General features: G+C 32.6%; 11 protein-coding genes and 1 pseudogene across 27 annotated transcripts; 5 read left to right on the top strand and 7 right to left on the bottom strand.

Annotated features, from left to right (window-relative positions):
* The first annotated feature begins 1,592 nt into the window (after positions 1-1,592).
* LOC114415188 (ergosterol biosynthetic protein 28-like) lies at positions 1,593-5,147 on the top strand. Its single transcript, XM_028379778.1, has 3 exons — positions 1,593-1,790; positions 4,009-4,215; positions 4,682-5,147. Exons 1-3 carry the CDS (start codon positions 1,676-1,678, stop codon positions 4,747-4,749), a joined length of 390 nt encoding a protein of 129 aa, XP_028235579.1. The 5' UTR covers positions 1,593-1,675; the 3' UTR covers positions 4,750-5,147.
* A 7,524-nt stretch (positions 5,148-12,671) lies between these two features.
* LOC114415186 (EPIDERMAL PATTERNING FACTOR-like protein 2) lies at positions 12,672-14,100 on the bottom strand. The gene is made up of 3 exons (XM_028379777.1): positions 13,351-14,100; positions 13,218-13,252; positions 12,672-13,092 (listed from the first exon to the last, which is right to left on the bottom strand). The coding sequence occupies exons 1-3, from the start codon at positions 13,442-13,444 to the stop codon at positions 12,832-12,834; spliced, it is 390 nt and encodes a 129-aa protein (XP_028235578.1). The 5' UTR covers positions 13,445-14,100; the 3' UTR covers positions 12,672-12,831.
* A 3,456-nt stretch (positions 14,101-17,556) lies between these two features.
* LOC114415185 lies at positions 17,557-22,214 on the bottom strand. 2 transcript variants are annotated; one of them, XM_028379775.1, is made up of 11 exons: positions 22,079-22,214; positions 21,667-21,994; positions 21,319-21,386; positions 20,652-20,722; positions 20,155-20,424; positions 19,790-19,950; positions 19,648-19,703; positions 19,322-19,374; positions 19,106-19,241; positions 18,073-18,170; positions 17,557-17,900 (listed from the first exon to the last, which is right to left on the bottom strand). In XM_028379775.1, the coding sequence occupies exons 2-11, from the start codon at positions 21,924-21,926 to the stop codon at positions 17,829-17,831; spliced, it is 1,245 nt and encodes a 414-aa protein (XP_028235576.1). In that variant the 5' UTR covers positions 21,927-21,994; positions 22,079-22,214; the 3' UTR covers positions 17,557-17,828. The 2 variants fall into 2 exon arrangements, with proteins under 2 accessions (XP_028235576.1, XP_028235577.1); XM_028379776.1 differs by having other exon boundaries at positions 22,117-22,172.
* A 2,652-nt stretch (positions 22,215-24,866) lies between these two features.
* LOC114415184 lies at positions 24,867-39,339 on the top strand. Of its 2 annotated transcripts, XM_028379774.1 has the most exons (23): positions 24,867-25,953; positions 26,594-26,709; positions 27,154-27,362; positions 28,250-28,369; positions 28,589-28,717; positions 28,796-28,921; positions 29,919-29,974; positions 30,069-30,168; positions 30,266-30,383; positions 30,474-30,683; positions 30,802-31,138; positions 32,455-32,548; positions 34,035-34,143; positions 34,389-34,660; positions 34,797-34,924; positions 35,062-35,296; positions 35,432-35,620; positions 35,743-36,029; positions 36,363-36,570; positions 36,689-36,931; positions 37,088-37,176; positions 37,263-37,412; positions 39,164-39,339. In XM_028379774.1, exons 1-22 carry the CDS (start codon positions 25,133-25,135, stop codon positions 37,408-37,410), a joined length of 4,344 nt encoding a protein of 1,447 aa, XP_028235575.1. In that variant the 5' UTR covers positions 24,867-25,132; the 3' UTR covers positions 37,411-37,412; positions 39,164-39,339. The 2 variants fall into 2 exon arrangements, with proteins under 2 accessions (XP_028235575.1, XP_028235574.1); XM_028379773.1 differs by lacking the exon at positions 39,164-39,339 and having other exon boundaries at positions 37,263-37,895.
* A 1,250-nt stretch (positions 39,340-40,589) lies between these two features.
* LOC114415183 (calcineurin-binding protein 1-like) lies at positions 40,590-52,298 on the bottom strand. 5 transcript variants are annotated; one of them, XM_028379768.1, is made up of 20 exons: positions 52,101-52,296; positions 51,960-52,018; positions 51,784-51,858; positions 51,425-51,544; positions 51,300-51,340; positions 50,386-50,597; positions 47,718-49,585; positions 47,193-47,399; positions 46,425-47,084; positions 46,084-46,319; positions 45,716-45,926; positions 45,428-45,583; positions 44,834-44,991; positions 44,554-44,746; positions 43,955-44,337; positions 43,399-43,579; positions 42,281-42,510; positions 41,486-42,149; positions 41,119-41,188; positions 40,590-41,024 (listed from the first exon to the last, which is right to left on the bottom strand). In XM_028379768.1, exons 2-20 carry the CDS (start codon positions 51,960-51,962, stop codon positions 40,834-40,836), a joined length of 5,859 nt encoding a protein of 1,952 aa, XP_028235569.1. In that variant the 5' UTR covers positions 51,963-52,018; positions 52,101-52,296; the 3' UTR covers positions 40,590-40,833. The 5 variants fall into 5 exon arrangements, with proteins under 5 accessions (XP_028235569.1, XP_028235571.1, XP_028235568.1 ...); XM_028379770.1 differs by having other exon boundaries at positions 52,191-52,293; XM_028379767.1 differs by having other exon boundaries at positions 51,960-52,296.
* Positions 52,299-57,871: 5,573 nt separating this feature from the next.
* Positions 57,872-60,514, top strand: LOC114415182 (serine/threonine-protein kinase Aurora-1). The gene is made up of 9 exons (XM_028379766.1): positions 57,872-58,033; positions 58,174-58,296; positions 58,884-59,030; positions 59,114-59,209; positions 59,332-59,427; positions 59,526-59,622; positions 59,730-59,847; positions 59,932-60,004; positions 60,111-60,514. Exons 1-9 carry the CDS (start codon positions 57,989-57,991, stop codon positions 60,210-60,212), a joined length of 897 nt encoding a protein of 298 aa, XP_028235567.1. The 5' UTR covers positions 57,872-57,988; the 3' UTR covers positions 60,213-60,514.
* Positions 60,515-62,678: 2,164 nt separating this feature from the next.
* Positions 62,679-65,008, top strand: LOC114415181 (annotated as a pseudogene).
* Positions 65,009-66,363: 1,355 nt separating this feature from the next.
* On the bottom strand, positions 66,364-73,032 carry LOC114415179 (ATP-dependent 6-phosphofructokinase 6-like). The gene is made up of 14 exons (XM_028379765.1): positions 73,018-73,032; positions 72,727-72,914; positions 72,566-72,612; positions 72,435-72,474; positions 71,726-71,788; positions 71,474-71,611; positions 70,307-70,465; positions 70,103-70,156; positions 69,224-69,292; positions 68,967-69,096; positions 68,346-68,611; positions 67,678-67,726; positions 67,349-67,503; positions 66,364-66,848 (listed from the first exon to the last, which is right to left on the bottom strand). Exons 2-14 carry the CDS (start codon positions 72,829-72,831, stop codon positions 66,600-66,602), a joined length of 1,524 nt encoding a protein of 507 aa, XP_028235566.1. The 5' UTR covers positions 72,832-72,914; positions 73,018-73,032; the 3' UTR covers positions 66,364-66,599.
* A 4,845-nt stretch (positions 73,033-77,877) lies between these two features.
* Positions 77,878-84,157, top strand: LOC114415178 (nuclear poly(A) polymerase 4-like). Of its 9 annotated transcripts, none has more exons than XR_003667327.1 (14): positions 77,881-78,248; positions 78,348-78,425; positions 78,654-78,761; positions 79,504-79,566; positions 79,659-79,820; positions 80,306-80,419; positions 80,519-80,581; positions 80,678-81,007; positions 81,084-81,248; positions 81,527-82,240; positions 82,327-82,533; positions 82,635-82,729; positions 83,277-83,323; positions 83,427-83,512. XR_003667327.1 is itself a non-coding variant. In XM_028379760.1 (13 exons), exons 1-13 carry the CDS (start codon positions 78,105-78,107, stop codon positions 83,432-83,434), a joined length of 2,199 nt encoding a protein of 732 aa, XP_028235561.1. In that variant the 5' UTR covers positions 77,880-78,104; the 3' UTR covers positions 83,435-84,157. The 9 variants fall into 9 exon arrangements, 6 of the variants coding, with proteins under 6 accessions (XP_028235560.1, XP_028235561.1, XP_028235565.1 ...); XR_003667328.1 differs by having other exon boundaries at positions 83,281-83,323; positions 83,427-83,506; XM_028379760.1 differs by lacking the exon at positions 82,635-82,729 and having other exon boundaries at positions 77,880-78,248; positions 83,281-83,323; positions 83,427-84,157.
* Positions 83,211-87,639, bottom strand: LOC114415177 (receptor-like protein kinase HSL1). The gene is made up of 2 exons (XM_028379757.1): positions 84,831-87,639; positions 83,211-84,744 (listed from the first exon to the last, which is right to left on the bottom strand). The coding sequence occupies exons 1-2, from the start codon at positions 87,463-87,465 to the stop codon at positions 84,314-84,316; spliced, it is 3,066 nt and encodes a 1,021-aa protein (XP_028235558.1). The 5' UTR covers positions 87,466-87,639; the 3' UTR covers positions 83,211-84,313.
* Positions 87,640-92,945: 5,306 nt separating this feature from the next.
* LOC114415176 (amino acid permease 8-like) lies at positions 92,946-100,259 on the bottom strand. Its single transcript, XM_028379756.1, has 7 exons — positions 99,975-100,259; positions 95,116-95,349; positions 94,865-94,958; positions 94,500-94,717; positions 94,133-94,272; positions 93,803-94,030; positions 92,946-93,601 (listed from the first exon to the last, which is right to left on the bottom strand). The coding sequence occupies exons 1-7, from the start codon at positions 100,051-100,053 to the stop codon at positions 93,179-93,181; spliced, it is 1,416 nt and encodes a 471-aa protein (XP_028235557.1). The 5' UTR covers positions 100,054-100,259; the 3' UTR covers positions 92,946-93,178.
* A 10,316-nt stretch (positions 100,260-110,575) lies between these two features.
* Positions 110,576-115,162, bottom strand: LOC114415174 (amino acid permease 6-like). Of its 3 annotated transcripts, none has more exons than XM_028379753.1 (8): positions 114,962-115,162; positions 114,725-114,876; positions 113,085-113,318; positions 112,783-112,876; positions 112,460-112,677; positions 111,934-112,073; positions 111,559-111,786; positions 110,576-111,189 (listed from the first exon to the last, which is right to left on the bottom strand). In XM_028379753.1, exons 2-8 carry the CDS (start codon positions 114,798-114,800, stop codon positions 110,767-110,769), a joined length of 1,413 nt encoding a protein of 470 aa, XP_028235554.1. In that variant the 5' UTR covers positions 114,801-114,876; positions 114,962-115,162; the 3' UTR covers positions 110,576-110,766. The 3 variants fall into 3 exon arrangements, with proteins under 3 accessions (XP_028235554.1, XP_028235555.1, XP_028235556.1); XM_028379754.1 differs by having other exon boundaries at positions 114,725-114,836; XM_028379755.1 differs by lacking the exons at positions 114,725-114,876; positions 114,962-115,162 and adding an exon at positions 114,579-114,707.
* Between the last annotated feature and the right edge of the window lie 1,053 nt (positions 115,163-116,215).

Here is a 116,215-nt window from a genome sequence, read left to right as displayed (position 1 = left end):
GACTAATCATTTTTAATGAAATTATCTCATTTTAATCACGTTTTTTTATCCACAAGTCTCCGAACATTACTTAAAAATAAAACCAAATTCAACATTCACTTTGGTTATTTACCCTATGTTTTAAATATTTGTGTATTTGTTCTCGTTAGTGTTTTAGGTTTAGGTAAAATTTAAAGACAAATAAACATATATAAAAGAAAGTTATAGTTATAGTTATAGTTATTATATCTTTTTTTACAGTCAACAGGGTCTAAGCCAAGAAAAATAAAATTACAATGAAACTAAGCGTGGAGTACTCATAAGACATAACAAGGGAAAAAGATCACACCAAGTTCCCTATAGAAGGCATAATCACTTGTTTTAAGGGAAAAAAGAGGACTTGGTTTTATTAATAATAATAATTATTCTATTTTATTATATAAAAAATAAAATAGATAATATTTTGAAGTACAAGAAATAAATTATATGAATAATATTTATGAATTTGGCATGGTGTGCTAAATTTAAAATCTAAAAGTCAATTTCGAGTTGAGATTTACTAAAATGAAAATGATGTTAATCTGAAATTCATCTAAATCTATTAAATTTAATAAATGTATCTAAATGAAAATTTTAAAAATTATTTTTTTGAAAATAATTATACTTAAATAGTAGTATTTGAAAGTAAATAAATAAGATACTTACTGCAAGCAAAAATATATTACTTTTGAGAAATATAATTAAAAACTAATAATATATGCACCACTAGTATAAAAGTGATCATATATAATAAATATGTTGAGTTTTTATAATAACAATAATTTTAAAAATCATACACATTTTCTTCTTAGAAAACTATGATTTTTAATTTTTGATATAATTTTTTTACGCTAACAATATATAAATATTAAACTCATAAAATAATTTATAAAATTTCTTTCAACATGTTTTCAATTTTGTGTTGCAAAAATTAATGCAATTTTAATCATTGATCAATAAAATAAATCTAAAAAACTTAGTAATTATGTCTTACTATCGAATAAATTGCAAAGATATGTATCTAACTTTTAACAGTAATTTTTTTAACTTTTTAATGTTATTTTTTTTATACACATTTCATATTTTTATTATTTAATGATAAAATTTAAGCATTGTTATTCGTGTGTGCGGTACCCATATGGATTGTAAATTATCCGGTCAATCATGAATTTTGTTTCTAAATTATTTTAAATGATTTAATTTGATTTTAATTTTTTTAAAAGGTTTAATTTAATCTATAATTATTAAATATAAATCAATTTGATCCTTAAAAGTTTTAATTTGATGATAATTTTTTTAAAATAAATTAATCTGGTTGCTCAAATTATTTTAAATGTTTCGATTTAATTTTTTAATACTTAAAAATTTAGTGATGAAATTGATTTACTTTTTTAAGAATTTGGAAATCAAACTAAATATTTTAAAAATTCAAAGATCAAATTGATAGATTTGTAAGAAGATGAGAATCAAATTAAATTTAAAAAAGAAAATTGGAGGCGAAATTAAATCATTTATAATAATTTGAAGAGAAAATTGATAATTAAGCCTAAATTATCTCAAGGTTGGGGTTATTTGAAACGGCATCGTTTTAGCGAAGGGAGTGAAGTGATAGAGGAAACTGTAGAAGCGCACAGAGAGAGCTAAGTGGAGGAAGAAAATGAAGGCATTGGGATGGTGGCTGATAGCGGTAGGCACGCTTCGATTAGCTTCCGTGTGGTTCGGTTTCTTCGACATTTGGGCTCTTCGTCTCGCCGTCTTCTCCAACACTACAAGTAACTACTTCCACTCTTTCCTCATTTTACTCAAACAAACACGTAAAGTTGCTTACATAGATCATTCATTCACTTTCATCGATTAGTAATTTAGATCTTCACTTCTTCCGAGGTTAGATATTGTCGGTTGTGTTTGCTTGGGTGGGTACTGCACTGCTACTCCACTTGTTGTTGCTCACTGTTTCAGCAGCGTCTGAAACGGGGCTTGTGTTGTGTCATTCGATTTACTTTCAGAAATGAGTTTTCTTAGTCAGACAATCGAAAACGTTAGATCCAATGCATGACAATGAGATCTTCTAGATCCCAATGCACCGGATATTGTTATTCATCTTTTATTTATTTTTTATTTTTTTTTAGCTTTCACAAGGAAATGTCGTTGTTCCTCCTTTTGCGTCTCACAAGCTATCAGAATGTTTCCAGAATAGCTTCTACATCAATTATGTTTTCAGTTCCCAATTTCCCCTTTTTTTTCATGTTAACTGTGTATAATGTATGTATGCATCACGCAACCGCTTCAGGATTTTCTTAAAATACTGAAGCCTTCTTTAGCACAATAAAAGTGCAGGAGATGATATTAGAAAATTTTGTTTCAGTTGTGTTGTGAGATCATATGACAAGGTGTGATGTTCCAATCAGGGTAGAATTATATGGCAGGCATTGAATTTTATAATTATAGACTTATAGTTGGTAGGGGGGCCTAATTGTATTTTTACTCTCCATATTTTATTCTGTGTGATTTTAATTTTTCTAGTTTTAATTGCTCATATTTGATCCTAGTAATTTTAATTGTTTAAATGAAGTCTCTCATTTCAAAGTTTCATCTAATAATTAACAAAAATATAACAGAATTGTGATACATCATTGATTTGTATAGATTTGTAAAGGAAATATCTAAAAAACTTTCACACTATATATAAAAAATGGTTTCTATTCTATTTTATAATTTTTATTTTTTAAAAACATTTTATACATTTTTTTTTTACAAATGATATGTTACCCTTACACATGGGTTATATTTCTGATAATGATGGGATGAAATTGTAGAACGATAAATTTAATTTGAACAATTGAAAAATTATGAAGACTAAATGTGAGCAATTTAAATTAGGGAAACTAAAATTGCACATGAAGTATGTGGAAAAAAAAATGTAATTAAGCCTGAATATTGATCTAAATGCCAACATGTATTATTATATCGACGGAAATCTGGTTTGGCTAAGTGGTTAACCCAGTAGCAACTAAATCTTTTTGCGGGAGTGTCAATAAGAAAGCATAGGATGAGTTTGACTTGTCTCATAACAACAAACAACGTATATGCAAGTTGGATTTTGATTGTATGGATGAGATAAGGAAATTTAGCTTGCTAGGAAGAAAGAAAACAGTGAAAATCTGTTTTATGAGTCTTCTGGATAAATCCATTGGAGATTGTCTATCAACGTAAAGGATGATTTCAAAACATAGGAGGAGATAAAGGAAACAAGTCAATAAGTAATTAAGTATTTTGATTATTTTTAAATTCTGAGGTATTTCATGTAGGGATTTAAGATCTTTGACCCATTAAATACTGTTATCATTCTTGCTAACTGCATCTTTTATGTTTGCATAAGCTTTTAGAGCCCTGGTTTTAACCTGAATCAGCTTTGAACATCATTGATCTTGACAATGTAATGTTGCATAAGCTTTTAGAGCCCTGGTTTTATCCTGAATCAGCTTTGAACATCATTGATCTTGACAATGTAATGTTGCAATTTGTGTACATGCTTTTCCCAAGGCTATATGCTATCCTTTCCTAAATCATCTTGAAAGTTGTTCCCAATGTACTCAATCAAAGTAATTGTATATTTGGAATTTGAATCCTTTTATCTGCATTAACCCTCTTGCAGAAAGCACCGCATGCTTACGATGTGATGACACAGCTAATCAAAACAAACTAAGCGCTCATCCTTTAAGTTTGGTTGAATCTTTACTTCAAGTAATGCCTACGAATGGCAGAGCAGGCTTTGTTTTCATCCTTTTCAAATGATATGATATAGCTTTGTTGCACTTGTGATGAGAATACATTTTTCAGCATATTAAATTCAACAATATTCATATCACAATGCATTAGCAAAGTTGTTTTGCTGAATTTGTTTAAGCTTTATATTAATTATAATTTCAAACACTATCTTAATGTGAATTTCAGAATGATCAGAATTGATATGTTTATTAATTGTTGTAGTGACTGAAGTTCATGGGCGCACATTTGGAACTTGGACACTGTTGACCTGCACCCTTTGTTATATCTGCGCATTCAACCTTGAAAATAAGCCTCTCTACCTGGCTACTTTTTTGTCATTCATCTATGCATTCGGTCATTTCTTGACCGAATATCTAATTTATCATACAATGGAGATTAAGAATCTGACTACTGTTGGCATATTTGCAGGTATGAAATTTTAGTCTCATGTCCCGTCAAATTGGCATGCGTTACATTATTCTCTTTAATTTTAAACCAAAACTTTGTCTTTTTTTTCTTTTCTAATTTTCCCCCTTCGCCAATTATTTTTCTATATACCGTGGGTTATCTGTTCAATCATGCGGGCCATGTTTAATTATAGGTGACGAGAATATGTAGGCTTTCTTTCTACATTTTTTTATCCTTAATTTTGTGCCATGCTTAATTATTTCAGTTCTCTTCTTGTTGTATGCATTATTTGCTACTTTCTTTTTGCTCTCCCCAAGTCAATAAACTAAAAAGAGAGGGAAAGAATATCGTACGCCAATACATGTCCTCTACTGTGTACCTTTCGGCCCATTATTATTCTGAAACGACCTTGGTTTGGCTGATTTGTCCTCTTATGTTGGCATTATTTATGGATGGAACACATTTTAACATCAAAGTTTACTTATAGGAACATCGATAGTATGGATGCTATTGCAATGGAATGCACACTCGAAAGTCCACTTGAAGCACTCTTAGCCAGCAAAAATAGATGGGGCAAAAGTGCAGTACTATGATGGGTGATATTGGACTGTTTTAGATACAAGAGTCGCAGCTCTAGATATCTCATCCTTTTATTTGATTTTATTAGAAGACATTTCATGTTGATACCAATATATACGGCTACCCATTGCAGTTTACAAAATTATGGATCGATGCAGTGCTTCACCATGTTAGCCTCGTTTTGAAAATGCAAATCATTATTGGCTTTGCTCCGTTTTGCACTAACTGATTTTGAAGAGATGAGATCCCTGGTGTTTAGAATTTTGTATATGAATTCTTGTGCATATTAATTTTCTGTTTAGTGAGCTTCTTATATTGCAGAAGAGATTGCGTTCGTAGTTAGGAGCATGATAATTGCCAGAGGATTTATTTCATTCTGTGATTTCTGTCTAGTCTGCCTCAAGTGCTACCGTGTATAACATGAAACAAAGTTGGTTAGAATTCTCTTTAGGTATTACTGTAAGTAGTAAGGTAGTAGGCATGTTAGTGTCAGAATTATCATAAACTTGTGCCCAATTCGTCAAATCAATGTCACAAGATATAACACATAGACACGGATCAAGAAGGAAAGAAAAAAGATGAAGACGTAAGGTGACCGTCGATTTTTTTTTTTCATTTTTAAATAAAACAAAAAATATATTTGTTTAAAATTTAGAAAATATTTTTTCTGAAAATATTTTAAAAAACAGATTAAAAAACTGAAAACAATAAATTAACGTTTTCCCCATTGTTAAAGAATTTGATTTTTTTTTGCAATTACTGTAATTAGAACATTCAATTCATTGGTGAAACTCCCATATATCTTTACAAACTTTGGTCTTTTTAGTTGGTCATGAGATTAATTTTAGGCCAAAAGTTTAGTCATATTTAAAATTCTTTATTTCTTTTAATGTCATTTTGTTTTGTGTCAATTGAGCTAATATCTACTGAGTTTAAAATTTAATTTTTAAGCACCAACCATTGACGAATTTGCTAAACAAAGTCGTTCTGATTAAACAATATTTAATCACAAATGCCTTGATCACAGTTTCTTTCCCTTATTATTTATTATTATTACTTTAAATAGGTACTGTGAAACAAGAAATATAAATTCTAATTATTAGCTATAGATTAATTAAATCATATGCGTCTTCAATAATTACTAGAGAAATATTAGTAATGTATTGTTTGAAATTTTTGCTTTAATACAATTCAATAATCCCAGTTCTAAAGTAAACATGAAATTTCACTTAATATAGTGTTAAAAAATGTCAACATATGTTCTAATTACAGTAATTGCAAAAAAAAAAAAAAATCAAATTCCGAGGGAACTTGCACCATGAAGTAATGTCACAGCCATGTTAGACTGTCATTTCCTCAGTGACATATGTTACTATCATTTCCTCAGTGACAATGAAGTAATGTCACAGCCATGTTAGACTGTCACTTTAGAAAAGGAACTTGCACCATTTCTTTTGAATTTATCTTGGGACAAAATTAACATGTTCTGCCATATCCTTATATAAGTTCAATTCCGAGGGAAGAGGGTGTGAGCCCACAGCTTTTGTACGCTTAGCCATTTTTGTTGGTACATATATCACGAGAGCATTCAATTTTGAAGGAAGTGGACCACCTAATACTACAAACAAAAACATTATTGGATCCAGCCTGACTAATAAAAAATGTCGGCCATTCCTTTTCATAACAAACCGAAACTAGCTATAAAATGAAGGACCAAAGAAAAATATAGAACAAATTCATATAAAACAACAGGGTAAAACTTCCCGCATTTCCCATATTATGAAAAGTCTATTTCGTAATACAAATTACATTTTAGAATTGAGTTTTCATAATGCAATGGGAAGTAGAGAAAGCAATAGTGAGAATGTATGAAACAACAACCAAACAATATGTTATAACAACTACAAAAATTAGAACAAATCTCCTGGACACTTTAATCCTATTTGACAAGGCATCCCAAAATAAGTTCTACACTTAAAGTTTTCAAATTCCTTAGCGAGAATTTTTTTTTTTTTTTAAGTGCGGAACATGCAAACTTTACGTGAAAGATTTTGATTATAATAATGTCTTGCCACAAGGCATAATATGACCCAAGGTTCACAGGCAGAAGTATGCAGAATTTTTTACAGTGAAAGAAAAATATCTGAAAAATTCAATGACATTATTCTAAAGTAGTTATTTGCTTGGTTGTAACTCCTCACCAGGCACTCTCCTTGCATGTCATGCTTGTTGTGTCTCTAAACGGTCTGTTTATTCGGCTCGTGATTAAGTACAACTTCTGCCCTTCGTTATTGATAATTTGGTACCAAATTCTCCTCTTTGTAAATTCCATATCACTTTTATTTTCACTCTCGTGCACTTGTCCCATTTAAAAAGAAACAAAAGCTTCTAAAACCTAACAGCATCCATGTTAAATTGTGGCCTACTAGTACCATCACTATGGTTGCTCAATCAAATTCATGTGTCTTAAGTAACGAATCAGAATTTGATCCAGCACCAAAATCAAGTACATCATCTATTCCTTTTGTAAATGAGACATTTGGAAATGAGCCATGTTCATCTGTAACATCGTCTACCACTTTATGATGACTTGAATTGCTTGGCTCCAAGATTTTCTTCTTCTGCTTTTCTGTTCCAACCCTTTTCGAATTTCCCACCTCTTCCTCCTTTACTTTTCTTAAACCTCCAAATTCAAATTCAGAACCTAAACTTTTTGTCACCCTCATGAGAACTCTGGATGCACCATTCTCTTTGTTATGTTTTTCCCTTGTTGCATGTGTGTCTTCTTCACCTTCGTCTTCTAATAAGCTCATACGACCCTCTTCATCTTCATTTTGCTCCTCCTTCTCCTTGTCTTGTTCATCAATCAGATCTTCTACTTCCTCAGATTCTTCCTCTTCAACCTTATCTCCATCTTGTATAACAACAACATCATCCCTTTCATGTTCGTTTTCTTCTGTATCATCCATCAACTCGTATGGTTTATTATTTGTCCATGGCTGCAACCCTTTTCTTCCAAGTTTTTTGGTTTCATCAAGACCAGCCTTCAGATTTTCAAATCTTTTCGCAGACCTTTCCTCGTCAAGTGAGTACTGTCTGAGTTGGTAAAGAACCCATATCCCAACAACGATCAAAGTAAATATTTTAAATCCTAGTTTTACCCTGAAGCCTTTTGTCCTCTGATTTCTGTTGGATAATTGCTTCAACATGGTTTACTCATGAACAACGGGTGTCAACAGAATCTGTGTAAGGAAGCATATATCAGAAGAAAAAAAAAGGAAAAAAAACATAAGCCAGAGTCTTCCACAGAGTAAAGAAGCCTTAACTGTAGAAAAATAATTGAGCATATTCTTCATAACAAAGAAAAATGATTGGTAAGTTTCTCTATCAATATGACAATGATAGTCTTTTTTCTTCATTTTTTCCCCACATTTAACTTTGGATAAGTTAAATTAGTATTTAGTAGGTTTTTGGTTGCTTGGATCACAGGTATTAGTGATGTGTTAGTCATCAAAATACTCAACAAATTGGAAACAAGGAATTCCACCAACTAATGTTTTTCCCCCCCTCTAAAGCTCAAAACCAAGCTATTCAGTATTACTCTTTTATCATAGGAAATGCATACTTCAAGCCTCCACTTTAAATTAAAGTGGATTCTGAGATCAAATAATCAATGAGTTCGCTATTGTATTTTGTATTGTGTTATACAAAAAAAAAAAAAAAAATTAGGAAAAAACAAATCCATTGACGGAGACAATAATCCCAAGTGCTGAATCAAAGGCCGAAAGAAAGATATCCAATTCAATCAACATTTTAGCAGCAGAAGCCAAAAAAAGAAAAAGAAACTGTCAAAGAATACTATTGCTATTTCCAACTTGGAATGATGAGATAGCTAAGCATATTTTTCAAGTCGAAGCTTAGTGGAGAAGTAATATTATTGTAGTGTTATAAAAGAGAGACAAAGGAAAAGTCTGGTAGGGAAAAATAGAAGCAAGAGAGTGAATGAATATACGTGCCTGAAGGTGCGAGATGAGTTGATGGTTTGAAATGGATAGTAAGTAACTAATAACTAAGTAGTGGAAAGAGGATGCGGGATATGTGATAATGTGACCATATCCATATCTCTGCTGTGTTTGGTGGAGCAAAGGTAACCAGAGGAAGACAAGATGACCAAAGCTCGTGACTCACACATGGTGTTCACGGGTCAGCCTAGCCATACATGATGCACGTGCGTGTTTTAGCCAAGGGTAAAAAAATCTTCACTTTTAATGCCAGGGTACACCCTATTAGTTTTTTTAATACAACATGCATAGGTATTTTTACATTAATCTTCCACAGGAGAGACGATGCTCTCTCCCAAAATAATTATCATTTTAAATAATAAATAAATATGATAATTTTATAAAATAATCTTATATTAACATTAATTTATTTTTAGATTTTATAGTTTATTGTTAATATATAAAGAATATAAGTGAAAAAAATAATTGATATTATATTAAAAAATTAAAATGATAATTATATTAAAATAACGATAATTATAATGAGATGAAAGAAAATATTTTTGTTGTAAATGAAAAACATATCATTTTATGAGTATAACTAATACTTTTTTACTGACTATAACTAATATTTTAAAATATGCAATATTTAAGAAACATATTTATTTCATGTAATTAATTTTTTTTTATAAATAAATAGTTTTAAATATATAAATTATATTTTAAAAAAAAGTTTCCTAATTCATTTATTGCGTGCATTCAGTTTTCAACCTACCATTTTGCATCATATTGTTGCAGCATCACTTCACCAATTCATATGGAATAGGGCTATATATGGATACGGATAACGGTAATTATAGTCACACACATATACTTTTTTTTTTAGGACACACATATACTGATGAAGTAATGAGCATCCTGTATATACAAGTTTAAACTTTAAATATTTTTTTAAACAGATTTAAAAATACTTATAACTATAGATATTCAGTATTATAATTAACTACATGTGATTAATTAAGATAAAAATATAGATATAAATAAGATACGAATGGTTTATGAATTTAATGATTATGCATTATTAATGTTATTATTTAATCATAAATAATAATTTTTATGATTTTTAAGTTAATTATTGTAAAAGTTAACAAATATATCATATATATATATATATATATATATATATATATATTATATGATTTCTGATTGAGTAATTATGTAAAGTTAATCTTCTTTGTTAATGCAAAGTTCTTTTTCTCATAATTTATTTAAAAAAAAAATAAATGAGTTGAGACTTAAAAGAAAATGAAAAAATTGCTTATAAAAAAAGAAAATAAAAAGTAAAGAAAATTAATAATTAATTAAGGACAAAATATTGTGCTATTTCTTACTAATATTTCACACAAGTACTCAGTTTCTTGCAAAGAAATAAAATGAGAAGCAGTAAAAAAAATGAAATTATTGAATTTGAAAAAGAAAGTTTTGATTTTTTTAAGTTAAATTTTATTTTCATTTCTCTAGTCAAATAAAGAAAATACAACCAATAATAATTGACTCAAATGATAATGACTTATATTATTTAATCATGATGTTGAAGGTTAGAATCCTAGGTTGAATATACAACTAATTATGTTAGGAGAAAAATATTAGCTTCATAACTCTCAGTAAAGAGTAGAGAATAATAACCTGTATTTTATTGTTAAGGAAAAAAAATACATTATTACATGTATTTTATTGTCTTTCACTATTTTTTTCTCTTATTCAAACATAACAATACTTTACCCAACGACCAACGTGAGTGGAAGTATTTATGCTGTCCAAAATAAAATAAAATAAAAACCTACACAGATATAATTAGATTTTAGATAAATTTGGAGGAAAAAAGATAAGAGAGTTTTTTTTATTGTTTTATTTTAGTTCAAATATTTAGAATAAATGGAGGAGGAAAGAAATGGATTAAAATCTTGCCTTTTTCTATTTTTGTCTCTTAATATATTTGTAAGAATTAAAAATATGTTATAGAGTTTATAATGTTTGACGCCCTATGCTCAATCAATTCCCCTTGCTTCTCTTTTTTGATACTGAAAGATTAAAAGAAAGAGAAAGTGATTTATAATTTTTAAAGTGTATTGACTTTTGACTATATTATGTCTTTTTTACCGCTGACTATATTATGTTATAATCTTATTTTAACGCACATATTTTTCAATAATTAATATTTATAACTTATAAGTATATATTTTTCTTCAATTTTTATTTTCATTAATTTACTTTAAATATCTTTATTCGTAAAAAACAAAATAAATATATTAAAAACACAATTACAACAATTAATCCTTTACTTTCAAAAGTAATAAATGATTATATTTGAGAAGAATTAATCCAGAACCCTCAAATCTTTACCATTTATTTATAATATTTTTTAAAATATTGTATTTAAATTTTAAATTATAATTTATTTAAAATAAATTCAAATATTAAAATGATAATTATATATAGTAAAAGAATATTATAAACAAATTATTGTATAAATAATATTTTTTTATAATTTCCTAGAATTCATGTAAAGGTCATCAATGAGGCGAGTTAAATTATTTAATCAATAAATTATATTTAACGCCAATGAATAAGTACCTTCAATGTATTATTAAAAAAATTATAGAAAAAAATATCGACACACTTTTACGTAATTTCTAATATAACTTTAATTTTAAATATTTTATTTATTAAGTTTTATTTTTTTAGAATTTTTTTATCATGTTATTGATACGGACTTAACAAGTTTTATTGATAATTAATCTTAAGAAAACTAAGAATAATTATCACTGGAATTTTCTTTTTATGATTACATTTTTTTGTTATTTACAGTATTTAAATTAAAAATTTTGCAAGAAAAATATCTAAATAATGACAGTAATATCAATGTCCATACAAATCTCATAAAAGAGAATGTGTTAAAAATGGTGAGAATTATTGTAACTTGTAAGATTTCTCATTCCACTAAACGGTTTGAACTTTAAATTTTCGGACACGAGTGATGACAGGCTTGCATAACAGAACCGGGGTCATGCCAGCAGCATAAAAGATGGTGCCGACGATGATGAATGGTCAGAACCAATTCATAAATGGTACAGTGCTAGCAGTAAATGAGAGTAACATCAAATACCACGCTACAGTGTCTGCTGGACCAAAAGAGATACATTGATGCATACATAATAATGCAACTCACTCAGAAAAAAATCACCAAATCCTTTCCCCACACCACACCACACCACATCAATGTTGTGTTCCCCTTAACCAGAAAAACCACTTCTTCAATGGACCAAATGCCACTCTCATAACTATGTTTCCTCTCACCCGGAACACTCAGTTAACACTTAATTAATGGCACCATACTACACATAGGTGCATGCTTCACAAATTTTCATCACTGAAATATTTGTGTCAGCTACTACTAACTAAAACTGAAAGGAAATAAAAAAATGGGAATGTGTGAATAAATGAGAGATCCCTAGGCACGTAGTATATAGTATGTTTATTTATCCCTTCGAGGTGGGTAGCATTAGCTCGTGCTCTCTGAATTCTGATGCAAACATATCTTAATCTTGTTGGATACGAAAACAAGACCCTGACACACTATTTTCCCTTGTTCTTTAGATCTTCTTATCTAGATTTTGCAATGGATCCCAAGATACCGTCAACCTATCATCATACATTTTCAGTTAACATCCCATTGTTTTCTTTTCTAAAGCAACATAAACGGAAAATCTGAAGATATACCCAGAGGTTTATACTATATGCTAGCTAGTAATTTATGAGTAGAAAACCCTTACAACAGCTTTTCCTTCTAAGGTGAAATTAATAGAATAAATAGATGTGAAGATGCTTCAGATGAAATAAAGAAAAAACAAGTTATATTTAAGTAAGAAGAAGACATAAATATGGACTATAATTGCCAAATATCTACAATATACAAGGTGGGAGGGGTCAGGAGGAATATATAGATAATTTAAATCACACACTACTTTTTGAATTAATTTTTGATTCCCAAATTGGGTCATGGATTGAAGAGGTAGTCCCCACACTTGCATTTCCAACTCATTGGTTTGTAATTGGAAAGGTCATCACCTCTTGATGAGTAAGTAACAGCTTTGGTTGCTCTTTCTGATGAATAATGCCTCCTTCTATGGGTTTGAAATATTTGAGGTACCACCGGGACTTGAACTGCTTCACAGTGCCCACAACTGCTGCATCTTTTCTCACACTTTGGAGGTCTAGACCCTATCCGAGGTTTTGCCACCATGATTCTCATCTCCTTCTGCGTATACATATAAATAGCCATTACTATATAGTAGTACTATATTAGCTCACGTTAAAGTATTCATTGTATGATTCTCATTTTGGAACATAGAAGAATTCATTGTATGATTTTTTATTTTGTACCGGGGCAACTTCTACAAAACTGGAAATTGTTCTTCCTGCATGCATATATGAACATATATAAAAGTAAGCAAAGTAAAAATTAGATAAACAAAAAAAGAAAAGAGTGGAAAGAAGAGAATAGAAGCGGGATAACCTTGGGTCGTGAAAACAATAGCAAAGAGAATAAGGCATATGAAGGTAATTTGTCTATATTTGTGGCAGGAGACACAGACTTGAGTTATGCCCATCTTCTCAGCAGCAGGGGAAAAAGACTAGTGCAGAAGAAAGGATTGTAACTAAATACTAAAAGCTTGATACAAGATAAATGAAGGTGGAAAAGAACAGTAGTGTCTATGCGTTTGTGTGTGTGAAAAAGAGAGAGAGAGAGAGAAAGGAGAGGGATATGTGGCAGTGGAGTGAAAGAAAGCAGTGCAACTGAAAATTCTGAAAAAGGTGTCCTAAATGTGGGTCAGATATTGAATGCCACCCCTATAATACAAAGACAGATCAGTCACTCACTCAGCCCTTTTACCCTTATTATTTCCCCATCAATTGATAAACATATGCACTGCAAAAGGAAAGGTGTATTATAGATGTTGGAGAGGGCAATGCAAAGGACCTCGTTTACTGAGCCTCAAAACTCCAAGTTGTATCGTATGGAACTGAGGGGGGCATATACTGGCTTGGAGTAATGGCCATGCCCTCTCTTACCACACAGCAAACTTACGAATACCAAAATACAAGAGAAAAACCAAAACAGATAACCAATTAAGCTTCACAGGTTGGGAATGGGTGTGAAGACTTCATTGGTTTTCTCTGTTTGAACTTTGAACACGCAAAACCCTGTCTTGTAATATTTCCCAAGGAGGGTAGGAATCTACTATAGACAATGACAACTTGTGGAAAATTAGGTGATCTCAGAACATTACGATTCTTGTTATTATTTACATGAAACATAACCAGGCAATTTAATTTGTTATATAAACATACCGGATGCGGTGATTCAAGACCATAATAGTTTTTCCAACTTGTGCGTATTTGCGATATTGATTTTAACCCGCAGCAAATCAAGGCACGATAATATTATGCCAATAAAGTTCATAGCCAATTTATTATTTCGCACGTGTCAGCCATTGGTTTATATTGGACTTAGGCGAAGAATATACTTGTACATAATGCATAAAGAATTGCTATGTTCACATCATTAATTTATTCTCACTTTTGTGTGAAATATGTTACAGAAATAGAATTGATCAGGGTCTGTACAGTTGCAGATCTCGAAAATTTTATTAGTCGAGAAAATAAATAATTTATAATATTTTACAAAAGAAAAATATAGTTGTTGCGGAGATATCAATAAATATAATTTTCATATTTTAAAATATGTTATTTCCTTTTTTCTTATTTATAAGACTTAATTATTTATAACTAATTAAGACCAAGGAAAGCTATTATTTTAGTAAATATCAATAAATTTGTCTTAAATTTATAATTATTTTTAAAATTATCATTGACATTAATATTTATTTCTTTTCTAATTGTTTTCAATATAAGGGATCTTGAGTTTGAATTTTGGATATAGAATTGTGTTAAATATTTAGAATAAATTTTTTGTCACAATGGTATGCTTACTGGACCTAAACAAAAATACCTAATCTAAACAAAAAATAAATATATAACATTTGGTACATTTGTTAATTGCTACTCTAAGAGTATTCCAACTTTGGTTGTTTAGAGCATCTACGTTGTTTAGATGAAATATTTATCATAATGGGTCTTATAATTCAAGATAGATTTAAACATTATAATGAAAATTACTCTACTTTTAAAGTTATTGAAATGAGTGATTAACTAAATTTTGCACGCCTTATGATTCTTAGATTCTATTTATGATATAAAATTATTAAGCAACATCATGTCCAATGGAAAAAAAAGGTTAAACAATATTACTTAAAATTAAATGACTCATGTAAGTATTTCCATTATAGATGCTCTAAATGACTTAATTTTTTTTTATCATCAGAGATAATTAACATATTAGGTTGTTTAGAATTAAGCTCCGAAAGCAAAAATATTTTATTAACATTAAAGGATAATTGAAGAGACTTAAAGTTATATCATTGAAATAAAGTATATATAAATTATTTAATTATGATGTGGATGAATTAACATAAGGCAAAGAAACCAAATATATTGCTTCTCCCTCCACTTGGCTCGCTGTTCATTACGCAAAGATGCTGGAATGGTGGATCAGTTGGACTTTTTGACGAGCTTTAAGGAGCGCTGAAATCCACAGTTGGTTACTGTTATAATACATGGTCACCAGTTGCTTACTCTTATGGGCGGATTCTAGCGTGCCAAACTGAGGTAGCTATGGTAGGTGTCAAAGTTTTTAAACACCCTTAGATATAATTATAAAATAATTAACGTTGGAGATAATGAAGGTATAACATAAAAACAAAATATAAAATAACTAATTTTTTATTATTTTCTTTCTCATCATAATCTTCTCCTTCATCTTTTATGTAACTTTCTCTCTCTCACAACCTTCGACAATCAAAATTCTCCCACTTTATTTGACAATCAAAATCCAATTTTTATTCAAGAAAATAAACCCAAAAAGTGAAAGGAACTACAAACAATGTAGTATGTAGACTTTGAGAAAGTTTGAAATCATAGCAACTACAATCAAAGAGAGAGGGAGAGAGCTTTGCTATAAAAAAATTATCAATTAGAGAAAAAAAAATATATTATGACATGTTTTGTGTTACACGACACAATCTCAATATCTACCCCCTTGATTATTTTATTGTTATATCCAAAGGTTTAAAATAATTTATGCATAATACCACACCTAACACACTTATGCCATCTATATTTAGAAACTTCAGAGTCTTAAACTAAAATTATTATTAAAGTTAGATTGAATATATTTTATTTATTTTTATTTAACTTTTTAACTTTTTAGTTTTTAACCAAAACTTATTATTTTAATGCATCTTGGTATATAATTGATTTCAAATAAAATTTAAGTAATTTTAGTTTGAAATATTTTTGGCAAAAACAATAGTTACAGTATTGTAAACAATATTTTCCAAGTATTTATTATATTATTATAAATATATAATATTTTAATATAATTTAATTCTTCGGGCTAATTAGGTTTTATTTTTATTCAGAAAAATGTATTATTTTTTTATTATCCTTTTTTTTCAATATTTTTAATTTTAACAAAGTATATGAAGATATATATAATCCATATTCGAAAAGAAAATAAAATTTAAACATCTTTTTTACCCACTTGATTAATTTAAATGTTCCTTTCAAAATTTAAAATCATTAGGAGAATAAAATGAATTACTGAATGGAGGTAACAATCAATTAGTAACAAAAAAAAAGAGAAAGTTATAGAAAGAAAGTCTAATATATCAAGAGTGAGATAGAGAGATGAGATTATTGAAATACTATTATACACAGGAACATACCCAGATTTAAGCCAATGGGGACAATGGCCCCCCTAAAATAATAAGTTTAAAAAAACAAATTTGCCCCCCCACCAATGTCAATCTCTAAGCCTCTAATGCCACCCAGTATGCATAGATTGCTGTGGAATCATCCATTGTGTTTATTTTTAATTTTTATTTTATATAAGAAACCAATAAGTAACATGTACTTTTTAGACTACCTCAATACACACGCGGTGTACTGCTTCTGTTCTCATTTTGGGAGTATCGTATGATACATTCACTTAGATAGTTAATTTTTCATTATATTTTAAAATACAATTGTCAGTAGTTTTTACTTCAAGATCTCATATTTTACCATAAAGCAATCTCCATAATTTAGTATTAATTCATGCTCACGTACTTTATCTTTTAATAAGGGTCTTTTGTTATAATTTTTGTATTTTCAAATTTAAAATAATTTATAATTGAAATATTTTATTTTGATAAAATAAAAGATATATATATTTGCACGCTTCATTGCTAAATTCTTAGGTTAGTCTTCATATGAAATTTTAAAAACTTCTCGTTCATTCTTAATTTTATAAAATAAAATTTATCATGCAAAAAATTTCCGCCCTCCCTATCATTTTTTTTCTGGTTGCGTCCATTTAGTACATTATACATGTACATAATTATTAATAACTATAGCAATATTTGATATAAAATTTATAATTGAGAGTAACTATTATGTTAATAATAGTTTTATAAATTTACGGTGATAAAAGAAAACTCAATGAAAAACTATTTTAATAAAATTTATTACGTAAATTAATAGGAAGAAAATTTAGGTATAAATATTTTTGGAAAATGCTGTTTCGTACGAAACAATTTTTCGTAAAGATATCCTAGGTATATGAATAAGAAAAAAATATCCTAGGTATTAGATAGATATCTTATTCAAATCGTCAATATCATATCTTAAGATTCCTATACATATCTCATCTACAACTACAACCAATTTTAAATGGGACCATTCTCCTTAGGGTACAATTATACGCCTCCTTTTATCCTTTCATAATTTGATGGTTCCCTTTTCTATTGTTCTCTAAGCCTTCTTAGTGACGAATCCGTCTAAAAAAATAAAGACATTGCCCTGTCTATTGGAAGCTGGCAACATGGGAAAATTTTATATCTGAAAATTGTCAATCATATGTTGAATCACGTCTGCTCCATCGGAATTGATACGATAAGTTTTCACCTGGATATAAAACAAATTTCAAGCATACAGAATACAGAATACTTTGTTAAGACTTAAAATAAGTGATAATATGCCATCATGCTATAACTATAGATTTTCAAAACATAAAATGTGTGACATTGAAGACCCCATCATATTCCTACATAATGTATTTCAGGAAGTAGAAACTTGCCTGAATGGTGCTATGTGCGAGAATTTTCTGCATACTACCACTGAAGCTGACATCTATTCGGTCCCAGCTCATTGTTGTTAAGCTTCTGATCATTTCCTCTACAAGTGTCATTAATTTGTACATATTTTAGTAATGATCCAAAATATAAAGCATCAATTCTTTATGTTCAATCCGAATTTGCAGAAACATGTATTTAAATTGCAAAAACAACATCCAGTTTGGTTCTCAAGGATCTTAACCGTTAGAGGACATTCTCAGTGGATATAAGTACCTATACATACAGATTTTCCAAACAAGTAGGATGGTCCAGTATACCCTCGCAGTCATCACTTTTATCTTACCATAGACACAAAATTACAAGAAATTATTGGATCACCATGTACAGTCTCGATCAATCCCTACCTAAAACATACTTAAGTTTCTTAATTTACAAGAAAAAATTAATACCACTTGATTATATGTCTTGTATAAATTAACGAGGATTATGATAGTCTTGAACCACCTAATAATTTTTCCCAAATCCCAGCTCTCATTAAAGCACTAAGCAGTTAAAGGTATCCGTAATCTTTTAGCTCATGCAAGCACAAATTCTTTTTCTTTGGAATCTCCCCCTTTTAACAGCATCATGGTGTATATAGCATATCTAGATCTGATTCGCTTGTCAAAAAAATGTTTCTCATGTCTAACTGCCCCGTCCAGAAAGAAAGACAATTAGTGTCAAGATGTCACTCCACCAAATACCCAGTATGATACAAATTATTTAACTTAAACATAGCCTATGCATTTTTTTCTTTAAACAATCTTCAAATGACATCAACTTTGGTTTTATTTTTTTCATTTTCCCTTTCATGGGCCATCTGAATCCACAAAGGTCTACAATTATGCTCATCTTTTGAGCTTCAGCCAAAAACTAGCCACCTCAGGCCATAACAGAAAGTCTTGTCGTGTTATCATATTAGGTATGCCAAAAATATTTTACTTATCAGCTGATATACAAAGATAAAGGTCATCAGTTAAAAAAAACGTTAAATACCTTCAAAGTCAAGTTTACTGGATCCACTACTCACTCTGGATTCATCATGAACTTCATCAGCAACAACAGAAGTAGATTTTTCTGTTTCTACATTTACAATATGCGGGTACTTCTCATGTCTTGAAAGATGCCGGCGCTGAATAAAAAACAAGTTAGACAAAGACGCAATTTACATAAATTGTAGTATATATTATATTGCAGAAGCTTGATAATTACCTTAGGGAGCTCCTTTCTACGCCTGATAGATGACGTACTCCATCCAACAAGTTCTATTTAAAGAGTCAAGTTGTTCATGAAAGCATTAACCGTGACGCTAAATTGTGTAGTAAAACATTAATTCAGGTCAATTTAATCCTTATCCTTAATATTACAAAACAAAATATATAAATCACCGTTAATTAATATGGTCCCTCCTATCGTCAGTCTATTTTAAATCAGTCAATTCAATAGTACTTAAGATAATTTAATTGTCAAAATCAAGAATTAAATTGACAGATCCTATTATTAGGACTTCAAATTTATCGACTAAAAGACAAGGATACGGTCATAACGAACATTTGCATAGGCAACACGGTGTTTGAAGGAGCGTAAAGCAGACCTACAGAGAAAGAGGTGTAGATTATCACTTGTTCATGACTCAGAAAAGTCATAAGCGAGTCATAAAAACCAAACCATAAATCTTACAGGAATTTAATATCTTCGGAATCACGAACCATCTGAAGAAGAAGAGGGGGTTTTCCATTGTCACTATCAGTTAAAAAAAGATGTTTTCCCGTTTTACCAAAAACTCCTGCAACACGAGATACTGCTTTCTCTAGAGAGTAAAATCCACAAAACATAGGAACCTGAAGTATGCATAATTCCAAAAACCATGTCATGACATGAAGTCATTATCAACACATATTAGTAAGGCACTTATATGTATTAGTAGTATTACACAATGGTATTGCACGCATTCAAATTACATAATTTGCAGTAAAGTCGCATTAGAGAACCCATAAAGTCATAAACAGAATATATTAAAGGCTAAAAGCTACATAAAAAATGACCTGTTTATGCCCTCTAGAACCAAGGTGTGGCGTTGCAGAGGTAATGAAATTTATGGGCTCTAGTCCTGCAATTTTTCCTTCATATTTTCTATCATGGCATTCTTGATCTGAAACCTGACTTTCACAATGTCCATTCCCCTGAGAAAGTTCCATAGAAATGTCTCTCCCATAAAGCTTGGCTATTGCATATCTTGCCACCAAGCCACCTAAAGAGTGACCTACAAATGAAATTTTCTGAACACTTGGGTGACGTTTTATAACTGATATAACCTGGGAAAAAAGAAGAAGAAAACAAGTATCCTTTATTTTTCTGGATTTGATGCTACAGAGTTGAAGTCAATTGAACATCTTAAGAGCCAAAAGATTAGTATCTAACAAAGGCTAAAATTAAAGTATGACTAAGTTTTAGACTTAGGATTAGTCTCATAATCACTTCAAAGATCCTAATTACAGTGGTTACAAAAAAGAACAAGTTAAAAGTCAAAGCCATAACACACCTCCTCTGCTAGTCTATCTCCCATTACATCAACACCATCAAATGTCAACATGGAAGAATTGCGTTCACTGCCTGCATTTCACAATGGTGATGCATTCCATTAAATGGTGGAAGCCAATTTTGCTTTGAAGAATGTAATAGAGAATAGAAATTTAGAATGAAGATAATTGAAACCGCATAACTTTTTAAGCTCATTTAAATAAGAGCTGGGGATGAAGGTTGCTTCTAGTTTGCAACCGCACAAATGAGTCTCAAGAGTTGAGAAACAATTTTCACCGACATTCATGATAAACTTCAACTGGCAGTCATTGTCTCCTATATATATGTGGTTACTTCATGATAGAAACATCTATGGAAAAATCACACTCTATGATTTCTAATTAGTTGACAATTGACTGCATAAAATGTTTTACCCCATGATTTGATTGGATAAAATCTTTGACAGTGTAAAATCTAATTTGACGGATACCACGATTTCTAATTGGTTGACAATGGTGGTACATATGGTACATTGAAATCAAACTCTTAATAAAAAACAGAAAATCTCTCATCAACGATGCACTGTTTCAATGATGTACCACACATTAATACGATGATACTGCTTAAATAGTCAAAGAACACAACAGACACAAAAGGAAGCAACCAGAGCTGTGTTTGTGCGTACTTACAATGTACAATAGTATCTTTTGGATACCGTTTCAGAAACTGCTTTGCAGCAAATTTCCAATTCTGTGCGCTGCAGTAAAAAGGTATGGCTACATTACTCAACAAAAAAGATTGATTAAGCAGAATCACACAACTTAGTGTCATATATGTTTTGGTACAAAATTTTGCTCAAAGAGTAGAGGCAAATCATCAAGCTTATGTTTGGATTTCAGTTGGGAGAGTTCAAAAATATATTTTTTTCAACTTTGATCCAAACATATCCTTAATCATTGTGTCATTACAGTTTAAAAAAAAAACTACCAAAAAACCATAAATGGTAAAAAGTTAAAAGTAAGAGCAGTTGGACAAACCTGCCTACAAGGCCATTAACCATTATGATCAAGTGGGTAGGGGTGGGACGCTGACCAGATTCATCAGCAACCTCAATATCAAAACCTCTCCCAGAAGCATCATGTTCGATTCTGAAACAACCAAACTTGGGGAAATAAGAACTCCTCTTCTTCTTATTGGTTTCATTTTTTACCTCCATCTTCTTGTTGGTCCCTCCACCGACACCACCTTCTTGCTCTATTTCCTGAACCTGGGTCAGTGCTCTTTCTGAATCCATCATTGAAGCCACGAAGTTGGGTTGAAGAAAAAAGCTATAAAAAAAGGTGAGGTATTGGTTTGATTTGGTGCCTGGAAAGGGAATCAAGTAGAATCAAATCGTAGGAAACGGTTTAAGTAGTTAAAATTTAAAAGATGCATATAGTTCTTATGTACTAGAAATCAAGTGCTTGAATGGGACAAGGGACTATAACCAGAAGCACCCCTTCAATGACTTTCAGCTTTAGGTTCAACTCCTTGACTCTGACCCTCCCATTCTTAAACCATTCTCTTTAATTGTTTTTGTATCTATGTATTTATTTATTTTATATTTATACATATCCTTAATTAACAAATTTCACATTTTGTATGATTTGATACATGGTCATCTTATCTTGATTTATTCTTAGAGTCTATGCATTCGTTGCAAGGCCCATTAAGGATTTTCTACAGTTCGATCTAACTATATTTTGTGGATCTCACAACGGTGGTACCTTGATCTGGATCGTGTAAAAAGTAGACACGTGGGTCACTGCAGGTTTTGTTGATTAAGATTTACGATGATGTGGAATAAAGTTTTTACACCTAAAGTCTAAGCAGGTGGAAATTTCTGCCAAATCACAATCCCCTAACTTACATTTTTCCTCCTTCCCATTTTCCATCTTCGTTCTAGAAACCTAGAATACTCCATTTAGACAGAAACACTTGACCCGTAACTCCTAAGTGGTCGCAGTTTTATTTAAATTATTAGTATTTTTGTGCTTACTTTTTCACAAAAATATTTTTCTGCCCTGGCTGCTTATGCTATCGATTAATTGGGTGCGCCTTTCGGGTTTGTCCCACACTACTAACCGTTTTAAGTTCCAACAAATAACAATGGTAGACATAAAATAATAATTCTTTTTGCACGTGACAACACATTAAGATAACTTGATATTGGAGCAAAAACTTTATAGACTTATAGTAAAAAAAAAAATGTTTGAATATAATGTGTTTTTACAAATATTTCGCTGATTGGCAGCTCAGGAGGGAGTCGTCAAGCTCGTGAATTCCTTGGGCCTCAACCATGTAACTTTTGAAATTGATTGTAAAAGTGTAGTGGATATAAAACCAAGGGTTCAGCCAGGGATAAATCTGAGTTCGGACAACTAGTTTATGAGTGCATGAGTTTTTTAGTCTATAATCCATCACTTGATATTGAATTTGCTAAGAGACAAATATATTAGGGTGCACTATCTCTGTCTAGTCCTTATACTTGCTATCATGTGATTTCTTTATTGAATAATTTGTGACGAATGAAATTATATAAATATGTTTTAGTAAAAAAAAAACCAAATATTTTACTGATGTTACTTGACTACATCGAGAAATATCTACTAATAATTTTAATATACCAAGAATTCAATGTAATTAAAAAACTTATTAAAGTTTTAAAATAAAAATTGATCATTTATTAAAGATCTTAAATATATTTAAGTAAAAATAACATATGTTAATGGCTTTTTTTTTTATTTATAGAAATTAAACATTTGAATTTGATTTCGTCTTTGCTATATTTGTTGAGTATCTTTTCACTTCATTTATCTATGAAAACAACCTTGTTTTCTTGCTTTGAACTCTTCACACAATAGTTTTGTTTTGAAAAAAAGGCTTGCAAAAAATTTTAAATCACATTTCAATCAATCTCCTTTTTGTAATATTTATCTTTACATGCACTCTTTAATCATTACCCATGAAGAAAAGATCTGTAATTTTGGTTCAATTCTCCATTTTTCATACATTTATTTTGTATTTTAATTAATTAAATCATTTATTAATCATACCTTAAATGAATAGGTTAAATCCAATGTTTAATTGAATTAAAATAAAAGAAACAAAATGTAAAAAAATAAAAATTTGATCAAAATTTTAAATTTTCTAAAATAAAAATACCAAATATGAAATTTCTCTATTGTAAAACAAAAAATTACAAATTGAACAAGAATCAAAATTATATTAAAGCTTTATTCTATATAAGTAAATTGTTGTTATCATTATTATATATTATATTATAAGAAGATTAAATTATAATATTGTCATATTACTTAGGTTTAACGAAATTGATTAATATTTCAGAACGTGATGAATAAGATTTGAATCTTTATTTAAAAAAAATGTTTATATTTAGTGTTGAATAGTAGATCGATCAAATTATTTTCGTCATTGAACAAATTATTTACGTGGAAAGACGAGATATGTGGGAAATAAAAAAAATATTACCATTATATTAGTACCATGTTACAAATAAACAAAAATATATCTATCTTAAAATGGTGTTTCAACACACAAACACGTTACCAAAAAATTGTTCCCATATTCGTACAGCATGCCAATCCATACAAAACATGTAAGAGCAAAATTGTAGCGGCTGGCTGAGCAAGCTTCTTCTGCAGTGTCTTGGCACATCCAAATGCATACGCGTGTGCATTTTATTTTATTTTTCAATAAAACCATCTCTCACCAATAATATATAATTTTCAAGTGATGCGTGCGTGCGTGCTAGCTAAAACCAACCCCCCCGCAAAACAATCCCCCTTCCGCTGGCACAACCTCATTCGTCCTCCACTCCACGGTGGCGCCGTCGCTCTCCCCTCTCTCCTCGCGACGTTACCCACGCGCCAGCTCCCGCGCGTGTTCTCAACGCGACTAGTAACTTATGCCTCTTCACTGCATGGTTTCGTCCGTTAATTATTTTCTTAAATCGGGGTGTGTCTCGGACGCTCCTTTAAAGCGGCGTGAGGTTCGGTAAACCGAGGTAAAATCCCCCACGCTAACGTCCACTATAGTCCCCAACACTCCCCAATCAGATTCGAGAAAATAAAGATCATTGATAAAAAACACTGGGGTTCACATGAACCGCACCGTACTGTAACACCCCCTCTCCTTTACCACGAGAATTAAATAAAGCTCGCTCTTCACCATTGTGGTTCTTCTTCTCTCCAATTCGCTTCGATCTTTCTCTCCGCGCGTCTCCGATAGATTTCTAGGGTTTTCAGTGAGATTGAATTGAATTTCCGCACGAACGCAGAGAGATACACAGATACTAGGGTTTTTGTTTGGTCTATTAGTATTATTTTTCTTCTATACTTTCTATTGATGGTGACTCATTGCATTGGTGTCTGAATCAAATTCCACTTTCGCAAATCCGAATCTCAGTTCCTTCAATGTGATGAGTTCTATCGCCGCCGGTGAATGGCTAGATTTCGTTTCCGGCGCCTCCGATTCCTCGCCATCTTCGTCGTCGCCGTCGTGGTGTTCGCGAGTGACGAATCGGAGTCGGAGCGCGAGCTCTCGGTGACCGATTTGGATTGGAACCTCTTCCACCAGGACTACTCCCCGCCGGCTCCGCCGCCGCCGCCACCTCACCCGCCGTCGGTGTCGTGCGTGGACGATCTCGGCGGGGTGGGGACTCTGGACACGACGTGCAAGATCGTGAACGACGTGAACCTCACCCGCGACGTGTACATAGCAGGGAAGGGCAATTTTAACATCCTCCCTGGGGTACGGTTCCACTGCGAGATTCCAGGGTGCATGGTAACGGTTAACGTCACTGGTAATTTTAGTTTAGGTAGCAACTCGTCGATTGTGACCGGAGCCTTTGAGTTCGAGGCGGAGAATGCTGTTTTTGGGAACGAGTCGGTGGTGAACACGACGGGGATGGCGGGGGATCCTCCGCCGCAGACGAGTGGGACACCGCAGGGGGTTGAGGGAGGTGGCGGAGGGCACGGCGGGAGGGGTGCCAGCTGTCTCGTCGACACGACGAAGCTCCCGGAGGATGTTTGGGGAGGGGATGCGTATTCCTGGGCGTCGCTGCAGAAACCTTATAGTTTTGGGAGCCGTGGAGGGTCGACAAGTAAGGAGAGTGACTATGGGGGGTTGGGAGGGGGCCTTGTGAGGATGGTTGTTCATCAAATTGTTGAGATGAATGCAACTGTTTTGGCCGATGGGGCTGATGGAGGGACCAAAGGTGGAGGTGGCTCTGGAGGCAGCATCTACATCAAGGCTTATAGAATGTAATAGTTTCCGTCTATATATTTATTTCTGTCCTTTTTTGGTTAACATAAGCATAACTCTTGTTGAATCAGAACTACTTTCGGTTGTCATCTTGGAATCTTCATTCTCCCTCTAGTCTCTTCCAAGTATTTATATTCATTATTTAAATCGACACTTATGATCGAGGCATATTTCGTTAACTTTTATACAAGGTACATGACTGATATTGTGACGAGTTACTAGATACTACATTTCTTTTATTTGGAATCTTGTATCACAGGTTCTTTGTTAGCAACTGTTTATGTCTATCCATGTTGTTGCATTTGGGATGTGGTTGTCTATGTATCATTATCACAATGAATGAGATGGTACATGTTCAAATTCCCAACTATCACTTGTATTTTGTAGGTAACTAACTGAAGCTTACGACCAATAGTCAGCTGATGAATGTATATGTTTAAACTTTAAAATATAAAATATACAGTGGAAGGGTCTTTTCTCCCTAATCCCTGTGTTCATATGCCTTGATGCGTACAGCTAATTGCCAATAATGGAATGTTAAAAATTACTCTCGTGCTTGATTGCAATTGAAACGTGATGTATATTTCATGAATCTAGTTTTTATGCTGTTTCATTGATCTGTTTTTTCTTCAAGAGCAGGACTGGCAATGGGATTATAAGTGCTTGTGGAGGTAATGGTTTTGCTGGTGGTGGAGGTGGCAGGGTTTCAGTTGATGTGTTCAGTAGGCATGATGAGCCCAAAATATATGTGCATGGTGAGGAATTTTGGTTTGTGCACCGGCTAGTTGTTTCTAAATATACTTTGCAGGGAATGTAGGGAGCGCTTGATTGCAGTTGAATGACACTCTCTGTCATTAATTTGTTAATGGTTGATAAGGCAAATGCTTAGAAATCAACTGCTAACTTTTTTCAGCATTTTGCACTAAAACTTAGGTTGCTCTCTAGAATTAAGTTGCACTTGAGTTGGCAAATAGGATTTGATGTTCTACAATATAGGCTATTCATCAACCTGAATACAAATTTTTGGACAACTGTGGTAGGTAGGGCAAGAGGTCATTTATTAATTTAATGAGTCCATACTCTTTGGCCTACAGTTAGATGGCTTCAAATTCTCATATGACTTTATTGTTGTATTGTTGGGACTCCAAACTTACCATCAGTTATGCTGATTGCAGTGCACAATTGATTTCTTATTTCAGGTGGTAAGAGCCTTGGCTGTCCTGAAAATGCAGGTGCTGCTGGGACTCTTTATGATGCAGTCCCTCGAAGCCTTATAGTTGATAATTATAACATGACAACTGATACAGAGACGCTTCTATTGGAATTTCCAAATCAACCCCTTTGGACTAATGTTTATGTTCGAAATAAGGCTAGGGCCACAGTTCCATTGCTTTGGAGCCGTGTACAGGTTCGTCAAATGAAGATATATAAATTAGTTGCATAATCTCCATGCTGATTTTCTGTTAATCAACTCTTTTTTCTCTTCTTTTCGCTTCTGTTCTCAAGTTTTTTTTTATATCAATTTTGAAATTCATTAGTAAACTCAAGATGAGCATGTGAACACTTTTGAGTTCCTCTAATGAAACTCAAAATCATCTGATTGAACCAGGAACGCTTTTGAAAAGATAATTTACTGTTCTATTTCTACCCAGTTTGACCTGCTATGTATGTACCTGTTAAATCCTGATCTCCCCTCTTTTATTCAATGTACTGAATGATGCTTAGGTTTTAGTATTTTATGTTGTCATGATCGTTCTTGCCAAAGTTGCCTCCCTCAAAGAAAGCCAAGTACTGAAAGGCAACTCTGCAGCTGTAGATTTGGACTTTGGATGTTTTTAATTAACTGCTGAGCCATATTTAGTAACTCCCACTGACAAAATTGTTGAAGATTAAAGCAACAAAGAACCAAATAAAATAACTTCTTGATGTGTTTGTTTTCATATGCCTTTATATACAAATCTTTTTTTGAAACTCTAAATGTATTTGAGGGGAGGGGTGATGTCTTGATTAGATATGCAGCGTAATAAGATGTTGGCTCCCTGCTAGTATTCTGGGTTGGCTGCTTCTTAGAGGATGCCCCTGTCTCTGTATTATTTTTGATAAAAGGTTTTCTGTCTATATTTGCTTTCCATTCTAATGAATTCTTTCATCCTTAAAAAAATGTTAAGTTTCCTCCCTGTCTTCCCTTCATATTGTGCTCCATGTTCTCTTTTAATTTTAATCTGTTTTGAAAAAAAAATGTTTAGCATGTCAGGGCTTTTGTTCAACTGTCTTTTCTTTTTATTCATTATATAGGTACAAGGACAAATAAGTATCTTGCAGGGTGGGGTGTTGAGCTTTGGGCTACGACACTATGCTACATCAGAGTTTGAGTTATTGGCTGAAGAATTGTTGATGAGTGATTCTGTGATGAAGGTAGTTGGAATCTATGAGTGTTTAATTAGTAGATCTTGTTTCTTGAGATACATTGTTGACTTCTAGTTCCAGTATCTATTGCATCTTTGAATTGTGCTGTAGAACTAGTAAACATAAAATAGCATATCGTACATAGGCTGCACTAATTCTTTTATACCGCTAATAGTCACTGTACAATGTCATTTTCTGATGCTTTACTCTTGAAATTTTATAAAAAAGGTATATGGAGCTCTACGCATGTCTGTAAAAATGTTCTTGATGTGGAACTCAAAAATGCTCATAGATGGTGGGGAAGATGTAACTGTGGCAACTTCTTTACTGGAGGCTAGTAATTTGATTGTTCTCAGGGTATTTAACAACTCCTTGACTGGACAATATTATTTCATGTGTTATCTTCACATTTGACTCGTCAGGTTTCATTAACAGGGGGCTTCTGTGATACATTCTAATGCAAACCTTGGAGTTCATGGACAAGGTCTGCTTAATTTATCAGGACCAGGAGATTGGATTGAAGCACAGCGTTTGGTTTTATCCCTATTTTATAGTATTCATGTGAGCCATTGTTTTATTTTCACCACCAATCTATGTAATTTTGTATAGTCTTTTAAACTTGATTTCCCCCATCTGATTTTGTCTAGATTAATGAATTAGGAGATCTCATTTGTTTTTCATTAGATTAACTTTTTTTCCACCAATCTTTTCATATTAATTTGTAATATGTTTCTTTTTTTTTACTTGTTAACTGTAGGACATTTTTATGTATTTAGTTGTGTGCTGTTCATTTTTTTTTAAATAGAAAACAATCTAGTACGGTATTGTATATCCTAATAATACTCAGTTGTTATTTGTTAATACCTTTTGGTTAGTATTAGTATAATGAAATGATACAAAAAAGTTTTCCTTCTTGTCAAAACTTATTCATTTGAACCAAAAAGTTGTGATATAGTATAGCTCTTTAGTTAGCATTTATCAGACAAACCTAACCTTGAGCTGAATATCAAAGAGATGGTATGGAGACAATCCTATTATGTGCAGATCTAAAGCCAATGAGGACTCCTAAAATTGAACCATTTTGCTCCAACCAAATATCCTAAAGCAATGCATATAAGGCTCATATCTACAAATTTTTATCCCTGTTATGCCTTCCAAAATTTCTAAAGCCAATCCAAAGAAACTGGTTCTTTGTGTCTGTCTATGCTCAAAAAATGATGAAAACAGAAACTGTTTGAGGAAAATATGATAATGACTACTGAGCATGGGTAGTGGCTCTCTTTTACATCTTGTTAGGATCTTGGGCTTTAGGTACAATAGACTGTTCTTGTCTGTTGTGCCATTCTTTTGGTGGCTTAGTTGCACCCTTCTTATGTTCTTGGTTGTCTCCGCACTTTGGGTCTGTTTCTTGTTAATTCCATCTTTTTAAATGAAAACATTGTGGTAACTTGGTTGTTTTTGACAATAGCAAGTGGTGATATGTATGTGCTTGTGTTTTGGTTGAGCGTTATTTGGTCTTACCTCTACAACTTGAGTTTGTTTTTGACATTTTCCATAGGTTGGGCCTGGATCTGTTTTGCGTGGTCCACTGGAGAATGCAACAACTGATGATGTGTATGTTTGGATGCTGTCAAATCATTGAGTTGATTTCTTATTATATGCTTTTATTTCTAGTTCTGCTAAATTTCCATACTTTTATGATTGACAGTACTCCAAAGCTTTACTGTAACAATGAAGATTGCCCCTATGAATTACTTCATCCCCCTGAAGATTGCAATGTGAACTCATCCTTGTCATTCACACTTCAGGTACTTTGTAAAGTATTGGCGGTGTGGTACCTTTAGTTTTACTAATATCCGCCCTTCTAATAGTTGAAACTTGAATTTCTGTATGTTGCCTTTCTAGATCTGCAGAGTCGAGGACATCCTTGTTGAAGGCCTTATAAAAGGTTCTGTCGTTCATTTCCACAGGGCGAGGACCATAAGTGTTGAATCTTCTGGAACAATATCTGCCTCTGGAATGGGTATGCTTCTTTGTTGTGTGTGAGGTTGTTGTCACTTTTTGATTCAAATAGCTGCAGTTCCTATATTGATTGTGTAAAAAAAAATTGCAGGCTGTACTGGTGGTTTGGGCCGTGGAAATACTCTAACTAATGGTATTGGCAGTGGTGGTGGGCATGGTGGTACTGGTGGTGATGCATTTTATAATGATAATCATGTTGAAGGTGGCCGTTCATATGGGAATGCAACCCTGCCCTGTGAACTTGGTAGTGGAAGTGGAATTGGCAACTCTACTGGTTCCACAGCTGGGGGTGGTATCATAGGTAAGCCTAAGTTTATGTTTGGGTCAGTTAATGTTTCTTTATGGATAATGGAAAATGTTCATTGCCACAAGATCTCTTTTTTGATTCATATTCTTGTGTTGTATTTTCTGTTAAACAGTTGTTGGATCATTAGAACATCCTTTGTCGAGTTTGTCCATTCAAGGTTCCGTAAATGCTGATGGAGGGAATTTTGAACCGCAAATCAGAAATGAAAAATTTGCAATTTTTGACAATTTTACTGGAGGTCCTGGGGGTGGATCTGGTGGCACTATACTAATGTTTCTACATATGCTCAATATTGGGCAATCAGCTGTGCTTTCTAGTATGGGAGGATATAGCAGTTCTAATGGAAGTGGTGGTGGAGGTGGTGGAAGAATTCATTTTCATTGGTCCGACATTCCCACTGGTGATGTTTATCTGCCAATTGCTAGCGTGGAAGGAGACATTCAGATCTGGTATGTCTATTGCAAGCTTTTGCTGCAATTCTACAATATTTTTTTATTCTGATTTTGCATAATAGGCTTCAATTAAGTGTGCAAGAAGAATTTGTTATTTTATAATATCGTTTTTTATTTTATATCTATCCTTTCTTTGTATCTCCAAAGGAGTTTATTTTTATTCTTTTCCTTCCCTATCATCATGGAAACAGCTTCTTAGATAGGCAGCCTTGCAGAAGAAGAATTTTATTATGAGAAGGCAGTTATGAGTTAACTATGTTTTTTGTTTTATGTTAGAAATTGAAGTATGATTAAAGAGATAAGCTCATCTGGAACAAGGATAGGCATCCTCAGGAGCTGGAAAAGGTTTAAAAATTAAAAAAAGAAGCAAATATAAATAAAGGAAACCTTGGAAGCAGCAAGGCTGCCCAATACCTTTCATTATAAGAGATGGATGCTCCTTAAAACAGCCTTGGGAAGAACACATGAGAGACAGTATGAACATAACCCTATCCTAGACCAAAATTTAAGGGCAACAAAACACCCTTAAAGATTTGTGCGCCCTGTTGCAGCCAGATGCACCTGATAATGGCCATGTTAGCACTTTTGGCCTTTCTACTATAGTCAAACCCTTTAAACTGGACCCTAAAAGACTGCTCTAGCATAGAAGGACATTACCAGTGGTCATCACTCATTTCAGATCCTGAAATGTTTGGAGGTCTGTGAATCTGTAGCAAACTTTTTCTGTTAACCTTTTAGGCCAATGCATTTCTTTTTCTTGAGTGTGGGGGTTGTAATTATAATTGTTTGCTTTGGTGTTATAAACTTATAACTTTTAGCTTGTATTTTTCATGATTTTAATTAGAATACACTGACAATGTAAAGAGTTTTTACACTGTCGTTCAATTATGAGTTGTCATGTATGATTAGATTGTTAACTGATAATTGCTTTAAAATCATATCTAGGAGTATTTCTTGTAGGTTGGTAGAGTAAAAATATTTACACTTTCAATGCATCATAATTTAATTCCTATTTTAATCCCAAAATGATTTTTAGCTTGTATACTATGCTAATGGTAATGATTCCTCTCGTGAGGACATGTTACATGCTTCTCTTGGGGCTGGAGGGGAACTATGTTTAGCTTCAGGGGGTGATTGCAGTCCCTAACTTCTGAAAACTTTAAAATATCCTCTCTTTTTTGTATGAATTTATCAAATTTTTCTGTTGAAATATTCTATTGTAGCTCTCTACTTCATTTCCATTTCTGCCATTGCTTTTTGTTCGTGTTATAATGGCAATTTCAGAACTTTATAATTTTATTTGATTATTATAGGGGAGGAAAGGGTAAGGGCCAGGGTGGCTCTGGAGCAAATGGGACTATAACTGGGAAGGCTTGCCCCAAAGGGCTGTACGGTACCTTTTGTGAGGTATTTTTTCTTTCCACTACCCCCAATTCTGTTATGTGCTCTAGCTAGCCTTTTGATCTCGGATTTGCATATTTGGTGGATGTGTGACCTCATTCTGTGTCCTGGTAGTTTGTCTAAATCTGTTACTTTCAATGGTTAAATCATAAATGTATGTGGAGGAATAGTTGTTTTATCATAATGGTCATCATCACTATTTAGGTTATGCATTATTTTTTTCCAGCCTCCATATGGTGGTTGGCTTATGAAGTCCGGCATGTTGATTACTTTTCTGACAGTGATGTACTGGTATATCCATGGAAAGTTTACTACAATTTTTATTTTTTTTTGGGTGGGGAGTGGGGATTATACTTGAAAGGATGTTAATGTGTCAAATTTTATTCCATTCTGTCCCATCACATCCCTTTTTGTTCCATTACACCCATCATCAGATATCACACAACCTTTGTATTTTGGTGAAAAATATTCCTTGAAGTCTTCTTTTTATTTACAAAGCTTTAGCATTCCATACAATTTATACAAATTATTACTTTGTGGAATTTTACTCATGCAGTTTTTAAAAGCTTTTGTGGGCTGAACAAGCCAACGGACTGTGTTGCTTGTTTTAGTTGGGCATTTTGTCTTCTCTTTTCTCAATTTTTCTACTGTGCCAAAAAATATAGTATATTTCTATGAAGCACAAATACTTCAAGCTTTATATAAGTCTGGAAAAGGGAAATTTTATCCTTGCAATGCAGAGCTCTATGACTAGTTAATATTGAAAAAGGTCCCATCTCATACATGTTACCAGGATAGTAAATAGATTTAACGGTGTCTTGACAGTAGTCTTGGTCCCATCTCATACAAGCCTAGAAGCTTGAAATGTGCTACTAATAACTAATAAGTATTGGCAGAAGATGAGAGTGCTGGGTTTGACTGCAGATGACTGGGGAAAAAATGGACTGCAATTGTCATGTGAAGACAGGAGAGGGAGGAATGCTTGAACAGAGCCCACATCCGCAGTCTGTTTTAGCCTAGAGCTTGTTAGTTGTTACCCCTCCTGTCTTTGACACTGACAATGACCTTTAATTTTTTAGCTTCAGCTTGCCTTAGTAGAATCCAGTGTGCCTTTTGATTGCTTACACATTGGCTGGTAGTGTTTAAAAGATGAAAACACTTTATTTTGTTGCAATGTCACAGTTGCAAGTTTTTTGTTCAATGCTTTGCCTGAACGTATTCTGATGTGGCTACATCAAAATTGGTGAGGCTACTCTATGTTGGTGCCGGTGAGCCACTTGACTGTATCCTACCCTTCCTCTGCACCTAGACTGACCACTGCTTTGACAACACTGGATTAGAAGAGGCTTACCAAATTAATAGGAGCTTTGTTTACCCTCTTTGTCTCATGTTCTTTTGCTACTTACTTGCTTTCCATTTTTTGATGATTAATTGATGCTTGTACTTCCAGATTTTGTACTCATAAGCTTTTATACTTCTTGCTTGCCTCCAGGAATGTCCAGCTGGGACTTACAAAAACGTTACTGGATCTGATAAATCACTTTGTCACAGTTGTCCTGTTAATGAGCTTCCTCATCGTGCTGTTTATATTTCAGTCCGAGGTAGATTTTATAATTTAATGGATGATTACATAAAAAGGCATGCAAGGGACTTTTATTCTCATCTAAGTATTATATTGTGGAAGCTGAAGGATTTGTAAATCTCTCATTCATTTATTTTATTTATTCATGAGGGTACATAGTATAATGGGTCACCCTTGCTTCATAGTATTTTCTACAAGATCCCATCGTATTTTTATTATCTGGTGCATCAATGCATAGTTTGCCATCTTGTTCCTTTTGTGCAGGTGGTATTACTGAAACCCCTTGTCCCTACCAATGTGCTTCAGACAGATATCTTATGCCTGACTGCTATACAGCCCTTGAAGAGTTAATTTACACATTTGGTGGGCCTTGGCTATTTGGTCTTTTCCTTATTGGTCTCTTGATCTTGTTGGCACTGGTGCTTAGTGTTGCAAGAATGAAATTTGTTGGGGTTGATGAGTTACCAGGCCCAGCACCCACCCAACATGGTTCTCAAATAGACCACTCCTTCCCTTTCCTAGAGTCACTCAATGAGGTTTTTCTCAAATCATGTGGTTCCTCTTTTGTTTTTTTATTCTGATATTTTTGAATTAAGATAAATATGCCCCTTATTTTGTTTTTTTATTTGCAATATTTTTTTATTAATGGCATGATGATGACATGCTGCATAGGTGTTGGAAACAAACAGAGTCGAGGAGTCCCAGAGTCATGTTCACAGAATGTACTTTATGGGACCTAATACTTTCAGTGAGCCCTGGCATCTGCCACATACACCTTCAGAGCAAATAAAGGATGTTGTGTAAGCAAAGACATTTTTCTGGTTGATCATTATAAATCCCATAGTTGAAATTTGAGGATGTCAGTTTTTTTTATTTGTTAGTTATGTTATTTGGTTATGATATTGAGATGGAGATCTTCCAACACTTGACATGGCAGTTATGAGAGTGAATTCAATACATTTGTGGATGAGATTAATGCTATAGCTGCTTATCAATGGTGGGAGGGAGCAATACATAGCGTTCTTTCTGTTCTTGCTTATCCACTTGCATGGTCCTGGCAACAGTGGCGCAGGAGATTGAAGTTGCAACGCTTACGTGAGTTTGTTCGATCAGAATATGACCATGCTTGCCTTCGTTCTTGCCGATCACGGGCCCTCTATGAAGGGATCAAGGTTTGACTTGTTCTTGTACTTGTTGAACCTGTGAACATTGAAATATTTGACATTCAATTGATTTTCTTGTGTTGGTTTAGGTGCAGCTCTTGATCTTGTTCTAATTTGCATTCATCTTGTTCTAAAATAAAATAGGTAAATGCAACTTCTGACTTGATGCTGGCATATGTGGACTTCTTTCTTGGTGGGGATGAAAAGAGAATAGACCTTCCTCCTCGATTGCATGAAAGGTTCCCAATGTCATTGCCTTTTGGAGGTGATGGAAGTTATATGGCTCCATTCACCCTTCACAATGATAATATCCTTACCAGCCTCATGAGTCAGGTTTTGTTTATCGATTTTGGGGAACTTAATTTTATGCACAGATGCACTTTAGACATATGCCTTACTTTTTGTTCCATTCTTATGGAATTTAATTATATGCATACTTTTAATGTTATTTGCAGTCTGTGCAACCTACAACCTGGTATAGATTGGTTGCTGGGCTGAATGCACAACTGCGGTTAGTTCGGCGTGGACGACTAAGAGTAACATTTCGACCTGTCCTCGGATGGCTTGAGACTCATGCCAATCCTGCATTGAGTGTCCATGGTGTGCGCATTGACCTTGCCTGGTTTCATGCTACAAGTAGTGGCTATTGCCACTATGGGCTAATGGTTTATGCTCTTGAGGAAGGTTATCCAGCCACTGGAGGAAGTACTGACGGAGCTTTAAGAACTGAGGAAAGATCACGGTAATCCTTTATACTCTTGGAGTGCTACCACGTTGTCATATCTTCATGAGAAAATTTAAAAAAGTGATGTTCTGATTAATGTGATATGATTTTTGATGTATGAGACTTCATACTTTTTTAGAGGAGTGCTAACAACACTCTTTCTAACACACCATTATTGGTTGAAATTTATTGAAAACTACAAAATCAAGAGAGATTTATTAAATGGGAAGTGAGACCCACCAAAATTTGTAATTTCTTATAAATTTCAGTTAATAGCAGAGTGTGTTCAAAAGAGTGTGTTAGCATTTCTCTACCTTTTATGTGTTAGTTTATATAATTTTTGGTTTCCAGGGTCCAGAGTGTTAATAAGGAACATTTGGGGCTTGCAATAAGCAGAGCTCATTTAAGCCCTGATGGAAGGATTGAGGATAATTATATGAGGCGACAAATGCATGGAGCTGCTTTAGATGTAAACAATTTGCAGATGCTTGACAAGAAGAGAGATATCTTTTATCTTCTCTCTTTTATACTTCAGAATACAAAACCTGTTGGGCATCAGGTATCTCTTGTATTGATAGTTTGTACTGATGTGGTAAACAAAATTGCCAATTCTTGTGCTTGCATCATTTGATAACTAATTTCTTTATTTTTCCTTTTCCTTTATGTGTTGACTGCAGGATCTTGTTGGTTTAGTAATCTCAATGCTGCTTCTAGGAGATTTTAGTTTAGTATTACTTACCTTGCTTCAGTTGTATTCAATTTCTTTGGTGGATGTCTTCCTTGTGTTGTTTATATTACCTTTCGGCATTCTTCTCCCATTTCCTGTCGGAATTAATGCTCTCTTTAGTCATGGACCAAGGCGTTCTGCAGGCCTTGCACGTCTTTATGCTCTGTGGAATCTTACATCCTTCATGAATGTTGTGAGTTATCTATTGAATTTCAGCTGATTGCCATATTTGATCCTTCAATTTATTTATTTGTCAGGCTGATGGACCTTTCCATTTATCAGGGTGGAATATAGTAATATGGATTATATTTTTCTGGTTTTAACTGGGGATCTTGTTATTTGTCACTAGGTTGTTGCATTTCTTTGTGGATATATACATTACAACTCTCAATCGTCTTCCAGTAAAAGACACCCGAGCATTCAGCCGTGGAGTATCATGTAAGGGTATTCTTAACTACATTAAGAGCCTGCTTATTTGGGAAAATCTGACTGGTTATTTATTTCTCAACTGTCGGGGGATGCAGGGATGAAAGTGAATGGTGGATTTTCCCAGCTGGATTGGTTTTGTGTAAATTATTCCAGTCTCAACTCATTAATTGGCATGTTGCCAATCTGGAAATTCAAGACCGTTCCTTGTATAGCAACGATTTTGAGCTGTTCTGGCAGTCATGAGGGTATGTTCACAGCTTATATTCAACATTAACTTTTTACCCTTTTTCCCTCTTCTCTCGACCCATCACATGTTCTGAGTACGGTCATCTAGTATAGGTCAAAGATTGACATAGAGATGGTAGTAGGATAACTTGAGGTGGGGAGAAATAGAACTATAGAAATCCAAAGTAGATGTTGTAGAGGCATTCATTACTGTAACACCTAATGCTCAATAGTTCTTTTTTTTAAAAAAAAAATTAATCATTTTCACCTTGAATTTTCCTACTGTGTAAATATCAAGTAACTAAGCACAATTTAGAATATGTTGTAGTTGTTGACCACTCTTGACTCATGCCTGCCTCATTTATTATGTTTATTTGGCGAACGGCTTCAAGTTGAGTATAGAATCGGCACAGAATTTGGATTTCTTGGGATAAGAACGTGCTTGATTAAAGCGTTTTATTCTCCCTCACCCCCCAAAACAATTGTAGTATTTTTTATTTTTATGATATCGAATTAGTAATTTGTTTGTTCGCGAAATATGTTTTTATCTTGTTGCGATCAGACTACGTAGAATCCTTTTCTAAAATTTTCCTAGCAGTAACTTGTGTCTTCGCACCTCGTTGAAATAGGTCTAATTTGACGTGATTAAATAGGGCAGTTAGTAGGATTTGGAATTTGTGCCGGTTAATATCGCATATTTCTGTCTCACTCTGCATCCACAAAATATCAGATAATTTTATTTGTTACTTTTGATGATGGCTTTCCAGATGTGTTTATTTACTTTGGTTAAATTTAAAAGGTAGCGGTGGAATTATTTTCATGTTTTAGTTGATATGACATGGTTGGTTTTCTGATTATGCAGTCGGTTAGTTTTCTTTTTTAAAAATTTCCAGGTGGGGGGTTTCGAGTGTTTTTGTTGGGGTGGTTTAGTATTATTTTAGTTTCAAGGTCAATTCGTATTTTATAGTATGCCATTTTTTTAAAAGTTTGTAGTAAACTAGTAATTCAACCTACACTTTAGTTCTTGATATTAATGAAAAAAAATATTAAAGTAAAAAAGTATTTTTTAAAATTGAGATTAAATTGGAGGTTTTTTTTTACAGTCGAGATTGAAATAACAGTTTTTAATTTTTCGAATTTAAACAAAAGTTTATGCAAGTTTTGTCCCAAAATTTGAATTTCTTGGATTAAAATTAGAGTTTCATTGGGTAACCCGTTTTCATTTTATTTATAATATTTTCGTTTATGTTTATCCACTAATAGTTTAGAAATTTTTTTTATAAAGAATAAGTGATAATAAGCATACCAAAATGACTAGCAATTTCAAATTAAAGCCTGACATGCATTCAAGAGTCACTTTCAATTCTACTCTTTTTAGTTAAAGAATTTGAAGGAGAAAAAATGTTGAAGGTATTCTTTATGTATTTTTTTTAAAAAAAAAATATTTATTCGTTTTGGTTAGCAAGATTTTTGTCTCTACTGCTATGTTTCTGATTTTGGATGTTTTTGGCAACGGATACCCACCATTGCAAATAAACAAATATATGATTGTATTACTTGGTTATTTGGTTATGATTATATTTTTTAACGCTTAGTAGGTTTTGGCAAACAAAAATTCTGAAGATGTTTGCTAAAGATCGTTTAATATGCTTTATTTAATGTTTATTTGTTTTAAATTTAATAAGTTTCTTTAATTATTTTGAATTTTGTTTACTTACTTTATAGTCTTTGTGCATTTTTGGTAATAAAGGTTTAAACTGAATTGATGCAGGTGTCAAGTTCTGTTAAAATATTCATTACAGTTAATGACCTTGAGCATTGGTTTTTAAGTAGGCATTTTTAATTTTATAATTTTGTATACAAATTTTTATGAATAGAAGTGTATAACTATCATTTAAATCTGTACATGTGTCACACCTCTCTTGAGAGGGTTGCTTTGCTTTTGCATTCTTGTGGTGTCTTTTTTCAGGCTGCTTGACTTTAATTTTCGAAACGGTATTTTTTTTTTGGGTTAAAGTGTTAAAGAACTATGGGAAAATAATATAAGCTGAACTTTTACACTTTAACTAATTGGAGATTATAATGTATGATTATCGTGTTGACTTCTATTATCTTTACGTTATTTGGCATCTATAATTTAATAAATAAGCATAAAATTAAAGCTTCTAGTTGAAATTGGATTTCTCTTTACAGCTGAGTGCATGAACCAACACAAGATTATTTCAATTTAACCGGTAGACAATAATGATAGCAACGATCTCTACCAAACAAGAAATTGGATTTCTCTTCGAAATTATAAATAAAAAAATCTATTTATTAACATGAAAGATTTCTCCCACCCATTACCTCCCTTTATTTTACACTATTATAACTTATAAGTTTGGATACTGTTTATCTTGCACTAAAATTAATGGTTTGAATATATTATAAAATTAAACTTAATTAAAATGCTAATTTTTTGCGTGCAGTCGTATTTGCTAATCAATATTTTAAATTATATTTAATAGCTTCATTAATTTTTGTTCAGCAAATAACCTTCATGAAAATAACCTTTCAAAAGCTTCAGATGATGCCGAAAAATCTGAAATAATTGTTATAAAAAAGAAAAAATTTAAATCATGTTCAATCATGATTTTAAAAATCGAACCAAACTGCTCGGTTCGATTAGTTGTGGAAATCAACCTCATGATCAATTCTTTAACACTAAAAAACTGAACTATTTTAGAGCTAGTGAGAATCAGGCCAGAACCGACCAAAATCTGTTAAGAACCAGTGCACAAAACCAATTTGAACCAATGCTTTTTTTAAAAAAGAATATTTTTCTCCTAATTTCTAAGAAAAAATAAAAGCACATTTAATAAAAAAAATTAAATAGTTATAAATTATTTTGTCAATGATTATTAATATTTTTCTCCTCACAACATAATTTACTCATTTATATTAATTTACATTTTTATTTTAAATAAAGTTAAATTTTTAATAAACATTATTTTATTTTATTAAAATTTAAACTTAAGTATTATATATTTATTTGAATTTTTATTTGTTTTAAATGCTGTAAACCTATAAAATAATATATTATTTTAATATTGTGTCAGTTTTGATATTATATTTACTTAATATTAATTTATGTATTATTTAACTATTATTATCATTTTATTGATTCGACCACAGTTTAATTATAATTGACACAATGATAACTGAATTAGTGTCTTGACTGGTTTACTGGTACATTAGGTCAAGTTCATCAATCTTCAAGACAGACAAGAGATCACAACTTCAAGGTACTATGTACAGCCATCATGCGATTAAAACAATCCATATCGTAGATTTATCAAATAGAACCCTATTTACATTTTTTTATAACTAAAATGCGATTTACAAGTTGTGTATATTACACATGTCACTGCACTAATCAAATTCGTCCCACGTACACGAAAGTCAATCTCCCTCTGGATCTCCTTCATGTGCTATCAAATTGCTTCGTTCTGCATCGTTACTAGTGCATTGATGCAACTGGGGAGAAGCAAAGAGATTTTTCTGAATGTCAAGTGAAACCGACCCCACTGTTGTGGCATGTGCAGAATCAACGTCAATGCTTCCGGCAGAATTTGATCCGTTTCTACCGCTACCTACAACCAGCAATCCTTGTTAAAAACATTGTCCTTTCTTTTTTGTATACTTTTCTTTTCAAATAAGACCTACAAATTATTGAGGACAAATAACCTGGAAAACTAGGGGCAGGAGATGTGTTTGATAACGCAGGTGACATTCCACTTCCTCTTTTCATCTTTGACTGCAAAGCAGAACCGTAAGTAAGGATTAATGGTCAGCTGATAAAAGGAAGAAACATTATTGATTATCAATCTTAACTAGGAATAAAAAATTGTACAAATTTTGCAAGGTTAATTAGTCCCTTATGCTTCACTTGTCATGTGGAGAAGTACTCCTTAACTTATAGCTCGCAATTCAATTGCCATGTGACGATTTGAAAGTCAAGCACCTTTCTCGAAGATGCATGCTATCAGGATTTGTTTTTGCTAAAGATGTTCTGGTACAGCAAAGAACTTCAGTAAGCATTTATTTAGCATACCTTCGACATTTCTTCACAATGCTTTACAACAATTGAGATATTTGCACAACGTCCATGGGATAGCACATAGGCCCACAAGAGAAGCTTCCTTGGTATGCTCAGATCAAGTGCTTCAATTCCAGCAGTACTTGGGTTGAATGGCGTCTGTGTTACTAATTGAGATGGAATCAAATAAAAGTTGAGTCCAGAGGTAAGCACTACAGAAGAACTCTCCCGGTAAAAATTATAGCAAGCTCTGAGCAAAGTGTTTGCAGTTTCCAAATTCTCATCAGAAGCTTTCTTGATAATAATATCTTTTACTTTTGATAAAATAGTGCTCCATTTTGTTTCAATCTTTTCTAAATGAGTTGGATCTTCAAAAGCTGTACTCCATAACTCATTTGGCTGCAAATCAATACAGAGCAACTGGCTATTATCCATCCCACCATCAGTCAAATTAAGGACCTGAATCCCATTTGAGAATTCACAAGATAATGGAGTTATTTGTGCCAAATTGTATACAAGAGATCGACACCAAGCAACAGAAGCATGCTTGCGAACTTTGGCATAATTACTGTCTGAGAACTTTGGGTTCTTAGAACGCTTCCGAATCTTCTCATTTATTGCTTCAAGAGTTTCCAGTTTTCCATTTTTCTCCAATAATACAATATGTTCATGAAGATATCTGCAAAGATTTGTGGATCTGAATTAGTTTTACCATTGGAAAAAAGATGGCAAACGCATTATGTATCAGTCAAAAGAAGTTCAGTGAACACAATTTGTTCAAAAATATCATATTTGTTTAAACCTTATTACCCATATATGATACTCTCTGACATATCTGAGCCTTCAATTTCAGGCAAGCTGCATATTTCTGGCCATAAGCTCCCTTGCTCCATGAACAATGCAAACATTCTCTCCAGCACATTGTCAGAACTGCTCACTGAACCAGAGGCAGTAGTCTGATAATGGCACATAGTTGCAATCAGGGCCTTTAGATACCTTCCAATAGCCACGGGTATAAGATCTTCAATACATAATGAAAACTGCATTCATGGGGAAGTCAAAAACAAAACAAATGAAGTTTACAATACTATCAAATATGATATGCAAAATTGAAAGAAGAAATTATGCAGGTCGTAGTTGACAGGTGACTAATAACATATAAACATTACTGGATTCTAGACATATTAATAGAAATGTTTACCCTTTTTTTTGTGAGGCAATGAGAGGGATTGTCACAGGACACACCCAAATAAAAAAGGAACAAAAAAGACAACAAATAGTAAAGCCTCAAAGTCTGCTTAAGAAACGCATTTGAAGTGTCTAGGAGAGGAAGCAAGAAGCAAATAAATGAATAATTAGTTCAATTCATTCTATTATTATTGCTGCTGAATACATAGCAAAATTAATTGGCAACAGGAACTTCCAAATTTTATACCAAGATAAAACTGATCCACTTAGGTTTGGATTTGTTAGTTAACCAGTTTAGTTATTTTAATATAAAAGAAGAAATAAAAAAGAGGGCTAGGAATCCACCCATGTCAAAGTACAAAACAGAAAACAACAAAGAAAAAAATTCAAAGGAACAACTCTTGGATTATGAATCTTCTCCCCTAATAAATCAGATGGTAAATTCTTGGTTCAAGATCAGCTTTAGCTCTGGTCATGAAGGGGCTTCCTTACCATGTGCCTGCATAAACTGTAAATCCATATCTCTAACGTAATTTTCATCACCTTAATTAACTGAGCCAATCTTGGTCTTACCATGTAAAACACAATGAGTCAAAATCATCAAATGATTCACATTAATCAAATACAAAAACAGTTATAAACAAAGAGTGCTTCCACAAGAACAAATGAAGCATAAAAGTGTAGCTATTATCAATTTACTGACATGTAACTTAAATAGTAAATCAGACTCTGGAATTTACCCGTTTATCTGCACGAAGAGCAACATACGAACGTTCAAGAATACATCTATCTCCAGTCTCTTCCAATAGTTTGAGATAAAACAGCAAATACTTCCGAATGCACGTAATAAATTTTCGAGAACTTTCTGGTAAGTTAACCTCAAGGGATTTTTTGTTCCCAGCAGTACCTGGTGTCTTGCGCCTGATATTAAATGCAAAATAAGTTAGTTCTAAGTTGGGGACATATTGATGTTTCCTCCTCCTGCATAGCATGGATAACAAATCCATCAAGTGTTACTTTATTTTGACAAGGGAATCCCTCAAGTTACACAAGGCAATTTGGGTAAAAATTCATTTCATTTGAGATTACAAAAAAAAAAAAAAAAGCTTCCAAGAGACCATATCTTTCAAATCTTCAAAGTTTTTGTAGGGACACCAATTAATATTACCACAAAGTATTAGTCATGCATTCTTGGAAATTGCAAAAGCATGAGACATCAATTGTTAGTGGCAAAATGCCACTTCATTCAAGTTCAATCAAAGCAACAAAAACTTAAAAATGAAAGGATAATTGTACCTTCCTTTTTTTACCGTGCTATCAATTTCCCACATATTTATTGTAAATGATGAGCGTGAAGATTTGAAGCAGAAAGATAGATGATCTTTTGCCCTCTCTATATCACCACTCTCACCTCTTTTGTACAGTCCTTGAGCCAGCATGTATCTGGCCTTATGGAAATGTTTGAGATCCCCCTCTACGCATGTTTCAAGAGCAGAAAGGCAATCATTGAAAAGCATAGACCATACTGTATCCAATTTGAGCAACTCTTCATGCTTTGTTTCCACAAAATTGGCATCAATACATCTTTCCTTTGTATTTAAAAATGAGCTATCAATACCAATAAGGATACTTGTGACAGCTTCTTTTACAGATTGATTAAAGGAATTTGCTGAGAGAACCTGTTGAGGACCAAAAAATACTAAAATATAGATAAAGTGCCCAAATTATCTAGTCAATTAAAAAAATTGAAGGTTAACCTTTGAATTAACTGCAACTGTAAAGGACAGAAAAACTAGAGATGTGAAAATTAGTGCAGTCAGAATAAATGGACAATGTCAAAGACAAATAAAATAATAGCAAAATAGAGTTTAATGATCAGAAAAGGGAGGGAAAACCTTCAAAATCTCCAAATTCTGTTTTCCACACTTAAATAATAATTTCAAACGTGAGGCATGCATCCTGTAGACAGGATCAACAGCTGATGTGTTCCAAGCAATAGCTTTATTGTAATATGATAATGCAATTTCGTGTGAATATCCAAGTTTTTCGCTGAGTTTACCCAAGTAAAAGGCATGCAACCAATCTTGCCTGTACAAAGAATCAAAGTAGTTCATAAACATCATATTTAAGCTTGAGAAGTTCAGAAAATAAGAATACACAAGAAAAAGGATATACTTAAGTGTGAAGGCTTTCTTAAAATGTTTCATTGAGTTCTCACAAAACATCATCCATGCCGCATCCTTTAAGGGCAAAGCAGATCTCTGATCATAAAATGGGACTACATTTTGAAGACTGTCGTAGTATACCAATGCCAATAACTCATGTATCTCACACTGGAAATATAACAAATGCAAGAAAGAAGTTAAATATATAAATAACCAATAATATCTTATCAAGGCAATGATGACATGCATCAAGATTCTTAGGGTTTATGCATTCAAGTAAATGTTGTAAGCATATAAAGTTACAAATCCATAACAACAAAAATCTTGAACATTACGCCATATAGATTGTTATTGCACATTTTACTAGCCTTAAAAATATTATCAGACATTTAATGTGACCAAAGTAGCTAGCATAAACAATGAATGGCACTGTCTTAATAATTTACAGTGCAGATAACATTTGCAGGGGACTTTTGGGGGTATAAACACTGCTTTTCTACTTAAATTTTCATTTTGATTGAACCCAACTATGTTAACAACCAGATGGTAGTGACTAAAGAAAGGGAAATTTTAAAAGGAGTAAACATATAAATAGAGGTAAAACCTGCTGAGCAGATGTCTTTGCCAAAGCTAAACTCATTAGTAGACACCTTCTACTCCTCCTTCGGCTTGTTTCCACTCTCTCGGATAAAGTAGCATTCTTCCTCCACCCTACTACATTAACGTGCTTGCTACCATCATTTAGTAACAAATCTACTTCCTGGTTCGGTGCAACAAAGAAACAATTATAAAACAGTATAAGGCAACATAATTAGAAATTAAGACACTATTGTTTATTTGTAAATGTCACAGCATTCAGGGTTAAATAAGCACAATAACATATTTAACTTACCTCATCATAAATATTTCCAAGTCTCTGCCAGCTTTCAAAGCGCAGAGGATTGTACATGAGATCATATTTGAAGAGCTTTGCATTTTGTTCAACAAATTCTTCCCCTTCCTTGGTCAGCACAAATCCAGGCCACTTATCTGTTGCGCTCATTTCCTCAGACAGAGCCAAGAAATAATACAAGTTACAGTAGACCTCCAAATATGGCTCAGACCTGAAAATCATATACAGTTTGAGTTTGAGATAACATAACATTAAGAAACTAAAAACAAGGAATATCATGGATATATTGTAGCCATTAAATTTAAATAAGAAACAGGTTACGAGTAAAATAAATTAAAAAAGGCCCTACAGTACTGTACAATGCGTACCTCCTCAATAATGTTGCATTATACTGAGCAAGGCCACCCACATCAGGAAACATTCTCTTAGTAATAGATTCAAGAAACCCATCAGACCCAGCCTCCTCTGAGAGCTTATCTTCACATAGATTAGGATCATCTAGGAACTTATCAATAGGGTTTCCTGCCAAGAGGTCCTCTGGTGGCTGCAGAAAGTGCTTCCTAATAGCTCTTAAAACTCTACGAAGTTTGACCAGTCCAGTCCTCTGATACATAAAAAAAATTAAGCTAAATAAAATCACAAATGAAATTTCTGTACAATATTCCATAGTCAAGCCGTACTATACAAATTAGGGATAGAGAGAACTCACAGAAGATGCCTTTGCATAGGGAAGAACATACTTGAAAACATCAGCACATTGTTCCTTGGTTTGATAATCTCCTCGGCTTGTGTTTTTGTGCACCACTAGATCATCCTCATAAGATGAATCAGATCTTAGATGTAATCCATATAAACAGAAAAAGCACTGATCTAAGGCACAGTCAATTTTAGACTCAAGTTCCTCCCATTCATCTTCAGAAAGTTCATCTTCACATTCAATCAATTGATTGATTGAACTTTCACCCTTAATTAACTTACTGCCAGTGCCAGCACCTCCATGATTTTCACACTCTACTTCCTTACAGTCTTTATCATGAACTCTGCAAGATGAAATGCCTTTGGATATTATTCCTTCATAAACATCCTTTTTCTCTGAATTAATTTCATCAATTTTGGTGCAATCCATCTGGATGTCTAATGTGTCTGATTTTGATTCTTCAACAGACACATTGACAAGACTGTTTTTGGACACTTCCTCACATTGCATTGATTCTTTATGGTTAAAGCTGGATTTAAGCTTCGTATCCAAGGCCAAGAGATGTTTTATTGCAAATCTAAGAAATGTTCCTTCTTCACCTTTGCCACCTTCACCCAAACAGCAAAGGCCATATTCAGCAAGCAAGTCATGTGTTGCAACAATTAAATCAACCTGAGTTTAGAATGCAGAAAAGAATGGTAGAGGTTTTCAATTAAAAAAAGGAATCACTAAAACAACCAAATCACTTAAAAGTATAATTCTTTAAAGAAGATAGCTAACTTGAGTTTTGATAGGCGTTGTTGGGCAAAGATGCTGGAGTTTGCAGAAAACAATGGCTGCATCAACGAAACAGCTGCTTTCAGCTTGATCAGAAATTACTTGTGCTGAGGCTTTGTTGAGGGCAAGTATGTTGGCAACATGGCTCATGATTAACAACAGCAGAGATTGCATTTGACAAATGCTTCTTGTTGGAACAAAAAGGCCATCCTGCAAGTATAAGAACACATACTTTTTCTTTTTTAATTGCAATGGATAACCTGTTTATCACGTTGATAACACATTATGTTTATTCAAAAAGGAGTAGTTACTATTTCTAGATGTTCATTACTGGGCTAATTATTAACAGTCTAATAATAGATAACTAGAGGTACATTTTAATTAACTGATTTATTTGTTGTGTTCAAGAAGGAGAACAACATATAAAGTTCATGAACTTAATGGAAGAACAGGAAAATAATTTTTAAAAAATATGCCTCATGGCTATAACATCTTAAAATCCAAAACTACCGGAATGGTATTGCTTACAGAATCTCCACGTTGATCGATAATTTTCTTCACTTGTGAGATACAGTCAGAGAGTGCCTTCACTTCATCCGCAACCAAGTGACTACAGTTCTTGCTAGAACTTTCCTTTGAATCAATATCAAAATTAGGAGACGCACTTAAAATAGGTGCTTGATCAGAAGATTTAAATGATGTAATACATGTATTTAAACCCATCTTTGTCATTAGTATTTTCAGCTTTCTATAATGACAATTGAAATACATCTCTACATCCATTGGATTCGCCTTTTGACATGCTTCCATTAGAACATCTACAGCCATGAGTTCAGTGGAAGTTATCTTTTCATCACTTTTATCTGTCTTGGATAAAGAGAATGAATTGGGGTAGACATCCTGTGTGGAGAATAGAAGTGGAGAAAGCAGGGATACACACTCCAAAAACTTTTCTTGTTCCATCATCTTAATGACAGACTTTTCCATCAAGAAATTGACCTTTAATATATTAATTTCATCAAGAACTCTATCAAAGTTTAGCTCTTTTACAACCTTGCAATGTGGGCGGGGGACTGAACATAGAGAATCTTCATTTTCTCTCTTCGCCAAAAGTGTCAAAGCGATACAATATTCTTCACATGCTTTTGCCCTGTTGCCATCAACAATAGACAGTCTCCCACTTAGCCAGAAGAATCGAGACCAAAGGGGACTGTTTTTCATCAGAAGTGAGATGTCTAAATTTGAATTGCTCTCAGTGGAGGTATTTATTGTTTTTCCACTGGTCTCTTGGATACTATCTATCGAAAAACAATTTTCATTCAAGGCATGAGTCAAGTGAAAAGGATAATCTAAAGCTACAGATTCAATGATCTTACAAAGATGATAAGACGTCTCAGAAATAAATTCTAATTGTTGAGAACCAGTGGAGGAGCATGATCCAAAGTCATAATACAGTTCAGCAAGAAAAATATTACATTCGGCAGTTCTCTCCTTTCCCCAATGCCTTGTCAACTTTTCCAACTCCAAAAATTTGACAAAAGCATCCTGATATGTGAGACCTTGTCTTGTGACTTCTTCTAAAAGCAAGTGCCCCATATGATAAGCACCATAATTGTTTGAAGTTTCTCTTAAAAATGCAGAAACATTATAATATTCAGAATTTCCTAAACAGGATACTGTCGTCCTATCTCTATCAATTGTATCTTGACCCCCCAATCCACCAGAAATAAATGGCTCTAGATATTGAATGACAACCTTGGTAGGGTCCTTTCCACAAGAAGAATTGGATTCCTCTTTCCCTGGTTTACGACTCCGGAGCCTTTCAAGTCGAGAACTTCGCCTTTCATGCAGTTGTTCTTCTTGGATATTTGCTTCTTTCTCTTTAAAAGCACTTAATTGTTGTATGTTACCATCACCAGAAACACTATTTTCACCATTGGACCCTTTCATTTCCACAGTGTCCATAACAGCTTCTGAGCTATTAGGTAAGATTATGCTTAGCCTAATATCAGGAGAACTGAATGCTTTTTGAGGATCCATCTCGGAACTTTGTGGTGATAAGATTTCCAGAAGTGCGTCGGCAAGAGCCACCCAGGAAACTTCTGTCAGGTGCAGTGCTTTATTCTGGTTCAGCTTTTTGAATGCAACATCCTCATCTACATTCTCATTAGTAGCTTTCCTCTTGTCAGGAAATTTGAGCCGCACATGTTGAGGTTCCAATTTGTCTATGCCTCTTGGAGCAAATGGCAAAGGTTCTGATTCTTCGATGGTATTTCTAACATGCAAAGCACGAGAATGTGATGGCCAGTGCCTCAAAATCAATTTAGCGACAGAAAGGCAAGCAACCTCATCACCAATTGCAATAAGAACTTCCAAAAGCTTCTCCATGCAATTCCCTGTAGACAAAGCACAAATCACATATATGTAAATACATATGTCTGTATACACTATGAGCATGTTTGCATAATTGGCATAGAATTAATATAGAAAATAAGGTATTTTCAAAATAACTTTCAAAGGATGAATTTTATCATTGAAAATGATTATTTAAAGTGATTTTGAAAAAACTAGTCTTGTTTGGATAAGGATGAGATTTGTTACAAGTCACAACAATAAGATTTCAACCTCAGGTCCCAATGCTCACATGGGTAAACTGATTGACATGTTTGTTCTTGCCCATACCTCATAATTGCGGGAGCCCCAAGTATTGGGATGCCTTTGTTTTGTTACACTTGGATGGTGTTAGATGAAAATTACTTTTGAAAAAATAAATATGTTCGACAACAAATTTAAATTAGCATTTAAATGCTATGAATGACAACATATTTGTAAAACTACAAGCCTAATATATCAGAATCAATTCTTGCTGAATGCTCATTCAGCCAGAATCAACAAAATATTACTTCTGGCAGAATGGCAGTTCACACAGCTCAAGATGTAAATTTTAGTTTTGTAGCTTGATGAGATAAAAAAAAATGCCAAAAGTAATTCTACAGTCCAAAGCACATTTGTACAGTGCAGAAGTCATTCCTCACTTTTATTCAAAAGACGCCCAACTGTAGTACATAAAGGGTAAAGATAACCCAAAGAGGTAAACAAAAAACTGAATTTCACATACAAGAACTACTGAGAAGCACTCCATTAAGTAGCCATCAAAAAAATGACTTGTTAAGATCTAAGAGTATTAGATGCTTACAGTTATTAGGGCTACACAAGAGGCCTTGCTCAAATGCCCAACGTGAAATACTCAGTGAGCCCATTGAGCATGACAGTGTTCCCAGCCGGTTCCAGACAACAGAATCTTTAGAATCAATCTCCACAGCTTGAAGGTAACAGCGTAGAGCATTCTCATAATGTGTAGAGTCTTGCTGGAGAAAAACAGTGGCAAGGTTTTTCAATGCCAAAAATCTGTAGAAACGTCTGTAAGTACTAAGAAACACTGATATAGATATATAAATATTCAAGTGTATATCAAATTCACAATACATTAAAGTAACTTTCATATCCAACCGGTCAACTGATAAAACAGTCTCGAAAACCTAATTTATCCTATCCAAAAGCAAAGTGAAAGCTTGTGCAGATAGAAGAATGAAAAACTGTAACAAGTATGAAATAAGTGTATATAGATTTTACCTACGTGATACCAAATAAACTAAGGTCCATTTTGTTTTACTCATACACACCCAGAAGGGTAGTTTTAAAACTTACTTCACTAGTTATGTGCTTCATGAAAATTCAAAATAGTGACAGATTTATCAGGATATGAGAATCAAGCACCCTAAAACTTGAGATGAAAGCAATTTATTGCAGTATACTCATGTAAAATGTTACTTTAATAGACTAGAAATTGAAAAGGAGAAATTCTTGCATGAGCACAGTACTGATTAAAGGCTCAAGTAGAATATTAGAATAACTCTAGCATACTAGCACAAACTTTAACACAGACTTTCTTGTTATTTTTAATGCATTCTGGGCTTTTAATTGGTCGTACCTATAGATACTATGTGCATGCAATAATTGTTTAATTGAAAGGGGAGATTACAAGCAAACAACAATGACAGAACAGTGGACATCTTGATAGCAAAAATGTGGTATAGTGCTGATCAAAACCTGAGTTGCAATAGATGACCATCACTGGCACTGCTATCCACCTGATAACAGAAAACATATCATACCACCAATCCAAAATGACATTAACGGATTGAACAGAATGTGTGTTAAGCAAAAATCAAAACCTGAGCATTAGCAATAAGAGGATCTTTAAGGACAGATTCTAAGAGCTCACGAGCCATCTCATACTCTTTTGTTTGTAACTTGAGAAGCCCTTCGTGATAAGTTTGAGAAAGATGAAATTCCTGAAATAACAGAAAAGAAAAGAAACGAAAAGAAAAGAAAAATTATATGGAATCAATAATGGTAATGTAGCACTTGAATTAGGATTTAAAAAAAAAAAAAAATCAACAGCACATATATGAATTAACAAAGCTATTAAGAGTATCAAGAGTCCTAATCTTTGTACCCTAAGCAAAGCTATCAGAAGTTCTTAACATTATTATTTATCATAGAAAAGGGTGAAAGAGATAGAGAAACGAGCCTGTGCTTCTTTCGTGGGAGCTAGGGGTTCCCACTGACATTTCGAGTCAGTGTCATTTATAGCTGCAATTGAGAACTGAAATTGCAAAACCAAAGCCATTTATCATAACGAATAATTCAACGCTGCGAATTCAAGTAGCTACAAAGATGCATAGAACCTCAAATTTAGTCTCATACCATTTTCGATCTTCAGAACGCTAAGTGATCACGCGGTTTGTATCACCTCGCCGTAGATTCTGCAAATTAGGGTTTCAATCCTCAATTTAAGCTTCCAAACTTTTCAGTTAAGTATTTAAAAAAAAAAAAAAAAACACTAAACTTATGCGCGAGCGCGCTCTGAGAACAGCCCTTGAACAAACAAACGACGTCGTGCTACGGGTTTCTCTGCTAAGAAAAATTTTAACATACAAATTAAAGAAAGTGTTTCTCTGCCACTGTGGTTCGGTTTCCGCTGTTGCAAAATAGGAGGAAAGTATGTTCCGCGATAACCCGCCTAAGGTTCGTACCGTATCGTCACTCTCCAAGTTTTGTCTCAGAAAAAAAATATATTAAAATAAAAATAGCATTTAATGGTGATCTTAATCGAATTTTATATTATTATTTAGTTACTGATAATTTTATAAAAATCAAGAATTTTATCGTAATATATAATATATTATTTAATTACTTAATTTTTTTATTTTTAATTTTGATTCAATTAATTACTATATTATTTATCTTTTATAAATGCACTATTTAAAATTTTAATTTTGTTTTAATTAATTCTAAAATTTATCCTTTTTATAAATAAATTGTTTCTTCTAAAAAATAAAGTCAAATTATTAATAAATAAAAATTCAAGCCTTTTTAATTTACATTGAATCTTTGTTATTCCTTTTTTTGTACTCTGAATATTTTTTTAATTCATTAGGTTACCTTTTCTTTTTCTTTTTTTTAAACATTAAAACATGATGAAAAAATAAAAGAAAAAAAAAACCCATACCATGTTACCTCTAAATCAGTTTGGAAATTGAATCCTACACTCCCACAAGTGTATCACACACTCCCAGTTTCGTTTGAAATTATCTTATTGCCCTTAATGAATTAGCATCACCTTCCCCAATCCACTTGCGACATCTCTTTCCCACGAAGACTACTCCCTTCATCCTCCGCCTTGAAGTCGCACATCTTTGTTCCCTTCCTTCTTCGTTGTCAAAGGTAAGCTTCTTCCTTTTTGGCATGGGTTTAGGTTTTAATGGGGTTGGTTTCTAGTGGTGATAGGTTATGGTGGGGTAGGTTCTAACGAGGGTGCTTTTCGACGTGGATGTGATCGCGTTTTAGAATGCTCATCCCATAACCAAAAAATACTTTTGGAATAGTCTTTCCATAAGCAAAAAAATCTTATCAAATGACCTTTCCATAAGCAAAAAAACTTTCGGAATGAGCTTTTCATAAGCAAAAAAAGCTTCCAGAATGGTCTTTTCCGTAAGCCAAAAAAACGTCTGAAATGGTTGTTCTAGAAGTACTTTAGCTTAAGGATGGCTATTCCGAAAGTATATTTGTAAATCCATAACATCCTTTCTAGAAGTGTATTTTATATATTCCAAAAAGGAGGTTCCATAAATCAATACTGGCTTACAAAAAATCCATTATGAAAGCAACAACTGCAATCAAGAGTAGCCTTTTTGAAAATGTATTTTACATCTTCCAGAGAGGCCATTCTGGAAAGTACAATTTTGGCTTATGGAAGGACCATTCTAAAAGCAAAATTTGCAATCCAAAATAGTATTTCCAGAAGTACATTTTATACCTTTTAGAATGTTTGTTTTGGATAACACTATTTTTGCTTACGAAAAAGGTGTTCCATAAGACTTTTCCTTCCGAAATGATCATTTCGCAAGTGAACTTATTCCCTTACGGAAAGCTTGTTCCAAATATAGGTCCTTGACGTGAATGTGAATATGCTAAAACGTACCTGTGAAGTGGAGAGTTGGAGAATGAGAGAGACTTTTGCGGCATCTAGTTGAACTTGCTTTGTACCTTCGATGGTTGTGGAGAAGAAGGTCGGAGAAGAAGAAAAAAACAGGAAAAAAAGTTGTACTGCGGGAAGAGGCGTAGAATGAGAACAGGAGGTGCAAGATATACACAGGGAGGTACAAAATTCAATTGCCAACCAACCATAATAGTAAGAAGCCCGATTGGTGGAAGCATTATATCTCTTCTTAGCTATAATTTATACTTACTTGAGTAAAATAATTAGTTAGTGAGAAAATGTAACAAATGAATTAGTTGCATGTTGTTGGTTATGAATCTAGGAATTTGGGACATCTAAATGATTTTTATTCTAGCGATATGTATTGGAGAAACGCATCGAAAATAATAACAAAAATATGATTTACACACTTTTACTTTCTTCCTTTATGATGTTTCTCCCATCATGCTCTGATAATTTGGAGTTTTCATCCATCAAACTTATAATTAATCCTTTGCATTCTAAAGTTTTTGCTACTTCAACAAACAAGATGAGTTTTAGCCAAGTTAGTTCTCTCTCTCAAACCATACATTTAGATAGGAATTTCAAATGAATCAACCCAATCTATCATTAACATGTTAAAAATGAGAGTTTGGTTGGATGAGATTCATTTTAATATTGAGTTGAAAATTTCAATGAGAGTTGCTATTGATTCCTGTTAACATTCAAAAATTCTAAAGATACTCTTCATCACTAGTGCAGCAAAAGTGTATTTCTGTTATACAAAATGGTTGTGAAAATATTACACACAATTGAGTCATGATTCTGTTATGCAGGTGATAGTAAAAAAAAGTACAACACAAATGTGATTGTGTTGTGCATTGTACAACAAAATCATGTAACATCCTAAAATTTTAATATAATTATTGTTATTAGTTTTAGTGTAAAAATTATTAGTCTAAAAATTTATTTGAATTAAAATGATTAATGATAATATATATTATTATTATTTGGAAATATTGGATCATGCTATATTAAATTTAATTGAATTAAAGAAATATGATTATTTTAATTATTTTATTTAGAAATGATTGAGGTAGATAATAATTTTATCAATAAAAAACATCAGCTGATTGATATGAAAAATGATGATTATTTAATAACTATGAGAGATAATGTGACAAATCTATATACTAATTAAAACAAACAAAAGATTATTATTGTGACGGTAACTATTATAGTAGTAATATGATATTGATTATCTAGTTTGGAACAAATATTTGTTATATTTTAATTGGTGATAATTGAGAACGATTTAAATCTTATCATATTTTATCTTAATATATCTTGAAAGAAAATAAAATATTAGATATTGTTAATAATTAGATAAGTTTGGATAATAGAGTATAAAAATATAAAGAAAGATTTTGTCAGTCAACTCTATTAACAATATATCTTATGTGATTTAATCTTAATTAGATACTCTTGTAATTATACAAGGATAGATAATTCACTTTTCTTATAACTTTATAGACAAACTCTTTTAGAAAATAAAAAAAAAATAGTAGAAAGGGTAGGATTTAAGAAGGAAGAAACAAATAGAATTTTGTTATGTAGTGGATAGAGAAGAGAAAAATAAGTGAATAACTCAAATTATTATCTTTTGAGAGGTGAGTAAAACAATTTTTTTTAAAAATTTAATGCTATAATTCTTTTATGGACGATTTTCTTCCATGATGTTTTTGATATAAAGAATTCAGGCATTATAGGTGTTTTAGACATTTAGGTAGTATCAAATATATTATGGAATAGGTAAAATTTCTTTAACTAATTGATTTGTATTGTATTTGGTGCAGAGATAATATTTCCTCCCAAGACATAGCAGATTTCAATGACATTTTGTTATAGATAGATGTGTGGGAGCTGTTTTCTATTCAAATATCTGTGTCACTAACTATAAATATTATAAGTCTAACTTCCATATGATTCCTAATATCATTGGAACCAGTTTGTGTGTTTGTGATGATTATCAGAGTTGGGAGTGTATAAAGACAAAAGATTAGTTGAGGAGAATTGACATTCAAAATCGAGTCATTGAAGATTAACGAAAACCATAACATGAATGGCTAAAATGCAACGCAAAATCTGGCTTTCATATGATTTGTTAACACTATTGGAATTGGTTTGTGATGATCAAGGGAGATTGGTTTAACTGGTGACATCATGGAGACAATCATGCTTGGACATTCAAGAAGGTGAAACATAGATCTATTAATAATTCTTCACTTTGTAGCTACAATGAATTTTAATCACCCAGTGTTTGAATTAAATTGGAAAATGATAGTTAACAAAATAAATAATACATGTGAGGACCTAACAAATTGGAAAATATTGTTGCTGAGTATAGAAATTTTTTAGTTATTCGTTCATTCTATGGAATATGATTTGTTAAGAAGCAAAACTAATGGAATTACTCATGAGTTAGTTAACAAGAGTGACTCCATTATTTCCTAACCTCTATTATATTGATAATGTGATTCCTTATATTATCATTTAATTCATAATAAATGAGATAAACATTGTTTAGTAAAAAAAATATATATGACAAAAAAAACTGATATATGTATATGAAAAATCAACAAAAGAAGATGTAATTTTTAAAAAGATAAAATTCAAATTCCTTACTGGAGAAATTTCTATCTATTTTTTTTTTTTTTACGAAGGATGCCTATAGAAAACATTTATTTTAAAAACAAAATGCATCGAAATTTATTTTGAGGGATTTGTTTAATTAAAGTGGAAGTACAAAAACAATTAATTTTAATTAAAGTATTTTGTAATCTCAACTAATTAAATCTTTGTAAAAAAATAATTCTCTTTATTTATTACTTAACATATTAATTTTAGAATTGTTAAATCCTTTGAGAAATTAATAATATTTCTCCATAAAAGAGAGAACTTAATAATAAAAATATAATAAATATATTTTTCTAACTTTCTAAATTTATTTCAGTAAATTGTAAAGAAAAAATGTATCAAAATATATTGGGTTAAAATGTAATTTTCTTCCCGTTTTTTTTTTAATATGTAGTCTTTTTATTTTTAATTGAGACATTTTGTCTCTCACTTTTAAAACATGCCTAATTTTAGTCCCATACTTTATACTTTTTGATTGAGACATCTTATCCCTCATTTTTTATAAAAATTGTGATTTTAATCTCCTTTTTTAATTTTAGACTTTACTATTTTATTTTTTATTTTTTAATAAATTAAGCATGCTAGTAATTTAATATTTTTTTAAAAAATATTTGTTATGTGAGTAATAAATAAACATATATCAATCAACTTTTACATAATACATATATCAACATTTAAAATTGATCACAAGAATTGTAAACTTTTTAAAAATGGGAGATGAAATATCTCAATTAAAAAATATAGGAACTAAAATCATAAATTTAAATAAATAGAAGAATGAAAATCACATTTTACTCAATATATTTTTAAAATTTTTCAACAATTTTATAATTAAATATATAAATAAATTTGATATGATTTTTTTACACCAAAAGAAGAGCTAAAGTCTCACTCGAATAAAGAAGTATTAAATAAACATTTAATTTAATTAAATATTTAAACGGAGTGGCTTTAAAAAAGCTTATTAAAAACATGAAATGTTTTTAAATATTTTAAAAAATTTAATTATTTATTTCATTCTTAACGTGATAATTTATAGAGTTAAATAAGTTTTTAATATTTATAATATATTTCTTTTTCAATTTACATTAATACTAATGGTTTATCCTGACAACATTTATCAGAATAAGAATAATAATAATTAAAAAAATAAAAATCTAAACATGTCAAATAATAAAATAAAAAATATTTTTCAGATAATAAACTGAAAAAAAGATATATTACAAATATAAAAATATATTTAAATTTAATTTTTATTATGAAGAAATATTTGTTTATTTTGGGACATATATCATTGTGTCAACGAAAACGCTCCTCCCGGCATAGAAAAAAGACAAAATGAAAAAATAAAGATTTGAAAAGCGTAAAAAGCGGGATGGGAGAACACGTGGCCCGCTATCCGTTATTCGACCGTTGCAGAAAGAAAGCTGTTGAGTGGTGTGTTAATGCAAAACAAAACGCAACGCATCACAACACAGCAGAGGGTCTGTCCATTGAAACCACTCTCCAAAATTTCTCTCTCTCTCCATCCATCCATCTATTGCACACTTCCATCATCATGGCCATCGCAACAGAGACTCAACCTCAACCTCAGCAACACAAGGTCCCTCTATCTCTCTCTTCTTTGTGTCTCAAATCTAGGGTTTTCGTATCTCGAAATTAAACTACTCCTCTTTGGGAAATTAATTAATCGGCAACAAAACTTGGTGATGGTTCTGATTGTTTTGTTGTTCGTTTTTTCAGGATTCTTCGGAGGTTTCGGGTTCAGCTGCGGAGCAACGAAGGTGGACGCTAAACGATTTCGATATCGGAAAGCCTCTCGGAAGGGGAAAATTCGGTCACGTTTATTTGGCCAGGGAGAAGACTGTGAGTTTCAGTGTGCTAATTTCTTCTCAACTAACAATAATTGTGCTAATTTCTGTTGATCTTGTATTTCTCTGATCATTGATAGTTCGTAATTGTACTAATTTCTATGGATTATTTCATTCGCTCCTTGATTTATTTGCGTTGTCCTTACAATTGCTTGGGGAAAAGTTTGCTCGCGCTATTATTGGTTGCTTTGGCAAGATTTGTATGTGATTTTCGCATTTTTTTTTTCTCATAAATTTCACATTGAGGGTTTGAGTGAGAGACTGTTTAGAGATGTGTAGCAGCTCAATTTTTCGGAATTATTGGTTTGTGACTGACAAGGTATTACAGTCTTTACTATCACTGTTCTTTCTTCTAATAAAAGATTGCATTATGCATTTTCCACAGTTAAAGCCCAAAGAGCTACTGCATGAGCAATTGATCATTTAACGTGTCTTCACCTTACAGGATTTTCAAATTGTTGGTTTTTAAGATATAAATTGGTATCATGTATTTCCTTGTTGATTTATACAAATGGTGTCTCTTCATCTTATTGTTTTCACTTGTTAATTTAATTGTGAAACTAAAATGTGGTTTTGATACAGAGTAATCATATTGTTGCTTTGAAAGTACTCTTCAAGAGCCAATTGCAACAATCCCAAGTTGTGCATCAACTTCGACGTGAAGTTGAAATACAAAGTCATCTCCGACATCCCCACATCTTGCGCCTCTATGGATACTTTTATGACCAGGTATGGTTGTTTTGATGCTGACATTGCTGAAGAGGTTTAAATTCACTGTTATTGACATTTTCTGTGAAATAACTTCTTTGCAGAAACGAGTTTATTTGATTTTAGAGTATGCACCCAAAGGTGAACTTTACAAGGAATTGCAAAAATGCAAATATTTCAGTGAAAGGCGTGCAGCTACTGTAAGTACATATCATACACTACAGCAGCATTCTTTCTTTTCCTCTCCCCATTTGCTGTTCTTTGTGGATCACAAAATTCCATACTGAGTGACAAGTTAATGTTTATTTTGTGATTGAGGCAGTATGTTGCATCATTGGCCCGAGCCCTTATATATTGCCATGGAAAGCATGTAATACATAGGGACATTAAACCAGAGAACCTGCTTATTGGTGCACAGGTGATCTCCTATACCCAGGCTGCTGTTTCTTATATGGTCCTTTTGTCTGTTATCCTCACCTTGTGCTCATTATTATGTTAACATATTTTCATTGTTAGGGTGAGTTGAAAATAGCAGACTTTGGGTGGTCAGTGCACACATTCAATCGCAGGCGGACCATGTGTGGCACACTGGATTACCTTCCTCCTGAGATGGGTATGCTTATGCCACATGAATCACTCATTCAAATATTTATGTGTTACTCTCTGCATAGGATGATGCACTACTATATTTTCTTCTAAACAATTTTGATATTTCAACAGTGGAGAGTGTGGAACATGATGCGAGTGTGGATATATGGAGCCTTGGTGTCTTGTGCTATGAGTTTCTTTACGGAGTCCCTCCTTTTGAGGCTAAAGAACATTCTGATACTTACAGGAGGTAAGCACTAAGCAGTTGAATATAAATTAGCATTAGTACCATGCACAGACTATTTGAACATTTGTAAACCCTTCGATTTTGCAGGATAATACAAGTGGATCTGAAGTTCCCTCCTAAACCAATCGTGTCCTCAGCTGCAAAGGATCTCATTAGTCAGGTATTGCGTCTTGTAGAGTTGTAGGCACTATGGTTTTTTTGACAAGTTCTCTCTCTCAAGGATTGCTTGAGTAAACTCTTTTTTCTAATTCTTTTTTAATTAACAGATGCTGGTCAAGGATTCCTCTCAGCGTCTACCATTGCACAAACTCCTTGAACACCCTTGGATTGTTCAGAATGCCGAGCCCTCCGGTGTATATAGGAGCTAGTGCACCTCATTCTTTTATTGTATTTTCTTAATCGTGGAAATCATCAAAAATAGCAGCTGCTTCTAAGTATTTGACAACATTTGGTATAGAGATGATGCAAACTATTTGAAGAAGTTAGTTGCTTGCTGGGTTAAGAGAAGATTTTATATTTGTTAAAACATGTAGCCGTTTGGTTGAGATGTCACTTGTTATTTGATTGTAATTTCCTACTACCCAAGGCAGAGCTAATTATTTTGCGGTAACTCCAAAAGGAGCCGCCCGTGTTATCATCAATATATTCTTAAATCAGGGGGTCACGACTACACACAGAAACTACTGAATTTTTATAATTAACACAGAAATAACTGATGTTACGGTGCTTTTTTGCATAGAGGCTTATATCTAATGCTAAAATTCAAGGATCTGTAAGTTATATAACACTGAAGATTAGAAGAAGGTAAAGAAAAAAGGGATCTGTAAGTTATAAGCTGAAGTATAAGATGGTAAAAAAAGTAAACTTGGCTAAGTCTGTCGAAATGAAGTACGGGTCAGGGCAGAAATTACTGTAGGGACTTTTGTCCCAAAATATGTAATTCGCCGAGGTGTCCTTGAAAGATTAAAATACAAAATTTAATCTTTGAAAGTATAAAAAGTGCGACAAATATATCAGATCATTAACTTTTTTCCGTCACCGTTAATAGAATAGCCTAAGTTGGTCATCTCTAATAATATTTTTTGACTTTTAAATATGAAAATACAAAATTTAGTTTCCGAACAAAAAAATAATTTGAAAAAATTACAATGATTACGACAAATTTTTTTAACAAACTCATAAATTAAATTGAGTCTAAAAGAAAATAGAATACTTATTTTATAAATTATAAATAATTTTTTACACTCTCATGCTCGATGAAAGGTTCAAGTAAAAAAAATGTTTATTGTAAAACATTATAATTAAATTAGATCCATGAATAATTTTTAGAAAAAATTATAATTGCAATGACACTTTTAATTTGTAAAAAACACTCACCTCCTTTGGAACGATTTTTTGAAGGTTATGATTTTTTAAATGATCAGTCAATAAAAAATAATTATGTATGATTTTAAAAAATTTAAAAATCAACAAACTTTTATTATAATTTGTAATTTGATATCATTGCATATACTAATAGACATTCATATTTTATTATGAAAATTTATAACAAAATTAAATAAATAGTGCTTGATTAAACAGAAACAATGATTTTCTTATCATTTTATAGTAAATTTTTTTTGTGTTGATATCATTTATTCAAGAGTTAACAACCAAATAATTAATTTTTTTAGTAGTTGAAGAAAAGTAAGAAGAATTCACCAAAGTAACAAAATTTTACTTTCATTTGTAATATTTTATGCATGTCTCAACCGTTAATGAAACTTAAAAATTATATAATAGAAATAGACACTTATTGGTGTGGTACATCTCTCCAAAAATTTTATCTCAATAATTATAAATTTTTCAAAATTATAATAATTAGTCACAATCTCTTATTAACGTCCGGGTATATTTGTTACATTTTTACACTTTCGAAGATTAAATTTTGTTTCATCTTTCAGTGACTCATTTGTCGACGGTGTGAAAAGACGAAAAGTAAAAAAAAATATTATAAAAAAATTTGCCCTTATGCTGACAATTAGATATGACCACGTTGTTAATCATTTTAGTGACAAATTTATCCATTCGTATCACGTAAACTATTTTATTAACGATGACGAACGGAAGTTAAGGTCGGATATATTTATCACACTTCTAGAAACTAAATTTTATATTTTCATATTTGAGGAATATATTTGTCAATAAATTAGATTAGACATTCAAAGACAAAATGACTATTTACTAATAAAGTTAAGGAATAAAACTACTAGTATTTTAAAAATTTTAGGAATTGAATCAATTTTAGCTAAATTTGCAAGGACCTAAAAGATACTTTAAATTTTATTAATTCAATCATTAAATTATCAATTGCAGTTCTTGCATTACGGAATGGAGTTGCTGCAACCGTCGTTTTGTTTTGAGTTTGGTTGATTCCATATGTATTACATTGAATACTTAGAAGGAAAGTTTGATCTTAATTAATATTAATATAAATGAATATTATTTTTTATGTGTCTTACTAATTCCCTTAAAAAAAGTAGTGCGAATTAAAAATGGATTTTTTTAAATTAAGATCATATAAAAACTCATTTAAAAATTATAAGACAACAAATTTTTACACATTTTTTTTATCAACAAATCCTAATTTGTTAGTTTGGTGGAAATTTTTTAAGCATTCTAATATTTTTTTGCCTTTTACTTCCCTGAATATTTCCCATTTTTTATTTACAATAACGCAATAATTTTTCATAAAGAAATGTTTACATTTATTTCGTCAACATATAACCGTGTTAAAAAAGGTTATAAAAAAAAAAAGAATTGTGAAAAAAGAGAGAGAAAAAAAAAGAAAGAAAAAGATTTGAAAAAGCAAAGAAAGCGGAATTGGAGGACGTATCCCGTGCCATCCGTTATTCGACCGCTCAAAAAACTAAGCCGTCGTGCCGTCTGCCGGGATTGCAAAACACAACGCAACACAGCCTCTCAACTTTCTCTCTCTCTCTCTCTCTCTCTCATGGCCATCGCAACAGAGACTCAACCTCAACTCCAACACCACACGGTTTCCATTTCCCGCTCTCTGATTTATTTGTATTGTAACCGTTGCATTCTTCAATTTTAATTTCGTTTCTTCCTTTTCTTTTGTCCTAACAAATTGGCTGAAACCTAAGAGCTTCAATTTTAAGAGCATTGTTGTTGGTCGAAGTTAAACTATCTTTTTAAGAGCATTTCACAAAAATGATTGAGACTCTTGGTAATCCATTACCAGAGAGAAAATCAGATTTTCACAAAAAGAGTTTTGCTCAAAAACTTTTATAAGATGTTTTGAAAAAAATTAACCTAAGGCCAAACCTCTGTTTCTTTTGAATTCTTGTGATCTTGACTTTGATCAAACTTGAATAACTTTCATTTTTGGCATCATCAAAACTTCATATAACATATGCTTCTACAATTGTAGCTTCTTACCTTTGCGTTCTGGAGGTATTTCCTGGCCTCTAACTCAGGAATCTTTTATCTCCTGCTACCAGAGGGAAAGTTAGTGCTATTCTTGGTTTCTTTAGCTAGATTTATGTGAGATTCTTTTCGTCCTCGTAAATTTCACATTGAGGGTTTGAATGAGAAACTGTTTAGAGGTGTAACAGCTCAAGTTTTTTTGGGGTTGTTGGTTTTACATAGTTTAGGATGAGAGCCATTGCATTGACATGACCAATGTTGATCTGTATATTTCTGAAATGGTTATGATATAGTATTGTTGTTGATTTGCACAGATAGTTTTCCTTCACCTTGTTTTCATGTGTTTATTTTATTGTGAAACTGAAATGTAATCTTCATACAGACTAGTCACATTGTTGCTTTGAAAGTACTCTTTAAGTGCCAATTGCAACAATCCCAAGTCGTGCATCAACTTCAACGTGAAGTTGAAATACAAAGTCATCTCCGACATCCCCACATCTTGCGCCTTTATGGATACTTTTATGATCAGGTATATTCCTTGTTTATGCTGAGATTGTTGAAGAGGGTTAAGTTTACTGCTATTTACATTTTCTAATGTAATAACTTCGCTGCAGAAACGAATTTATTTGATTTTAGAGTATGCACCCAAAGGTGAACTTTACAACGGAGTTGCAGAAATGCAAATATTTCAGTGAGAGGCGTGCAGCTGCTGTAAGTATATATCGTACAACAGCTCTGGTTCTTTACTCTACCTAAATACCATAGAATGTGGATTACAAAAATCCATTACTGGCTGATGTAATTTTTTTCCTCACAATTGTATCGAGATATTAAAGAAGCAAGTAAATACCGAGTTTAAAATAACATCTGACTTGAGTAAAATTGAATGTTCAGTAGCTTAGTCATGTGTGTAGGACCGGGGAAGAAGTTAACCCATCTTTGCCAGGCTACATGCTTAAGTATTCCACTTGAACATTCTTCTGAGATTGACATGCTGATGTTTATTTATTTTGTGATTAAGGCAGTATGTTGCATCATTGACCCGAGCCCTTATATATTGCCATAGAAAGTATGTAGTACATAGGGATATTAAACCAGAGAATCTTCTTAATGGTGCACTGATGATCTACTATACCCGGGCTGCTGCTTCTTATATTGCCCTTTTGTTGTTCTCGTTGTATTCAAATTATGTCGACATCTTTTCATTGTTAGGGTGAACTGAAAATAGCAGACTTTGGCTGGTTGGTGCACACATTCGCAGGCGAACCATGTGTGGCACACTGGATTATCTTCCACCTGAGATGCGTATGCTTATGTGACATGGACCACTTTCAAAATACTTCTTGTTATTCTCTCCATAGAAAAAGGCACTACTATATATTTCTTCTAAACACTTTTGAGGTTTCAACAGTTGTGAGTGCAGAACATGATGCGAGTGTGGATATATGGAGCCTTGGTGTCCTGTGCTTTGAGTTTCTTTATGGAGTCCCTCCTTTTGAGGCTAAAGAGCATTCTGATACTTACAGGAGATAAGCACTAAGCAGTTGAATATTAGCATTGGTATCATGGACAGACGAAACAATTTGAAAGTACTAGGGTGCTAGTGCTACTGAATCTACTGTACTCCATGCTACTTTCCGTGTTTGGTGCCTTTTTTAATAAACTACAAACTATTTATAAACATTCAATATAAATTTGCAGGATAATACAAGTGGATCTGAAGTTCCCTTCTAAACCAATTGTATCTTCCTCTGCAAAGGATCTCATTAGCCAGGTTTTGCGTCTTGTAACACTTTTTTTTTTGTCAAGTTCTCTCTCTCAAGGATAGCCTATGATGAGATACTTGTTCAAACATTTGACTGAGAAACTCTTTCCTTTATTTATTATTTTTATTAACAGATGCTGGTCAAGAGTTCCTCTCAACGTCTACCATTGCACAAACTCCTTGAACACCCTTGGATTGTTCAGAATGCCGAGCCCTCCGGCGTATACAGGGGCTAGTGTACCTCATAATCTTTTTTTGTATTTGTTAGAAAAACTACGCAAATGTTTTTATATAATCAAATTTGTGAAAAATAAAATAAATGCGAAATAATAAGACATAATTGATAATGAAGTTTGACTAATTATGCTTATATCTAAGGATTGCTGCTAGATCTTTTAATGAAAAGAAAAATATACAAAGTGTTACTTACAACCCACAAAATTACACCCAAAATGAGATTTTTTTTCCTCTCATTGAAGCTTCTCTCTAACAGTATTTTGTTTGATTTAGAGAAGAAAGTAAAAGGAAAGGAAATATAATAAAAAAAGAAAATCATTTTTGAATTGTTTAATAACAAAGAAAATAAAAGGGAAAAAAATTAAAATGTGTTACAAAATTAAGAGAAGAAAAATATTGTATCCAAAATGACATAAACACCCTGAAAAAATGAACCGTAATACGTAGAAAATCTGAAAATGTCATTTTTGTAATAAAAAAGACTAAAATGACATCTACATATTTTGTTCATTTTTTTCTACTTTTTTCTCTCCCACTTGAGAAGATACAGATCAGCAAAACAAAAAAATATCTCTCTACTTTTGCTATTTAAACTTTTCTTTCGTCCCTCGTTATTAGATAAACCAAATGAGGGAAAACAAACATAATAAGTTTTCTTTACTTTCTATTCTCTTTTCTCACATCAGCCAAAGCATACCTAAGCCTCTCTCACTCGTAGAGATATTTTATTCCCGTGTACACACATAACATAAATAAATGAGTATTATTTTAAAAAATAAATGAGAATTATTTTTTTTAAATATAAATATTTTAGTGTAAAAGAAGGAAAAAAAAGTAATTACAATATGAATATGGATCAACTTGAGAACCACTTTTGAAGAGGAATATATTGGGAAAATGATCACACACGCTGCATAATGTAGACTATTTGAGAACCACTTTTGAAGAAGTGAGATTAAAGGGAAGAAAAAAGGAAACGGAACATTGTTTATTTATACCTTGTTCCAGCAAAACTGCCTATAAAAACTCAAGTCACAACCAAAAACATAGAACAATAACCAGATAAAGTAGTTGTACCTTCAAGCACCTCATAAATAATTCCGTTCCATTCTTAATGACCCAGGTTAAAATTCAGCAATCTTCTGAGTACAACAATCACGCAAGACGGTAGTAGGTCTTTATAAAGAAAGACGTACCAACTTGCAAAACATGGAAAAGGACAAAAAGAACAGCTCCCAATACTCCAGGCTTTGGAGGTTGTAGGGCTTGAGTCAAAAAGATAAAACATGTCCCCAAATACAGTTGTAGATGAACAAGTCTAAATCTAATTTTGTGTCTTGATACCATTGTCTGTGTGGTTTCCTGATTCTTGTTCATCTTTGGGAGGTTGTTCTTTCTCGGCATCACCAACATCATTGCAATTGTTCTCTTCCAACAATTGTGTCGGAGATTCTGCTTTCTTGGCTTCTTCTAAATCTTTAGGGCTCAAAAAGCTAGGCTGGTTGGTTGAAGAAAGGAGTCTTGCCCACATTCTGTCAGTAATCACAACCTTGTTCTGCCTCTCATTGATTCTCTGGGTATCAAAATTTGAACATAAATTCTCAATTGTGAAGAACAATTCTGATCTTGGGAAAATACAAACCATCAATATAAAATTGGAGAAGCAATAAAAAATAAATAGGCATGTTCATATGCACGGGGTGCGGTGAAGCAAAAAACAAACTTCATGTACATATGGTAAAAATATCATTCTTCCCTCAAAATGATAGTAGCTAAGTAGCAAATGTCTCTGCATTTTTTTCCTAGACTGTAGGTATTATCCATAGGGGAGAAAATCCTATACGAGATCAGAACATTCACAGTATGGTGGGACTAGCTCGTCCTATATTTTTTTTCCCATACAGATCAAATTCAAGATCTTACTTGGGGGGAATTAAGCTTGTACTACTTTTAAGTCGACCACCCCTTGATATAAAACAAGAATAGAAAATTATTGTACCCAAATAAAAAAAGAGCAACACATTATATTTATTAAACAGTTCAGAATTTGGGTAATGATATGTAGAAACTAACAATGAATGGAATATAAGTCTGTCTGCCATTGACCAGTCCAACTGTAAATCCAGTATACCCTGCCATTGCACCATGGACTGCACTCTGAGCAAGAAGTGTACAGTAGACATTGTCTGATGCATTGCTTGGAATTGCCCGAATCATGTAAGTTGGATCTGGCAGATACAATAACAACAAAGTCTTATCCCACTAGGCAGATAACTCAATTAAAATGAGATAATTGTCAGTCAAATTTTAAAAAACCTTTCAAATCCGAAATAAAAATGAAAGACTAAGTAAGAAATAAATAGGTCAAAAAGGAAGAGGAGAATGCTGTAAGAGAAACTGACCTATATATTTAAGATTGATGGGCATTTTATCCTTCCTTGCAAAGTGATCCTATTACAGCATGAAAAATATTAATTAAAAGGGAGAGAGGAAGAAAATTGCACAAAAAGATTTTTCTAATTAGAAAGACCCTAACACACGGACATGTATACATATATATATATATATATATATATATATATATATATATATATATATATATATAACTGGATAAACAATATACTAGTATACAACTATATACAAGTATGCCCATCTAGCCATTGGCTAAGATGGAGAGGAGTATGATAAATGGTGAGTTTTTACTGATAGGCAAGGATATGTGCAGAGGAAGAAAATCCGGAGAAACTCACCCCAAAATGTTTCATCAAATGACACTTACAAAATTTTCTTAACTATTTTCATATTTTCTAACAGTTAAATAGTTAAAAAATGTTTTTAGCACTCAGCCCCAGGTGAAGTTCAGAATGTTATGGGCGTCTATCTTAAGGGAGTGAATAGCCCCATAAAGTTTGAAATTAATGAAAAGAATATTGTTAGGTAGCTCACATTATACTACACGAGTCCTTCATTCCTCTTAAAGATGTATAACTAGGCAAGTAGAATTATACTACACAAATTTCTGAGGAAAAGAAGAATTATGTTTTAAGAACCATCTCTTGTACAACAATACCTTAATCTTGTGAGATATCCATAAACCAACATCTTGAAGTAATTTGTTTCCAGAAGCATCCTTCTGATCCATGGCTTGCATGCTTTCTGTAAGAAGATCTTGTCCTGCTCCCTCGGCTATGACTATGACCATATGTCCATTTTCTTTCAGCCTTTTCTCAATAAATTCAAAAAGTCCACCCTTTCCTTCAAGGTAGAAGGGTGACTCTGGAATCAAGCAACAGTCCACATCTCTGCTAGCAAGAGTGGCATACATTGCAATAAAACCTGCAGTCATAGTATTCATCATAACACAGGAAAAGAAAAAGATCCAGATCCTCAAAAGCAACTGGTGCACTTAGACGATAAAATACACTTACAATTGTTAATTAAAAAATCAACAGTTGAGCATTTTGATAAAATAAACATATAAAAACTCTGTAGTTACAATCTTAATCATTGATTTCCTAATCAAAGGTTATTAGTGCACTTAATCCTCCAAATTACACTTCCCTCACTTTAGAGGAGTTAACTCCAGAACACAGAAGCCCGATTGAAGAGAGCTAAAAGTGAAACATAAAAGGGTTTCAATCATCTGAATTAGATGCCTAAAAGATATCAAGCAAATGCAAAGTATGCATACCACTGTAACGTCCCATTAGCTTTACAACACCAATGCCATTCTCAATACTTTCAGCTTCAACATGAGCTGCATTAATGGCACGTTGAGCCTCCTCAACCGCAGTATCAAAACCAAAAGATTTGTCAATAACCTAAAGAAAAAGAAGGCAATCCGAACATGAAGTTTCTTCATAGATAACCAACACTTCAAATGTATTTTAATGATAAGATTAGAGTTCCAGGGAGGAACAAAAAATATGACATTGTGAACAAGCATACCGGGATGTCATTGTCTATGGTTTTAGGAATTCCAGCAATTGCTACTTTCAGACCCCGCCGTCTAACTTCCTGTATGATGATAACCAAAATCTATTCAGAATGCTTACTTCATATATTAAAAGACACCAAGAATGATAACAGGTTGATCAGCCAGTTATAAAATTTATGCTACCAAGTTTCTTTTAGTAAAATCATGCGCTCCTAGCCATCCCTTGAAATTACCATCAAGCTTGAGCCTAACTGTAAAAGGTAGTACTGCACCATGCAAACTACATTTCGAAACCAACATAGTTTAAGGTATTAAGATACTATTGAATTTGCACTTGAAGACATGGATCAACTTTGCTACTGAAACCACATTTACACTTGACATATAAATTATCATCTTTTGTGCTGTTTTTGGAAAGAAGAAAAGAAAAGGGCCATCAAGTAAGAGCAGAAATATGCATACATAATTAAAAAAAAAATACAGTTCCCAAAAGATACCAATTAACAACTTTGCTCAAACTTGGAAAAATAGAAGGCATAAATGTGAGACTTGTCAGTAATTATTAATAATCTATAATATATCATTTGAAATGATTTTATCTGCACTATCTCTTTGCGCGGGTTAGCAATTAGAGTGAACATGTGGAAGTTTATGAATTGTTAATTGAGATGCAGAAGGCAAATTAAATTTGGAGCACCTGATTAGTTGGTTTCATTAAAACAATCAAGAAATTCAACAAAAAAACAAAAATAAACTACACAAATATGAGGATTTGTAATCTTAAAAAGGTATATATTAAACATATTTCTTCTTGAATGAAATGATATTCTTATTTTTCTTATTGTAGAAGTAAGAAACATTACATAATTAAAAACTTTGAATTGCTATACCTCGTAAATCACAGTCGCTCCTCTCTGTGTTCCATCTCCTCCAATAATATAAACCTGTAACCATAACCCAAGCAATGAAAACCCATGCGATGACAATAACCTACTTAGGTTTTAAGTACATGGATATAACAAAACTCTAATTTATGATTCCCGCATTCATCATCATCAGAAACTTCATTATAATACAGCTGACACATGGTAAACCTGATTAATTCCTCGATCCTGGATGCTGTCAACTATCTTGCCAGTATCATGCCCCCCTCGTGATGTCCCAAGAATCGTACCCCCACGCTTATGGATATCATTGACCACCTTAGGTGTTAAAGTAATGGTGTTTTTGGAATAAAAGCCTCTATAACCACCCTGTGTAATATTAGATACAATATAGTGGTGAAGACAATGGATAAAGAAGTGCAACTCAGGTTAAAAGACCAACAGGAAAAAACAAAAAAAGTGAAAAGTAAATTGTCTTCAAGAAATCCAAAAGTTTGTTCAGTTTAACAGGTATTGATAGGAAGTTCTCTTTAAACACCTGCATTTACTTGCTAGAATTCGTCGCATGGGTTATCAAGATTCCCAAATGAGCATTGATTGTTTTGTTGCAAGAAATTTCAAAACATAGTAATCAGATTTTCACTCACAACAACACAAAGTTAATTTACATATCTAATGAGATAAAGAAAAACCAAGCAGCTATAAGAACTAGAACTTGCTTGAAAGTTGAAACAAACATTAAAATGCTCGTAAAGACAATTAGATGTTTCCAAAAACATTTAACTACAACTAGTTTGGATAAACTTCTTAATAAACACTTAAGGGAGAAGAAAATAGAATGAATTGGTGAGATAAAATGAATTAAACTTCCAGCGTGAGTTTAAATTAATTTGTGTACCTTAACTTTTTTCTTAAGACTTTTCGTTTAACTTCTCCATAAGCACTTATAAATTAAAGAGTTTGGTATTCTTCCCTTAGAAAAGTCTTAACAAAAGCTCCCATTAGATAGAAGCTAATTCAAATTGGCCTTTAGTTCAAGAGGTTGCAACTTACACAACATTTAAGTGTACTCTGCAATGCCTCTCAAAAAGGAAATATGGAATAAATCCAAATCAAGAGTATAACTCCAGTATCCAGTGATTATCCAAGGGTGTGTACAAAATTGGAGTCCATTTGACTGGTTGTCCGGCGGACTACCATACACTTTGATTTACGAGAATACAATAAGGCATGCACACACAAAGAAGTCAGGGACAGAGAAGCACATCAGAGCAATGCCAGCTTTCTTTCCTAAATCCTAATACAAATCACAGGTTATATAATCCAGATAAAAAGATAATGCAATAACATACAACAAAAGAGAATTTACTCACTCACATCTATGCCAAGGACTTTGTTAACACCATACATGTAGGAAAGACCACAGACAATTTCCCTTATGACAGTGTTGAGGCCAGGGCAGAGTCCACCACACGTGACAATGCATGCATGCACTTCATCCGATTTAAAGTATACCTGAACAGCATATGATTAGGTGTTGGTGAGTTGATACAAAATTAATTATACATTTTTAATATTCTTAATTCTTAATAATATATAATATACGCACAGACAAACAAGGGAAATGACCTTTTGCCGAGGCCCTGCACGTCGAAAATGTACACCTCTTGGACTATCCTTGTGAACAACAACCTATTGAAAAGCCAAACGAAAGTATAAACGCCAGTGCACCTTGTTATTGCTGAATTGCTGAGATTCAGGTCATGTTTGATTATCTTCTTACTTCTTTGTTTTCAAAACTGTTATGTGAGACAAATTTACACAGCTCGACACTTAATTTTTATTTTTAATCCAAAATCTATTAATTTTGTAAATTGTTTCCAAAAACAAGTGTTTTAAAATCCAAAAAAAATAGGAACAGCTGGTAGATGTTTTCTTATACTCTTCTGTTTTCTTCAAGTGCTATATTCAAGTGTTCAGGGAACAAGCATTTAGAAATCGGAAATGTGTTCAGAGAACAAACACTTTCAAATGTATTTAAGGGTCAAACAAATTTTAGAAAAAACAGAACAACTATTTTTTAGGACAGTAAACAAGATCTCAGTTTATTATTCCCATCACTGAGAATCAATTAAGTATCAGAAATCATAAAAAAGTGCTTCAAGTTCCCCCGCAAATCGAACAAATCGATAATACAGAAATTCAATAGCAAAGTCGTCGTAGACACTTAATAGATCGGGTAAACGCAAAAGAATACATAGCAAAAGCGTTTGAGATTGATGAACTGGAGAACTAAATACACAAACAGGTCACTAGCGTAAGTAGAAACACATAGAACCTTCTGAGGAACAGTGTCGTCCATGTGCACGAAATACTGCCTGACGATGCAAAACACAGAAAAATCAACGTTTCGAACAGAACACATTCCGTTCTCAGATCAAAATCACATAAATAAACCGATTAACTTACTTAACAACCGAGTAAGCAGGATTGGATCGAAGCGGATTCGGATATGTCTGCAAAAAAAAAAAAGTAGTACACAAACGATCCGCAAGTGAATGCGTCAATGCAATGCAGTTCGCATATGTAATCGAAGAACTCCTAAAGAGAGAGAGAGAGAGAGAAAATACAGGAAGATTTGGAATATAGTCGGCGAAGTGAGGAACGTCTTCAAGTATGTAACCAGCATCGCCATGTACGATCTTCATCTGCGAATCGGAATCGTTGGACGCCATTGCTCTTCTTCTCTACAGAATCTTCGTAACTTCGCTGTTTATTATTTATTTTTTTTCCCTTTTATAGACTTTGTTTTAGGATTCTGAAGTGAACGACGAAAAAGATAGAAAATAAGTGGAATTAGTATGAAAATGAAAAGAACGCTTATCGATTAGTTTAGTTTCAACGAGAATCTTAGTGCTGACATGTCACGATGGATCTGGACCGTCCGTGTGTATGATCGTGGAGATGGACGGTCGAGATTGAATCTCTTTGTAGAATTTGAGTTGTGTGTGCGCGAAGAGAATGATGCTTCTGGAATCCAGAGGACTCGGTTTAACCAGGATGCGGTGTTCACAGAAAACCGGTGGGCGCGGTTTTACCGGATACTATTAGATCTAAAGTGTTGACACCACCGCTGTTTTGGACTTCCACTTTTCCACTTTTTACTTGTATAAGGCTGTATACAGTATTTATTTCCTTGCTTTACAAGCGGATAAATTTTTTAGTACAATAAATATAGGAAGGAAACAAAATTCTCCCTATTTGTTATGAAATAATAAGCCAATTAATCTCTGATATATTTTATTTTTATTAAAATATAATTTCATCCTCAACCAATATTATATTTAATCCAATATTTAATCCTATCAAATGAAATAGAGAATATCTATTTCTCTGTGTGCAAAAATTTCTATTGATGAGTAAAAATACATATATATTTACTCTCTTAGTGCTTCCTTTATCTATGTGCTATAACTTTTATCATTCCCACAAATTACATTCCAGTGCCAATTTCATTTACCGTCTAATGTTGCTCACAATATTTTTCTTTTCTTTTTATCCAGTGATCCTACTCTAATAGATAACTCTTGCTCCAGTGGCGCAACATGACAATTTTCATATACACCAGATATACTATAAGCATATTTTAATAATTATTATATATATTTTTAGAAAAAATGTCAAACATATTCATGTTTTAATTATTCCTGTGTATATAAAAAAATTTACAACCATATTTAATAGTTAACCAAATATTTTTTTAGAATATACTTAGGAATAATATTATGGGACTAAAAAATATCCATAAATCAAAATCCCCCTATGTTTAAAAAAGCGAATTATTTAAAAGGATTGTGTTTCTTTTGAACATTTATATTTATAAATATAATTTTGATGTATTATTTTCTTATAAGTTAAATTAATTTGTACATCTTTATGATTTCATTAAATTTATAATTAATCATTGTAATTTAAATTTTTTGATTAACTTTTAAGTAATTTTCAAATATATTGTTGAGACGTTATTTTTATGTCATATATTTTTTTATTTAATTTAAATATAAGACCAAAAAAGTAATGTACAGGGAAGAGAACTTTGTTACTTATGTTTTGGCTAAGAAAGGGACCGTTGGAAATTCACCTCTCATAGTTTGGCAATCTTGTCTGCATGATTCGCGTCACATTTTGATGCCTGACTCTGTGGGCGTTGTAAATCTTAGGAGGAGCACTCTGTTTTTTTCTTCTCTTTTCTTTGTTTTCCTAATGTTTTTAAATTTCAGATGTATAAAAAAATACTTATAATATAAATGATAAATAATTTTGTTCCTTTTATTATGTTTGCATTAGTGGTAATAGAGGGTGAGATGGAGAAAAATAGAATACAAGATAAACTTATTTCATTGTTTAGTTTATAAAAGTAGGAACAAAACATAGAAAGAAGATGGATCACGATATTTCAATTCACTGCTTAATCCCAATTTTCTTTTCCTTAGATTTGGTGTGCACTTGCCAAATATAAAGCATTCAGATTATAAATTGATTATTTTATCTTTGTAAATTGTAACATAATCATTAACCTCTTAAGGATTATATATTAGCAATAAGGATAATGTGAGAATTAAAAAGTTATTACTCATTTTGACACTTTTTTTTCACTTCTCTAAACAATGGAATGAAAACCTATTTCCTTTTCGTTTTAAAATATTCAAATAATTGAATGACATTTTTCATTTCATTTTATTTCAGTTCACCTTATTCTATTATATTTTGATCCGTTGTATTTCATTTTACACCATTAATTCAGACACAACCTTAAGGATCAAAGCATAATCGACCCTAGTTAAGCCTTGTTTGAAAGAAAGATGAGCCAAGGCTCATCATGACTAAAAGGGACCCAAAATATTTTTTAAAAATGTATATAAATATGTAGAAAAAAGTTCTATATCATTTTGTATTATTTTATAAGTAAATTGAAATCACTGTTTCGTTTTATTACTCTTTTTCTATTCAAATTAAAATATTACATGTCATTAAAAAGTATCATTCTTTGTTTGTCAGTTTCTTTTTTCTTTCTTCTCATGTCTTTTTGTTGTGTTTATGAATCAATGTTTAAAAATTTCAATTAAAAAGTCCAGTGTTATAATCTATATAATTATATTCTAATTTCATTTTTATTAATTGGTAAACAATTATGGCTCACGATAAAAAAGATCCAGCGTTATCATGCTTACTCTAGCTTCAAAATTAGTATCTCAAATTATTTATTGTGATACTTTTTTTATGCTATTTATACTTATTTTTAATTGTTAGATGATTATGCAAAACTAAAATTTATTTCATATGTAATTTACATATTGAATTAGAAAAAATGTGATTTATATAAGTTTGGTTTTAATTGCACTTGGTGTTCCACTTTCATGCTTCCATGCTCCACAACCACGGTCCCCGTGTTCTTACTGTGCTCTTTAAAGCGAGAGCCAACAAAATGAAAAGTATCCATTTGACCTTATTTAATTCCTTGAGGGCAAGGTCCATGTCTGAAATCCATTTTAACGAAGGAGAGCTTAGTTTTATCTAATGTAAATTAACTTCACACTTGTCTCAAATCACTTGAAATATTTCACTATGATGTAATTTTAAATTATATGTATTATAAATTTATTGACTATTGAAATAATTTTAAAAATGAATTTTTATTGATCAACAATATAATTTTTTTACACTAATGATACACAATAGTTAAACTTTACACATACTCGGTTTGTCAAAGCAAGTTAGAAGATCAAAAGAGAAAACATGTATGGTGCTTGAATTTCATTAAAAAGAAAAAAATCTTAAAATTAATGAATTAATATTATATTATTTCCTTTTTAAATGAAAATGTTTTCACATTAATTAATAGAGTAAATAATGTATGTATATTCTTCAACAAAAAATGTATGTATTGATAAGGTAAATAATTTTTACAATGTTATTTAATTATAAGTAGTCGCACACACGTGTGTGCATATATATATATATATTAAATTTATTAACCTTTGATCTGCCTTAAAAGTAATATTATAACGAAAAATTTAATTGATTGATGATATAAAAATTTTCATACCTCAAATTACAATAATAAAAGCCCAAATTTATTTTTGATCCTAATTTTGATTTGAATATGATTTTTATTGTGATTTTTTTGCCATGACTCGTTAGTCCATATTACTTTTTTTTATACATGTAAATTGAACATGATAAAAGGCTTATAATAATCACTTACATGTTGAACCAACTTATGAGACCCTCTTGGTATCCATATTACTCTTGAAACAATATTTATTGTATTTTATAATTATTAAAAAAAGACAAAACTTAGACTCAGCGATCCAACTGTTAAATAAACTGAGAGTATAATGATTTTTATAAGATGGAAAGGAGTTTTTGTAAAATACTATTTTAATTAATATTTATTTATTTAATTTTAATTTCATTCATACTAACACAATGTTAGTGTTTTCTTCTTATCTTTAATTGATGATTTTTACCAATACATTGCTGACATTACGCTATTTTGTTTTTCATAATAGTCATGACTATTGCTAGGAAAAATAAAATCACGTTTTTTTATATTTTTAATTAATTAATTTAATTCATATTATATATTAAATTATCTACAGTTTTTGAGAGTGACATTACTTTAATTTATTAGTATGTTCTCTTATTGAATAACTAGAACAATGAATCAATGCTCTCTACGGCAAAAATCCATATTCTATTATTTAAAAGATGTCCACGATTTACATAAAATTATCCAAAATATCATTCAGAGAAAAAAAGTTACCAATTACACACTTATTATTTCATTGACAGCTTTATTGTAGGATTTTGTATCGAATGATAGTTACCAAAAATGGGTAAATTTTTTAAAAATTTACAAAAATAAATAAATCATGCTTCCAAATACGATTTTAACATAAAAAATTATACTTCTAAAGACAATTTAACATTTTACAGTTTTTGTTTTTTAAAAATAATTATGGTGGCCATAAATTACTTCTAAAACCATCACAAATTATCATGCTACATAAGAAACACTCGAACGCTCATTTTGGGACAGCTAAAAACATAATTTGTGACAATTTTATATCGCTACAATATTTTTAAAAATAAAAAAGTAAAAGAAATTAACAAAATGAAATCGCCTTTGACACGATTTCTTTACATTGAAATTGTCTTTGAAATAACAATTTACCTATTTCGATAATTTATTTAAAATCGATCATTTTCGTAATTTATGGAAAAAATTGCTCCATTTTAATACAAAAGTCCTTTATCGTATTTTCAAACTTAAGATAACACATTATTCTTTATTTAACTTTTAAATTATTTATTCACAATATAACCCACATTTTTTCCTTTTAATATATGCATATATAACATTTTATATGACTTAATTAGATATAATTTTTTGATAGATATAACTTTTAAATTTTTATATTAATTAATGATATTAACTATAATTTATAATTTTTAACATATGTTTTTGAATATAATATAAGTATGCGAGAAAGGAACGGGCTAGAAAGCAGCACAATGGATAAGACTCATAAGAGATCCGAAACTGAAAGTTCTAGTCCAAAAAAAGACAAAATTATAGTCTTTCTCTCCTTTTCTCTCTCCCCCTCCTTTTTTTCCAATAAAAATCTCAAACAATACAATGAATCTATTTGACATTTGAGTGAGAAAAGAATTAATTAAAAAAAGTTGTTTCAAAAAAGAAGTACAGGTGGGGCGTTCCGAGTGGACACAGCAGCGTAATAAAAATCACTTTTTAAAGTTACATTCGCGATTAGTGATTACCCCCAAACGCTCCCTTAACCCACCCAAACCCCAAATCTGAAAACCGTCCTATTCGTCGTTCGAATTAGGGGCATCTCTGAACTGGAACAACCAGATGCCAGCGATTTGAGCGATGCACAGTCAAGAAGAAGCTGCGTAGTGCGTTTGCGTTTCGTTCTTCCAAATGGCGGTTTCCGACAGTCCCAGCGGCGGCTCCACGCCACCTCATCAGGAACAACAAGCCAACAGCAAGTACGGTTTCACCAAGCCCCTCTCTCTCGCGGGTCCCACCGACGCTGATCTCCAGCGTAACAACGATTTGGACAAGGTTAGGTTTAAATTTCTGATTCGTCTCGTCTCATTTACGATTTGTCTAACTAACCCCGCCTGAAACGAAAACCTAAATTCTCGTTTTGTTTTGCTTCAGTTCTTGCTCGATTCGGGTCTCTACGAGAGCAATGAAGAATCCGCTGCGAGGAAAGAGGTTCTTCACCGCCTTGATCAGGTCTTCTACTTCTCCGATCTCGCTTTTGTTGTTATTATTATTTAGGTGTTAATTACTGCGGTGGTGTTTCGTGCTTCATATTGTTTTCTTCATATTGAGGATTTTGGATTGGAACCTTGCTAGGTTGATGCCTGTTTACCGTTTAGGGTTCATTATGGCTCCCTTTATTGTTGTGTTTCACTGTCCTTTGGGTTTAAGTTCTGTAATGATAGTTAGTTTGCAATGTAGATTGTGAAAAGCTGGGTGAAGCAGTTGACGCGCCAACGTGGCTACACAGATCAGATGGTAGAGGATGCAAATGCTGTCATTTTTACTTTTGGCTCTTACCGACTAGGGGTGAGTATGCCGTTGTTACCTTTTCCTGACTCGTGACTTAGGCAATTGCTAATTTCTCTTGATCGTTTGGAGTATGGAGGGTTTAAAATTCAAATTCAAGGCTTGCATTTCCTGAGTTGTGGGCTTCTAACTTGTCCCGAGTTTGCTTGTCTTATTTTGATTCGCTGTAGAAATTAATAATGGCATGAGTTGTCAGGAGTGGAAGAAACTTAAATTCAGATGTTGGAAAGATTTGAGGGAGAAATATTTTATGAGACATTATGAAAGTGCATTTATTGTTATTAGGAATATAGCTCAGAGTCTGAGAATACTTAGTCTTGTCGATTGTTTATGCTTAACACTGTCAATATAATTTATAGCTGCCTCAAGAAAGAGTCTTCTGATGCTTTTTAAGTGTTTGCTGATGGATCTCATTAATGTTTGTTTAATTCTACTAGACTAGAGAGTGTTGAAGTTTAATTATATCAACCTTTTGTTTTTAACAATAGTCATGTTTCAATCACTGTTGACAAATGGCTGATGGGTGGTGACTTCGATTGAATATCATTTCCAATCTTTACATAAATGCCTTAATCTTTCAATACATTCTTGTAGCAAAAAGTGATTTTATGTTAAGAAATTAGTTGCAGACAGTAAATGCGTCACAATATTGTTGTTTATATAATACCATTTTGTCTGTATTGTAAGTGTCTGTTTTATAAATGTTTGGATATCTAGCTATAAATAATTCAATCATTTGCAGGTTCATGGACCTGGAGTTGACATAGACACTTTGTGCATTGGTCCTTCTTATGTAAACCGAGAGGTGACACTCTGCTGCTGGTTACGCTTCCTCAATTTAGTAAAATCGTTGACATTGGTTATATTTTAGCCAATCTCTCCCTCTCTCTTTTGCAGGAAGATTTCTTCATCATTTTGCATAACATCCTGGCCGAAATGGAAGAAGTTTCTGAACTTCAACCAGTTCCTGATGCACATGTTCCAGTAATGAAATTCAAATTCCAGGGAATATCTATAGATTTGCTGTATGCAAGTATATCACTTTTGGTTGTGCCAGAAGTAAGTTTGGTCATTCATTCAGCAGGGACTTTATTCGTTCTGAGAGCACATTTTTGTGGGGGACAATGCCATTTGTTAAAATCGAGTTCCTTATTGCTTTTACAATTTAATCCAATCACATCTCCTTCATCATGTGTCCTAGATAAGTAGTGCTGTCATTTTGCTATTTATTTTTCTTTTTGTTTTTAACATGTTCAATTTGAATTGTAGGATCTTTATCTTTTCACCCCCTTCTATATAACAGTATTAGCAATTAGGAGGGAGTAGATGCTTTTTATTGTTCAATTCGAATGCTGATACCAACCTTTATGTAGCACACTTAAGTTTTGCTAAATGCGCATTTTTATTGCTGATCTAAATTTATTTATGCATTTTATTAAGTTTGATACATTTTTATTGTGCTTCCTCACTCTTCTACCTTAGAATGTAGTTTTATTTAAACTTGCCTTTAATTTGATATAATTTTCTTACACACTTATTGACAGGACCTAGATATCTCGCATGGTTCAGTGCTGTATGATGTTGATGAACCAACTGTTCGAAGTCTTAATGGCTGCCGTGTGGCAGATCAAATTCTTAAACTTGTTCCAAATGTTGAGGTTAATATATATGTTCTTTGGTTTGATTAAATGCTATATTAGATTTAATGGTTGTTCATCTCATTAATTTGATAGTACGTTAACCCTTGATAATGATAGCACTTCCGAACTACACTGAGATGTTTAAAGTTTTGGGCAAAAAGGCGTGGTGTTTATTCAAATGTAAGAGCAGCACATACAATCTTTATTTTTTATTTTTTAACACCAATGGCATTAGCTTTTATGATAACCTATATTACTATTTTTTGGTGTGCACAGGTTACTGGATTCCTTGGTGGTGTAAATTGGGCTATTTTAGTTGCTCGAATTTGCCAGCTCTACCCCAATGCAATCCCTAGTATGTTGGTTTCTCGATTCTTCAGGGTCTATACACAGTGGCGGTGGCCAAACCCTGTAATGCTATGCTCTATAGAAGAGAATGAACTGGGATTCCCTATATGGGATCCTCGTAGAAACCCCCGGGACAGATTTCACACTATGCCAATAATTACTCCTGCATACCCTTGCATGAATTCAAGCTACAACGTTTCGGCAAGTACTCTTCGTGTTATGGTGGACCAATTCTGCTATGGCAATAAGATTTGTGATGTAAGAGAAGTCAGTTTTTCCTTATTTTTTATTATTTTTGTGACTATCTTTATTTGATTGATACTTCCACTGTTAGGAAATTGAGCTTAATAAAGCCCAGTGGAGCGCACTTTTTCAGCCTTATATTTTTTTTGAGGCATACAAAAACTATTTACAAGTGGACATAATTGCATCAGACACGGATGATTTACTAGCATGGAGGGGATGGGTAGAATCTCGGTTGAGAATGCTTACCCTGAAGGTACATCTTGTCATTGTTTGGTATAAGACTTCCCTGTATTGGGTTTAACCCAATTCTGTTTTTCATTCTTTGAAAATATTTAATCTCTGAACATTTTGCTAAATTCATTTTTCCCTGAAGGTGTACAATCCTGTCATAGGTATAAGACTTCCTTGTACTGGGTTTAATCCAATTCAGTTTTTATTCACTAAAAATTCAATCTCTGAGCATTTTGGTAAATTCTTTTTTCCCTCTGTGTATTAAGTATTGACACATGCTTTTCAATTGTCTGTGAGTAGATAGAGCGAGATACAAATGGGATGCTGCAGTGCCATCCTTACCCACATGAGTATGTAGACACATCCAAGCCATGTGCACATTCTGCATTTTTCATGGGCTTGCAAAGGAAAGAGGGAGTAAGAGGTCAAGAGGGGCAGCAATTTGATATACGTGGAACAGTTGATGAATTCAGACAAGAAATAAATATGTACATGTACTGGAAGCCAGGGATGGATATTTTTGTTTCTCATGTTCGTCGAAAGCAACTCCCTGCATTTGTTTTTCCTGATGGTTACAAACGCACTCGAATGCCAAGGCATATAAGCCATCAAGCTGAAATAACAGGTGATGATGCCACAAACTGCTACTCTGGGCCTGGATTGTCTGAAAGATGCATCAAGAGGAAAAATTACTCTGAAATGGTGGATAAGAAGCCAGACAAACCAGATAAGCGGGCATCTATAAGCCCACAAAGGTTAGAATGTGTTTCTCCTGAAAGTTGTACTGGTAAATCAGGTGGTACAGCTCAAATGAGTATTGAGTGTATTAAAGGGGTTAGGTTAGCTGGTTCAACAACCAAGGATGCTAACAGCAATTGTAAAATTAAGTCATCTGATGCACTCCCTGGAAGTGGACTAAGAACTGAGGTAGCTGACATGCAGATTAGTGAAGCAGGCTTTGTTAACACTACACATGATATGTTGAAATCAAGGAGTGTTGAAGTTCCAAATGAGGTAAGCTGCTGAACCAGTGGAGGAACCTTTGGAAGTTGTTTGGTTCATGTGAAGTTCCTTAATTAGAAGTTGGTGATACATTTCAGAATGAAGTTGTCAATGGGGACAAAGCTCAGGATCTGGCTTTAGATTGCTTGGAAAGTGCAGAAACTGAATCTACTAACAGCCTGTCAAACTATGAAGAGGGTGATATTGATATGGATCAGCGACTAGACAAAGCATGTAATTTCATCACAAGGGCTGAATGTTCAGATTATGTACCAAATGCCAGCTCCCAGAACCTCAATTGCGAGGTGAGTTATTTCATTTGAGGACTTTTTTGGATTAGGAACTGTTGTGGATGGCAGTGAAAAAACTGGAAGTCTGGGAGATAGTGAGTCAGGGATCTTTGCAGGGTGATGTTTGTGTGGCTGATCCAGATCAGTTCTGAAGAGTGGGTGTTTTCTTGGAAATAGAGTATTTCAAAATATCGGGGCTCAGGAATATAAGGTTTTGAATTTTCTAATCTCATTGTTTTCTCGGTAATAAAGACTATCTGATCTTATAATAATATACTTTTTACCTCATCTTTCTTTGCTTTATGCCTTTATGGCCGTTACCAAAATTTTATATTTCATGGGTTTTCAGAATAAAGAGTCTAATCTTGTTTTTCTGATTTGATTTTTTTTTTCTTTTCTTCTGTTATAGCTTTGCTTGCATATCATAGACAATTCAGCCTAATCTTGTTGGGTCTTCTTACTATAAAGAACTGTTTTTATCTTGTATATTTTCCTGTTTCTTTCAAGATAATTTGACTATCAATTTCCATGGTAATTGAATATCTTGGTTAGTTTTCTGACTAGTGAATATGTGGTCGCAGGTCCTGCACCACTATACGTGCTATGTTTCCAGTAACTGTGCTTAAGAACCTAACTTGTTTTGTGTATAAAGACGCTCAGAGACCAGACCTTCCTTTTTTTCATTTTATTAGTTTTTTGTTTAATACTTTTTTCTTCCTAATTGTTATTATTCTTTCTATTTTCTATATTGTGTATAGCCAGATGTCAGTCTCGGAAGTGTTGTATAAATTGAAGATGGGGCTAGGTCAGAATCTTTGTGGAACTTGTGAAAAGCTCGCTTTTCAACTCTTGCCATGAATAAGAATATTTTTATACTGTGCTCTTTGGTTTTGGTTTTGGTTTTGTAGGAGGATGAGTTTGGAGTAAATCACATGATATTTGGGAGGTGAATGGCTGAAATTGCTGCTCACGCTGCTACCTTGTGCTATGTTGTGGCTGTTGCTGTGCTGAGATCCTGTGAATGGGACTAAGGTTATAATTGAACAGTGAGGAGCTGATACAAATGATGGCAGTGAAAGAGATTGGGGTTTGTGGTATGGAGTTGCGATGGATGGTCGTATGTGTACAATAGATGAACAACATGATGTGGGAAACATGGGCTCATATCATCTTCAGAGCTATGAATTGTCTCATAAACCTTAACATATTTACTTACCTGGATTTAAAAGGAGTGGGAACTTTGTTGTTTGCTTGTGATGTGGATGTGATCGATACGTTGTGTTAATGTAAGAAACAGCTATTTCGGCTAGGTTATTTAGCTGAGAAAACGGTAAAACAAAAATATTTTGGCGGCAGAATAGGGTAGCCTTCCTTGTCTATCCTTGCTTTGGAAGTTACGGTGGGGAGGATTATTCTGTCTAGGGTTTCGTTGGCCTTGTGAAAATGGTTTATTTCATTAGTGTTCTCACATGGTTTTCTTTTATTTTTGCGTACTTAATTTGTTTGGTGTTTATTACCCTTCAGAGTATGGGTGATGAAGCAGGGAATTATACTGAACTATGCTGATCACTTGGACAATCGTATTGGTTAAATAAAGCCCTAATGTGTAAAAGTTATTAAATTGAGTTAATCATATCCATGATTTCTCCAATGAAAATTCTACAACATTATTTCTAATTCATTTTCTGTAGTACTGACATTTAATTATTCTTTCACGCATATAATTTACACACCGTACAAACTTCTTTTTTACGTACAGCATTACTCTCCTTGTAACTAGAAAATGTACCTTGTATCACCAAGATGAGTTATTGCTTGCAGCATTACTCTCCTTGTAACTATAGATGTACCTTGTATCACCAAGAAGAGGGGTGATATTAAATTCGTTTCCCACTCTTCTACGTGTAGAACCTGAATGGCAACACCGATGAAGAACTTGCAAAATCTCCTTCGTGGAAGGCCTAGTTGAGGGCAACGAGCTTGTGCAAAGGAGAGCTAATTTGAAGACACTCGTCATCTGTTCTGCATAACATGGATCTTTGATATCCTCGTCGAATGCATCAGTAATGCTCTTCCCTTCACTAAAATGCTCCCACGCCCATTCAACTAGGCTGCATGCATGGTCGCCTGCTTTATTAGGATTTCTTCCTGTCACAAGTTCTAAGAGCACAACCCCAAAGCTATATACATCAACCTTCTCGTTAATCTTTGTTGAGTAGGCGTATTCTGCAATGCAAGTGCAGCATATAAAAATCAGCTTAGTTTGTTATCAATATAAAAAGTTTTGTCAGTGATCATTTGACATCACTTACCTGGTGGAATGTAGCCAAAAGAGCCTGCTAGAGCAGACATGGTGTGTGGTTCACCAAGCTTTGCCAACATCTTGGCGAGACCAAAATCTGCTATTTTAGCTCTGAACTCTGAGTCCAACAGTATATTGCTAGACTTGACATCTCGGTGGATGACCGGGGGTGAGCAATCATGGTGCATGTAACACAGACCTTGTGCAGTCCCAATGGCAATATTCAACCTCGTTGGCCAACTCAACCTAGAAGGTGACGTTTTCTTCTTTCCATGAAGCCATTTGTCCAGGCTCTGATTTTCCATGTATTCATAAACAAGAAGTTTGGAGTCTTCACTAGCATAACAACACAAAAGCTTCACTATATTCGAGTGCCGAATATTACCCAGGATCTCAACCTCAGCCATAAACTCTTTCTCCAACTTGCCATCCATATCCTTGCGATTCCAAATCTTCTTCACCGCAAAATACTCACCTGGACGATTTGAAGCAATCCGGTAAACTTTCCCAAACCCTCCACTTCCTATGAGGTTATTGTCTGTCAAACTTGAGAGGAAATTTATTTCCGTGAGATCAAGCCTCTGGAATGAGGTGACCCTCCACGTTTCAATCTTATTATGCTTGCAGTGCCGTTTGCCCCATTGCGTTTTCAACATATAGAAGACCAAGGAGGCTATGGTCAACAACACAACGATGATGACAACCAAAATCAGGGCAAGTGATTTTGAAGATGAATTGCTAGAGTGTGGCATGGTTTTGGTCAAGCAGTTAGGAAGGTTGACGTTTGGATTGTAAGCACACAGATGAGGATTGTTCAAGAAACTGTTTTCAAATGCGTGGTTATTAAACTCATCAGAGATTTTCCCATATATTTGGTTGGAAGACAAGTTGAGAAAAACAAACCTCAATCTATCAAACTGAGGTGGGATTTCACCTGATATGTCATTTTGGGACAAGTCCAAGTAAGCCAAGCTAGGAAGAGCGGTCATAGCAATAGGGATTTTGCCAGAGAGTTTGTTTCTTGAGAGTGTCATAGTACTCAGTGATTTCCATGAAATAATCTCAGATGGAAGGGCACCAGAAAGTTGGTTACCATCAAGCATGAGAGTACTAAGTTGAGAAAGATGCGTCAATTCCCTCGGAATTTCACCGGAAAGCATGTTGTTTCTCGCATCAAAATACACCAAATTTGCCGCCGAAGTAATCCCAATAGATATCCTTCCGGAGAACTTGTTGTTCGCTATCTCAATCCTTTTTGTATTCCAAAATACTTTACTCGGAAGAGGCCCAGAAAAGGAGTTGTTGCTCAGAACCAAGGAGGAAATGTTCCTCGAAGTCCACAAACCCAAAGGTACCTCCCCAGAGAAATTATTATTAAAAACCTGAATCGTGTCGAGAGAAGGACAATTCCCAATCCATTGAGGCAAAACCCCGCTAAAATTGTTAGAAAAAGCAACAAAACCAATGAGAGCACCACTTGCACACAAATGCTGCGGCAACTCACCACTGAGATGATTCTCTGAAACCTCAACCGCAACAATCCTCGAATGCAAGCCTAGATCTGGAGGCAGTGTTCCACTCAAACCATTGTTGAAAACCCTGAAATACTCAAGACTAGGAAGTAGGCTTAAACTTGTTGGAATCTCACCAGACAAGTAATTCGAATACAAGTGCAAGGTAACCAAACTCTTCAAGTTTCCAAGCTCTCCGGGTATGGAACCCGTCAAATTGTTCTTAGAGAAATCAAGTTCGGTTAAATTCAAACCCTGCATCGTAGGACTAGGTATTACACCCGACAAACTGTTATAGTACAAGTATAAGAACTTCAACTTCTTCAGCGAGAACAAACTCCGAGGAATGCTCCCTGTTAGATTGTTCCTCGACAAATCCAACCGTTCCAGATTCGTGAGAATATTCCCGAAATATTCTGGAATCTCTCCGATCAAGTTACACTGCGTCATCCACATGATCCTCAGTTTTCTTAACTTGGCAAACTCCAACGGGATTTTCGCGCCTTTGAGCTTTGGGTTATAAGCCAAACCCAAGATTTCGAGATTGGACAAGTTTCCGATTTCCCCGCGGATGGTTCCGTTGAAGTTGTTTTTGTAGAGGAGGAGAGTTTGCAGCTCCGGCAGGTTTCCGATCGACGGCATGATCTCGCCGGAGAAGTAGTTGCTGCCGAGGTTAAGGTGAGTGAGCGTTTTGAGGCGGTCGACGTCGGCGGGAATTTGTCCGGCGAGGTAGTTGTCCGACAGGTCGAGGTGCCGGAGGTCGGAGCAGTTGTACAGCGTTGTCGGGAACTCGCCGGAGATGAAGTTGCTGGAGAGGTCGAGCTTGAAGAGGTGTTTGAGGTTGCAGATTGTGGAAGAGAGGTTCTTGGTGTTGGTGGTGATGTTTTTGCGGGAGAGGAGGAGCCTCGTGACGGAGCCGTTATCGCAGCGAATCTCCGCCCAGTCGCACGGCGCCGACGGTGACGGTTCCCATGATCGGAGCGACGGTGGGTCCCCCAATTCACGTTTGAGGGAGAGTAGGACTGTTTGTTCGGTATTTTCTGATTGTGAAAATACTTGAAAGGGTACTATGACACTGAGCAATAAGAGGAAATGAAAAGGAAATTTCAGCATGAAGAGGGGTAGTTTGGACATTTAGGAATTTCAGTTAGGGATTTTGCCGGGAAAACGTGGCCATAAAAATTCGAACATGGGGGGGTGTGTGTTTCTTGAGGTAATGTATTTCTTTACTATCTGTGTGGTGTTTTCTAAATGAGATGAGAATTGAGTTTATATATTGAGTATAATCACGGGAAACAATCAACTTTAATTACACGGGATGATGCTGAAAATGATGGAAACGAGGCAAAAAGACTTTCATTCAAACACGACTGATGAGGATATTGTGATGGCCTTTGCTGAATGCTGGATTTTTCAGTGGATATCTTTGGTTAGTTAAAACTACACGATTGAAAGGACTTTCCATCATTGTTTTTTTTTTTTCTCACTTTTATTTTGGTTCCATTGTCTACCATCAATATTGGTTCTCTAGAAAATTAATTTCGTTTAAATTATTTCATTGGTTTCCTTCGCAGGCGACTAAGTTAGTGTTCCGTAAAGCCAATTTTTCTTTAAAAAAATAATAATATAAAGTATAAAAATGTGAGATATATACCAAATTTTAAAAACTCTCTCTCTCTCTCTCATATCTCTTCCCCTTCTTTTCTGCACCATCGAACTCTTCCTGAAAGTGGAATGGGCCACAAAGGATGAAGGAAAAGTTGAAAGTTAGTCAACAGTTCACGACTGAATATCTTTTTGTTACTGGAGTGAATCAGCTACCTTGGCACTTTCCAGTTTCAAGCACAAACGAACGACTTTTTTTATCAAAGAATATTGATTCATGATGGGACAAAGCTTATACGTAATATCTTTTGACGTATTAATACTGGAGTTTTATCTTTCTAGCTCATATAATAAAAAATCATCGTTAAAATTTATATTATTTATTGAAATCCACTTCAATTTTGATAAAAAAATATTAAAACACTCGTGATGTTTTACTTAAATTTGTTATTCAAATATAATATACTTAGTTGCTCAATAGTCAGCTTTTTTACAGAAATGGGTTAATTTTTTTAAAAAATTACGTAAGAAAATAAATTTTAAAAATATTACGGATACAGATAAGTTGTGTTTTAAAAAAACACTTCATATAAAGAAAGTAGTATTTTAAAATACAACTTTAAAAATAATTATTATTAAAAAAAACAGTGAAATCATGTTTCAAAACACGAATTCTAAAGATTTTTTTTATTTCTTTATAGAAATGATATTATCCGAAATGACTTAAGTATAATTTTATTTTATATCAAAAAAATAATGAAGTCGTAGATATAAACACCACTTTAGTCTTTTTTATCTTTTTTTTTAAATATTGAAGTCATGATTATAATTACAATTTTAGTCTTTTTTTTTAAATAATACTTGAAGTTATGTTTTAAAATACAATTTCTATTTTTTTTTATTAAAAATTAGACTTTTTTATATGAAGTTATTTTTTAAAATACGACTTATGCATGTTCATACTATTTTCAAAATTTATCCATTTGTATAGTTTTTTTAAAAAAATTTACCCATTTGTGTAAAAAGCCTCAATAGTCTAATTAAAAACAGATTATCTCTTTAAGCAAATTTTATTTATAATATGGAAAATCATTTTTTAAAAAATATACTTAAGAGAATGCCTTTCTTAACTAGGTTGTTTGTATTGGTGATAAAATAGAGTTATGAAAAAAAAGTTAATAAACTGGAGTTATAAAAACTCGGGTAATTACATTTACCCAAAAAAGAAAACACAATATACATTCAAAGAATAAATAATCGCTTATGTTTTAGAAACATCATCAAAGAACTTATGAAAAATACGCATTGTTTTCCAAAAATAATCTCAATCAAATAAGCATTTAGCACTTATTTCTCCAAAATTATTAACTATAGTTTGTTTGTATTGATGATGAATAGAATTTTGACAAAAGTAAAAAAAAATGGAATTTTAGAAAATTTGTAACAACGTTTATTAAAAAAAGGTTACACTTATACATTTAACCTAAAGAAATAGGGTATATTTAGTTCTGGTTATTTCAATGAAATAATCACTTATTTTTACTAGCCTCTTTAGATAGTTTATTAAAAAATAAACAATTATCTTTTTAGATTTAGTTTCAAGTTTCAACTAAAATTGCACTTCTTACATTTATGACTAGAGAAATAACTTCTTTTAAAATAAAATAAAGAAAGAAAATCTGCATAGGTTGGCATGTGGTTTTCCTTCTCGCTGTGGAAATCAGGAGCTGTGATCAAAACAAATTGCTGGGGTAAATTCCCGTGGGCTTACATTGTTTTTACAAAAAAAATACTTATACAACAAAATATACAACTTGAGAGAGAGAAAGAGAGATAAGATTGAGAAATTTAAATTTGAAATGTGATATAGAGTAAAAAAAGAAGATAATTAGGATCATAGCATGTCAGCATGTGACTCTGATTCTGATATCCTAAACTTGAGTATGGTTAGCTACTAATTAACCACTTAGAAAAAACTTTTCACCGAATAGGAGACTGCATAATTTGCTTGTGCATAACCTCATACCGATGAAATTTCGAGAGCAAACTCAAACTTAGTGACTTCAATTTCGCCCCAAGAATCTTCTCATGACTCTCCCAGGTGGTCAATTCTCACGAGGCAACCATGAAACTAATTGAGATTAGTTGCAATGTAAATGTCAAGAAGTCGTTAGGAAAGTTCCCATTTCATTAGTATATTCGAAGTGTTGGGCGTTTTTCTTAGCAGTGGGTAACTACAGTGTTGCTTAGTCAAACTTTCAAAACCCTGATTCAGTTTAACTTCAATGGTCTCCCTTTCGTATTCAATCCTCCTCAAATACTATTCATTTTAATGTGGCAAAATACTTGTGCTCGGTGCTCTTGCATATTCAGTTTTTTTTCTTTCTGGAAAACTCCTGAAGAACAAAAATTAATCAAAATAATATAATTGTAAAGTGACTTCAAAGTGTTTTTTTTATCGATAGAAATTAGTTTTAGTTTGTTAATTTTTGTTAGTGAGAGAAATTCCAACATCCAATATCTTCCTCTTTCCTTCTCGGTTTAACCGATAAGTTAACTTTATCTCTCCGACTTACCTTCTGGTGTGCAATACTCTGTCTATTACTCCTTTGAGACCGGAGCTTATATTTATATTCCTAGAATTTACATTTGAAACCTACAACTTGTGACATTTACTATAGCCAAAAGAAAACAAAAATGAAATTGAATGTACTATTTTAAGTTTCTTTTCAGTCTTAGTCACATAGATAGTAGTAATAAGTCTGTCAGTGAGTGTTTGCATTTTAAATTTACCTCTTTTTTGAATAATCACTAGTCAGACTCTTTTAACATTTGGTTTGATCTTATCATACCAACCCCACAACTGGTGAAATATTTTGACTAATCGGTTTGATATTACCAACCAACCCCACTTCATTATTTATCTCTTAGAATAATGTTCGTAGTTCTTAGAAGATGCTATATTGCTTGATTTTTTTAGTTGCAACTTGTTACAGACTAGAATAAGGGCTTCTCAATCGACAAGGAAAATGAACCCAGGAATTCCTTCAAGTTGCAGATATTTTATATACAAGTGCAATGCATAGAAACACACGCAAGTTCTAATGTTTAATGGAGAGTAACATACATTCCCAAAAGCAGCTAAAGCCAAAGAAAACCCCAGTGAACTTACATTTCCTTTGTTGAGTCCTCTTAGCAACTCAACTTATTCTATTTCCACCTCTCTTACCGAGAATATGTACCCTCATGACTGTAAGCAACCAACTAAAGTTTGACTTAGTGTCTTTGATTTTATGGTGAAAAACATTTGAATTGATTGTTTCCTATCAAATGTGATTTTATTAAGAAAATGCAAATGTTAAGTTGTTAGATAAAATTAATTTTACTTTCAAACCTCGATATGACTAGTAGTGTTTTAATAACCTATGAAAATCTATTTAACCCACAAAATCATGGTGATACTATGAAAAACTAGAAACAATAATTTGCTGCTTTACTTTTAATGTGAAAACTTAATTGATTTTTATCATCATAAAACTGTCCCAAACACACAATAGAAGTGATAAAAGTTAGTTTGTCTTGAGTTGAAAAATTTACACTAAATTTTAAATCAAACTTGCTTTCAAAATAAAACACCCAAACAAAATAAATTACTTCAATTCAATATAATTTTTTTAACCATCAATTTTGTAAAGACTCAACTAAGCACATGCTTAGACATGACACAATACAATGGGAATATACCCGATTAAACAGCAATCGATTAGTGTGGCTGAGTACTATGCAATGTTAAATACGTGAAAAGAAGATAAACGTCAAAATTAGGAAATATCATTACTTAGACCAGAACAGAGTATTTGTTAGCTGATTTGTCACTAAAATCGCCAGTCTTGAAAACATTTCACTGAGAGTAACCCATACCATACTCTGTGAAACATACTTTGCAATGTTACTATAATGATAGACAAAGGAAGTATTTGAAAAGCATAGTTGGTGTCCACTAGGTGATTTAAATTTTTGTATATTTGGTTTCAAATGGATGTGATAATAATTCTGATACTTTCTTCATCTAAGATTTATTTACAATTTACAAGTGGAATTCACCAGCTACATTTGAAAGGAATCTCATTGCTCAATTTCACCAAAACAATCTAGAATTGTAATGGCGGCTTAGGACTGAATAGAGAACATAATTTAGAGGATATTAAATTATGCTTATGCATATAAATTTTATTTAAAAAATTAGGTTAATAGTATTTTTAGTTCTTGAAAAATGGGTGTTTTTGTCCCTAATTTTTATAACCACGTGTATCTGTTCTGTGTTTTTGAAATACCCAACTTTAATCCTTGTGAATTTTTTTTGACAGCATTAATCCTAGTGATTTTAAGAACTAAAGTATGGGTATTTAAAAAATATAAAAATGAAAACTTCGGATTTTAAAACTCGGGGAGTAAAACCAAACAGGAACCATTTTATAAGGACTAAAATCGAACATTAATCTTTTAAAAATTTAGTTTATAAACTTACATTAAGACAATGAGGTATACTATTTCTTGGACTTGGCCTTGTACTTACCAAGAGCATGCCCAACCTATGAATGGACGAATGATGATGCAGCCAATGACACAAGCAAACACACAAAGCTCAACGTTTGAAGTCCAAACCATCCAACTATCCAAGTGATCCTTTTCTGATCTTCTGTTTGACAATGATTGAATAGACCACCAAATACAAATTCATCGATTTCTAGGAGTTTTTTTCCCCTGTTAATAATCACCTAGACTTTTCATTGATTGTTTTTTGTTTAATCAGAGTGGATATTGTTAGTCATACCTAATAATAAGGGATGGATTTGTTTTCTTGTTTGATTCTAGATATTATAGAGCCAATACATAGAGATATGATGTTATTTTAACTATTAACAATTTTTTTATAAAAAAAACTATTGAAATTCAATTTAGAAATAGCGATAAATGAAAGAGATGGATGATTAAGAAGATTAAGCATATACATGAACATAAAATGAGAGTAATTTGATATAACTGAGACAGAAATATTTTGACTAGTTGAAATAGTGTTGCTCACACTGTAAGTTGGAATAATGTAGCTGACAAATAATTTTGCATTCAGATAATTTTCACTGCCTTGTTTTAATTAACTTGTCTCCCTTCTTTTTCTGCCTAGCTATAGCTATTTTCACATTTCTCAAATGTGAGACACTGGAATGTGCAACCAAATGCCCTATTGTTTATACTGGAAAAGTTTGTATTTTTTTATATTCTTGCTAATTCCACGAACCGAACCAACTGCCGCGGAAACTGTAACTAGGAAGCACGCGAAGCTCAATATTTGAAGACAACACCACTTCAATGATAGTCTTTTTACCCGTTTCTGTGCAATGTGCATTTGTACAGGGAAGAAGACAATGAGAGGCCAAAACCCTATTGCTCCAAGCAAGGCAAGAAACTCATTGAAAAATGGCATAGCCATGGCAATAACTGTGGCCACTGCCACATACATTGACCTCCAAATTATCCTAAACAAGTTGATGTTACATGTTAAGGAGCCCATTTTGATGGGATAGCTCTTGTTAATGAAATCTGAACGCGGCCACGCCATGTTAGCACCCATCTCAATTACACGAAATAGTGGTTGAGCCATCACCTGTCACAATATAATGTGCGTGGGTTAAAAACATATTTAAGTCACATATAAGAAAGTAAGAGAATTAGTAAGAGATGCTATATAGGAAGATTTAGAATTATCTTATCTTCTCTTAAGAGAAATTGTCTTCTAATACATTTATTTATATAGAGAGGGAGATGGAAGAAGAGAAATTGAATTTCATGAATAAAAGGATCTAACCTGATATGCTCCAACCATGTGGACTACAATGAAAACATTGCCAAGGGCGACCAACCAGAATGGCTCGTAAAATCCAAAGCCGGTGAGGATGTTCCCCGGCGTGTCATCTCCGAAAGCAGCATAGCCAAGGCCACCGCATAGCAGGAAAAGTATTGTCATTGTTGTGATTCCTAACATATTGGCCTTTTTCATCTGTTTGTTTTCTGGTGGATAGGACTTCAATGTATCCTAAATAATCCACGCACATGCATATATAATCAAATTTAACAGAATGAGTTCTTTCTATATATTTTCTTAGTATAATTAGTTTATTAATGTGTTCCCACTTACCATTATGTCATAAATAACAGTAGCAAATGAGCAAGCAAGTGCAATGTTTCCCAAAGCACTGAAAACCTTCCAAACTTTATCCGCTTCAGATAAATCTGGTCCTACTTTGCTTCCAAATATACTGGTTGCTTCTCCTTTACCTGTTCACACCCCAAATGCCTCCGTAGTAAGTAATACATGATTGTAATAAAACTGTCAACGAATCTACTCATTGAACAACCCTTCTATTCTATACAGGGGAAACCTCCAAAAGAAGAAATTGGTGCAAACCTCTAATAAGTTAGTGATATTATTTATAAATACTATATAGTATTAAAACTTCGGAATTATTGGAAAGGTTTTGAAGAAATACTGGTAAAATCCATACCTGAGACCACCACCGAAAGAGAAAGCCCGCTTCCAATGAATGCATAACCGAAAGAGGTAGCAGCAGCAATGGTTGAAAGCCACGTTAACTTGTGGAAATTTGGGATTTGAGACAATAAAATTTGGCAAATCCCAAAACCAATCATATAGGGATTGTTTGAAAACTTGCAATAAGCATCATGGCCTTTTTTGTGAAAGCAAATAGCTTTCTTTATAGCCCTGCCACAATCAGAGTCGTTATTATACAAAAAAAGATGAATTCAGAGCCCCTCATCTCATTAGCATATTATTAGTACTATTATGCACAATCAGCAACACAAGTGATTAATTAGTTTATGAATGTAATAATAAAATAAAACAACGTACACCAAGCTCACAGAACTAGTTATAGTGTAGCCCACTGTAACCCCGGCGAGCTTCCCATATAGGACGGATCCGCAGAACACGTGCATTTTTCCACCTAATTTGTTAAATGGAAATATGGAAGTAATCAAACATTTAAAATAGGCAATGAATTTATATATGTACATGATTTAATTTTGATTGATAGAAAGTCAATTAATCTATCCTTATGAATGCACAAGAATATATAGGTAGAGTAAATAAGATTATGATACCAAGGTAGGCATCAACGGCCTGCATGTAAGTGTAGTTTCTCTTGCCACTGACTGGGTCAGGAAATCTGTAGCAATCAGCTACAAGATTGTAAGTGTAAACAGAAATGCATGCAAAGAGGATCATAACGGCTATGCCAGCTATCCATCCAAGCTGAGCCATGGCCCATGCCAGAGCCAGCACTCCTGCACCCACCACCACCGTTACTATGTGCGTGGTAGCAGTGAACACGTTCCCTGCAAGTAACCATCCCAATCCACATTAACTGTTTAGCTTATTCTTGAACAAGTATAACCAGAAAAGAATATCATTGATTACTTGAAGAAGAGAAGTTAAATAGTAGTGGTTATATATATTTGTCCAAAGTGCACACTCAAAACCAAGGTTTGGTGCCAAATCAAATTTTGAGAGAGGATCCAAAATTAGACTTATTTGATCACTAGTAAAAAAGATGTTTCCAAATTATTGAAAAAAATATAATATATTTTTATTAATTATTTTAAAACTGCAAAATAAAACATTTTTTTTACAGAATAAAGCATTTTTTATATGCTTTGGTTTTGTTTTGAAAATAAGGAGATTTTTTTAACCAGTATTAGTGAACTTTTTTTTTCTTTTTTCTTTAAAAAATAGTTTGAAAAATTGTTTTACAAAACAATTGTGAGGGGGAATGACAAAACAATCAAACAACTTCAGTCACCAATTATTTTTTCAGAGAAATAAATAATTACATATATAGATCAAATTAAATATTTTTACCTTACAAATTTAGTTTGTAAGATAAAATGAAGTTCAGACTCAAATTTTAAGAATGTTTTGTTAATTTAATTAAATTAACATGGCTGCCAAAAACTTCACTACCATGAGTTTAAAGGTAGTGTACGCGTGTTGTATGACAAAATAAATTCAATGGATTTTACTATTGATGTAAACTATTACACATCATTGATTACGGAAACTATTACTACAAGACAGCCAAATTTTCACGGCCACGTTTCATTTTTGGTTTTGGTTGTGATGGTATTGCAATGAGCAAACCATTAGACCCCGTTGAAGACAAACCGGTGTTTCGTTTAAAAATTAGTGTTTTAAAATTTAGCCGATCTTTTAATCTTTTAAGGTATTTATTCACATTATTTACTTTGTCTGTGGTCAAATCACAACCAAATCACTGATAATATATTCTTGATAAAATGATGATATAATATGGAATAATATTTTAAAGGAGACATTTACCCTTATAAAAAATTAAAACATCGTACGGAACAATTGTTGAATAAAATAACTTTTGACCAATTGTTGACTAACTATTTACGCAATCAACTTTTTGAGTTAAATGAATGTAAAACTTGAGTCCTGACTATGAGTTTACCAACTTTTTGTCAAATCGAACACCTAACTCCATTTTCTTTTACCGGTGTTTAAAGGTTTGGTGGATCAAGTGTGAAAAACAAAACCTTAATTCAATCCTTAAAGATTACTTTTTTTCCCTTCTAAATATCAAATAATTAATTTATGATTTAACTCAGTTGTAGAACAATCCAAAATACTCCATCCAAGACTCTTTCGATCAATTCATATTTCATAAGATAATTAATTAATTTAATTAATCACATTAAATATATCATTTATTTATATTATCATTATAAAAATATCATTTTTTTATTCTCTTAATTATTTTTCATTAATGTTTGAAGATAGAATAATTAAAGCTATTTAAGAAAAAATAAATAATAAATCTAGAAATTAAAAATAATCTTATAAAATGAAAAAAAATCTAAAAAATATCTTATAATTAAGAATGGATGAAATATTTATGATTTTCTTTTTTAATTTTGAATAGTAAAAAAAATTCAAACAAGTCGGTTTAAAATTTTTAATTTTTATTGTATATAATGACTCCAAATATTTAATTTAATTGCATACTTAAGATTTGAACTTAATTTTTTTATTAAATTAGAAGAATCTTACATTACTAGTTGCACGTGCATAATAATAAGTTGTTGGGCTATAAATTTTGAATCAATACCAATTTAATAAATGAACTCGCATAATGGATCCCAACTTCATCTAATAGAAACCCATAAGAGCTTTGAGTTACGAATGTTTCCTTCATGACTTTTTCTCCTTCTACAAATCATTTTTCTTCTACACCCATCATACGAATTATTAAAAATATGTTTTACAAAATAATTTAAAATTAATGATTCATACAAGTTTTAAACCTATAACTTTTATAGTTATTAGCATGACATTCTATCAAACTGAACTAATAACTCAATTATATTATAAAATAATTAATGTCGTATATATAACACTAAATTTTTTAATATAAATTTAATACACATATAAGTTTACATGATAAATTTTATAATAATTAATACGGATTGACGATCTATAAGAGTCTTACGGATAATTCGTATGAATTTTAAAAATGGTTAATCCGTATAGGTTATATATAAGGGTATTTTTTTATTTTTCTCTCTCATTAACGGGTGTAAAATAAAAATGGCCGATGCAGGAAGACAATCCTTCATTCCCTCTATTACTTTTCATTTCATTTCAAAAAAATTATTCGGAAATAAAATGGGAATTGCAAGAAGCAATAGTTGGTAGCCGTGAGTTAGGCAGAGCAGTGCACGGCCCATGTGATGCCTAGCAACTCCCAAAAAAATCCCCGTGAAGTTGGGCTTAGCGATTCACTTTTGGAAATGGAGTGACCTGTGAAACACAAAAGAATACGCTTTTGTACGTGTCTACAAGGTTGGTATCAAAGGGAGCTTCATGGCCACAAGATTTTCTTCCTTTTTGCTGAGAGTGTCTAAAAGATAAAACATTCCACTTGGTAGGTTGGAAACTTAGTTGCCTCCTTGGACCAGCTTTCCTAAATGATTTGATTGCTTGGACCAGTTTCGTAAAAGTAAAATCCAATCCCAGGCATGTATGGTAGTATTTTTTATTTGTCTGTTCTAGGTGTATTTATTTCAGATGAATTTTAGCACTTGCAGTTGTTTTTAGATGTAAATCTGTAAGCATCGTTCTTAAGGTTATTTGTATAGTAATGAGATTTAGATCAGTTAGTTCAATAAAATGTGTGAATATTATAAATTTCATAAAAAAATTATACCATGTTTAATTTTTATGGATAAAAAAATATTATTTGTATTAAACTAAGTTTTTTTTGGGTGGAGTAGTATTAAATTTAAGTATCAGTGAAATAAAATAGATTTTGCTGAACGGGGATGTCGGCATCCAAGACTTGAATTAGTCTTATGTATTGTCATTATCGTCTTCGTTTCTTCAATTGAATAATTTAATTGTTTTTGCTATGTTGTGGCTGTTTAAGTTAAATGGATGGACATAAAAAGGAGAGAGAACCAAATTTGATTCCAAAACTTTAGGTCTATATGCTTTCAGTTTTTAATTTAGTCTAAGAGTGATATACGTTTGATCGAATCTCATCAATAAGACAAACCTTGAGACAGCTTTTAAAAAAATATGTAATATTAATGCCATAACATGAATTGTTCCGACAAGGATAAACCATAGATAGAAGAGGTGAGCAATAATTAAGGGTGTTGATGAATTGGAGTTGATTAGTTAAGAGAAAAACATCTTGAGCCAGTTATTTTGATTTTGTTAATTTATCATCTAATTAATTTAATTTAAATTTTTTATCTGATTTAATCCAATATAGTTTAAAGTAATTTAGATAAAATCAAAATTTGATTTTAATCTTATTTATAATTTTTTTTAAATAAATAAACAAAAGATAAGCTATATAATAAATAATTTAAAATATCAAATATTTTATTTATATGTCATTGTAACTAATAATAGAATAATTATGCATCTTAACTCAAATAATTAGTAAAAATTTATTTAATTAAATATTTTTCATAAATAGATATAATTTATATGATAATTTTATAAATATATAATAAATAAAAATGAATGATATTGTAAATTTATATATATATATAAAAGTTTGATTAAAATTGGATTCTAAAATCAAATATAAAATTTGATCCATTCAATAAAAAAAAATGATTTTTAAATTTTTTGATGGTTTGATTTTTGGTTTGTTCATTTTTGAGTTTTTTAATCAGTTTTTTTTATCTACATTTGATTGGATGGTTTATGAACACTCTCACCCCCAGTGAGCAATGAGCAAAATGGAATGAAGGGGAAAAGTTAGTTACACAGGAGTTAGCAGAGTTAGGAGAGGCTCGCGCACCATGGTAACTAGCCATATGCGTCGTGAAAAGAGAATTAGGACGAATAACTGAGAGAAAAAAAAAGTAAGGAAAAAAGTGTGTTAAGTTATTATCAGATCAGAATTCCATTATCTCTTGATTCTGCTTTTTTCTCTCTGTTTCTTGTGATGCGACTATGTTGTACTACTAGTACTCCTTCACTCTTCGGCAGAATTAAATACTAGTACTATAAAAGTGGCATCATCTTACGTATTATCAAATCTTTTTTGAATCGGTATGTTCCCACTGAGTCCAAACTCATGCATCATCTTCAATTTAAAGAAATCTTAACCCTTACATGGACGCGCATTAAAGGAATATCTCAAATAACGTGGAATCTTCTGACCCCAAATCACCCTTCAGAAATTTTGAAAACGTTGAACATAAAACTTCTAATCAATATTAATAATACAGTAGATCTACAACGTAAAACACAGTTTATTTTTATGGTTTTGTGATCTTAAAATGTACTATTATGTAAGTGTAATTTCTTTATTAAAAAAGAAAATGGCTATGAAATGGCATGATTGCATCCGAACAAGATGAGATCGAATAGAGGAACTGGACATATATCATAAATGCATTGAAAGAGAAAGAATACTAACCGGTTCTTTTGATTCTGCCGTCGTCATCGAGTAGCGCTGGGTCTCTTACAGGAATATCTTTACCTGCTTCAATATCCATTGATTTGGGATCTCTGTTTGTTCAATATAAATATGAGTGAGCAGAGTCGTGTGAGGAAAAGTTATGAGCACCGACTGAGTTTATATAATGCTCAAACGAGAAGGCAGTGTTGGTTATGTGTAGCAGAATGCTTATCTGTGACATTCGAGAGTATTGCTCGCTTCCCCCTTATCCGACTGTCCTTGTGTATCCAAATAATGCTCATCTCTGGCACCCTTTTTCCTATTTATAGGATTTTTAAACTTAAATCACGTTTTTTTTTTATAATCATCAAATATTGTCATGCTTATTGGTTGAATTACTGTAAAATCACATGTTTTAAAGAAAAAAAATATTTACAATACAAACTGTCTTTGATATTAGGAATTGAGTTCATTGATGTTTTAGCATTGAAAAAGAAATTTATATTAACTGGCGTATTTAGTTTTTTGTGAGATATTAAAATATCTATTTTAAATTTGTCTTTCATTATCTCAATAATATATTTATCGTAATTAGTTAGAAAATTTTACAACGATTACTCAATGAGTCAGATATTTTAAATCCACGTATATTACTAAAAGGAACATATATGAATTTTAATGATATTATTAATGAGTAATTGAATTCATTCATATATTAATTTATTGTTATACATTGATTTATTATATTTATGAATTTAAGTTTTTAAGAATAATATATAATAATATTATTAATTTTAACCATATATTATGTATAATAAATAACATTATTTAATATTTATATAGATACTACATTAATAACAATTAATATATACATACATTCCTCTCATTATAAATTTAAAAAATGATAAGAATAATTTTATAATATTATTTTTGTATTCATTTATTAAATTTTTTTATTTTGTAAAATAATTTAAAATTACATTTATAATGGCACCGAGGAAGAATATAGTTAATGACCTTTATTGCCATCATCAGCGTATTTTTTTCTGGCGGATGATCACCGGTTAAGAATAGGATACTATATACTCCTATTTTTTAATCTTTTTATACAACTGTACAAATTCTCATTACATTTTTAAGGAAAATCACAATCAATCTCACAATAAAGATCCACGTATCGCATAAAACGTCATCTCTGAAAGGAAAACCAATATATTTCTCAAATTTCCATTTCTTAAATATTAGAGAAGAGTATTAAAAATACACTTTTTATCATAGAACTCCAGAGTTTGATGATATTAATGAAACACAATAGATGATGGGCAATGAAAAAGTTGTTGGTCGACCAAGTAATACCTAAAGGGAGAAGGGGATAACCTCACAGTTATTAAAAATTGTAAAATTGAGTTAGGAATTTATATTAAAACAAATAAAAAGTACTAATTATAAATATTTCCTATCTAAACATATTCACACTTAACATCTAATATAGTGATTTATATTTATATAACGTCAAAAAATATATTTAAAAATTACTAAAAAAATAAATTATTATATTACTATTAAATTTTAAGTATGGATATTTTTTATTATATTTTATAATATTATAAGTAAGGTTGTATTGATTAATTTAATTAAATATTTCCTTGTGAATATTTTGATTATAGTTTTTAAACTATTATATGAAGTATGTAGAAAAATATTTCTTTATTAAATATAATCATAACCTAATATTATAAATATTAAATTAAAAAATCAACTCAATGTTATGTAGAATTTATTGAAAAATTATTCAATTATCAATATTTATTATTAATTATATAGCTAGATATTTATGTTTATAATTTAAAATACTAAAAGTTACATAATGGAAAGATACAATGATTATATTTATAGGCAAGTGGTGGCATTACATAATGGGAATCTGGATTTGCTGTTTTCAGTAGTTCATATCGAGAGACCACATGAATTGAAGTCGTTAGATTATAATTGGACAAATATTTGAATTAAAAGATAAATTTCAGTCACACCTTTAATAAACAACTTGATCTTCATTCGATAAGACAAAAATTTTAATTATAGAATATATATTAGTTTAGACTTAACGTACTCAACCCCAAAAATTAATTTATAAATTAAAAATTGTTTCTCACATATATATTCTACCTTATTTTTAATGAACGTGAGACTTGTTTTCCCAATAATAAGATTGATTTATGTGATACAATAACGCACGAAAATTTTAATTACAGAAAATTCGTTGACCACTGATGGTGCATGAACAGAGGAACATTATTCAGTAGTAGATCGAAGAAGATGAAGCAAATGCGCGTGCGGGATGGACCGGGATGCTAACTTGGTCGTGCAATTTGAACGGTCATAATGAAATGTTTGTCATTGACATAGATAGAATTTAGTGAACTGCATTAGTGGGAGGGAGATTCGAATAAAACAACACGAGCGAAGCACGAACTAATTAGAGTGGAGAATGGCTCCAACATTTCAGTGTCCCATTCGACGACCTTTCATTATTATTTTTTGGGTTACAGTGGAATTAATACCTTGATCTTAGCCAAAACCCATAAGGCATAGAAAGGTATGGTACAGTGAAATACCTTTTCTTACTTTCATAATTATTATTTGACAAAATTCGTAAATAACCAATTGGTTGTTACTAACAAAAATTACTCCTAGTTGTTAATGATGATGTTCCTACTTCCTAGTGGTATTGTTAGTTACGTGGTGAAAGCATAATTTGGAAATTGGCTAAATTTCGATTATTCAAGGACTAGCGGCCGGAAACGACAACTTCAACTGCCGGTAAAAAAGCATTTTTTTTTTTAGTGTGTTATATTCTTAACTTCAAAGGCCTTGAAATATCGAATTTATAATTGGATTTACACTCAATGTGGAGAGAAATCAAATCCTTTATATAAATTTTTACTTTTAAATAATCTTAATTTTGTAATCTTGAATAAGATTAATCCTGCTAAATTCATTTCTAGTAAATCAGATTATAAAACTTATTCACATATATGGTCTTAACAGAATTTCTTAAATTAAGAATTTGACTCAACTTTATGTCATTCTAATGATTTTGTGAGGAAGTCAAATTCGGTTAGTTAGATAAAAAAAAATAACTCACAATTAGTTCTTTATTTTTTTTCGGCAAAAGAATTATATATCGTATATACAAGTGGTACAGCTGCAAAAATACATCCAAAAACAAGTGGCTTAATTTTGTTGGTTAATTTTGAAAATCGAGATAATCCTGGATAAATCTGAAGTCGTGTATAAACACTTTCAGATTGAATCAAATTTCGGGGTTCAACCAAAATTGTTCAATCGGATAAAATCAGAAGATTATAATTCAAGAGTTTTGTTTTGGTCTTGTGAGTTTTTCACATGTTATGCTTTCTGAACCAGGATGATTATTTATAATCAAAGAACATGTGGTTTTTGGCGGTTGAAGGAAGTTATGGAAGTTTTATCCTTTGAAAAAAAAAACGGTTGGCGGTTGATGGAAGTTTATCTTTTTAAAAAACTGTCTTTTCTTGAAAAATAACTTCCATGTAACTTCCAAAATTTGACTTCCATGTAACTTCCAAAATTTGCCTAAACCGAGCATCTCGTTATTACATTAAAACAAGCGTGCACTCTTATTTTAACATAATAAAGAGATCAATTACACTAAAATGTCCAACAGACCTCCCCCATTTTAGTGTAATTACCGATCAAATCACCAAAGTCATAACATACAACAAACTACTGCATAGATGAAATATCGTGACGATTGAATTTCATCTTAGCAAATTACACGTTTCAAATATTCGAATATCAGGGTGTCACTAAGGATTGAACCCTTTCTATTCATAATGAATACATGAAGATAATCTGCACAATAGTTTATAACATTACTCTTGCTCGACACTAGTTTTACTAGCCTGTGTCCCTATCCTTCATAAGCATATCAAAGCCAAGTCCCAGCTTCTTGAAGCGGCTAAACTTCATGCTTATATAGGTAGTCCTTTTCTTTCTTGCACCTGTAAATGCAATTTTTCAAAAGAACCATTGAGAAGTTATACTTCAACCTCCTTAACTTACAGAACCGAACACATTCCTTTTGGGATACTTTCGATGATGTGTTCCAATCTCTACATGTTAAGCTTTCCACATTGAATTCAGCACCTAATGTCATATTAGATGGGAATTGGGTATCTTAACATAAGAGATTTCAGATGGACTTTAATCCTAATCCCACAGCCGACCTTTTTACGAGATCTCTACTTAACCCTTTGGTTAAATGATCGGTCAAATTATGCTGAGTTCTAACAAACTCCACTGATATCACACCATGCATGATTAACTCCCGAACCATGTTGTGTCTAACACCCAAGTGTCTAGACTTCCCATTATACACTTGACTATATGCCTTAGCCAAAGTTGCCTGACTATCACACCTGATAGACATGGGAGGTATAGGTTTGGGCCACAATGGAATCTCATAGATTAGATTTCTTAGCCACTCAGCTTCTTTACCAGCTACTGCTAAAGCTACAAATTCAGATTCCATTGTTGAATTTGTAATGCAGGTCTGTTTCTTGGATGCCCAAGAGATAGCACCTCCTCCAAGGAGGAATACCCAACCACTTGTGGATGAATAATCCTCCATATTGGTTATCCAACTTGCATCAGAGTAACCTTCAATAACCGAAGGAAATCCAGTATATGTCAAACCATAGTCAATGGTTCCCTTTAAGTACTTGAATACTCTATTCATAGCTTGCCAATGATGAGAACTAGGATTACTTGTAAACCTACTGAGTTTAGCAACAGCATAAGCTATATCAGGCCTAGTACTAATCATTGCATACATGAGTGATCCTATCGCCCTTGAGTATTCAAGTTGAGACACTGTTACACCTTTATTAGGTAATAGCTTCAGGTTAGGATCAATGGGAGTACTTACCGGAGAACAATCTTTAAAATTAAATTTCTCCAATATCTTCTCAATATAATGTGATTGAGAGATGGAAATACCATTGTTTCCACGTTTGATCTTTATTCCTAAGATCACATCCGCCTCCCCCATATCTTTCATATCAAACTTAGAAGACAAAAATGCCTTAGTTTCATCAACTTGATCTTGGTCGGTACCAAAGATCAACATGTCGTTTACATACAGACAAATGATAACTCCTTTTCCATGAGTATCAAACTTGTTGTATAGACATTTATCTGCTTGGTTTATAACAAAACCACTAGACAACACAACCTCATCAAATTTTTGATGCCATTGCTTAGGCGCTTGTTTCAAGCCATAAAGAGATTTCATCAGTTTACACACCTTATTTTCATTTCCTGGCATAACAAACCCTTCAGGTTGTTTCATGTATATCTCTTCATCCAATTCACCATTTAAGAATGCAGTTTTCACATCCATTTGGTGAATCATCAGATTGTGGATAGCAGCAAGTGCTAACAACAGTCTAATAGTGGATATCCTAGCAACAGGAGCATATGTATCGAAAAAATCAATACCCTCCTTTTGCCTAAAGCCTTGGATAACCAATCTGGCTTTGTACTTGTCAACAGTACCATCCACTTTCATCTTTCTCCTAAAGATCATCTTACATCCTAATGGCTTACATCCATGAGGTAAGTCAACCAATTTCCATGTATTATTTTGCATGATGGAATCCATCTCACTTTGGATTGCTTCTTTCCAGAATACAGCATCCCTTGAAGCCATTGCTTCACTAAAAGTCTTTGGGTCTTCCTCAACATTAAGGCAATATTGATATTGAAATTCAATATCATTCCTTGACCCTTCAACCAAATAGAGTTGAAAGTCATCACCAAATGACTTAGCCTTTCTTACTCTCGTACTCTTTCTAGTTTCAGTACTAGTTGAAGGTATATCCTCAATATTAACTGAGACTTTCGACATGGAATTCATGTCCTTTGGCCTAGGTATAGATGTAAACCTTTGTTCATCAAAGATAGCATCCCGTGACTCTATAACCGAGTTCACAGCAACATAATCATTAGATTCTAGCACATAGAATCTATATGCTTTAGAATATTCAGCATATCCAATAAATATGCAATCTATACCTCTTTCACCTATGGTTTTCCTTTTAGGTTCTGTAAGCCTGACTACAGCCCTACATCCCCAAATTTTGAGATAACTCAAATTTGGTGTCTTTTTGTGCCAAAGTTCATATGGGGTAACCTTATTCCTTTTGTTAGGAATTCGGTTCAACAAGTAACAGGCTGTCAACATAGCCTCACCCCAAAATCCTTCACTTAAACCCGAATAGGATAACATGGAATTCACCATTTCTTTCAAGGTTCTATTCTTCCTTTCGGCTACACCATTCTGTTGTGGTGTATAGGGAGCTGTAGTTTGATGTATTATTCCAGTAGATTGAAAATAAACCGGATCATAATACTCACCTCCCCTATCCGTACGAAGAGTTTTGATTAGCCCATTTTGATGAAGTTCTACCTCTTTCTTATAAATTTTAAATTTATCAAGAGCTTCATCTTTTGTATTTAATAAATATACATAACAATACCTTGATGCATCATCAATAAAAGTAACAAGATATTTTTTATGACCTAATGATGGAGTAGCATGCAAATCACACAAATCACTATGAATAAGGTCTAAGACTTTAGTCTCACTTTTAACATCCTTAAAAGGTTTCCTAGTGATCTTGGTCAACATGCAAGTTTTGCATTTTTCAATGTTCATATCAAAAGGAGGAATCATACTTGTTTTTGACATATCTTTTAATCTTTTGTAATGAACATGTCCTAATCTAGCATGCCAAATTTCTGATTTTGTCATATTAGTTATAGAACTACACGAGGCCATACAAACAGATTCATGAACAAAAGGAACATCAATGTTTAATTTAAACATTCCATTACAACGATAACCAAATCCAACAAACGAACCATGTCTTGACAAGATGTACTTGTCACTTTCAAGTACTTGCTTGAAACCACAATTATTTAAAACCATATCAGACAATAAGTTCTTACGAATACCAGGTACAAATAAGACATTATCCAAATACAAACTTTTTCCGGAAGTAAAAACTAAATTCACACAACCTAATCCTAGGATTGGTTCAGTTGTAACATTGCCCATCTTCACAATAGAGCCATCATCGATTAGTCTAAATTCCTTGAACCAACGACGATCTTTGCACACATGGCTTGTTGCTCCCGAATCAAACCACCAAGCAACGTCATCATCCTGCACATAGAATGCATCAGATATTAGTGATACATAATTTGAATTCGTATTCGAATTAAAATTATTCACTACAATCTGACTTTGTTGCTTTTCAGGATCATTAGACCCACTTGGACCAGCCTTGTTCTTTCCTTTGAACACCTGGCAATCCCTCTTTAAATGACCAGGTTTCCCACACTTCCAACATGACAATTTTGTCTGTTTGTTTGGACCTTTGTTCTTATTTCCTTGAAACTTTCGTTTGTTACCTTTAGCATTGTAATTTTGCTTAACTGTTCCACTTTCCTCTACCATATTAACGGAAGAGGAACCTGCTACGGTTTTATCATTGACTTTGTCAATTTCCTGAGCCCTCAGCGACTCCTCAATCATGAAATGACTACCGAGTTGAACCAGAGTCAACTCTTCCTTCTTATGTTTCAAGGTATGCTTGAAGTCTTTCCAAGAAGAAGGCAGTTTATCAATTATAGATGAAACTGCAATGGATTCATCCATTTTCAAATCATGTTGAGTAAACTGACCCAAAATCCGCAGCAGTTCATTATATTGCTCCATAACAGGCCTCGAATCAATCATTTTGTAATTAAAGAAATTACTAACTAAGAATTTGTTACTTGAGGCATCTTCTGCCATATACTTGGATTCAAGAGAGTCCCATAATTCCTTAGCAGACTCAACATTTTGATAAATATCAAAGAGAGAGTCAGACATACCGTTCAGAATGTGTCCACGACAAATGTAATCGTCGTTCTCCCATTTCGAACGCTTCCTTGTTTGATCTAGAGTTTCGCCTTCCATATACACCGGCATCGGTGTACTCAGCACATACACCACATTCAATGTTGTCAAGAGAAAGTGCATCTTCTTCTGCCATCTTCTGAAATCCTGCCCTTCAAACTTGTCCAACTTCGCAAACTTGCTTGTCATCTTCGAACTATCGTTCGTCATCTCGAAAGATTTGATTCAATCTTTTGTTGGTTAATTTTGAAAATCGAGATAATCCTGGATAAATCTGAAGTCGTGTATAAACACTTTCGGATTGAATCAAATTTCGGGGTTCAACCAAAATTGTTCAATCGGATAAAATCAGAAGATTATAATTCAAGAGTTTTGTTTTGGTCTTGTGAGTTTTTCACATGTTATGCTTTCTGAACCAGGATGATTATTTATAATCAAAGAACAGGTGGTTTTTGGCGGTTGAAGGAAGTTATGGAAGTTTTATCCTTTGAAAAAAAAAAACGGTTGGCGGTTGATGGAAGTTTATCTTTTTAAAAAACTGTCTTTTCTTGAAAAATAACTTCCATGTAACTTCCAAAATTTGACTTCCATGTAACTTCCAAAATTTGCCTAAACCGAGCATCTCGTTATTACATTAAAACAAGCGTGCACTCTTATTTTAACATAATAAAGAGATCAATTACACTAAAATGTCCAACAAATTTTTCCAAAAATTAGTTCGATCAAATGTGAGAAATTATGTTTTGGACACATTTGACTTAAATCAAAACACATAAAAAGTTAATTCTAACTAAATTTCCACTATCAATCGTTAAAGATCTTTGTGTTGTGTTGCTAAAAGAAAAAAAAGATCTTTTAGTGTTTCAGTATTTTAGGCATTTGCTTGTCCACGTGAAAAACGTTCAAACCATGAATAATTTTTTATATAATCAATGTGCTAAATGGAATAAAAGTGATTCGAGAAGCACTAGATAACACACTTGCTAGCCTCACTAACAAATGAGGTCTCTTCAACTAATTAACGTTGAAGATAAATGTTGAAAGAATTTTATAACGCATACGATAAGACTAAATGCTGAAAGAATTATATACCTTTAAGTGAGTGCATTTGGTTTTACTTAAATTAATCTGACTTTAAGTGGCTTTTAAATACTGAAAGGCCAGACTTTACTTTAAATAGACAGGAACCTTTCTTAAATTGGAAGTAAAAATTTCACTTATTTACTTGAATTAATATTTTAAAATTTTGATCTAATTTAAAAGTTTGTTTAAAAATATATATTTAATTAAATAAGCCGATAAACGTACTTTTTAGTAAACCAGTTGACGGTCCTAAATCCAAAATTTTAACTTCAGAAGTCAAGATATATAACTTCAGATGAACCAACCATAATTTACTATGACAACAAATCAACAATAGATTTATTAGTCCATCATCAACAAACAAAACATACAACTATTAAATACCACTTTATCATAAGCACAGGCGACTAAACTAATCCTTCTTGAGTGCTGCATGCAGGATAGAAGACCAAATTATAAACATATTTGCAAAAGCATTATAGGAGTCAAATTTAAGCAATTGCAAACTATTTTTGGAGTTTCAGAAATTTGCGTTAAGGAAGAATGTTAAATCGTGATAACAAATTTCAAGAAAGGAAAATAAAGTCTTAAAAATGTAGAAATTGTTAAAAAAATTTGAAACCGACATTTTATATGGTGGTGGAGCTGTGCTATTGCACAGGCTCACAACTTGTATGTGAGAGAGAAATTAATCCGAAAAACAAGAGCTATCAATATCAGGCCTTGTACCAAAATTCTCTTTTTAACTAGCTATTTTCATTCAACTATCTTTTAATACTATGTCACTATCACTTTCTATTCAAAAATTACTATATATCAAGAACACTGCTGTTACTTTGGACCAGTGTTCAGCGGAAGATGGCGAAGACGTCAAGAAGCGTGTTTCACATACTCTTGTTGGGGAGCTAATTGTGGACCACAGATTCTTTCAACGTACGTGTGCTGAAATTGACTAATGATTATCATATATCTGTGGAAGACGATAAAAGGAGTTGAAATTATAGAGATGGGGAGGAACTTATTCAATTTTAGGAACATAATATGGAATAACTCAATTTTCAATCATTTCAGTTTTCTAGATTTCTAGTAATCAAGCCGTATAGCACAAATGGGGCAGTCCACTCCTTAGCTACATTAGCTTCTGATTTTCCAAATAGCTTATCATGGGATCGATTGGGCCAAAAATGCACAACGAAAGCTTAAATCAGATCAATGGATTAGGCCAAATCTTGAACACAATATTAATTGGCTTTTGGACTAATCACTATTATTAGTATTTGTGTTGCATATTTCTTTAAAAATTCTTTCATGGATTCCTTGATTTGCTTCTCTCTTTCTACCAACTTTGTCCTCGAAGTTGATATCGAAACGCTAGATATAGGTAGGAATAATAGTTAGTTAGAATTACTTTGAGAATAGTTATGAAAGAAGAAAAGATGAAAGAAGGCTAGAGTTCGAATATTTTGTTAACAAAAATTATCCATACTAATAATTAGTATTTGTCAATAAAAAAAATCCTGCAAAAGTATGAGTGGAAAAAACAATTTTCGCATGAGTACTATCTAACTTCTAACCCATTATTAATGAGTTGAACAGTGTTACATCTGTATAATTCACTGCTCAATTTTAACGGGTTTACAAGTCATTTTCTGTCCGTTTATATTCACTTATCTTAAACGTACACGTACACGAAAGATGGTAAGTAATGCGCAAAATGGCCTATTGTTTATACATGAAAAGTTTGTATTTTTTGATATTCTTGCTAATTCCACGAATGGAACCAACTGCGGCGACTACCGAAACAAGGAAGCACACAAAGCTCAATAGCTGGAGCAGACACCATTTAAATGATAATCTTTTGATCTGTTTCTGAGCAATGTGCATTTGTATAGGGAAAAAGACGATGAGAGGCCAAAACCCAATTGCTCCAAGCAGGGCAAGAAACTCGTTGAAAAACGGCATCACCATGGCAATGATTGTGACCACTGCCACGTATATTGTCCTCCAAATTAGCCTAAACAAGTTGAAACTGAATGTTAGGGAGCCTATTTTGGTTGGGTATTCCTTGTTTATGAAATCTGAACCTGGCCATGCCATGTTTGCACCCATCTCAATTATACGAAATAGTGGTTGGGCAAGCACCTGTCCCATAATAAGTAATGATATGATATCTCACATTAGACATTATAAGTTAACATATACATACACAAGAAATGTATAAGGTAAGAGTTAAGAACATGTTTGTCTAACCATATGATTAGACTTAAAATTTAATGTAAAAACTTTTATACTGTCAATCAATTAAAAATATGATTAATATAATTTTTAAAATAATTATTATAAAAGTTAATAAATTTATCATATGATAATTTATAATTTGATGATAATATAAAACTATTTTATATCATTCAACGTTGTTAGTGTATAATTGGTGCATATATATAAAGGAAGTGTATCTTAAGAAAGTGGAGGCTCAGCATTAAAATTCATAAAAAAAAAAGAGGATGGAACCTGATATGCTCCAATCATGTGGATTACAATGCACACATTCCCAAGGGCAACCAACCAGAATGGCTCGTAAAATCCAAAGCCAGTGAGGATGTTTCCCGGGGTGTCATCTCCGAAAGCAGCATAGCCAAGGCTACCACATAGCAGGAAAAGTATTGTCATTGTTGTGATTCCTAACACATTGGCCTTTTTCATCTGCTTGCATTCTGGTGGATATGACTTCAACGTGTCCTAAGCAATGCAGAGATAATGAAATTGAATTGAATGATCTATAACTCCAATTTGCTATAGCAGTCAAGTCTATCTCTTTTCTTTCTAACTCATTAATACAAAGATGGATATAATTAGTTAGATAATAAGTCAATATTGTGCTTTTACCATTATATCATACACAACAGTAGCATAAGAGCAAGCAAGTGCAATGTTTCCCAAAGCACTGAAAACCCTCCACATTTTATCTGCTTCAGATAGTCCTGGCCCTACTTTGTTTCCAAATACACGGGTTGTTTCTCCTTTACCTGTTCACATCCCCAATGCCTCTGTAGTAAGTATTAAGTAATATACAATCGGATGATATTATTAATATTCCAAAAAGAAACACAATTGGATGACAACTGTCAAACATACTTCATTATGATACAGGGGAAAGCCTCCCATAAAGAAATTGGCGCAAACAATAAGCTAATGAAGTGACTTAGGAAATATCTAGTATAAAAATTTAAGAGATATAAAGTGGGCTGGATGGTTAAAGGAGAAGGAAAAAGAAGAAAGGTTACATGTTCAATCCCTCTGCTAACAAAATTAACATTCTAACAAACTAACATTTGCTGATAAAAAAATGTAGCATATATTTTTTGGAATGAATGATGGACAGCTTTTGGAAAGATATAGGTGAAGCTCATACCTGAGACAACTACTGCCAGAGAAAGCCCGCTTCCAATTAATGCATAACAAAAAGAGGTAATAGCAGCAACGGTTGAAAGGCATGTTAACTTGTGGAAGTTTGGGATTTGAGACAATAAAATTTGCAACATCCCAAAACCGAGCATAAAGGGATTATTTGAAAACCTGCAATAAGCTTGGTGGCCTCTTTTGTGAAAGCAAATGGCCTTCTTTATAGCCCTGCCACGACAAGAGGAATTCAGAGTCTCTCATCTCATTAGATTATGATTATAATTATACACAATCAGCAACAGGAATAATTAGCTTATCTATGTAAAAACGTACACCAAGCTTGTAGACGAAGTTATAGTGTAGCCCACTGTAAGCCCAGCAAGCTTCCCATATTGAATTAATCCGCAAAACACGTGCATTGTTCCACCTAATTATCAAGTTGAAATACGGAACTAACTAAAACATTTGAAATTGACAAATTGGCCTTGAATTTATGTAGATGTTTCAATATGGTGAGTGTAACCAAAAATAGTAATGTAATAAGTGTAAAAAAATGTTTACACTCATGGTAGATAGAAATTTAATCCTTCTATAGAAATATAACTAGGGAAGTAGATTAAATAAGTTTGCGATACCAAGGTATGCATCGACAGCTTGCATGTAAGTGTAGTTCCTCTTGCCATTGATTGGGTCAGGGTATCTATAGCAATCAGCTACAAGATTGTAAGTATAAATGGAAATGCATGCAAAGATGATCATAGTGGCTAAGCCAGGTATCCATCCAAGCTGGGCCATGGCCCATGCTAGAGCCAGCACTCCTGCACCCACCACCACCGTTACTATGTGAATGCTAGCGGTGAACACGTTCCCTGCAACAGTAACCGGTTTGTCGGTTCTAATGAAAACGGGCCTGATGGCCCGAAGTTGAAGACTCAAATTAAAAAAATCTTCAATGATGACATTATTATAGTTATCACTTTAGAAAGAAAAAATAGTCATGCACAAACTTAACCCAGTCATCTCTAGTCGCAATTTAAGATAATTCAAACGATGATACATAATTTGAGTATGGTACACTGTAAATGTAATAAGAAAGACATATTTGTAATTAAATAATTAATGTCATTTTTACATATTCAACAATAACACGCTAATATCATTGTATAAATATCACATAATACTTAAAATCGTCTATTTGCTTAAGTTTTACTCAGAGATTAATTGTAATGTGTATTTTTACTTTTGTAAAAGAGAAAATTGTATACTTTGAAATAAGTTTTATTCGTAATCTGCATTTGCTTAAGTTTTTCCCATAGACAAATTCAATAATATTCACATCTATCAACTTTATCACTCCTTTTCCGGATAGACACGCACTTACAGACAGCAATTTGAAAGTTAAAGTCTTAAAGAAAATAATCTTTGCATGCAATCTCAGTGCAGTAAAAAAGTGAGTTATTTTAAACGTATATCTGCTGAGTACGAACTACATTTTTTTTTTCTTCTCATGATTTTCTCATTCCTTTATATATATTTTCTCTATTTCTAATTATTAGTCCATTCTTAAAAATTTATTTATCTTTTTTATAAGATTATTTTCTATTTTTTAGATATATTAATTATTTTTTCTATATACTTTTATTAATTATTTTCTCTTCAAATATTAATACGAAAGTAAGTGAATACAAAAAGAAGAAAAATATAATTTTAAAATTAGAATATAAATAATTAATAAATTTAATGTAGTAATTGCTTATCTTAAAGAGGATGAATTAGATGAATTAGTTGAAAGAATATTTCCACCAAAATGGAAATGAATGTATAACCGCCACCTTTTCGATCCATTTACAGCACTCTGACGTGATCTAAGCTGTGCCTAAACCACCGTCCACCGTGCCCTTCGGATAAATCATTTAATGTATGTTTCGAAAAATGTTATTTTCAGTATTTATGACAGAAAATAAAAGTTTTTTTTTTCAACTTTTAATTGAATTTAAAAATACAAGAAACCAAGAAACTGAAACTAGACTTCGTCTTCTCCCAAAATTTTATTCTACAACATACAACTGAGAAATGAAAAGTATTTTGCCGATGATATGTGACCCATAGGTCTAATTAGGAGCATTTACCTCAAATTTTCTCATCACGTTTAAATCTCAATTCTCAGCAAAAATAAATGCACAATATCATGTACGAACAACTCATCTGAAGGCACACTCATGTAGGAAATTTTGTATTGGAGAGGGATATAGATCGATAACGCAAGCACACTAACCGGTTCTTTTGATTCTGCCATCATCATCCAATTCCTCACTCCTAGAAACACTCTTAGCAGCTAATTCAACGTCCATCAAGATTCAAGAGGTCCCTGCTTGCAACTCACAATCCTACAAATTGAAGGAATCTGATAGCTTAAAAGGGTAGCACCTGAAGATCAACAAATAAAGTTAAAAAGAAAAAAAGAGACATGTTCGAAACCAAAAATCTCAAAACAAAGTAATTATATACAAACCTGTTAGTTTCGAACCAGAATACTATGTTAATTTTCTGTACTAAAATGTTTCTTCTCTCTTCAGTGATATTCGAGTGTTTCAAACCAGAATGCTTTGTGCCAAGTACGGCCTTCCCTTCACAATCACTCTTATTCTTATTCTTATTCAGTTTTTTTCTTTCTATATAGTAATAAGTAGTAACTGTAACTAGAATGCGACGCGGTAATGCGTACACCTCTTGTTTGTTCTCTCGTAAAGATTAGTACTCTTATCCTCTATTGTTGCCGGATGTCATCTATTTTGTATTCCAATTTATGTTTTGGTTTAATGACAAATTCGTGCACCGAAATTATGCTCCTCTGTTATTTTAAGGTAAATGGTCACTTTTATTCTTCCGTAATTTATTGATAAATGCGTTTTTAGAGGATGAAAATTCAAAATTTAGTTACAAAAAGTGTAAAAAGTGCAATAAATATATCCGGTTATTAAATTCCGTCCGTCACCGATAATAAAATAACATACGTGGCACGAAAGAATAAATTTATCACTGAAATGATTGTCAACGTGGATTTGATAGTATATGGGCATATTTGTCATTATTTTTTTTTACTTTTCATCTTTTCACTCCACTGATAAATGCGTCCCTCAAATATGAAAATACAAAATTTAATCCCCAAAAATATAAAAAGTGCAACAAATATATCCGGATGTTAATAATGAATTATATAGGAGAGAAACTAGAGAAAAATGAATTAAAAAACAGTAAAATACAGCTTAAGATTTGAACTCTTGTATTTTGATTATCTATTTATTTATCCATCTATCAAATCTTTAATTGGTTTTTTAATTAATCAATATAACTACTTATTTTCCAAAATAAAATAAATTTCTTTAGGTTTATGATATAAAAAAATTGAGTTATCATTTAAAAAAATGAAAACCTTTTATTTCTTGAAAATTTTTGTTTCTTCGATTAATTATTAATCTTTATTACGTAATCTGCCACAATATGTCAAATGAAATATAAGGTCGCTCCAACCCCTAAAAAAAAAGAGAAATACAACTCTACATCACAAAGACAAAAAATAAAAATTTGTATTAGTTTGAGCATTATTGTATTTTTTATTTAAATTTATTTGGATTTTTTATTTGTTAATAACTGTTTTCATTTCATTCATATTATGTATAATAAATGTTGTCTCAAGTGAAAACACATAAGGTTTATTTCAGGGATTCTTTCATATTTGAGGTATATATATATATATATATATATA

The sequence above is a fragment of the Glycine soja genome, chromosome 6 (assembly GCF_004193775.1).
Source record: "Glycine soja cultivar W05 chromosome 6, ASM419377v2, whole genome shotgun sequence".
NCBI lineage: Eukaryota > Viridiplantae > Streptophyta > Magnoliopsida > Fabales > Fabaceae > Glycine > Glycine soja.
This window is presented reverse-complemented; position numbering and strand designations above follow the sequence as displayed.

Coding starts and splice junctions, on each gene's coding strand:
- LOC114415188 (XM_028379778.1), top strand. CDS start 1,676: ATGAAGGCATTGGGATGGTGGCTGATAGCGGTAGGCACGCTTCGATTA. Junction 1,791..4,008: donor CGTCTTCTCCAACACTACAA/GTAACTACTTCC, acceptor TAATTGTTGTAG/TGACTGAAGTTCATGGGCGC. Junction 4,216..4,681: donor TACTGTTGGCATATTTGCAG/GTATGAAATTTT, acceptor GTTTACTTATAG/GAACATCGATAGTATGGATG.
- LOC114415186 (XM_028379777.1), bottom strand. CDS start 13,444: ATGGGCATAACTCAAGTCTGTGTCTCCTGCCACAAATATAGACAAATT. Junction 13,253..13,350: donor TATTGTTTTCACGACCCAAG/GTTATCCCGCTT, acceptor ATATGCATGCAG/GAAGAACAATTTCCAGTTTT. Junction 13,093..13,217: donor GTTTTGTAGAAGTTGCCCCG/GTACAAAATAAA, acceptor ATGTATACGCAG/AAGGAGATGAGAATCATGGT.
- LOC114415185 (XM_028379775.1), bottom strand. CDS start 21,926: ATGATGGATTCAGAAAGAGCACTGACCCAGGTTCAGGAAATAGAGCAA. Junction 20,723..21,318: donor AAAAGATACTATTGTACATT/GTAAGTACGCAC, acceptor TGTGAAATGCAG/GCAGTGAACGCAATTCTTCC. Junction 19,242..19,321: donor GTAGAAAGGAGCTCCCTAAG/GTAATTATCAAG, acceptor TTTTTTATTCAG/CGCCGGCATCTTTCAAGACA.
- LOC114415184 (XM_028379774.1), top strand. CDS start 25,133: ATGGCTAGATTTCGTTTCCGGCGCCTCCGATTCCTCGCCATCTTCGTC. Junction 29,975..30,068: donor AATGCAACAACTGATGATGT/GTATGTTTGGAT, acceptor TATGATTGACAG/TACTCCAAAGCTTTACTGTA. Junction 35,297..35,431: donor CCCTCTATGAAGGGATCAAG/GTTTGACTTGTT, acceptor AAAATAAAATAG/GTAAATGCAACTTCTGACTT.
- LOC114415183 (XM_028379767.1), bottom strand. Junction 47,400..47,717: donor TCGATCAACGTGGAGATTCT/GTAAGCAATACC, acceptor TTATACTTGCAG/GATGGCCTTTTTGTTCCAAC. Junction 43,580..43,954: donor AGCACGGTAAAAAAAGGAAG/GTACAATTATCC, acceptor ATTTAATATCAG/GCGCAAGACACCAGGTACTG.
- LOC114415182 (XM_028379766.1), top strand. CDS start 57,989: ATGGCCATCGCAACAGAGACTCAACCTCAACCTCAGCAACACAAG. Junction 58,034..58,173: donor CTCAACCTCAGCAACACAAG/GTCCCTCTATCT, acceptor TCGTTTTTTCAG/GATTCTTCGGAGGTTTCGGG. Junction 59,428..59,525: donor ACCTGCTTATTGGTGCACAG/GTGATCTCCTAT, acceptor TTTCATTGTTAG/GGTGAGTTGAAAATAGCAGA.
- LOC114415179 (XM_028379765.1), bottom strand. CDS start 72,831: ATGGCGTCCAACGATTCCGATTCGCAGATGAAGATCGTACATGGCGAT. Junction 72,613..72,726: donor ACTATATTCCAAATCTTCCT/GTATTTTCTCTC, acceptor TTTTTTTTGCAG/ACATATCCGAATCCGCTTCG. Junction 67,727..68,345: donor GGATATCTCACAAGATTAAG/GTATTGTTGTAC, acceptor ATGCTGTAATAG/GATCACTTTGCAAGGAAGGA.
- LOC114415178 (XM_028379759.1), top strand. CDS start 78,105: ATGGCGGTTTCCGACAGTCCCAGCGGCGGCTCCACGCCACCTCATCAG. Junction 78,426..78,653: donor TTCTTCACCGCCTTGATCAG/GTCTTCTACTTC, acceptor TTTGCAATGTAG/ATTGTGAAAAGCTGGGTGAA. Junction 78,762..79,503: donor TTGGCTCTTACCGACTAGGG/GTGAGTATGCCG, acceptor AATCATTTGCAG/GTTCATGGACCTGGAGTTGA.
- LOC114415177 (XM_028379757.1), bottom strand. CDS start 87,465: ATGTCCAAACTACCCCTCTTCATGCTGAAATTTCCTTTTCATTTCCTC. Junction 84,745..84,830: donor TTTTGGCTACATTCCACCAG/GTAAGTGATGTC, acceptor CTTGCATTGCAG/AATACGCCTACTCAACAAAG.
- LOC114415176 (XM_028379756.1), bottom strand. CDS start 100,053: ATGGATATTGAAGCAGGTAAAGATATTCCTGTAAGAGACCCAGCGCTA. Junction 95,350..99,974: donor CGGCAGAATCAAAAGAACCG/GTTAGTATTCTT, acceptor GGTTACTTGCAG/GGAACGTGTTCACTGCTACC. Junction 94,273..94,499: donor TCTTTCGGTGGTGGTCTCAG/GTATGGATTTTA, acceptor GGGTGTGAACAG/GTAAAGGAGAAGCAACCAGT.
- LOC114415174 (XM_028379753.1), bottom strand. CDS start 114,800: ATGGACGTTGAATTAGCTGCTAAGAGTGTTTCTAGGAGTGAGGAATTG. Junction 113,319..114,724: donor TGGCAGAATCAAAAGAACCG/GTTAGTGTGCTT, acceptor TTACTGTTGCAG/GGAACGTGTTCACCGCTAGC. Junction 112,678..112,782: donor ACTTCGTCTACAAGCTTGGT/GTACGTTTTTAC, acceptor TTGTCGTGGCAG/GGCTATAAAGAAGGCCATTT.